Below are 141,879 nucleotides of genomic sequence, written 5' to 3' on the forward strand. Positions count from 1 at the left end.
TCCTCTGCAATGGTTCCCATCTCCCTTGGAGAAAAAGATGGATCTTTGAAAGGCCCTGTAGGATCTGCCCCACCACTACCCCTCCCCCACCCCATCTCCTAAGCCTCCTCCTCCCTCCCTGACCCTGTACTCTGCTCCAGCCACACTGGCCTCCTGGCTGTTTCTCCAACAAATTAGGCATGCTCCTGCCTCACGGCATTTGCACTGGCTGCTTCCTCTGCAGGACACATTCTTCCCCCAGATGTCCACATGCCTTACTCCCTCACCTCCTGCAGGTCTTTGCTCAAATGCCACTTCTCAAGCATCAGGCACCTGCCCCCATTCCAATTTTCAATGGCACCTCTGCCCCACCCCATCCCCTATCCCCCTCCCTGCCTTGTTTCCCTCTACAGCATTTATCACCATCTCATCTTCTACATCGTTTACTTTTTCATCTGTTTACTGTTTCTCCCTAGTCCTTTGCCCTGACTATCACCATTCCCAGAACATCCATTTCACGAGGGCCGCGTTTTCTGACTATTTTGTTCCCCGCTGTGTCTGCTGGGCCTAGGGCAGTGCTGGGCACACGGTAGCTGCTCATTTAATATCTGTGGAATGGGCAGCTCTGGAGTGTGGATACCAACATGCCCCTGGTGAAGCGGGAGCTCTAGGATTTGGAATCAGCCTGTAAGCTGTAGAGGGCAGTGCCCTTTGGATGGCACAGCTAGGTAGGCATGTTCCCAGCAGGGGTGTGTGGGAAACGGCTGTGGAGGGTCCTGGTGTCTACAGTCAGATTCCCTGGGCAGGATGCTGACGGATGGGCCGTGGCACGATGGGGAGGCCAGGTGGTGTGGCTGGGTCCGGCTTTAAGCCTCTGGCCACCGTGTCAGGTTTGTAAAGCAAAGGGTCAGGAAGGCACCAAGGGCAGTGTGGCCGGAAGTGAACGGCCCAGGCTTCTGGGAAGAAAAAGAATTACATTCCAAGGAACCCATGGCTTGGGCACCTGAGCCACTGGGGGCAGGGAAGAGTATGAAAGAGGCAGGGCTGGCGTGGGGAGATGGTGGCCTTGCCTGAGGTTCAGAGTGGTCAGGTCTGTAGGTCACGGTGACCCTGGAGAGCTGGGATTTGGACCAGGTCAGGGGAAGTGTCCCCCAGATTGTGAATGGCTGGGGCGTGGCAGCCAGTCCACACTCCTGCTGCTGTTGGGAGGGGAGACCCCCCACTCTGGGCTGGGGTGCAGCTCAGGGAGCCCCAGAGCTGACTGAGCCACTTCCTTGTGCCAGGCGGTGTCCATGTCCACCCCCAGGGCGAGATGTGGGCAACCAAGCCAAGAGAGGGGGCTGCCGAGGCCACAAGCTCATCCATGTGTACATTTATCCATCTGTCCATTTATCCATCTGTTTACAGAGTGTCTATTGCACGCCATGTGCTGCAGACTCTTTTTTGAGACAGAGTCTAGCTCTGTTACCCAGGCTGGAGTGTAGTGGCATGATCTCGGCTCAGTGCAACCTCCACCTCCCAGGTTCAAGCGATTCTCCTGCCTCAGCCTCCTGAGTAGCTGGGATTACAGGTGCCCACCACCATGCTCAGCTAATTTTTGCATTTTTAGTAGAGACAGGGTTTCGCCATGTTGGCCAGGCTGGTCTCGAACTCCTGACCTCAGGTGATCCACCTGCCTCGGCCTCCCAAAGTGCTGGGATCACAGGCGTGAGCCACTGCGCCCAGCCCCTGTGCTATAGACTTAATGTGATAATGTGACTTGCATCTTACCGCCCAGGGCCTCTGCTCTTGCTGTTCTCTTGGCCTGGAACAGTACCTACCAGACTCCAGGGCTGGCAGCTCCTCCTCACTTGGGGTCACCTCCTCCAAGAGGCCCCCTGCCCACTGCTGCCTGCCTGCCCTCTGTTCCTTTACTTGGGTATGTGCTGAACGCCTGGAAAAGAACCTAGTGCATTTCCTTCTTTGTCTGTTGTCTAACTCCCCCATTCAAATATCAGCTCCACGAAGGGAGGGTTTTGTCTCATCACTGCATGTCCCTACACACGGTATTTGGCACACAGTAAACACTCAATGAATGCTTGTTGAATGAATGAATGGACAAATGAACAAAGCTCTACTGGGGAAGCTCAGGGATGGAGACTGGCTCCTAACCCAGAGGGAGGGAATGTCCTGGGTAGTGCAGTCCTGGAAGATGCAGTCACTGGTAAACTGAAGCCTAAAGAAGCTCAGGCAGGCAGGTGAAGAAACCAGGGAGATGGTTTTGTTTCAAAACACCTTCCTCCGCGGGAGGAAGAGGTGAGCTACCTCCAAGGTTGCTCAGAGGTGGAAACTGTGATTAAAAAGAAAAAAGGCGGCCAGGCATGGTGGCTCATGCCTGTAATCTCAGCACTTTGGGAGGCCAAGGTGGGCGGATCACCTGAGGTCAGGAGTTTGAGACCAGCCTGGGCAATATGGTGAAACCCCATCTCTACTAAAAATATAAAAAGTAGCCGGGTGTGGTGGTGCACACGTGTAGTCCCAGCTACTTGGGAGGCTGAGGTAGAAGAATCGCTTGAACCCGGGAGGTGGAGGTAGCAGAGAGCCGAGATAGCGCCACTGGACTTTAGCCTGGCGACAGAGCAAGACTCCATCTCAAAATAAATAAATAAACAAACAAATAAGGCTAGAAGTGGTGGCTCACGCCTGTAATTCCAGCACTTTGGGAGGCCAAGACGGGAGGATCGCTTGAGGCCAAGGTTTCAAGACCAGCCTGGGCAATATAATGAGACCCTGGCTCTACAAAAACAAACAAAGCCTTGAATTCATCGCTACCATAAAAATCGAGACATTTCACTACATCCTGATGTCCCTGTCTCTCTTGAAGACTTGGAAGATTTGGCCATGTGGGCCAGCATTCTAGAGGCAAAGGTGGTCAGTCCTGTGTTCTCCACAGCCCCTATCAGATCCTTGAGGTATGTGAGCTTCAAAGCCTTGTATTCACAGTGTGACCCCCACTACCCCCACCTGCTGGGTGACCTTGGACAACCCTTTCTGAGTCTCAGCTGGTCCTTGGCAAAAAATGGGTTGGAGGCCAGGCATGGTGGCTTACGCCTGTAATCCCAGCACTTTAGGAGGCCAAGGCAGGAAGATCACTTGAGCCCAGGAGTTTGAGACCAGCCGGGGCAACACAGCAAGACCCTGTCTCTACTAAAAAAAAATTTTTTTTTTTGAGACTCAGTCTCGCTCAGTCACCCAGGCTGCAGTGCAGTGGCGTGATCTCTGCTCACTGCAAGCTCGCCTCCCGGGTTCACGCCATTCTCCTGCCTCAGCCTCCCAAGTAGCTGGGACTACAGGCGCCCACCACCACGTCCGGCTAATTTAAAAAAAAAAATTTTTTTTAATTGGCCAGTGGCCTGCACCTGTAGTCCCAGCTACTCAGGAGGCTGAGGCAGGAGGATTGCTTGAGGAAGAGGTTGAGGCTGCAATGAGACTTGATCATGCCACTGCACCCCAGCCTGGGTGACAGAGTGAGACCCTGTCTCTAAATGATGAAATAATTAGTTGGGCGTGGTGGCGCCCACTTGTAGTCCCAGCTACCCGGGAGGCTGAGGAAGGAGAATCGCTTGAGGCCAGGAGTTGGAGGCTGCAGTGACCCGTGATCGCATCACTGCACTCCAGCCTGGGCGACAAGAGACCCTGTCGCAAAAAAAAAAAAAAAGAAAGAAAGAAAGAAAGAGGGTTGGAAGCGCACTGGGGGAAAAAGCTTGCCCACTCCGCTTTGGGAGCCTCCAGCAGGCTCCCGCTGTGCCAAAGGCACACACCCAGATGCCTGGTGGTCCACCCCTGCCCCGGCGGTCACGCCTGTCCCCTCCTCCAGCCCCAGCCTCGGGTCGGCTGAGAGATGACGCGTGGCCCGGCCCAGCCGGAGCGTTGGTCCCTAGAGCGCTAGCGCCCTCTGCTGGCCCAGGGCGGGCGTGCAGGCCCGAGCCGGAACGGGGAAGCCGGGCGCCAGGAGAGCGGGGAGCTTCACTCTTCTGGTCGGTGAGATGGGGAAGAGCAATAGCGAATACATAAGCAGAATATACCGAAAGGAAAGGAAAGAACAATAGCGAAATAACATTTACGGAGGGGTGCTCCGTGCCGAGGACTGCAAGAAGCCCACACCATGTAAAACCACACGTAATCCTTAGAATAACCCGGCGAAATGGCAACGGAAACGCACAGAGAGGTTAAGGAGCCCTCCCGGGGCCACACAGCTGGTAGTGGAAACGGCTGACTCCTGGGCCTGCACTGGTATCCACCGAGGCGGAGAGAGGATGTGAAGGTGTCACCTCCGCTCATTCACTCACGCATGGCCTTCCAGCCAGCCACTCACCCATTCACAAGTATTCACTGAGCACCTACTGTATGCCCGACATTGTGTGAGATGGCAGGAACACAGCCGTGAACACAATTGGCCTCATCCCTACCCTCTTGAAGCTGACATTTTAGTGGGGGTGGGAGGAGGCAGATAATAAACATGAATATATCATTAACAGCTGGGCCAGAGGCCAAAGGATAAACCTGTATGCGCTCGCTGATGTTACTCAGGCTCCTACCCCAACATGATTTTTTGCCGCATCTGAGCCCTACCTGTACTTTTACTTGACATTTGCTCCTAGATAATTGGTTTTTACTTAAGTGTATATATATATGTGTATATCTATATCTATATATATGTATATGTTTATTTATTTATTGAGACAGAGTCTCGCCGTGTTGCCCAGGCTGGAGTGCAGTGGCACAATCACGGCCCACTGCAACCTCCACCTCTTGAGCTCAAGCGATCCTCCCACCTCAGCCTCCCGAGTAGCTGGGACTACAGGTGTGCAACACCATGCCCAGCTAATTTTTGTATTTTTTGTAGAGAGGGGGTTTTGCCGTGTTGCCCAGGCTGGTCTCAAACTCCTGGACTCAAGTGATCTGCCCACCTTGGCTTCCCAGAGTGCTGGGATTACAGGCATGAACCACTGTGCCAGGACAAAGTTGCTGGGTTTTTTTTGTTGTTTGTTTTTTGAGATGCAGTCTCACTCTGTCTCCCAGGCTGGAGTGCAGTGGCACAATCTCGGCTCACTGCAACCTCCGTCTTCCGGATTCAAGTGATTCCTCTGCCTCAGCCTCCCTAGTAGCTGGGATTACAGGCACGCACCACCATGGCCAGCTAATTTTTGTATTTTTAGTAGAGTCGGGGTTTCACCATGTTGGCCAGGCTGGTCTCAAACTCCTTGACCTCAAATGATCTGCCCACCTGGGCCTCCCTAAGTGCTGGGATTACAGGCATGAGCCACCGTGCCCGCCTGCCGAAGGGTATTTTTAAAAGGGAATTTTGGCATGGTGAAACTCTGTCTCTACTAAAAATATAAAAATTAGCCGGGCATGGTGTTGCGCACCTGTAGTCCCAGCTACTTGGGAGGCTGAGGTGGGAGAATCGCTTGAACATGGGAGGCAGAGGCTGCAGTGAGCCGAGATCGTGCCACTGCACTCTGGCCTGGGCCACAGAGCGAGACTCCATCTCAAAAAAAAAAAAAGGGGGGGTGGGGGTGGGAAATCTCATATCACCACACCTAGCCAACCAGTATCAGTTGTCACCTATCAGACAGCATCCTGGACTGAGGGTGAGGTATTGACATCACTGTTATATTAATCAATGTCCTTGGCATGCCACATCAGTTCCCCGGTTCCTGGCAGGGGCACTAGAATCTCCCACTGGGAACCCCAAGATGAAGCCAGCCCCAGGGCCAGGCCTAGGGAATGAAGGTGCCATCAGCTTCTGAAGAAGGTGGGTGGCCTCTCCAGGATCCTCCAAGCCACTGTGGCCTGCACTTTCTCTGGATTCTGCTGGTGACCCTGAAGAATCTGAGGCTCAGGCCTTCCCTGGCCAATCAGAAAGCAGTGGCTTCCATCTTAGCTTCCTGCCCACCATGGACAACCCTGGGTCGTGGAACCCCCGTCTGCTCCCTTTCATGGCTGGCAATGGGTGTAAGGGGCACTTGCTCAGATCTGATTCTCAAAATTCCTGCCAGGGAAGGCCAGGCTTCTGAGCCAGTCCATCTGTTGCCCCCTGACCCAGCCACCCAGCTTCCCTGCATGCAGGGCAGAGGGAACAGGAGGCCCCACGGGGCCACTGGGACCCCTCCCTTGTCACTGCCAATGGCCTCACAGGTCCATGTGACCCACCAAGAGAGGAAGGCCAGGCCCAGCCCTGAGGAGTGATTCATTCATTCAGTTTACACAGTCAGACTTTGTGCTGGACACTGTTTTTTGTTGTTGTTTTTTTGTTCTTTGAGACAGGGTCTCACTCTGTCACCCAGGCTGGAGTGCAATGGTGTGATCTTGGCTCCCTGCAAACTCCGCCTCCCGAGTTCAAGTGATTCTCCTGCCTCAGCCTCCGGAGTAGCTGGTATTACAGGTGTGCACCACCACGCCTGGCTAATTTTTGTATTTTTAGTAGAGACGGGGTTTCACTATGTTGGCCAGGCTGGTCATGAACTCCTGGCTTCAGTGATCCTCCCACCTCACCTCCCAAAGTGTTGGGATTACGGACTTAAGCCACCGTGCCCGGCCTAGACACCATTTTTTATTTTATTTACTTATTTATTTATTATTATTATTATTATTTTGAGACAGAGTTTTGCTCTTGTCTCCCAGGCTGGAGTGCAATGGCGCGATCTCGGTTCACTGCAACGTCCGCCTCCTGTGTTCAAGTCATTCTCCTGCCTCAGCCTCCTGAGTAGCTGGGATTACAGGCACCTACCACCACACCCAGCTAATTTTTTGTATTTTTAGTAGAGACAGGGTTTCACCATGATGATCAGGCTGGTCTTGAACTCCTGACCTCAAGTGATGCACCCGCCTCTGCCTCCCAAAGTGCTGGGATTATAGGCGTAAGCCACCATGCCAGGCCTATTATTATTATATTTTGAGACAGAGTCTGGCTCTGTCACGCAGGCTGGTACAATGGCTTGATCTTGGCTCACTGCAACCTCCACTACCCAGGTTCAAGTGATTCTCCTGTCTCAGCCTCCCGAGTTGCTGGGATTACAAGCATGTGCCACTACGCCCAGCTAATTTTTGTATTGTTAGTAGAGATGGGGTTTCACCATGTTGGCCAGGCTGGTCTCGAACTCCTGATCTCAGGTGATCCACCCACCTTGGCCTCCCAAAATGCTGGGATTACAGGCGTGAGCCACTGTGCCCAGCCTTCAACACTATTTTTAACACTGGGTTCATGGCAGTGAAGAAGCCAGATGAGGCGCCCACCTGCAAGAGGGACAAAGGAATAACTACTGCAATGAATGAGATAGTTAAAATATACTGGGCATGGGAGTCCAAGGCGGGTGGATCATTTGAGGTCAGGAGTTCGAGACCAGCCTGGCCAACATGGTGAAACCCCGTCTACTAAAAATACAAAAATTAGCCGGGCGTGGTGGTGCACGCCTGTAATCCCCAGCTACTCGGTAGGCTGAGGCAGGAGAATCGCTTGAACCAGGGATGCAGAAGCTGCAGTGAGCTAGGATCACACCACTGCACTCCAGCCTGGGTGACAGAGTGAGATTCTATCTAAAAAAAGAAAAGAAAAAGAAAAAAAAAAAGAGGCCAGCTGCAGTGGTTCACGTCTGTCATCCCAGCACTTTAGGAGTCCAAGGCAGGCAGATCGCCTGAGTTCAGGAATTTGAGACCAGTCTGACCAACATGATGAAACTCCATCTCTACTAAAAATACAAAAATTAGTCGGGCATGGTGGCAGGCGCCTGTAATCCCAGCTACTCGGGAGGCTGAGGCAGGAGAATCACTTGAACCCAGGAGGCGTAGGTTGCAGTGAGCCAGGATAGTGCCATTGCACTCCAGTCTGGGCAACAGAGTGAGACTCTGTCTCAAAAATAAAATAAATAAAATAAAATAATAAAATAAAATAAAATATAAAATAAATAAATAAAATTAAAATAAATAAAATAAAATAAAATATGCCTGTATCCTTGGATGGAGAAACCTGCTCCTAGAACCTCTACAGAGGTATGCAAATGCACACACATGCCCTGAGGCCAGCGGGCAGCAGAGCAGCGGAGACCACCTCAGGCCCAGCAGTCCAGGCCTGGCCACCGTGGTGGTGGCCCTTCATGTGCTGGGTGTGCTGCGCTTAACTACGGAGCGGATCCCCAAGGCTGCTCTGCAGGGCGCTGGGAAGAATATCCCGGGGAGGAGCTAAGTGGAGATCACATTCCCATTTGCGTAAAAAAGTGGGGGAAAGTGCATGAGGGGAGGGGGAAAGAATGCGGAGTGGTGCTGGCTGCACATGCGTTTGCTCGCGTGCTGCCTGTGCCATCTCAGAGGCTCACACACTGGTGCTTGCCTTGGGAGAACGGGGTCAGAGGTGAGACTTTGCCCTGCACTCTATTCCCTTTATTTTCTTTTTGAGACGGAGTCTCACTGTGTCACCCAGGCTGGAGTGCGGTGGTGCAAGCCCAGTTCACTGCAGCCTCCATCTCCCAGGTTCAAGCGATTCTCCTGCCTCAGCCTCCCGAGTAGCTGGGATTACAGGCGTCTGCCACCATGCCTGGCTAATTTTTGTATTTTTAGTAGAGACGGAGTTTCATCATATTGGTCAGACTGGTCTCGAACTCCTGAACTCAGGTGATCTGCCCGCCTCGGCCTCCTAAAGTGCTGGGATGACAGACGTGAACCACTGCACCCGGCCTCTTTTTTTGTTTGTTTTTCTTTTCTTTGTTTAGACGGAATCTCACTCTGTCACCCAGGCTGGAGTGCAGTGGTGTGATCCCAGCTCACTGCAGCTTCTGCATCCCTGGTTCAAGCAATTCTCCTGCCTCAGCCTACCGAGTAGCTGGGATTACAGGCGTGCACCACCATGCCCGGCTAATTTTTATATTTTTGGTAGATGGGGTTTCACCATGTTGCCCAGCCTGGTCTCAAACTTGTTGGCTCAATGGATCTGCCAGCCTTGGCCTCCGAAAGTGCTAAGATTATAGGCATGAGCCACTGCCTCTGGCCAACTCTGTTAATTGACACATAAATGTAGGGAGACTTGATGTAAAAATCTGCCTTCACAGCTTCCTTGGAAAATCAGAAAGATCTGGCATTCACTCAGCCCATGTGCCCAGTACTTAGTAACACCTTCACACTCACCTGTCCCCACCCAGCTGCATAACATCAGACACATATCAGAACCCCAAGGATGTGGCCCGTGTCTTCTTCTCACAGTGACAGGGCCACCAGCAGCAATGAGGTGGCTCTAGCCTAAGGTCTCCTCTCTCCCAAGGTCACCTTGGCCTGTGTGTGACAGCTGACTGCATCTAGAAGGTGACCTTGCCCAGGTCTCACAAGGAAGTCTTTGAGGTTGATCTGTTATCTTCTGGAGCTCAGAGCTCTGTACAATCCACCCACCCCAGCAGCTTGTTTCTTGCAAACTGGAAAGAATGAAGCTTTCACAAGCTGCCTTTTTTTTTTTTTTTTTTGAGACTGAGTTTCACTCTTGTTGCCCAGACTGGAGTACAATGGCGTGATCTCGGCTCGCCACAACCTCCACCTCCTGGGTTCAAGTGATTCTCCTGCCTCAGCTTCCTGAGTAGCTGGGATTACAGGCATGTGCCACCACACCCAGCTAATTTTGTATTTTTAGTAGAGATGGGATTTCTCCGTGTTGGTCAGGCTGGTCTCAAACTCCCGACCTCAGGTGATCTGCCTGCCTTGGCCTCCCAAAGTGCTGGGATTACAGGCGTGAGCCACTGCGCCCAGCCAAGCTGCCTCTTCTTAAAGGAATTTCCTCCTCTGCCAAGTAAGGAAATCCCTAATGCTGTATCTTGAACTTTGTCATGAGGCTCCGTGATGAGGGAGTGACGTCAAGAAGGGACAGGCCAAGAGAGGGAATGTGACTGTCCCTGGGCTCCCTAAGGTCCTCTGAGGGGAGGTGCAAGAGGCCAGGCAGGGGCCGGGTGCGGTGGCTCATGCCTGCAATCCCAGCACTTTGGGAGGCCGAGGCGGGCGGATCACCTAAGGTTGGGAGTTTGAGACCAGCCTGACCAACATGGAGAAACCCCGTCTCTAATAAAAATACAAAATTAGCTAGGCATGGTGGTGCATGCCTGTAATCTCAGCTACTCGGGAGGCTGAGGCAGGAGAATATCTTGAACCCCGGAGGCTGAGGTTGCAGTGAGCCGAGATCATGCCATTGTACTCCAGCCTGGGCAACAAGATTGAAACTCCATCTAAAAAAAAAGGCCAAGCAGGGATCCACAGGCAGGGTGGAAAGGGGCACAGAGGCAGGGGCCGCTCCGTTTATGTGACACCATCCACATCGTTATGCAACACCACAGCTAAAGGTGCAGTACAGCCAACAGTGCTCCCACCCAGAGGGCCGGAGAACTTTCTCCAGTGGAGATGCAGTCCAATAAACTGGCTCTTGCCCCAAGACCAGAGTCAGTCAGAGATCCAGGGCAGTGGGGCCCCATGGCTGGCTTGCTGTTGGTCAGCCAGAAGGGGTGCTTTCTACACCCGCTGTCTCCCCAACCTTTGTCAGGTAACGACAGATGTTTCCCCACACCACAAGGTTCCACACAGTGAAAATTACCAGTGGATGCATCCCCTCCGGTACACAAACCTGGCAGGGGCTGGAGACCAGAGGTGTGACCCAGGGAAACCACCTGGCAAAAGTGGCAACATCTGGCCGGGCACGGTGGCTCACGGCACTTTGGGAGGCTGAGGTGGGCAGATCATCTGAGGTCAGGAGTTCAAGACCAGCCTGGCCAACATGGTGAAACCCTGTCTCTACTAAAAATACAAAAAATTAGTTTGGCGTGGTGGCGCATGCCTGTAGTCCCAGCTACTCAGAAAGCTGAGGCAGAATTGCTTGAACCCAAGAGGTGGAGGTTGCAGTGAGCCAAGACCACTCCACTGCACTCCAACTTGGGCGACAGAGAGATTCCGTCTCGGAAAAAAACAAAAACAAAAACGTGGCAACATCTGAACCTCAGACAAGCACTTCCTGTGTGCCCTAGGCTTAAACTCTGTCCATAAACTTTAGACCATCTGTAAACCCACCACCAAGGAAGAGCAAATTACACAAACGTGGGACACAGTGCCCACAAGATCACATATCCAAACAACTGTCTCAGAGGGTTTTGAGTGTTGTTTCACAGGCCTTAAGCCCAGGTCCACCCAGCCTGCATCCCCTCTGGTATATAAACCTGGCAGGGGCTGGGGACCGGAGGTGTGACCCAGGGAAGCCAGGTAAAGTGCACACTCTAGGATTTGAGACAGGATTTGTTTTCCTCTTGGGGGTAACTCAGCACAGAAGAGGCCACCTTTAGATTTAACCACGAATTTGTTCTGGGGTTTTCCAGCAGCATTTTATTATTTATTTATTTTTTGAGACAGAGTCTCACTCTGTCGCCCAGGCTGGAGTGCAGTGGCGCGATCTTGGCTCACTGCAAGCTCCACCTCCCGGGTTCACGTCATTCTCCTGCCTCAGCCTCCCAAGTAGCTGGGACTACAGGTGCCCGCCACCACGCCCGGCTAATTTTTTGTATTTTTAGTAGAGATGGGGTTTCACTGTGTTAGCCAGGATGGTCTCGATCTCCTGACCTCGTGATCCACCCGCCTCAGCCTCCCAAAGTGCTGGGATTACAGGTGTGAGCCACCGCGCCCGGCCATTTTATTTTTTAGAGACAGGGTTTCCGTCTGTCGCCCAGGCTGGATGCAGTGGCACCATCATGGCTCACTGCAGCCTCGACCTCTCAGATTCAAGTGATCCTCCCACCTCAGCCTCCTGACTAGCAGGGACTACAGGCGTGCACTACTACCCTTTTTTTTTTTTTTTTTTTTTTGAGACAGAGTCTCGCTCTGTCGCCCAGGCTGGAGTGCAGTGGCGCAATCTCGGCTCACTGCAAACTCTGCCTCCTGGGTTCATGCCATTCTCCTGCCTCAGCACCTGCCACCACGCCCGGCTAATCTTTTATATTGTTAGTAGAGACAGGGTTTCACCGTGTTAGCCAAGATGGTCTCGATCTCCTGACCTCGTGATCTGCCCGCCTCGGCCTCCCAACATGCTGTGATTACAGGCATAAGCCACCGCGCCCGGCTACACTGGCTAATTTTTTAACTGTTTATAGCGACAGGGGTCTCACTATGTTGCTCAGGCTGGTCTCAAACTCCTGGGCTCAAGTGATCCTCCTGCCTTGGCCTCCCAGTGTTAGGATTACAGGTGTGGGCCACCATATCTGGCCTGAAATAATTTTGGAACCTCTCCTCTCCTCCCTTGGGAGGGCTGACTGAGGATGAAGAACCCACAGCTTTCCCTGGCCCAATGTATGTACTTTCAGAACTGAAGGGCACCAGTCCCTGCAGAGGACTCCAAAGACCATCCAAAGAAATCTGGGCAGGGCTTTCTGGAGGGTGGCCTGTTGGGAAGAACCTGGCCCTTTCCTTACAGCCAGCTCTTCTCACACCTGAGCTGGCCCCAACAGCCAGAGGGAATAGCCTGCTCCTGCCACAGGGCACCAAGATCGTACCTGTGTGTAGTTGGGACTACAGCAGGAAGTTCAAACTCTGGGTAAAAAGTAGACACGTTCCCACTGCATATGCAGTAGATGGTAGACAAATAGTTAATCATCAGATCAAAAAAAATTTTTTTTAAACATCAGAAATACATGTGACAATCTGATGATTTTTTTTTTTCTCTGAATAGACTACTAAGTCCAGCCAATAAATGGCTTCTAGTGAAGGCTTAATAGCTCAAGACCTGTGAGGCTACTTAAAGGAAGAACGCTTTTTTAAACTACCATCTTGGGCTGGGCACGGTGGCTCACGCCTGTAATTCCAGCACTTTGGGAAGCCAAGGTGGGTGGATCACCTGAGGTCAGGAGTTCAAGACCAGCCTGGGCACCATAGTGAAACCCCATCTCTACCAAAACCACAAAAAATTAGCTGGGTGTGGTGGCGGGTGCCTGTAATCCCAGCTATTCGGGAGGCTAAAGCAGGAGAATTGCTTGAATCTGGGAAGTGGAGGTTGCAGTGAGCTGAGATCGCGCCATTGCACTCCAGCCTGGGCAACAAGAGCAAAACTCTGTCTCAAAACAAAACAAAACAAAAACCTACCATCTTTAGGACAGGGGTTGGCAAACTATGATCCATGGGCCAAATCTAGCCCACTGACTGATTCTGTATGGCTTTTAGCATGAAGAATTATTTTTACAGATGAACGTTTGCAAGAGGCTTGATGACAGGGAACACTAATGAGTCCCAATTAAACAACATGTTATCTCCTAAAAGAACTCCAGTCCTCACGTTAGTGGGCCAGTAGCATTATAAATAAACTGAATTCCACTTTGAATTTCACCAATTAAAAATTTGGGAAATCTGTTTTCTCTCAGAATATAAGTACTTACACAATGTCCTTAGATTTTGCCTCTTGGCCTGCAAAGTCTATATATTTACTAATTTAGGCCCTTTTAGAAAGTTTGCCGACCCCTGCTTTAGGATGTCAATTTGAATCCCAAAGCATCTAAAACATTAAATTCTGTCCCTAATATGCCAAGAGGAAGAAAAGTACAGCCTGTTAAATATTAACGCACACTTTTTATTATATTAAAATCAGGCAATGGTCTGACAATAAAAAGGCTGCTTATGGAATACTGTTATGTTAAACTTCACTTACAGGATGTTAAATCCTTAGAACTAAGGTTTTCCCCCCAGAAAAAGATTAATGGAAACATCAGTTGCTTTTCAGACTTGATAGTTGCTGCTTCAAAAGGTGGTTTTACACAAATACTAAATTAAAAAAAAAAAAAAAACCTTTAGTACACAATGAATTGCTTTTATTTCGGTATGCATCCACATTTCAGCATTTAGTGGTCCTGAACAGCAAGTGGAAAGACGCAGCAATTTGCCAGGAGGTCAAGCCCACCAATTTCGGGGATCTGCTGTGCACACCGGGTTCTTTCTTAATCCCTGCTGAGGATCTTGGGAAGCAGCAGCAGCACCAAAACCAAGGCATGCACCGGATTCAAGGTTCTTTTTGTTCCAGTTGTCAGATTCCAAACTAGACCCCAATGGATTGCAAGGATGACCAAATGAAAGCCCTGTTTAAAACTTCTTCAATTTTTAAAAGCAAAAGCAATTACAGGAAAGTAAAACAATTCAGAGGGATCATGTGTGCTTACAAGTATCTTCATGTGGTCTTTCTCCAAGTTCAACCACCAAGGACTCCGAGAGCTGGCAGGTCTGAGTAACCCTGGTGACTATTCGTTTCACCTTATCAAAACCTGAGCTAAAAACAATGCATCAGCTGATGACAGCAGAGGGTGGCAGGGCTGAGGACCCAATATTCATTTCCCAGGCTGGTGGAGAGTGAGTGAGTACGGTTCCAAAACTAAACAAGGGAGGTCAGAGGCTCTTTCCAACCTTACCTGATGGCTTCTGGCCAAAGCAAGGAAGTGTCATGGAAGGTGTTGGGTGGTGACGGTGCAAAAAGGAACTTGAGGAGGAGGGAGAAAAAGCAGCACCCCTCGATAAAGATGGGGGAGAGAAGATATGGGGAAAGCCCTGAATTCCTCACCGAAGGCCAATCTCAGAGGGGAGTGGAGGGGTTACAATCTATGCTTCGGCCAAGGGCGGGAGTGGAGGAGCGTGGGGACAGGATGATGGTTTGGAAGGGGCATCACTTAAGACTTAAAGAAACCAGGGGTGCAGGCGAAACACCCCACACACCTAGCAGTAGTCCCACAGGCTGCGACCTGAAACCTTCACATCTACTCTAACAAGCCCCCCAGGCTAGAGGGCTGTTGTTGCAGGGAGGGTGGGAGGCGGGAGGGTAAGGGGAGAAGGCAGAGACCCCAGGCCGTGTAATCAGCAGCAAGGTGATTGTGTGATGTGTCTTTTCACAGTTGAGTTAGATGTGCCCCACCAGTTATGATGGGAATCAATTTAAATAGACTTTCTTGATCCCAGAAGTTCAACTACGTGGACAGTGGTTACACTTGACAGGATGATTTGTTATAGCACAACTTATATATTTCAAATGGACAAAAAATTAGTATCATTTACAGTATCTTAAGATAAATTTCCTTTGAATGGGAGCTTCCTTTCCAGTACTTTGAGGTCTACAAGACGTATCTAGAAAATTTACTACTGTGGAAAATGAAGACTGATTAAATCGAATTGGGGGGAAGGGGAAGGGCCTGTGGTTTTTCTTTTTGATTAATTGCTGTAACACTGTCCTTCGGGCGGCTGAGGGAGTTTCATATTTTCTTTAGACATCATTAGGCGCCGAAGCTCTTGCAGGACAACTTTGATGCTATATGAATTCTGCCATTTTGCTAGCACTGATATGGCTCTTGGGTCCACCTACAACAAGGCAAACAAAAGCAAATTACTCTCAGACTCTCAAACAAAATAGCTATATGCCGGGGTTAAGCTAAGGTGCAAACTGGAGTAAGATGTACTTTTTAAGCCAAACCTGCTGCTAATCCTAATACCTTACATGTGGAATACCTACCTGCTAGAGTCCCTCCCTCCAGTCGGCCTGCCTTTCCCTTTTGTGCCCTGAACCATTACTATCTGGGATAAGGAAACGGTGGTACTGACACTTGGGTGAGACTCAACCCAGCCCTACTTGGCTCTTCAATAATGGCCGCTGCTGGGCTGGCGGCTGCCGGGCTCAGGACCTGTCCTCTTCACTGCGCCCAGGTCAGGGGGACAGATGTGCATGCAGGGCAGTACGGACAGCCAAGGCAAAGGGTGGCCAGGACACCTGCTCTAGTGACAAGGGCCTGCCACAGAGCCAGCACCTCTCAGGTTAAGGCAGCATTTCCCAAAATAAATTCCCCAAAGCACAGGTTGAGCTCTGGGCTCAGGACTTTAGGTGGAACTCAGATTCAGGATTAAACACTAAACACACTGTAACAAAGCTCATCTCTTTTCAATTTTCCAGTCTTCTGAGTATCTCAAAGACGAAGGCTTGGCGTGACGTTAACATGTGTAGCATCCCTTCAACACTTGCTGATCTCCTCTTTGAACAGGAGAGCAGGCCTCAAAGGCTCAAAGCTTTTGGCAAATGACACATGGAGTCAAGATTTATTAACATTGCTCTGTTTTTGTAATATTTACTGTTGCCATTATTGCCCAGTTATGACAACTGAGACAGGTTTTTCATTTATGGTAGTAAAAATAAAAAAGCAAGGCCATTAAAGGAAAAAAATATTACATGCCAGTGGTTCACAAATAAGGCCCAGAGGGTAAAGGTGTAGCCCTGGGAAAGATCTTCCACGTCTGTGCCTCAGTTTCCTCATCTCTACCTCATCGGGGTGGCATGAGGAAAGAGCTCATATTTCAAAGCGACCAGCACAGAACTAGCCCAGGGTAAGTGCTATATGAGTGATCGCCAGATATAATTGGGAAACAGGCCCCATCCCAAATCTGTGCTCCTATGCACAGTGATACAGTTTATCAACAAATAACCAAAGAACCTAGGAATTGGGCCCAGTCTAAAAGCTCCTGATGTTAAGTACAAAGCAATTGTCAACTCCAAGGAACAAGTGGGGCAGAGAAAACAACTTACCACTCCATTAGAACTATTTACTCCATTCATATTAATTTTTGTTACAAATCTTACAAAGGGGGGTGCTTCTGGGTATTTAGGTCCACATTCTATTTTAAGGCTGTATATTCGGTTTTCATAAATTGTCTGGAAAAAAAGAGTACGGAGATGTCACACAATTACAAACAAAGCATTCAAAAAGGTAGAGCTTGTGAAACCCCATTTATCCCTGACTGTAGAACTGGTACATCTGCTTCCAGCATGGAGTCTACTTGTTCTGTGGTAGGTCACCAGTTCTATACTAGTTCCTACACTAGTTTATATGACTTCCGGGCCTTGGGGGAATACAAAGAAGATGGAGCATTTAAGCTAGTACCAGTGAAGTTTTTAGTATTAAGTCTAATCAGAGGGACCTGTTTTTATGTTAATTTCTCTACTTTGCAGTCCTTCTCTGGGGAATGGCAAGAGGCATTCTCTATTCTAGGAAGCCGAGTTAAATGTCCACTCACCAGGATCATCAGCCAATCAGTTAAATAACACTATGTGGTATTAAAGCACAGAACAGGTCACTGCTTTAGAGAACCTCAAAATTAAGACAAGACGAGGGAGGGGTGCAGACTCAGAGCTGCTTCCCCCTTCTCCATCACTCCGGGGTTAGGCACTGGGTAAGGGATTTCAACTGGGGTGTTCCATCCCTCCCTGCAGTCTTTTTTTTTTTTGGTAGTCTGACCTGAGAGATTACTGGCATTCAATGGGTGAGGCAGCACAGGGAAAAGCAGTCTTTTTTTTTTTTTTTTTTTTGAGACGGAGTTTTGCTCTTGTTGCCCAGGCTGGAGTGCAATGGTGCGATCTCGGCTCACCGCAACCTCCGCCTCCCGGGTTCAAGTGACTCTCCTGTCTTCTAAGTAGCTGGGATTACAGGTATGTGCCACCATGGCCGGGTAATTTTGTATTTTTAGTAGAGATAGTGTTTCTCCATGTTGGTCAGGCTGGTCTCGAACTCCTGACCTCAGCTGATCTGCCCTCTTCGGCCTCCCAAAGTGCTGGGATTACAGGCATGAGCCACCGCATGAGCACCGCAGCCAAAAACCGTCCTTCTTTAAAAGGCTAACTGTGCCTTTGTTGAGAAACACTGAAAAGTCCAACCCCTTATGCCAATAACCTCTTCACTGTACCATCTACCCCATAAGCAGGGAGATGTGCTCTGTTGCCTGGCTATTCCTTCTGCTTGGAGCGTCCTGCCCCCACCTGAAACGCCTTGCAACCCTGAAGACCCAGCTCAAACACTACCTAGTCCCTAGCTTTCTATCCCATATGAAGTCACACTGCTATCACATGTGTCTGAAGACCACATTGAAGGGTGATGTCTCCCAGTAAAGAGTAACCCCCTCAAAGGCAGGGGCTCCCCTCTCTGTGGGTTCCCCTGTCAGGCATCAGTGCCTTCTCTGGCATCAGTACCCTCTCCGGCATCCGTGCCCTCTCCTCAGGAAAGGAGTCTTGTACTGCATAATTGCTCCCGTGTAAACAGTGGCATCTAGTGGTCTTTGGGGAGAATAAATCAGAGGATGTGATTTAAACCCTTGATTCAGAAGGCATTCATAATATACCCATGGAAACTTTTCTTGTCCACAGGGATCCCAAACTACAACCAAACCAAAACTGTGAATTTCTACCTACCCTCAACCTGCCCTCTTCCTCCTCAGTGAATGACATCAGCATCTACCCAGTTAGCTAAAGCAAAAACTAGCAGGCAACCCAATTCCCCTCTCCCTTACCCTCTACCTGCCAGCGGTCAGAAGGTCCCACTGTTCTACCTCTGAAAGAGACCCCGTATCCATCCACTTTCCTCCACCCCCGTCACCTCTTCTGAACTCCCCCAAGTCTCTTTCTCTCTTGCTCCCGGCACAGCAGCCAGACCAACGTCTTAAAAACAGGAAGCTGTCTCTGCTGGCTTAACCCTCTGATGGCTCCTAGTGACCTGAAGAGGAAGCCAAAGTTCCCAGACTGACCCGGGCAGCCCTAACTGCCTCTTCTTTTACTCTTCTCCCTCCCCTGCCCACCATTCTTCTTCAACCTTGCCAAGTTCTCTCCACCTTGGGGCTCTCACCCCAGCTGCTTCCCCTTGGAAGTGCTCCCGATCCCCTCAGCCCCTCCCAACTGAGGCTCAGTTATGCATCAGACACCCTCACTAAACACAGAAAAAGGAGGGTGGGGGCCTTGACAGGGGCCCTCAACTGAATTGGTACTCAAATGTTTGTTGAATGTTTCTCTTCACACTTTTATATTATAAAATAAACACCTCATTGCAATTAAGGTGTTTCCTCAAAGAAAAAAAAAACCCAGTAAACAGAACAAGTAGGAAGCAAACAAAGGCATGACTCACATACAGATTTATGGAAAATATAACAGATCCATCCTCAGAACCTATCATAGTCTCCATCAACAACTATATACTCAGTGTTGACTGAATAGATCCTGAATGGAGCAAAAATCATGCTCCCTGGTTTTGTCACACAATTCAAGAATGAAATTCCTTACATTTTAAGGAATCAAATTTCTCACCACTGATATTCATCTGGTAATTTCACTGGAAGACAGTAAAAAAAAAAGCCTCAAGTCAAGTTATCACAGACACACACCTGAAGGGTCATTTAAAAGCCCCAACCGAAGGCCGGGTGAGCTGGCTCACGCCTGTAATCCCAGCACTTCGGGAAGCCAAGACAGGCGGATCACAAGGTCAGTAGATCGAGACCATCCTGGCTAACACGGTGAAACCCTGTCTCTACTAAAAATACAAAACATTAGCCGGGTGTGGTGGTGGGCGCCTATAGTCCCAGCTACTTGTGAGGCTGAGGCAGGAGAATGGCACGAACCCGGGAGGTGGAGCTTGCAGTGAGCCGAGATTGCGCCACTGCACTCCAGCCTGGGCGACAGTGCGAGACTCCATCTCAAAAACAAAAAACAAAAAACCCCAAGCTAAGGCTGGGTGTGGTGGGTGACGCCTGTAATCTCGGCATCTGGGGGGGCCGAGGTGGGTGGATAACCTGAGGTCAGGAGTTTGAGACCCATCTGGCCAACATGATGAAACCCTGTCTCTACTAAAAATACAAAAATTAGCCAGGCATATTGGCAGGTGCCTGTAGTCCCAGCTAACCGGGGGCTGAGACAGGTGAACTGCTTAAACCTGGGAGGTGGAAGTTGCAGTGAGCCGAGACTGCACCACTGCACTCCAGCCTGGGTGACAGAGCGACACTTTGTCAAAAAAAAAAAAAAAAAGCCCCAAGCTAGACTTTAATAGAAACCAGGGTTACAGGGTTTCTGGTTTTTTTATTTTGTTCATGAGTGCTCCAGGGACCTGCTAAAAAGTTTTCAGCAAAGGAAATGTGCCTGAAGGGGAGAATTGCTGGAACATTCTGTGTCTGTGAGAAATACTGCTCTTAAGATTCATTATTTGATCATGAAACAAACACTTTCCACTTTGTTGATATGGCTCATGCTTTGTGGAGCCGTTTGGCAGTGCTCATCAACATGTGAAATGGGCATGCTCAGACCAGCAGGCCCCTTCCTAGCAATTTCCTTCAGAGAGACGCAAACTTGTGCACAAAATGTGAAGCACTGTCTGCAATAGCAAAAATAACTACAATCTACATGTCTCCTTGCAAGGGACTATATGAACATGGCACATTCATATAACCCGGAGACTTCGTAGCCTTCTCAAAGGCCGAGGGACACTCCTTGGGCACACACACACATACGAAAGACTGGCAAAACATGGCACCAGGTACAGATGATACATTGTAGGATATGTATAGCCTATAAAAGCAGACATACACTTTCTTCCGATTCTGGGTATATTTGTGTGCACACAGGCTACTTTGTCCATTAGGCACTACAGGCCCAGAGCCTGGAGATTATAAATTTTTCCTGGGCCAAATGCATACATATGAGATAACTCCAGTCTAATCATTAAAAAAAAAAAAAAAAAGACAAATTCCAATAGAGAGGCAGTCTACAAAATACCTGACCAGTACTCCTCAAAACAGCCAAGGACATCAAAAACAAGAAAAACCTGAGAAATGTCATTGCCACGAGGAGCCAGAGATATGATGACTAAGTGTAACGTGGTTATCTTGGATGGGATTCTGGAACAAAAACCAGATATAAGTAAAAACTAAGAACACCTGAATAAAGTATGGACTTTAGCTAATAATAATGTATCAACGTTGGTTTATTGGTTGTGACAAATGTACCATAATAACATAAGATGCTAGCAACAGGGAAAAGGTAGCACAGGAAGTACTACCTTTGCAACTTTTCTATAAGCCTGTAAGTATTAGAAAATAAAATTTGTTTTAAAAATGTATGAGCTAGGCTAGGCATGGTGGCCCACGCCTGTAATCTCAGCACTTTGGGAGGCCAAGACAGGAGGACTGCGTGAGCCCAGGAGTTCAAGACCAGCCTGGGCAACAAAGTGAGACCCTGTCTCTACAAAAAGTAAAAAAAATTAGCCAGGTGTGGTGGTGCGCCTGTGGTCTTGGCTACTTGGGAGGCTGAGGCAGGAGGATTACTTGATCCCAGGAGGTCAAGGCTACAGTGAGCTGTGATTGTGTCACTGCACTTCAGCCTGGGTGACAGAATGAGACCCTATCTCAAAAAAAAAAAAAAAAAAAAAAAAAAGTATGAGGTATGAGAAAAGGAAAAAGGTATTAATTACAAAAATATGCAAGGAAAATTACAAAATCTAAACATACAAAAAGGAAACATTAGGTCAACCAGTCACCTGCTATTCAGTTCCAATCTTACATAGTTATATACAAATTACGTTTAATGTACAATGTGGGTACATGCTATGTTAGAATGCAGATCACAGTAACTGTTGGGGAGAAGAGTGGGGACATGGCAGTTAGGGATAAGTCAGGAAAAAAGACTCCACACTAGGTTTTATAACAGAATTTAATATAAGACATTGCTTAAACAGGCGTCAGTGGACTGAAAATTCAAAGGGAATCTAAGCTAACACAGATGTAATAACTGAAATGAAGCAGGATGGAAACTCTTAAGGGAGTGGGGGATAAGCTGGAGTTTACCAGGGTTGAGTTTACCAGGGTTGGAGGCTAAGGAAGAGGTCTGAAGAGTTGAACTCAGAACTCTGAGGAAGGGGTGCTGCCTGGCTGCTGCTAGAACCTCCAAGGAGGGGGCTTGGCGGGATGTGATGAGGCTGGTTTTGTGAATGTCCCCAGAAAGCTGGAGGCTGAAACACACTGCTGATGCCAGGATGAAGGGCTGTTACCAGGGTGGTACAGACAGAACAAACAGGCAAACTGGATACAGCAAATCCCTTTTCCCTTCCCCATGCCTTTCAGGCTCTCTCTTGTGTCCCTGACTGGTGGAACCTTCAGAGGAAGCCAGCTGACAAAGGAAAAGTGTAGTGTGCAGAGTCCCAGCCCCAGCATCCAAAGCAGAGTGGAGAGAAGTGGGCTTGGAGTTTCCTAGCCAGCAGCAGCAGGCACCTCTCTGCACAGCGACGAGACACAATTATCCTTTGTACAGAGACTCTCCCTCTTCCCACCATTCATGGCATCTTTCTGAGTGAGCACGGGGCCCATCTCTAGGCAATAGTAAGTTTTCACTTCTCTAGTTAGGTTGTAGAATATTTGGGTGGCACTCAAATATTCTTAAGGACTGAATGGTCAAATTAACCACATGATCCTAATAGAAAATAAAAAGTAGGAGGCATTTGCCCCTTCACATTTGCTTGCTGTTCCTTTAGGTATCACCCCAGTATGAGCCCCTCACCTCGGCAGCAAGAGCTGGTTCTGGGCTTCAGTGTCTTTTGCACTCCCCCAACCAGGCTTGCCCCTGCCCCGCAGGTGCCAGCAGCAGCAGAGGGGGCACCTTTTCCCCAAGTGCCAGGTTCTGACAGCCCAAGCTTCCTCTGCTGGCCTCCCAAACCCAGAGGGTGGTTACTGTTTCTGCAGCAGTATCTCTGTGTTCTCATATTGTGCCTTCTTTGATTTTTTAGTCCAACATCTATTTGATCAACTTCCTATATTAAATTATCTCTGTTGCCTAGTATTGGGTATCGATCCAAAGGAAATTAAATCAGTATCTCAAAGAGATCATCTGCACTTCCACACTCATTGCACAGTTATTCACAATAGCCAATATATGGAAACAACTTAAATGTCCTAGAGAAAATATGGCATATATCACACAATGAAATATTATTCAGCCATAAATAAGAAATCCTGCCAGTCGGAGAATTGCTTGAACCTGGGAGGCGGGGGCTGCAGTGAGCCGAGATGGCGCCACTGCACTCCAGCCTGGGCGACAGTGCGAGACTCTGTCTCAAAAAAAAAAAAAAAAGAAAAAAAAAAAGAAATCTTGCTAGTCATGACAACAAGGATGAGCCTAAAGGACATTATGCTAAGTGAAATCAGCCAGACACAGAAAGACAAAAAGTGTATGATCTCAATTATACGTGGAATCTAAAAGTAGAACTCACAGAAGCAGAGAACAGAACAGTGGTTGACAGGGACCAGGGTGTAAGGGGAGATACTGGTCAAAGGGCACAAACTTTCAGTTATGAGTAAGTTCTGGGAATCTAATGTAAAGCATGGTGACTACAGTTAATAATACTGGATTGTTTACTTGAAATTTGGTAAAAGAGTAGATCTTAAGTGTCCTTACCACAGACACACAAGGTAGCTACACGTGGTGATGGATGCGTTGATTAATTTGGTTGTGGTAATCATTACACAATGTATATCAAATCATCACACTGTATACCTTGGATATATACAGCTTTTATTTATCAATTACATCTCAATAAAGCTGGGAAAAAAATTAGCTGGTATGATTTCTCTTTTCCTGACTGACACAGAGTTAAAGTGGGACTAAGTTAACTTCTTATTCTATATACTCTGTATTGTTGGAAAAAAAAATTTTTTTTTGAGACAAGAGTCTCACTCTGTCACCCAGGTTGGAGTCCAGTGGTATGATCTTGGCCCACTGAAACCTCTGCCGCCTGGGTTCAAGCGATTCTCCCCCCTCAGCCTCTTGAGTAGCTGGGACTACAGGCGCGCATCACTACGCCCAGCTAATTTTTGTATTTTTAGTAGAGATAGGGTTTCAACATGTTGGCCAGGCTGGTCTCGACTCCTGACCTCAAGTGATTCACCTGCCTCGGCCTCCCAAAGCGCTGGGATTACAGGCGTGAATCACCACACCTGGGCTTTTGTCATTAAAAATTTTTACAAGAATATATTCATATTCATTAATCAGTCATATAACTTAAGGCTTTTTTTTTTTTTTTTTTTTTTGAGATGGAGTCTCGCTCTTGTTGCAAGCAGTGGCGCGATCTCGGCTTACTGCAACCTCTACCTCCCAGGTTCAAGTGATTCTCCTGCCTCAGCCTCCTGAGTCAGGCATCTGCCACCGCGCCCAGCTAATTTTTATACTTTTTTAGTAGAGACCGGGTTTCACCATATTGGCCAGGCTGGTCTTGAACTCCTGACCTCAGGTGATCTGCCCGCCTCGGCCTCCCAAAGTGCTGGAATTACAGGCGTGAGTTACCACGCCCCGCCTCAAAGCTTTTAAAAAAGAGATCAGTCAATATGCACTGATATAGAAAGATGTCCACCATCTATTAGGTGAAAAAAAATTAAGTTGTAAAACATTATGCATAGGAAGATCCCATTTTTCTTAAAAAGATATATATATTTACGTTTGCATACCCACAGCAAAAGTGGGTAGAACCACACCACACACCAACTTAAGTTTCATTCGATGGTGAGCATAATGAATCAGAGAAAGGATCACTTTTCTTTTACTTCCTACACCCCTGTAATTATGTTCAGTTCCTCTGAAGCATGGGTACCAGTACTCCAGGGTATAAACACACATCCAGGCTCTAATCCACACATAAAACACTTGGCCGGGTGTGGTGGCTCATGCCTGTAATCCCAGCACTTTGAGAGACCAAGGTGGGCGGGTCACCTGAGGTCAGGAGTCTGAGACCAGCCTGGCCAACATGGCAAAAACCTGTCTCTACTAAAAATATAAAAATTAGCCAGGTGTGGTGGTGTGTGCCTATAATCCCAGCGACTAGGGAGGCTGAGGCAGGAGAATCGCTTGAACCCGGGAGACAGAGACTGCCATGAGCTGAAATCACGCCACTGCACTCCACCCTGGGCAACAGAATAAGACTCCATCTCAAAAAAACAGAAAAAACACTATTTTGGAGAACCCCAGAGGCACAACAGTGCTTCTCGATGAGGGCCATTTTTGCCCCTCTGCTGGGAAGGGGAAGGGAGGATCAAGCATTGCCTAGACACATTTATGGTTGTTGCAATGGAGACAGGGGGTACTGCTGGCATCTAGTGAGTAGAGGCCAGGGATGCTGCTAAACAGCCTACAATGCACATACCTAGCACTCTCATGACAAAGAAAAGAACCAGCCCTATATGCCGAGTCTGAGAAACTCTGCTCTATATAACTTGACTATTGTTAGTACTTCTGTGGTCAAAGTAGAAATATTCCATGTCTAATGCTGTGGACAGCTAGACATTTGCCAGAATTGTGCAAGGAGCAGTTGGCTCAGAAGCTTTGTTTTTAGGTTTGGAGGATTTGCTTTTCTTTAAATAAACAAACAAACAAAAAAGGTGGGGGCACTATTTAAACAGCACACACATATGACTAAAACATTCAAAGAGTACAGAAGGGTATATGGTAAAAAGTAAGTTTCCTTTCCACTCCAGCCCTAGCCAGCCAGCTCCCTTCTGAAGAAGACAACCACTGTCAGCAGCTTCTTTCCCATTCCTCCAGAGGTATTCTAAGCACACAGAAGCAGTGTATGCATGAGCTCTTCCTCTGCACCCAAGGCCCCCCACTCCAACTGGCAGCATACTCTGTCTCCTGTTTTATAATTTACTTTTTCACAATATCATGGAGATCATTCCATTTCAGCACACATAAATCTGTCTCATTGTTCAACAGCTAAACAGGACATAATATGGTATACTCAAAGACAATGATGTTGTTTCCAATATTTTGCTACTACTGACAGTGCTGCATGAAATAATTTTGTATACTGCCTTTGGGCAATACATTCAAGAGAAATTGGAAAGTAAATTCCTAGAAGAATTCCTGGATCATATGGTATAAACCTTTGAAATTTTGATGGAAAATGTTCTTTTGAGTAAAACAATAACAAAAACCTAATAAGGAGATGAGTTACTCAAGTGCTCTATTCAGATGCTTTAATAATTATGTGGATATTCGAGTTACACAGCAAATAGCTCATGTGCTAATCATGAAAGATTGGTCACAGGAAGCATCTACACACAGATAGCTCCTTTTATGACTTAGTTTCTAACCTTGGGGAACCAGGATAATAAAAACTACAAGGGTGAAAAGACAATAACAAGTGTTGGTGAGAATGTGGAGAAATGGGAACTTTCGGGCATTGCTAGTCGGAATGTAAAATGGTGCAGCCACTTTGGGAAACAGTTTGGCACTTCCTCCAAATGTTAAACACAGTTACCATATGATCCAGCAATTCCACTCCTAGGTATACACCCAGGGGAATTCAAAAATGTATCTCCGGCAGGGCGCGATGGCTCACACCTGTAATTCCAGCACTTTGGGAGGCCGAGGTGGGTAGATCATGAGGTCAGGAGTTCAAGACCAGCCTGGCTAAGATGGTGAAACCCCGTCTCTACTAAAAATACAAAATTAGCTGGGCGTGGTGGCGGGTACCTGTAATCCCAGCTACTCGGGAGGCTGAGGCAGAGAATTGCTTGAATCTGGGAGGTGGAGGTTGCAGTGAGCCAAGATTGCGCCACTGCACTCCAGCCTGGGAGACAGAGCGAGACTCCAACTCAGAAAAAAAAAAAAAAAAAAAATATATATATATATATATATATATAAAATATATTATGTATGTTATATATATAATATATATAGGCTTGGAGGATTTGCTTTTATTTAAATAAAAATATATTATATATTATAATTATATATCTTATAATTATATGTAATATATATTACATATCATATGTTATATAAATATACAGTATATATAATATATATAACATATGCATTATATAATATATAATGCATTATATATTATATATAATATATAATGCATTATATATTATATATAATATATAATGCATTATATATTATATATAATATATAATGCATTATATATTATATATAATATATAATGCATTATATATTATATATAATATATAATGCATTATATATTATATATAATATATGTCCATCTTCAAAGGAGGAAAAATTAGGTAGCCAAAAACAACTATGTCCATCTATTCCAGCAGGTGTAGGTAAAAAAATAAAAAGAAAATATATGTCCACATACAAACCTGTATATAAATGTTCCTAGCAGCATTATTTATAATAGCCAAAAGGTAGAAACAACCCAAATGTTCATCAACAAATGGAAAAACAAAATATGGCATATCTGTACAATGGAATATTATTCAGCCATAAGAAGAATAAAAGTATTGATAGATGCTACGATATGCTTGAACCTTGAAAAAATTATGCTGAGTAAAGGAAGCCAGTCACAAAAGGCCACATACTGTAGAATTCCATTTATAATAGATGTTCAGAAAAGGCAAATTCATTGAGCTAGAAAGTAGACTGATGATTGTCAAAGATGGGAAATGGGGGATGTGGGAGGGAGAATGGGGGGTGCCTACCGATGGGTATGGGGTTCCTTTTTGAGGTGATGAAAACGTTCTGAAATTAGTGACGGATGCACAACTCTGAATGTAAGACCACCGAACTGTACATTTAAAAGGGTGAATTCTATCCCAATAAAGCTGTTACTAAAAACAAATACATGGAGGACTCCTGGCATACCGTAGCTACGCATTACAACTTCCAAAGCCTCTTTTGGAAAGAGATAAACTGAAATTCAGGGTAGCCCAAGCTGTTTTAGGCAGACAGAATATTTTCAGCAGAACTTACTGATTCATTGTTTTGTGTGTTTTTTTGAAAGTGTACAATTCAGTGGTATTTAGTGTATCGCAATGTTGTACATTGGTTCAATTCTCAGTATTTTAGAACCTGTAAATCAGTAAGTTGATTAACAAATCTACTGAGTACCCCATTCTGAGTCATTTCTAGGTATTCTGGGAAGTAAGGAGGGAAGCACAGTTCTCATCCTCAAGAAACCGAAATCATTCTTAGGAAGAGAAGACATGCAGTGAAGAAGACGTCAGCGTATGATGGACCTTCAGAGACAGCAAAGAAAATTATCTCCATGGAGAAACAGGATTTCTAGATTGGGTTTTCCCCGGTATTTAGCAGATGCAGAAAATTCTGGTTTTCATAGGAAAAAAAGGATAAAGAAATGAGTAAAAACAGATCAAATGTATATATTTTTAAAACTCCACAAAACTATAGGGTCACAAAATGACTTAAGAAGCAACATTAAATGGCAAAGCCAATCATTCACCATGAGTGTTGATGACCATCTGAAGTGAGCATTAGTGTCCTAACACTTAACGAACATGTCACTTGTCCCTGTTCCAGCCCGGGCCACGCCCTACATGTCTTTCTGCTCTCACAGTGCTAGTGCAGAGTCCTGCACACAATCAAAAGAATGAATGTCGTCATCATCCTTAAACACAAGCAGACACAGGACAGGTCTTGCTACATTCAGGCAGAGGCCCTTACTGCTTGTCTGAAGTGTGTGTCACAGTATGGAAACCAATTTCTTGACTCCTACATCAAGTTACTACTTGATTAGTGTCTTCTATAATGGTAACAGATGAAAACTCAAAATGTAAACAAAAGGGAGACACCACAGCACAGTGGTTAAGAGCACAGGCTCTGGAGTCAGATCTGGTTTGGGGGTTACCAGCTATGTGGCTTTGGGCAAGAGACCTGACTCCTCTGAGTCTGTCTCCTCATCTGTGAAATGGAATGCAATTGCACCTAACAATAGGGTCTTGTGAGAGTTAAGAGACATTTCTTGAGGGTTTACTATGTGTCCTCAAAAAACGGTTGGCTGGCATTATGAAGACTGGGAACTCTGACAAATCAGGAAGGTCTGAAAGAGGCCACTTTTCCCCATCCTCATTGTCTTCGTCTTCTTTGCAAAGGCCTCTGGGTCTAGTAGTGCCTGGAATAGACCAGGAGCTGACAGGCTGGCCAGGGACCTTTGCTGAATGGCCCAAGGAACTAGGATACAGGTGCACGGCAGACCTGGGAGACAGTGAAGAAAAACCACAACTGGGAAGGCTTTCCAGAGTTAATTTGGAGACTGGCTTCAGGAATGCTGGCTATACCTAGGGCCTAGTTATTTGGTTAGCCCAGAGATTGTTCTGAACGACATCTGACGGTGCAATGACTTCACACCTCACTGTCTACATTGTCATATAAATTCACACTATGAGTCTAAACAGGTTTTTGCTTACCATTTAGAGGGGTTAAACAGCATCAGAGGAGGTTCAAATATATAAACTGAAACTGGTCAAAAAAGAATAGCCACATTTCAGAAAATATACCATTGGTGAGCTTTTTTTCCGTGATAAGGCTAATATTTTTTAAAAGGAGGCACAGTGAATTTAAGACATTGACATTTATAGCCGTAGCTCGACGCTTACTCTTGGAGGCCCAATTATCATCCCTGTCCATCTTGTAAGTGTCATGTCTTCGTCATCTTCTAGACCCCAGCTAACTGTGCCATCTCCTACTCCTTTCTGGCCTTCTTCGAGTTCTTCCAACAGTCGGAAATTGCGAGGGACTTTTACTCCTAAAATAAATGGAAAGAAATTCAAGATACCAGCAACTCCAGGGGAACTTGTAAGCCTAGAGCTAGCTGCTCATTATCTCTCCCTGGGAATCAAGATGCTAACATGCAAAAAAATCACGGAAAGTTATCACACCTCAAACTTGCTACTTATAAAGCTATCAGTATCAACCAGCACAACCAGAGGGAAGGGGCACATGGTTCTCTGACAGGTGAAGTGACTAGGGCTAGATAACCAAACTTAGAAAGATACCCCACCCCTACCCCTTGGACAAACCTCCTAAGGGGCTTACGTGTCTAAATGTCTATGAATTGGGGTCAACTAGTATGAGATGAAAACCATCAATATCAGGTGCTAACAAAAGTACCTTGGAAGACAAGAGGCTAAGACTATGCTTATTTGTTGGCATGACTCTCAAACAACCTTTAGGAGGAATAGTCACCATGGATATGGCAAATAAAAATGGTATCCTCTTAATCAACTAAGAGTCAACTGAAGGCACCAAGGATAAAATATTCTATTGTTTTTCAATTATTTAAGTGATAGTTTCTCTTTTAACTTACAAAAAAGCTAAAAGGGAATAGCTGGTTCTCAATTTTTTCCCAAAAATCCCAAAGCCTGGCAAGTAGCTCTTGAAAGCAACGCATGAAAACACCTCACAGGTTCAAGCCACAGTACCGGGTTCAGGCTGAGGCTTGAGCCATTTCTAGGTGTCTTCCAGAACAGAACCTAGGTACTGGTGCCAGACAAGGGATGGGGCTATGGGAGGAGAGAGAGATGGACTTTCCTTCTGTGCTTGGGGAACAAATCATCTCTCCTAGGGTTGCACTCCCAACCAATCCTGACTGTCTCTCCTTCCTCCCCCATTTTCCCTGGCATATGCACTATTTTCTCTGGAAAAAACTCAGGATCCAGTCAAGTTTCAAGTTCTCTGCCTTGAATGCTGAGCTCTCAATTGGCCAGACTCTCAGAGACAAACAGGACTAACTATGTGACTGTGAAGAGAGGCTCACTGGAGGGACCCCAGATTGTGGGAGGTGTTGCCAGTATATGTATTTCCCAAAGTGTAGGACACATGCCATTAATTCAATTGGAATAAATATTTGAGCACTTAGTATACATCGGGGACTTTTCTAAGCACTGAAGAACAAGCAGTGAATAAAACAAAAATGCCTGCAGCTTACATTCTAGTAGAAGACATATAATGGACAAAAATGAATATGTAAATTATACAGTTTGACAGATCCTGGTGTTCCGGAGGAGGGAGTAATACGGGAGGGGCTATACTTTTCAATGGAGGGATAGAGGAAAAGTGTTATTGCAATCAGGTGTCATAACTAAAGACCTGAAGAAGGTGAGAGGGCATGATTTATGGATAGCTGAGGAGAAAGTCTTTGAGACAGAGCAAACAAGTGCAAAGGCCCTAAAATAGAGGCTGCTTAGGGTGTCAAAGGACAGCAAGGAGGCCAATTTAGCTCAACCCAAGTGAGGAAGATGAGAGAGCAAGAGGAGATTAAGGATGCCAACTGTTACTGAGTGACATGATCTGTCTTGTTTTTAATAGGATCCCTCAGACTGCTGTGTGAGGATGAGAGTGAAGGGAGCAAGGGCAGAAGCAGCTAGGAGGCTACTGCAATAATCCTAGCAAAAGATAATACCCGTTTGGACCAGGGTGATAGCAGGAAAGTAGTGAGGAGCGGCGTAATTCTAGGCATTTTAGAGGTCTGAGCTGTGGAGATTTGCTATCAGGTTGCCTGTGAGGTGTGAGAGACAAGAGTCAACTATAGCTCCCAGGTTTTTGGTCCAAGCAACTGAAGGACAGAGTTGGTAGTGGTATGTTAGAGGACTTTCGGTGGTATGTGATTGAACACTTCGTTTTACAGTCATGTATTTATGTTTAAGAATAACTTATTTAGGGTAAGTAATATACTAACTTCCCATTTATAATAATGGTAAAAGTTTCCTTTAAAATAAATGTAAGCAAAAGAGTCAGTTGATTACAAGAAAAATATTAAATAGTACTACATATGGTATTTGAAAGGAAACAGCAAAACCTGCAAGCATACTTGAACTGCTTGTTTGGAAAACACTGGCATTTTCATCTGCACAGCAGCCAACTGGATTATTCAGCTATACTGGATTAAGTCTCCTGTAGCAAACATAAAACTGAAAGATAGTGGTGACATTATAGGCAAAAAGCCAGACAACACAACTATTGTTCAGAAAGGGTTCAATCTAAATCTTTAATAATCCTAATTAGGCTAGAGGGAGAAAAGTCACTACATTACTACTGGTTAATTTACAAGCCTGCACTAATAAAAATGAACATCAAAAGAACCATATTGATAGGAAGGCTGATGACTGAGGTACTTGTTCACAGATCGTGCTATGGGCTGAACTGTGTTCCCCTCAAATTTATATACTTAAGTCCTAACTCCCAGTACCTCAGAATGTGACAAAACCTGCTGACACCTTGATCTTGGGCTTCTGGTCTCTAGAGCTGTGAGAAATTTGTTGTTTAAGCCCCACCCAGTCTATGGTATTTTGTTATGACAGCACTAGCAAACTCATATAGATGATAAGTGACATCTTAAGGAGCTTTATAGAGTTGGTAAGGATACAGAACAAGATGTTAACAGCTGTTATCTCTGGGTAAAAGAATTATGGATGATTCCCCCTACTTTCTCTATTTCCTGATTTTTTTACAACAATCCCATGTTATTTGCATAACAAAAAACCAATTAGGAACCATTTCAACTGCACCCCACGCAAGGACCTACCCAGGGCCTGTGCGACTGTCATTCCTGCTGTCCAGAAGGCTCCTTCCCCTAGGAATCCATAAGCCAAGCTCCCTCACCTTCTTTAGGGCTTTGGTTGTCCAGCACTTCATCTCAATAAGGATCAAGAGTTCTTCTCTGAGTAGGAATCTCACTTAACGGCATTCCTTAAGTGACTAACTTTTAATGGACAATGTTTTTAATGTTACTAAAACTTGATCAGCTGGGTATGGCGGCTCACACCTGTAATCCCAGCACTTTGAGAGGCCAAGACAATCGTCTGAGGCCAGGAGTTCGAGATCAGCCTGGGCAACATGGAGAAATCTCATGTCTACAAAAAAATACAAGAATTAGCTGGGCATGGTGGTGCCCACCTGTAGTCCTAGTTACTCAGGAGGCTGAGAGGGGAGGGTCACTTGAGCCAGGAAGGCGGGGAAGTTGCAGTGAGGCGAGACTGCACCACTGCACTCCAGCCTGGGCGACAGAGTGAGACCCTGTCTCAAAAAACAAAAATAAACAAAAAATAATAAATAAATTAGCTGGGTGTGGTGGTGCACACCTGTAGTCCCAGCTGCTTAGGAGGCTGAGACAGGAGGACTGCTTGAGCCTGGGAGGTCAAGTCTGTAGTGAGCTATGATCACGCCACTGCATTCCAGCCTGGGCAACAGAGCAAGAACCTGTCTCTATTAAAAAAAAAAAAAAAAAAAAAAGACGGGGCGCGGTGGCTCACACCTGTAATTCCAGCACTTTGGGAGGCCGAGGTGGGTGGATCATGAGGTCAAGAGTTCAAGATCAGCCTGGCTAGTATGATGAAACTCCGTCTCTACTAAAAATACAAAATTAGCCGGGCGTGGTGGTGTGCACCTGTAGTCCCAGCTACTCGGGAGGCTGAGGCAGAAAAATCGCTTGAACCCTGGAGGCAGAGGTTGCAGTGAGCTGAGGTTGCACCACTGCACTCCAGCCTGAGTGACAGAGCAAGACTCCATCTCCAAAAAAAAAAAAAGTGTTAAGACTGTCAAATAAATGGCAAAGTATAACAGCTTCTATAGTTAAGCCCTTCATTACTGAATGGAAGCTGTATTACACAAGTGACCTCTATTTTGAGTTGCTCTTTTTGGCAAGACAAAAAAATGTGTTAGTTTCTTATGTCAGGTATTTAAATGTCAGCTGGACTATTTATAGTAGGACTATTCCTCTTGTAAACTTAAGCAAAGAACTTCTCTATGGCTGAAAGGTTACCTTTTCACCTAACAATCAGATCTGATTAGGAAATCCTAACATTCAAATATCACAAGCTTGTTGCTATTAGTTTCAAAACAGTGAATTCAAGTTATAATTTTCTGATATTTAATTTTTACTTGTGAAGTAGGGCAAAATATATTAGTAATTAATCCTATACTTCCAACATACATTTCTATTGGATTAGATATTCGATTACTTAAAAACAAGTGTGCAAAGCCCACACATACAACTGAACCAAAGAAATAAGTCAGGTCAATTTATTTCAGGCTAGGATTTGGAACAGGAATTGAGACCCACAGAGGGAAAGGTCAGCTTTCTTTTGTTCCTGCATTATAGGACAATTTGATTCTGACTCAAGTTGTAAAGCCAGCACCAGAAACAGTTTAATAAATGAAAAACTTTGGACTGGCCAATATCTATCTGTATTGCAACTAGGAGTTGTGATATACATATAAATATCTATAACTGCTATCTACTGAACAATTACAATAAACATTTCATTTGAACAGCAGTTCTCAAACCTTTTGCTCTCAAGAATGCTTTATACTCTCAAAATCATTGAAGACCTCAAAGAACTTTTTTTTTTTTTTTTTTTTTTTTTGAGACAAAGTCTCGCTCTTGTTCCCTAGGCTGGAGTGCAATGACGCAATCTCAGCTCACTGCAACCTCTGCCTCCTGGGTTCAAGCAATTCTCATGATGTTTAATGTGTATAGAACTGGACTTCACATTTATAAGCAAAAAAAAAAAAAAATTTTTTTTACACATTTCAGGACCACAGTGAAAAGAAGTTTGCTTGGCTTTTTACCTGCTTGTCAAAATTTCCCTATACATAAATTATCAGTAACATATAGGCACATACACCTTCTCTCAGTGTGATAGTTATTCCAATACCTATCCAGCACTTTGCTAGACAATCTAGGGGCTATGAACAAAATAAAAACTGGGGTCTCCCTAACACAGTCTAAGGTGTCAGTGTGGAAACAAGATATACACAAAGGGCAATGAAATAAAACCATATCAAAGCACGAGAAACAGAACCTACCAGAGGACACTGTTACTTAGCCTTTGAGGGCTCACAGCCTTCTCTGAAATTTGACAAAAGATGAAGAGGTTGGAGCCATGTTACTACTGGACTTTACCTTAAGGGTAATCGGGGGGAGCTGCAAAAGGCTCAGAGTAGGGCAAGAGATAAGGCATATCCAAGTCTCCTAGGTAATGATCAGCTTTGGGGTGTGCTACTGCTAATGTCTCAGGATATAGAGCCAGAAGCATTTGCCTAGAGCAAACACTGTGACCGAACATGTGGCATCAAACTTCTTATAGGCCTGCGTGATGGGAAGTAGAAGAGATGTAGAAGATAGGGTAATTAATTCAACAGCTCATATTCATTTGCATGACTGTGGTGGTAGTTCAAAAAACAACAACAACAAAAAACAAAAAAACTGGCCTGTACCCAGTACTTCAGATAAATACCTGTTGAAAATTTTTTAAATTGAGTAAAAAAGGACAAAAGGTCTGTAAACCTCATTTTCTAAAAAACAAACACAAAAGCAACCTTGTATGCATCCTTGCATGTTCACTGAACTCTCACCAATGATCTTGGGGTGTCATGACCCAGAATCACTAACGTAAGGATACCTGGTCTACCACTCTGTTTTTAAAAGACAGGTCAGAGTAATGGATATATTACCTCCCACATATGCTACCATGCCTGACTATTTTTGTATTTTTAGTAGAGACGGGGTTTTTCCATGTTGGTCAGGCTGGTCTCGAACTCCCGACCTCAGGTGATCCGCTGGCCTCAGCTTCCCAAAGTGCTGGGATTACAGGTGTGAGCCACCGTGCTCGGCCGACGATCCTCTTAAAGGTAAACTAGGTGCCCTCGCTCTCCTACCAGAAGCCTACTCTTGGCCTCCCGTTGCACCCGCAATCCACCCAAACTTGTCACCTGGCCGAGAGAGCCCCACCTGCTTCGCCAACATCATTTTGTGCCACTCTGCCTTGCTCCCCCATCCTCCTCCAGCTACACCAGTCCTTCTCTAAGTTTCTGAAGAGGCATCCTTACATCCCGCCTTTGCATTTGTGAGTCCCTCACCCTGGAATTCTCTGTCCCAGAGCTGTGAATGGCTGACTGGTTCCCTTGTCCTCAACCAAGGGTCTAACTGTCCATTCCCTTATCTTGCCTTATTTTTCTTCATAGTACTCATTGCCACTCGACATTGTAAATATATTCATTTTCACTTTATTGGTTGTTTCTTGTCTGTCTCCCATCTGAACATAAGCTCCATGAGAGTAAAACTTCATCTGTTTTGTTCACTGCTGAATCTCCAATGTGTCAGGGTGTTTTGCCCTCTAGAGTAAGCACCCAAATACTTATTGAAAGAATTAATGAATGACTAGGTATTAGCTAGGAACAGTATTTCAGAATGAACAACGCTCAATGTCACAAAATTCTAATCTGGTTTATTTTTGAAAATACAAGAGAGAAACATTCACAGCACCATTATCTGGGAGTCTAACATTATAAGGATTATTAAAGGGGCTTAGTATGAATTTTAAAGCCTAAGAACAGTTATATATTAAGAGGCAGAGTCCCACTCTGTTACCCAGGCTGGAGTGCAGTGGTGTGATTTTGGCTCGCTGCAACCTCGGTCTCCTGTGTTGAAGTGTTTCTTGCACCTCAGCCTCCCAAGTAGCTGGGATTACAGGCGCCTGCCACCACGCCCAGCTAATTTTTGCATTTTCAGTAGAGACGGGGTTTTACCATGTTGGCTAGGCTGGTCTCAAACTCCTGGCCTCAAGTGATCTGCCTGCCTTGGCCTCCCAAGGTGCTGGGATTACAGGCATCAGCCATTGCACCCGGCCTGACTATAATAATTTTAAAAGCTATAAAGCTTAATTAGAAGCCAGGCAGTCAGGAGAGGCCCTCTCAGAGACCCCGGTCCCGGTCCCAAACACCTTTACTTCCACACAGGCCTGTGTGGTACGTTTTCTTTACATTTGATTTTCTTCCTTTTTTATTGTCTGACTCACTCTCTAAGTTTCTCAAGTCAGAGCTGTGACTCATTCAATCCCGCCTCCCCAGAATCTGGTATGCTGTCTGGCATATAATGATACTCAATATCAATAAATGTTTGCTGGTTGAAGAAATGGCAGTATCAGGCCAGGCGTGGTGGCTCATGCCTGTAATCCCAGCACTTTGGAAGGCTGAGACAGGCGGTTCACGAGGTCAGGAGATCGAGATCATCCTGGCCAACGTGGTGAAACCCTGTCTCTACTAAAAATACAAAAATTAGCTGGGCGTGGTGGCGGGCGCCTGTAATCCCAGCTACTTGAGAGGCTGAGGCAGGAGAATTGCTTGAACCTGGGAGGCGGAGGTTACAGTGAGCCGAGATCGTGCCACTGCACTCCAGCCTGGCAATAGGGCCAGACTCCGTCTCAAAAAAAAAAAAAAAAAAAAAAAAGGCAGTATTTCCTATTGTAAACTCTAATCTACTGGGTCCAAAATATTGGACACTGTTGCCACATAATTAACATACCTGGCTGGGCGCGGTGGCTCACGCCTATAATCCCAGCACTTTGGGAGGCCGAGGCGGGCGGATCACGAGGTCAGGAGACCGAGACCATCCTGGCTAACACGGTGAAACCCCGTCTCTACTAAAAATACAAAAAATTAGCCGGGCAAGGTGGCGGGTGCCTGTAGTCCCAGCTACTCGGGAGGCTGAGGCAAGAGAATGGCGTGAACCCCAGGGGGCGGAGCCTGCAGTGAGCAGAGATTGCGCCACTGCACTCCAGCCAGGGCGACAGTGAGACTCCGGCACATAAAAAAAAATAAAAATAAAAATAAACATACCTAAGGTTTTTTATTTTGAGATAAGTAAAATTTGGTAACCATTTCTAATTTATTTTTAGAGATGGAGTCTCACTCTGTCACCCAGGCTGGAGTGCAATGGCGCAATCTCGGCTCACTTCAACCTTCACCTTCTGGGTTCAAGCGGTTCTCCTGCCTCAGCCTCCCGAGTGGCTGGGATTACAGGCACGCGCCACGACACCCAGTTAATTCTCATATGTTTAGTAGAGACGGGGTTTCACCATGTTGGCCAGGCTGGTCTCAGACTCCTGACCTCTAGTGATCCACCTGCCTCAGCCTCCCAAAGTGCTGGGATTACAGGCATGAGCCACCACACCCAGCTTAGTTTTATTTTTAATAAATGAGAATTTTAGGAAAACTTACCATTTTTTTTTAAATAAGGGAAAACTAGTTTCTCACCCAAATCACATAAGTCAAAGAATTCTTCACTATAAAATGAACTTTGTTTCATAAAGTATGTATGAAAGCAAGTTACTAATATTTCAAACCATTTAAAAACTGCATACAAAGTTACATCAATATTTTCTACAAAACAAAAGAGCATTTAATTCCAAATGGCCTAATCACACCCTAGTTATAGAATTCAGGGTCTACTCCAGGGACATAAGTCCAAATATGGTTGGAATTCAGAGATCCTGCAGACTTCAGGATGTATCAGTGACAAGCGAAAAGCTCATCCTATCCTAAATAGAGTTTAAATTCAAAATCACGGTACATTAAACAAAACATTTTAGTGAATATATTAAAAAATTAAACGTACATATGCCAAAGAACAGAAGCACAACAGATGAGAAAACCCAAGAATACTCTAACATATGTTTTGGTCCTCTAGCACTTTAATCAATTGAATCAACATAAAATTTTAAGATTCCCAATATTTCTCTGTGAATCTGACACCAAAAAGGCAGCTGGAGAAATAGCATCAAGTGACAATATGGAAGACATAAAAATGGACTCTTATAGGCCAGGCGCAGTGGCTCACACCTGTAATCTCAGCACTTTGAGAGGCCGAGGTGGGAGTTTGAGACCAGCCTGGCCAACATGGTGAAACCCCATCTCTATTAAAAATACAAAAATTAGCCAGTTGTGGTGGCACATGCCTGCAATCCCAGCTAATTGGGAGGCTGAGGCATGACAATCACTTGAACCCGGGAGGTAGAGGTTTCAGTGAGCTGCGATCATGCCACTGCAGCCCAGCCTGGGCAACAGAGACTCGTCAAAAAAAACAAAAAACAAAAAAACAAAAAACAAACAAACAAACAAACAAACAAAAGGACTCTTATAATCTTGCAAAACCAAGAGAACTACAGGCTCTATAATAGCTAGGAAGTACACTAGGAAAATCTATAGCTAATGATAAGTATAATCAAATAGACTATGACTATTAAAAAGTGAATTATGAAAATGCTAAAAAAAAAAACTTCATCAAGGTGCTAAAATATCACAGTAATCCAAGACTTTTTGAAGAAAATATTTGTTCCTATTATTTCAGAATTATTCTTTCCAGAAGGCTTTTTCCTGGATCTGTGTCAGTATCAAAAGTCAGCCGGTTATTCTCTTAGCTAAATATAAACTGAAAAGACAGCAGTTGCAGGATATTACAAAGAAAATATGGCAACCAGGTTGAAAAAGCATGAATATTTGATAGAGCTTTACACCATGCCACAGTAAAACATTTAATGCAGTAATCTGAAACACAGCAACATATTAAAATATTTGTGGTACAAAAAGGATTCTGAAGTCCTTTAAAACATCTTTTGGGAAAATCATGGCCACCAAGCAGCAGCTACCACAGCATGTCAATCTTGGAAAACCCTGGCCTAGGTCTTGAATTAAAATGGTAGAGCTGGCTGGGCGTGGTGGCTCACACCTGTAATCCCAACACTTTGGGAGGCAGAGATGGGTGGATCACCTGAGGTCGGGAGTTCGAGAACAGCCTGACCAAGATGGAGAAACCCTGTCTCCACTAAAAATACAAAATTAGCTGGGCGTGGTGGCGCATGCCTGTAATCCGAGCTACTCAGGAGGCTGAGGCAGGAGAATCACTTAAACCTGAACCTGGGAGGCAGAGGTTGCGGTGAGCCAAGACAGCACCATTGCACTCCAGCCTGGGCAACAAGAGTGAAACTCTGTTTCAAAACCAAAAACAACAACAACAACAACAACAAAAAAACAACAACAAAAAAGGTAGAACCTCAGAGGTTTCTCCTGAAAAGAAAGCTGCTAGTTAAAAATGGTTTGGTTGCCCATTCAGGGAAGACAGTGAACTGAGCTAGGAATCTGATGCTGCTCCCACTTCAGAAAATGAGGAGGTATGGAAGGTGATGCACTGGGATTCAACGTCCCTGAAAACTGGACATAAAGCCATAAGCAAGTAACTTTTATTTCTGAGCAACCGCCCAAGTGTAGTCTGGCTGTCTAGTTAGCCTGCCCAGGAGATCTGTTCTTCTCCCTCTCTAGAGCAATGGTTCTCCAAGTTAGTCCCCAGACCTGCAGCCTGGACCTCATCGCGAACTCGCTAGAAATGTACATTCTCAGGTCTTCAGCCCAGAATTCCTGAATCTGAAACTCCGAGGTTGGGCCTAAGAATCTGACAAGCCCTCCAGGACTCTGAGGTATACTAGTTTGAGATCCATTGCTCTAGGGGAATTCTAGGGAAAGAATTAGTAGCAAGCTGTCATTCTTTACAGTCCAGCCACGTGACAACAGCTAGTGACAGAATGCAAGACCCTGTGTTCTGCTGCTAGGGTCAGTGACCAAGACCAAGCATCAGATTTTCTTTGACAAAGGGGGAAACAAGATGTGGGAAATGAGTCAGGACAACTGGAGAAGGGGAGGATGGTTAATTCTACGATCAAGTATCTCTATAAATACCATCAAATAAGGATAAGAGTTTCAGTTTTTTGAAAGGCTGAATAGCCACTTTTGCGTCTGCCCTATCGGATAAATTGTTTCTCCACAAATTGTCAAATGTATCCATTTGGCTACATCAAAGAGATCCTGAATTAACTCACTGCAACATTCACAAATATTTACTGAGTACCTACTATTTTGTCCAGAACTGTGCTGGTGCTAGGGACACAACAGAAGTTGAGATAGAATCTTGCCTTAGTGAAAAGGCATAGAAAATATGCAACGAAACAACACTTCAGGTAAGGTTAAGTGCTTTAGAGAAACAGAACAAAACAAGAAGCTGTGACAATGACTAAAAAACTATTGAATGGAGTGCTCAGGGACGGCCTTTCTGGGTAGCTGCGACCTGAAGAACAGCAGTCAGGCCCATGAAGATCTGGGGACAGAGCAAGATCAGAGGTGTGTGATACCACATGAAGTCAAGGCGGCAGGGCCTTGTGGGCCATGGAAAAGGGATGGGTTATTCTGTAATAAGAGCAGTGGGAAGGGCTTGCTGAAGGGGAGTGGCAGTTTCTATTTTACGTCTGTGAAAGATCATTCTGTCTCCTGTATAGAAAATGGAAAGGGCAAGACTGAAAGCAAGAGGCTTTTTCCATCTTCCAGGCAAGAGAAAGATGGTTCTGGTTAGATTAGGATGACAAGAGTGGAGACAGAAAGGAGGATTTGGCATTTAGTTTGGGGTTACACCTACTGGACTTGTGACAGGGTGGATGTGAAGATGAGGAAAGACTACTACTTGAGAGGTCATTGCCGTCTACCCATGAATAAGCTAATCAGCCAAGGCAGAAATAACAGACATGCCAATGGCTGAAGATGCTTGCGAGGCCTACCTCAGAGAATAAGAAATGGGGGCTGGAAGAACGATCATCCGGCCAAGAGCACGTGTCCTGAAGCAACACCATCCCAGAGCACCCAGGCTCTGCACCTCAGGCTAGTCACTCCTCTCCTGGCCTGTTTCCTCACCTTCACAATCGATACCTGCCTCAATGGGCTGTTGTGACAAGTGAGATAATGTAGTTAATACAGTGTCTAGCACTTAGTAAACCCAAGAGTGCAACTTAAAAAGAAGTCCGATGGCTTGCATGTAAATAAGGATGAGGAACTACTTTGTACATGCCATGATGGGGCTCCAAGCCCAAGAGGTGTGAGTTATTCAGTATAAAATATAAGCAAGAGCTTCCTGAAAAAAGGACCTCACTCTCCTTGGACGCACATAACCCAGAAGAGGACAAACAGTGGCCAGAGATGCTATAAAAAGGGTTCCTGAAATGGGTAGCAGTAGACACTTCTTACTAAAGCCCTTTCTCTCTCCAAGATTAAACACTCCAAGACTTAGGAAGAACATATCCCTAAATCCATGCCTTTTCCATTTCCTTCCTAAGGTACTGGAGCAGGCTGGTGAGGGAACAGGAGTTAAAAATGCCTGGGCTCTAGTCCGAGCATCACCAGTCTCCCTTGGCTTTTGGCTCCTTCCTCAGTAATGTGGGTGGATACTGCCCCTGGCTGGTGACCAGGCTGTGGAGAGTTAGATGAGACAACATCACAGGTAAGTGGAAGTCTATGGGACACTCTAAAGCACTATCCACAATACAACAGTAATAGTATTCAAACATTTACTTTGCCAAATGTGCTGCTCTGAACTTCACTGTGCCCCTTCAAAATTAAGCAGAGGATTCCTGACTTCCTATTTTGTATTCTACTTTTACCAAATTACTGCAGAGCTACAATTTGGGGGGAGGTGGGAGGGATAGAGATATGAAGAGAAAAGAGAATGTGGTGGGGGAAATACAGTGGTTTTCAGTTAACATGAAGGGGGAAAATCATGATCATCAAAATTAACCTTGGTAATCCCTTAAGAAAATAATAGCTTGCAGCCCGGCACGGTGACTAATGCCTGTAATCTCAGGACTTTGGGAGGCTGAGACGGGCGGATCATGAGGTCAGGAGTTTGAGACCAGACTGACCAACATGGTGAAACCCTGTCTCTACTAAAAATACAAAAATTAGCCAGGCGTGGTGGCGCGTGCCTGTGATCCCAGCTACTCAGGAGGCTGAGGCAGGAGAATCGCTTGAACCTGGGAAGCAGAGGTTACAGTGAGCCAAGATCACGCCACTGCACTCCAGCCAGGTGACAGGGCGAAACTCCGTCTCAAAAAAAAAAAAAAAGCTTGCACTAGCCCAACAATGCCAGTTTCCCCTCCATCACTGGAGCAGGCTGCTATTTCTTTGGCTGAGCACAATATGAAGCTGTTCTTTGAATGTAGGGCCCATGTTGTACAAAAGGCACTTAATTACAATTGGCATAAGATGCTCACACAGTGAGACACACAGGAACTGAGAAGAACTAAGGGACTGTGAGTTTTCATCCATTTCCAGCTCTCTCTGGGGAAGACCCTTGAATGGAAGGGAAGACTAATCTCTGCTGCCCACATGGTTAAGTTTTTATAAGCTGAATGTGCATATGAGGCCACTCCGATGTATGCAAATTTAAAATCATGCCCCACCAGGGCTTATCCCTCTGGCACTCATTTTCTGATTAAATGTCAGGGAAGCTCGTGGGCTGCTGAGTGAGAGGAAGGGCCTGGCAACCAAGGGCCACTATTTGATGTGCTGCAATCCTGGCCAAGGCAGGAGGAAGTCACCCGTCATAACATGGGGATTCTGAGGATCTGTGGTGGACTTTTCACAGTTCCACCCTCTAAGACATATGTAGATATCACACATTGCAGAACCAAAGGAAGTGGGAAGGTGGTGTAGCCAAATGCTGAAAGCAGTGACCATAAAAAACTAAGTTCAGCCCTTACAGGAACTCAAAGGCTTCACAGCTGTTTCCTGGCAACCGGAGGCACAGATTAATCAAGAGCCTCACCCTAAACCTGGCTAAGGAAGGCCTCTGGGCCCTGACCACACCTGGAAGACTTCTCAGGGTTAGAAAGCAGAGAGGCCTGTACACTCATTTTAGTTTACCCCAAGTAAGGTCTGCTTTACTCTTAGCACCCTGCACTCTTTTCACTGCCTAGGGACGAAGGTCAGATCTTATCATACTCCTCTTTTTAAGACTCTTATTCATTCATTCAACAAATATTTACTGAATGCCTACTTCATACCAGACACTTGTTTGATGGCTTCCCCTCATACCATCTCAAATCCAAAGCCATGTCTCTCCAACTCATCTCCTTAACAAGCCTTGCTTGCACATGAAGGCCTTTTATCCTGTTATTTCAACATGCCAAGCAGAGTCCCACCACAGGGCCTTTGCACTCACAGCCCACTCTCTCTCCTGCCTGTGACACTGTAGGGTTGGCTCTTTCCATTATTTGACTCAGTTGAAATGTCACTTTCCTGACCACCTCTCCAGACACTATCACATCACACAATTTCCTCCATAGCACTTACTGCTATCTGAAATTGTCTTATTTACTCCTTAACAGCCTTCTCTCCCTGACTTGAATGGAAGCTCCTGAAGGACACAGACTATGTCCATTTTGTTTGCTATCCACGATGGGACATAATAGGCCCTCAGTAAATATCTGTTGAATAAACAGACAAAAGAATTTTGGGAAGTCCATTTTAGGGCACCTCAAAGCCTGTCCTATGTTATCTAAACCATGCCAAGTGCTCTTGTATTCCACTAGACAGCAGCTGACATTTTATCTGATCACCATAGCCATTTATGAAGCACTCACTTTTTAACTGTCAGGGTCTGGAGAAATTAGAATCGGGCAGCTGTTAACCCAGATTGTAGGTAGCCAACCGAGTGACTGCAAGCAGGGCTGAGCTGCAACAGCACCTTATTGCTGGCTACCACCAGCACACTGGGCCCCTTCGTTTATTACGACCTGGTAGGAGTGTTATTCTGGTGAGAAGTTCTACCCAGCAGTCTGGCCTGACTCAGAATCTCTCTTCTGGGAGTGCCTGGGGCAGCGTCATGGTAAATGAATTGACTCAGCACTGTTCCAGCTGAAACCAAAATCGAGTAAAAGGATTCATGGTCTCCGCTATTCTGCAAGAAGACCCCACTGTTTTAAACTCAAAAGGCAGCAGCTTGTGGTGGGTCACTTCAGTCAGATCCCCCACATTCAATTTCTTTTATTCCCACCCCAACCATCAGGCAAGTATGGCTCCTTGAGACCGCAGAGTAGCAACATTTATAAAGAATTCCCCTCACCCTATTTCCCACGGATCACCAATTCCTTCCCAACACTGCCGCTGCTGTGGCCTTAAATATGCCAATGATTGCTGTACTCAGGCTGGTGTCCCTGCAGCCCCACAGTGGGGAACACTGTGGCCCCGTTTGCTTCCTCCATCAGAGAGGTAACCCATTTTCACCCCATCTGAGAGAACCTCCTTGGCCAACTTCACTGCCAGGCACCTGAGGGTGCAGCCTCACCCAAGAGTTCCCATTTCATCTATTCACCTCCCTACTCCCATCAGCCAGTGGGGAACTTCTGAGCTGAACCCACGTATCTGTCCCAATTATTAAAGGAGTCGATGAGAGTGAGCGTCTCCACAGAAGAGACACTTCTAGGATATGCTTCCCTCACTCAATTCAAAAAGAGGAGACTTTTCTCCTTTACAGGAAACATCTCCGGAACTCGACCTTTTCCACTCCCTCATTTCAGGGGCTTCCCTCAGTTGAATCCCCACTCCCAAAGAGACATCCTCGGGGCTCCCAATTCACCTGTTCTCCCTCATCCAATATCAGAGGCTTCCACCAACTGCCCCACTCGAACCTTGTCCCCTGAAACCTAACTTGAAGCAATCCATCTGTATCCTCGAACAGGTGACTGGTAATGATGGGGTCATTTCACTATCACCGCTATTAGGTCCCTCTGGCATCTGAATCCTTTTCCCTCCTCTCACTTATCATGCGGAGATCCCCTTCATTCTCCCCAAAAGCAGCTGCTCCAAGGCTCCTCCTTTCTAGTCAACATAGCTATTTCCTCAGCTAACCCCATCTCTAAAACTAACGCCGGAGCCGTTCCCTCAACCGATAGGGGATCCTCTCAAGTCACCCCCTCAGGATCCCGTTTCTTCCATCCAGCCTGAGGGGCTTCTCTGATGTCCCCTCCAGACATCCCAAGGCCCCTCTCAGCCGCACCCCTGGCACCCAATATGGGACTTCCATCCGCTGTGGGGCGCCTCCTCTAGGGGACCCCTAGATCGCCCCTTAAGAGTCGCCAGCCCCGGTATCCTCAGGAGTGCCTCGGAGCTCGCTCCTCGCCCACTCCGGCTCCCCCAGACAGCGCAGAGGGCCCTCACGCCTCCCGGGGGAGCCTCAGGGCCTCGCCGCGCCGCCCACAGGCCCCTCAGCCCCCCGCCCGTGCTTCCGGCCACCGCCTGCTCCTCCTCCCCCAGTCAGGCCGCGCCGGTGGCTGCCGCGGAGCCCAGCAGACAGAGGCGGCGCGGGGACCCTGGCTCCGCTGCAGGAGGCTTTGAGGGTCCCCGGCCCCCGGCCCAAGCCCATGCCCCCTCGGCCGGCCGGGACCGGCGCCCCCGCTCACCCGAGCCCGTGGTGGCTGCCATCTTGCGTCGCTGTTGCTTGAAGGCCGGCCCCTTCTTCACCCCCCCTTCACCCGTCCCCTGGCCCTGATGCGCAGGCGCGCGCGCACGCACATACGCCGCCGCTGACGCCCGCCCCGGAGACCTGCACGACCCGTGGCCTGGAAGGCTCTTTTCCTTCCCTTTTAGAGAAAGGAAATATCTGCGTGCTCGAGGGCCCAGCAACCTGCAAGTCCCCACACATCGGGTGCGAGGGAGGTTGTGATGTGCTTAGTGAGAAGGGCAGGGGTGATTAGGCTTGGGAAGGCGCGATTGTGAAAGAAAAAGAAAAGATAGCTTCAAACAAAAGCGCCGAATTCGCTTGGGGCTTTTTCCTGTCTAGTTCCTATCTAGATCCTCACCACATCTCCGCAAGGTCAGAATTAATGTGAAAAATGCAGCCGAGAGAGATCAAGCGATTTATCTAAACTCAGCTGTTAAGTGGCAGAGACAGGCAGAATTTTAACCTCCAGGTTCAAATTTTTTGAATCATCACCCTCCAGGTCAGATGATCTGGCTCCTAGGATTGATGCTCCCCGGCCAGAGAAGGCTTGGAGTGGGTGCAGCTAAATGATTTAGGGGCATTAAGGTGGCAGGGAAAGCATTTGCTAACCATCTACCCAATTCATTCATTCATTCATTCGTTCATTCATTCATTCAACCAAACAAACATTAAGCACCTACTATGTACCAGACACTGTGCTAGGCGCTGGGGATGGATAGACATCTCTGAAGAAGCAAATCCCTGCTTTCAGGGACTTACATTCTAGTCGTAGACAGCAAGTAAATAAACAGGAAACTATAATTCTGATAGGGTAGAGATAAACCAAGAAAAGAGCAGCAGAGGATGGTCAGGAAGGGCCTCCTAAGGTGGTCATATTTCAGCAGAGACCGTAACAATGAGGAGGTAGAGGGAACAGCTTGTGCAAAGGCCCTTGGGAAATATTTTTGCAAATAAATAAACCCAAGAAGGTACTCCTCCTTTATTATAAATTGTCTGAGAAGCCCTTATATGGATGTAGACACTGAGGCTGAGAGAGGTGAAGGGACTGGCTTAAGGTCACAGAGCAAAATACTGGCAGAAGGACCAGGACTCTAAACATAGAGGGACAAGGAAGCTGGAAGCCCTCACCCAGCACATCCAATTCATCACCTTTGTCTGACAGCAGTGCCTACTCTGCATCTCTCCACTCCATTCACTTCTCCACTCAGGGCAAGCTGCCTTTATCTCCCACTTGGAAGACCCCAGCAGCTTCCATTCTCTCCCCTATGGTCCATTCTCCACACAGACCAACATCTGCTCAAAACAACCTCCAGCTAAAGCCTTCAGTGGCTCCCCATTCCCTCTGGATAAAATACAAACTTTACAAGTTGAGCGACCATAGAATTATCACCTAATGAGGACACACATCAGATTAAAAGGGGATTTATTATAATCTCACCAGGACAAGTGGAAATCAGGGCTCTCCAGGGCAAAGCAGGATGCCTGGACACCCTGTGCACAAGGCTCTGCACCCAGGGCAGGGACGAGGATGGGGTGGTCAGATTTAACGGGGCTTTCACTCAGGTCCTGACTCTGCACTTGCACAGCGCTGCAGGTGAGTGACTCCTTAAAATCTGCACCCTAGGGCAGGGCATGGTGGCTCACGCCTGTAATCCCAGCACTTTGGGAGGCCGAGGTGGGCGGATCACCTGAGGTCAGGAGTTCCAGACCAGCCTGGTCAACATGGTGAAACCTCGTCTCTACTAAAAATACAAAAATTAGCGGGGCGTGGTAGCACGCACCTGTAATCCCAGCTACTTGGGAGGCTGAGGCAGGAGAATCGAGCAAACCCGGGAGGCAGAGGTTGCAGTGAGCTGAGATTGCACCATTGCATTCCAGCCTGGGCAACAGAGAGAGATTCAGTCTCAAAAAAAAAAAAGAAAATCTGCACCCTAGGTACCCCACTTGCCTCACCATAGCCTTGGCACAGCCTGCGCCTCTGAGACTTTCTGTACCTCTGCGGCGACACTGGCCCTTTGCAAGCCCCCTGGAACACATGCCCTCTCCCACTTCAGGGGCTTTGCCTGTGCTGTTCCCACTCTTCAGTTCTCAGATCCAGCACCATCCCCTCAGGGAAGCCTTCCTCGATTCCTCCAACCACATCAAATTCAGCTATAATTAGCTCTCAAAGTGCCAGCACTGGCTACAGGTGAAGCAACTTGACTTTTCGTGTATCACGTGATACAAGTTTGCTTTGGGGAGCACAGAAAATACTTGCCCTGGACTTGGGGTCACTGTAAAGCATCAGTAGCAAGTGGAAGCATTTGGGTTCCTAAGGTGGACTCACCTTTGCAGTGAAATTTTCTAGGTTCAAGTCTTCCTTCATCACTCAGTTTGCTTTGTGACTTCAGGTAAGACGCTTGAACCTCTCCTGGCATCAGTTTCCCCTTCTATGAGGATAGTAGTATCAACCTCATAGGATTGCTGTGGAGATAAAATGCTTTCCTAAAACCCCTTGGCACAGGGAAGAGGAAGGGACACTAGAAGAGCTCATAATTACCAAGCCGTTACATCCAGCTTTTAATCCTCACAACTCGATGCAGCAACTCCTGTGAATATCCCCATTTTTAGAGATGAGAAAACTGAGACTCAGAGCTAACAGGTGGAGAGGATGAGGATTAAAACACAAGCCTTTTATCTATGGTGCCCGTAAATGTTTACTCGCATGGATTCCTTGGCTCTTGTAGGAAACTTCTTGCAAGTAAAATTGACAATAATAATTCCCGTGCAGAGCTCATCGCAGGAAGAGGTTAGGCGGGACAGCCCGAGGCATGCTGGTTGTTGTAGTCTAGCGTTGGCGCAGTGCCTGATGGGAGTTGTAGTACGTCCCGCGCACACGCTCCCTCGAAGAGTTTCTGCCTCATTCCTGGACGTCACAGCGGGTCCCCAGAGCAGGATTCCTTCCGGCGCCTGCGCCTGATCACCGCTCTGCGCTTGAGCTGATAAACTCAGCTGATGGGATAAGAGTCTTGTTTTATCGGATTTTGGGGAAGATTAAAATGGTTAATAGAACTAGAGAATTTAGAAGAGGGCTTGGCACTAAGTGCAATATAAGTATTAGCTGCTATTATTACCTAATCCTCAATGAACCTTGCAAAGTAGCTGTTACCATTTCCATTTGTGAGATGAGAAAACTGAGACTTAGAGGAGTTAGATGGCTTTTCCAAGGTCACACAACAAGGAAGGAGTAAAATCAGTTTTGGAATCCAGTTCTCTTTACCCTGTGTCACCCGCTGGCTCTCCCGTGATGAGGGAGGTGGAGCCTGGGAGGTTTTGAGCTAAATGTGGGCAGGTTTGCCTTTTTACAAAGGGCATCGTGCTGCCATGAGGAGACAGGGCGAGGACACCCAATTGGGCAGCAGCAATATTGGTAGCAGGGAACCCAGAGAGAAGGTGTATTGGGCATGTTTACTGCCATTCCAGTCGCCATGTCCCCACATGGCAAGGTGGGTGTTTGGAAACTTTCCCTCCCCTCATAAAAGCTGAAGAGAAGGTTGGGCGCCCTGGTTCACACCTGTAATCCCAACACTTTGGGAGGCCGAGGCGGGCGGATCACCTGAGGTCAAGAGTTCGAGACCACCCTGGCCAAAATGGCAAAACCCCGTCTCTACTGAAAATACAAAAATTAGCCGAGCTTGGTGGCTCAGGCCTGTAATACCAGCTACCCGGGAGGCTGAGGCACGAGAATCGCTTGAACCTGGGAGGCAGAGGTTGCAGTGAGCCAAGATCGTGCCATTGCACTCCAGTCTGAGCGACAGAGCGAGACTGTCTCAAACAAAAAAGCTGAAGAAAAAGCCTATTTTTGTCCCCTTTCCTCCTTCCTACAATATGAGGTTGTAATGGTTAGAATTAGAATCCTGGGTGATGTGGCTGAGCTGCTGAAGGAATTGCAGGGCTGCCCAACTGCAGACATCTGAAGACATGAGATAATGTGCCTGTTGCTTAAGTTGTTCTTAAAGGTAGGTTTTTGTTACCTACCACCAAAAAGCATACCTAATAGATACAGGAAGCTGACGCAGTGGTTCGGTTGAGAGGCATATAGACCTGACAGATCCACAATGTCTATTCGTGAACTCTCTTTTCAAGCGGGAAAACACTAGGGCTGGTTTGGAATCTCTGGGATGTAAAAGGCATGAGTAGTTTGAAAAAGTATATTCAAAAGGTGAAAAAACAAAAATTATATAATGTTATCCACAACCTTCAATTTCCTATTTATAGTTAAGGAACCCCCCCAACCTCGTGCTACAGTTTTTGTAGCATAAGCTGCAGAAAGTAAAGCTGACAAACTGTCGACAGGAAGGGCTGTGGACTTGCAGAAGACAGAGAGGAGAAGGGATGTGTGGTTAACAGAGTGTGTGATGAGGCCGGGCATGGTGGCTCACACCTGTAATCCCAGCACTTAGGGAGGCCAAGGCCAGTGGATCACCTGAGGTCAGGAATTCGAGACCAGCCTGGCCAACATGGTGAAATCCCATCTCTACTGAAAATAGAAAAATTAGCCGAGCATGGTGGCTCATGCCTGTAATCCCAGCTACCCGGGAGGCTGAGGCAGGAGAATCACTTGAACCTGGGAGGCAGAGGTTGCTGCAGCATTGCACTCCAGGCTGGGCAACAAAGCGAAACTCCATCTAAAAACAAACAAACAAACAAACAAACAAACAAACAGGATGTGTGATGCATTTGCTAGTGAAATTCTATGGCATTTATGTGGAGTCATGGCTCCCTGAGGTGTGTCTAGCCATGGCGCTGAGACATCTTATTTAATGTCTGATGTAGTTTCCGAAATATACAGTCAAAAAGCGGTGGGGATGGGTGGGCAGGGGGTCTTGGTGCACTTCATTAACTCACTCTATCAATGGACATCTAAGTTGTTTCCATTGGCTTCTTCTGATACAATTTTTGTAATGTCTTAATTTTGTATTATATGTTACTTCTGTGGTCAAGGAAAAAGGAATGAAAACCGGGGTTTGGGGCAGGGAGGTGGGGGGACAAAAAGGATGTTTCCTTAACGTATAAAGAGCCCTTGAAACTCATTAAGAAAAAATAACTCAAAGATGACAGTTACAGCAAATATTTATTGAGCATTTGCCATATTCCAGGAACATGGTATTTTGCATATAATAATGTATTTAATCTTCACACCTATCCTATGAGGTAGGTACCATTATTATTCCCATTTTGCAGGTGAGGAAACTGAGACACAGAACGGTTAAGTAACTTGCCCAAAGTCACAAGCTTGTAAGTGGCAGAACTGGGATTTGAACCCTACACTCTTAACCAATGCTACCCTCCCTTCCAAGAAAAATAGGAAAAGGACATGAACAGATGAGGAAATGCAAATGCATTTTAAACTCACAGTAAGATACCCAATCTCACAAAACATATTGTATTTCAGTGATTTGAAGCTATACGTTTTTACTTGTTTTTTTTTTTTTGTTTGTTTGTTTGTTTGTTTGTTTGAGACAGAGTCTCGCTGTGTCGCCCAGGCTGGAGTTCAGTGGCGCGATCTCAGTTCACTGCAACCTCCGCCTCCTGGATTCAAGCAATTCTCCTGCCTCAGCCTCCCAAGTAGCTGGGATTACAGGCACCCGCCACCACACCCAGCTAATTTTTTTTTTTGTATTTTTGGTAGAGACGGGGTTTCGCTATGTTGGCCAGGCTGGTCTTGAATTCCTGACCTCGTGATCCGCCCAAAGTGCTGGGATTACAGGCGTGAGCCACCACACCCAGCCACATTTTTACATGTGAACTTCTGAAATCAGGATGCATCTTAGAATCAGTGACATCTTAGAATCAATGAAATACAGTAAGAGGAATGCAAATTAAAACCACCTATCAGATTGGCAAAGAACAAAACATTTGATAACACGCTGTGTTGGCAAGGGTGTGAGGAAACAGGGACTCTGAAAACTTGTGAACTTAAACCGGCATGGCCTCTGGAAGACAATTTGGTATGCACTATCAAAATTTAAAACACACTCGTGGTTCAAGCCTGTAATCCCAGCACTTTGGGAGTCTGAGGCAGGAGGATTGCTTGAGCACAGGAGTTTGAGACGAGTCTGGGCAACAAAGCAAGACCCCTGTCTCTAAAAATAATAAAAAAAAAATTAGCTCAGCATGGTGGCATGCACCTGTAGTCCCAACTACTTGGGATGGGAAGCTGAGAGAGGATAGCTTGAGCCCAGGAGGCAGAGGCTGTAGTGAGCTGGGATTGCACCACTGCACTCTAGCCCAGGTAATAGAGCAAGACTTTGTCTCAAAAAAAAAAAAAAAAAAGTCAAGTCCATTCCATCCTGAAGGTGGAACACTATGCAGCTGTAAAAAATAATAACGGTTTGTGAACATTAACAATAACACTATCTCCAAAATATATTAAGTGAAAAAAGGCAAGGTGCAGAACTGTGTGCATAATATCCTATATATTGTGTGAAAAGGAGTGGGGCAGACATACCCCTCTACCTACATAAGGCATTGCAAGTGTCTTGTCAAAATGATGGCCTCTAAGGAGGGGAACTGAGTACCTGAGGGAACATGAATGGGGAGCAATTTACCCTTCATTCTAGACTAGGGAGAGGTTGGTAACTTTTCTCTGTAAAGGGCCAGATCGTAAATATTTTAGGCTGTGTGGACCACGTGGTCTCCGATGCAACGATTCAATTCTGCTGCTGCAGTGCAAAAGCAGCCTCGGACAATATGTAAATGAGGGGCATGGCTGTGTGCCAATTCAGCTTTACAAACTGGAATTTGAATTTTCTGTGTTAGGAAATATTGTTCCCCCTCCCCCAGCCATTTAAAAAATGCTCGTGGCTGACATGGTGGCTCACACCTGTAATCCCAGTGCTTCAGGAGGTTGAGGTGGGAGGATCACTTGAGGCCAGGAGTTTGAGACCACCCTGGGCAACATAGCGAGACCCCATCTCTAAAAAAAAAAAAAAAAAAAATTAGCTGGATGTGGTGGTGTCCATCTGTAGTCCTAGCTACTCAGGAGGCTGAGGTGGGAGGATCACTTGAGCCCAGGAGTTTGAGGTTACAGTGAGCTGTGATTGTGCCACTGCACTCCAGCCTGGACAACAGAGCAAGACCCTGTCTCTAAAAAACAAACAAACAAACAAACATACAACCCACAAAAGCTTCTGAGCTATAGAAAAGCAAGTGGCTGGATTTGGCCCACTGTCCAGGGTCAGCTTATCCATACTCTAGCCCTGTTTATATTATTTGATATGAGCCACTGCACCTGGCGTGGTTCTTATCCTTTACCTATGCAAGCATTACCTATTGCTTATATAGCAATATATATATTGCTATATATATATATACCCATATATATATGTGGGTAGCTTGAAAAATATTTTTGGTTTATCAAAAGAGGGTTGGCTGGGCGCGGTGGTTCATGCCTGTAATCCCAACACTTAGGAAGGCTGAGGTGGGCCGATCGCTTGAGCTCAGGCGTTCGAGACCAGCCTGGGCAACATGGTGAAACCCCATCTCTACAAAAAATACAAAAAGAAACTAGCTGGGGGTGGTGGCACATGTCTGTCGTTCCCGCTATTCAAGAGGCTGAAATGGGAGGATTGCTTGAGCCTGGGAGGTTGAGTCTGCAGTGAGCGCAGATCATGCCACTGTGTTCCAGCCTGGGTGACAGAGCAAGACCCCGTCTCCAGGAAAAAAAAAAAGGCGGGGTGATGGAGTTTCAGTTGGGGGCAGGCGCCCTAAGGTATGTGCCCAGGCCCCTTCTAAAGAACAGTGAGCACACAGGGGTATGCAAGTTCACTACAGCTCCCCCGGTTGAGCTGGAAACCCATGTTTGCCCTGCATGCCACTACCCTGTGCCACCACCAGATAGCAGCACATGCCTACCCGAAACCAAGCCATCCCACAGCAGCTGGCAGTTGGCCTATGCACTCATTTTGTTTTGCCCGCAGTACGTTTTAAACACGGAGCCTGCATTTTTAAAGTTTAGATTTCTGGCTCCTGTTTAACCAGCTGCTGTGAGGAGCAGCTGCCCTTTAGGCCTGATGTCTCCAGGTCATCCCAGTCCCCAGCGTCAGCGGCCCTTTCTCAGGCATGCTGCAGTTGCCTCATAGTGGACACATTTCTCACGTGCCACCTGTCTCACCTCCCTCTCCACAATGGGAGCGTTAAAGCACAGGGGCTTTGGGTCAGACGCTGGCTCAAATCCTGATTCTGCCACCTACCAGCTGTGTGACCTTGGGCATATTACATGACCTCTGTGCCTCGGTTTCCCCATCTGCAAATGGTGCAAAGAGTACTCACTTCTCAGAGCTGCAGGGACTGCTTGACAGGACCCATGCCAGAGCTCTCTGCACAGTCTGGTGCAAAGTTAAGTGCTCAGTAATATTAAGTAGCATTTTTCCCTGTCTGGCCCTCATAGGCACTTGTTTGCAAGTCCCTGATCTCACAAGTGGCCCCAACACTCTCAGACCCAATGCAGCATACCTTCTGGTTTTGAGAAGGATTTTTTTCCAGCCCCCAGAATTCAGAAGTGAAATGGTCTGAGTCTGAGGCCTGCTCTACCCTTACTACCTGTGGGACCTTGGGGGAGTCACTTTACCTCTCTGGACTCAGGCTGAGGGTTTTTTTTTTGTCGGCTCCAGGGGAACTGACACAGATTGGTGGGGCCTGGAAACCAACACCACAGTTGTGAGGCTACTCCTATGGCCTCTAAAGAATTTAGCTGCCTGTCCCATCCACCATTGACTTCTTTTTGTAGTAATGCCTTAGGAAGAGGTGATCACAACCCTGCAAATCCAGATGGACATTTTTCAGCCCTGGGCAACCAGAGCATTTCACCCCACTGGCCAATGTGATTGGTTCAGGGCTGGGCACGTGACCCAGTCCAGACCAATGAGAGCCTGCCCTGGGACTTCCACTGCAACTACTGGGAATGCACTTTCCACTGAGATTGCTGAGCTGGTCTAGTAAGTCTCAACTCAAAGAGAAAAACAGAGCTTAGAGAGACCACGTTTTGATGAATCATGTGAGCCCCTGGGTCCTGCCAAACCTTAATTCAGAACACCTGTAGACTTTTCCGTTTTATGAGCTAATACGATTATTTTAGCTGTTTGCTTTAAATTTCTGTCATTTATGAGTTGTCGAATTCTAACACCCTTCCTTGTGTGGTCCCCTCAGGCATAGTCACAAATCAAAAGTCTAGTTGGCAAAGGAAAATGGCATTATGGGTCACGTTTTAAAAAATAAATGTCATGGCTGGGCGCAGTGGCTCATGCCTGTAATCCCAACACTTTGAGAGGCCAAGGTGGGTGGATCACCTGAAGTCAAGAGTTGGAGACCAGCCTGGCCAACATGCTGAAACCCCATCTCTACTAAAAATACGAAAATTAGCCGGGCATGGTGGTGGGCGCCTGTAATCCCAGCTACTCAGAAATGTCATTATCTGTGACTGCTTTGGAGTCCTTTAGGCATTTCCCTGTCCCCAACAGGCTTTCTTTTTTCTGGCTAATATTGCAGAAACTATCTAGCCTAGACTAGCTATTGACTATGTAGCGTTCACTACAGAATCGCAGTACCTAGTTCATAGGAGATGCCTTATAATTACTTATTCAACAAATAAACAAGTTACTAATTGGTCTATAATGTCCTGACCCGGTGCAGTGGCTCATACCTAAAATTCCAGCACTTTGGAAGGCCAAGGCGGATCACTTGAGGCCAGGAGTTCAAGACCAACCTGGACAACATAGTGAGACCCCATTTCTTTAAAAAAAAAAAAATAGCCAAGCCAGGTGTGGTGGCATGTGCTAGTCCCAGCCACTCATGAGGATCGTTTGTGTCCAGGAGTTCAAGGTTGCTGTGAGCTATTATACCTCTGCACTTTAGCCTGGGTGACAGAGCATGACCCTGTCTCTAAAAACATAGTAATAAATACAAATAAATAAAATGACCAGCAGGTCCCCACTCACCTCAGCCTATGAGTCTCTGTATACCAAATCCATGTTTTCCCAACCTTGTCTTCCATTTTTCCTTAGCTCACTCTAGTCCAGCCACAGTGGCTGCCTCACCATCTCTTAAAATCCCAAGTTTGTTCTTTTTTTTTTTTTTCTAAGCGAAGTCTCGCTCTTATCCCCCAGGTTTGAGTGCAATGGCTCGATCTCGGCTCACTGCAACCTTCACCTCCCGGGTTCAAATGATTCTCCTGCCTCTGCCTCCCAAGTAGCTGGGATAAAGTCGTCTGCCACCATGCCCGGCTAATTTTTGTAAATTTTAGTAGAGACAGGGTTTCACCATGTTGGCCAGGCTGGTCTAGAACTCCTGACCTCAGGTGATCTGTCTGCCTCAGCCTCCCAAAGTGCTGGGATTACTGGCGTGAGCCACTGCGTGCGGCCCCAAGCTTGTTCTTGCCTCAGGGCCTGTGTACTTGCTGTCCCATCAAGAGGCCTCTTCCCTCACTTCTTTCGTGTCTGACCTCCTCTCCTCCCCCAGGTCTCAGCTCAGAGGCCCTTCATGACCACCCTGCCAAAGCAGCACCGACCCTGCTTTTCTGCTGTGGTTCTGTCCTGTTTGATTTTCTTCACAAATCACCACCTGAATTTCCATGTGCATTTATTTGTTTATTGACTCTTTTCCCAGGAGGTCAGCTCCACCAGGATAGGTCTTTGTTGGTTCTTTCACCGCTGTACTTGTGTACAGGACAGAGCCTGGCACACACCAGGTGCCAGTGAATATTTGCTGAAGGAAGTCACAAATAGGGATCAGCCATCATTACTTTATCATCATGATCAACAGGAAAGACCACTGTCCTCACCCAATCCCCTCCAAAAGGCTTTGGAGCAGATGTCAACATTAATTCACTGTCTCAGGTGACAGCTCTCATCCTGAGGCCAGGGTTGGGGGGAGCTGGGAATGGGGCGAGAGTGGGGCCTCACGTCCCAGGCTCCTTGATACCCCCCACCCCACCCAGCCAGGAAACACCACGAGGCAGCCAAGGTTAAGTAGACTCTTGCTGCTTTGTTATAAATATATTATGTACATCCAAAACATGACATTAAAATATTACTCCGTGTTACAGAAAAGATATTAAGGCTTTCTATTATTTACATTAAACAAGCAAGCACCTTTAAAAAAAAACAAAACAAAAAAGCCCTACTCTTCCTTCTCTGACATACTCTGGCCAGAGGGGATACCGTGTCCTCTTCCAAATGACCAAGATGCTCTGCAGGGGCTGTGCCCTGTGAAGACATCCTGGTATTGGAAACATCAGCTCTGGCAGGGTGGGGGCAGCAGAGAAGTGGGGGTCTAGACTTGAGCAGGAGGTTCCAGCCTCTTCTGGCCGGCTACCCTCAGACCCCTGCTGAGCTTCACCATCCTTGGGGGACAGGCTAGGCTGAAGGTGGTGGCTGGGGCTGTCCACCTGCCCAGCCTCCCGGGGTCAGTATGCAGGGCTGTGGCAGAACAATGCTCCACGACGCTTAGGTGTGCCTGGGGGCTCCCCAGACCACTGGGGCCAGACAAGGAGGGAAAGAGGCAACTCACTGGCCCCAACGCCAGCCACACTGAAGGGCTGCCCAGCGGGGCAGGGACGGCAGGCGTGCAGGGAGTGGGTAAACCTCCTCTCTACCAGGGGAGGCTGGCAGAGTCAGGCTTGCAGATAGAGCAGCTCAGGTGGCTGAGGAGGGGCCGAGGAAAAAAAAAAAAAAGAAATGAAAAATCAGTGGCTCAAGTATTCTGTGTCATGAAGGGTGGGCTGGGGTACCTGGGCCCAGCCCAGGAGATGTCCTCTCCATCTGGAGGGGCCAGCTCAAAGAGGCTGGAATTTGGCAGATGGCTTCGGTTTGGGGGCTAGGGAAGGTTGGCAACCAGGTAGCAGGCTCGGAGAAGTTATTTGATCTTCTGGGCCCATTTCATGTCATCCGCCCGAGGCTTCTCGCCCGTCAGGCCCTGGATGAGGTCCTCCAGGCGTCGCCAGAAGCCTATCTTCTCCAGAGGGTAGTTGAGCCAGCCTGCAGTAGAAATGGCAGCGGGAGTTTGAATGGGAGAGAGTAGTCAAGGGGACATTGGGAGAGAGCTGACCTTCACTGGGCTGGAGGGGCCCAATGAGGAGTGAGTCAGTACAGGATAGGACACAGGGACCGGCCAAGGAACTGGAAGTGGGGGCCTCCCACCAATGGGCCTGGGGCCACTCAGGCCTCCAACCCCCATATTCCTCTACTTTCTTACTATATACCAGGCACTTACTTATATTTGAGCACTTACTATATACCAGGCACTGTGGTGGCCTTATCACTCAGCTCAAATGCTACCTCTGCCAGGAAGCCTTCCCTGATCATCCACTTAAGCAGCACCCCAGGTTTCTCACATTACCCTTTATCTATCTATCTATCTATCTATCATTTATCTATCTATTTATTTATTTTGAGACAGAGTCTCACTCTGTGGCCAGGCTGGAGTGCAGTGGGGCGATCTCGGCTCACTGCAACCTCCACCTCCTGGGTTCAAGCGACTCTCCTGCCTCAGCCTCCGAGTAGCTGAGACTACAGGTGCACACCACCATGCCCAGCTAAGTTTTGTATTTTTAGTAGAGACTGGGTTTCACCATGTTGGCCAGGATGGTCTCGATCTCTTGACCTCATGATCCACCCGCCTCGGCCTCCCAAAGTGCTGGGATTACAGGCATGAACCACTGCGCCTGGCTCTATTTACAATTTTTTTAATGCAGATGGGGTCTTATCTTATATAGGCTGGTCTTGAACTCCTGGGCTCAAGCAATCCTCTCGCCTTGGCTTCCTAAAGTGCTGGGATTACACGTGTGAACCACCATGACAGGCCACCCTCTTTCATTTCTTTATAGCCTTTATGATAACCTGTAACCATCTTCGTTAATTCTCTATTTTCCTGTTCTGTGTTTGTTTACCCCCCAATCCCCAACTGGAACATTATCCCCAAAATGCAAAACACCATGTTCTTTCACTGCTGATCCTCAGTGCTTAGAATACAGCCAGGCGCAGAGTAGGTGCTGAATAAATGTTGCTCACAATCTTACAGCCTTCCAGCTCACCATGAGGTAGATACTGATATCAGTCCCATTTTCCACATGAGCACACTGAGGCTTAGAGAAGAGTTTCCCAATTAGCAGGTGGCCAAACCAGGATTGGAACTCAGCCCTGCCTAAGTAGTTAACCCATCTCCTAAATAGCCTGAATTCTAATCCCTCCACCTGCCTTCCAAGGAGCACAAATTGAGGACATGAAAAAGAATGTTTTTTTGTGGTTCTCAGTTCTGTTTCCAGAAAGACCTAAAAAAAAAATAGTAGCTGTAATTTATCAAGTACCTACTATATGCCAAACACTGCATTTGCCATTCCCACTATGGCCCTAAGAAGGTGATATATGAAGGAGGCGGCTGCAGCCCTATTTTGTAAGGAGAAAAGCGGTCGCCAGGGAGGTTTGTGAGTTGCCTAAAGGCACATGTGGAGAAGCTGAGAGTTAGGCCTGAGTTAGACTTGACAGCACCTGATACACTTAACCTTGAAAGCAGGCCAGCTGGCTCCAGAGAAACTCCCAGTTCACCTCACCTCTTTCGCACTGGCTGCTAACTGAGCATGGCACGTGGGCCTCCTTTCCCTTCCTCCACTGCACTGGGCATGTTCCTGCCTCTGGCCTGCTGCTTCCTGTTACCTTTGCTCTAATCTGTGCTCATCTATCTTCAGGGCCCTCCCACACTTCTCTCCTCCCTCTTCAGTTGCTCTGCCCCCTTCTCTCCTCCCTCTTCCACTGCTCTGCCCGCTTCTCCCTCTTCCATTGCTCTGCCTCAACTCCAGTCAGGAGCCTCTTTGCCATTCCAGAAACACACCAAGCAAGCAAAGGCCAGCCTCAGGGCCTTCGCACCTACTGTTCCTGCTGCCTAGAGTGCCTCCCACAGAGGTCTGCACGGCTTTGTCCCTCAGCTCCTCGGGGTCTTTGTTCAAGTGTCACCTTCCCTGACCACCCGATTTAAGAGGCAAAGCCCCCACTTCCTTCTCCCACCCCTGCTTTATTTTCCTTCATAGCAGTTAGCACCATTAGCCACGCTACACATTTTATTCATTCGTTCCAGCTCCCTCACTAGATGGTGAGTGCCACAAGGGCAAGGATCCGTGTTTTCTGGTTTTTTTTGAGACAGTCTCTGTCACCTAGGCTGGAGTGCAGTGGTGCGATTTCAGCTTACTGCAACCTCCACCTCCCAGGTTCAAGCAATTCTCTTGCCTCAGCCTCCTGAGTAGCTGGGATTACAGGTGCCCGCCACCAAGACCGATTAATTTTTTTTTGTATTTTTAGTAGAGATGGGGTTTCACCATGTTGGCCAGGCTGGTCTCCAACTCCTGACCTCAAGTGATCCACCCGCCTTGGCCTCCCAAAGTGCTGGGATTCCAGGCATGAGCCACTGCGCCCAGCTGATTCATGCTATTTTGTTTGCTGCAGGAGCCTACGCCCAAAGCACCATGGCATGTGGTAGGTGCTCAATAAATACGGGATGATGGGTGGCTGGAATCACAACGCCATGAAGTCGAGGGAGAGGGCTTTGTCTGTCTCATTTACTGTGTCCTCAGCACCTAGAATAGTGCCTGGCACACAGTAGGTGCTCAATAAATGCATGACCTGAGAGACTGTTCCCAGAGGGCAAGGACTGTGTGACCTCCTGCTGTGATCTCTGCCCTCCTGACCTCGAAGATGGTGCAGTGGCTGGGGTGGGGAAAGCCCATTCCACGCCACTGGTGGCCGCACCTGTGGTGATGCAGAAGTAGGTCTCGTGGGGTGAGACGTGGTGGATGCGATGGTGTTTACGTGGCAGGATGACATGCCAGTCCTGCAGGAGGGTGACCCAGCGTGGCAGCCCAAAGTACGTGTGCGACCACTTGTGGATCTGGTTGGTGAAGGTGCCGAAGATGATCAGGCAGAAGACGAAGCACTCCCAGGGGTATAGCTGCTCCAGGGCTTCTGCAGGTTGGGGAGATGGGGGGCCGGCACAGCTGTCACTTGGGACGGGGAACCCACCCCAACTGGCCCTCACCACCTGCTCCTGGGCGGCTCCTGAGCGGCTCCTGAGCTGGGCAAGCACCCAGGATTCTCTTCCACCCCCTGCAGGGCCGCAGGCAAGCTCAGGTGCTGCCCTGGGCTTCAGGCTTTCCTCCTGCTCAGGAAGCAGGCGTAATGGTGTAATAGGATAATGGCATAAGCATGGCAATGGCTGGGAATGTAGACCGGAGTCAGCTGGAGCTAGGTTCCGATCTCTGCCGACATTTCTTGGCAGTATGGGCTGGGTCGGTGACTCTGCCTCTTAGAAGCTTAATTTCCCCATCAGGAAAATGAGAATGATGCCTTCACCCAGGTTCCCTAGAAGCAGAGCCTGAAACAGGTTCTCGTGCATGTGACTTATCAAGGGAGCCTCTTCAGGAAAAAACCTTGAAGGGAGGGAGGGAAGCAAGACACGGCAGGGGAAGAGCAGAGCAAAGATGGGGTGGGTGGCGTCCTGTCTCAGTCTGTTCCTGCAAGGAGCTCTGAGGTGTTAACGGCTCTTTAGAATTAGACCCACTCAGAGGCAAAGGGACTAGCCTCGGAGGCGTTTCAGTCACTGGCTCCAGCCTTATCCCAAGGGGACAGGTGGGACCTCCCCTCCATCCCTGGAGAAGCTGGGAGCTGTCAGCAGCCACCACTCACAGAAGCAGGGGATGGGTGCACCCCCAGGGAAGGGGATGGGCAGGGTGCCATAGCACCCACTACACTACACGTCCTCACCACCTCTACCCACGGGAGGCTGCCTGAAGAACCAATGGGTGTTAAGGTGCTGGAACAGGACCGGGCCCCAACCTACCTCCACCTGACAGATAAGGCAACTGAGGCTCAGAGTGGTGAAATCACTTACTTTGGGACCAGTCCCTCTAAAAATAGGCAGGCCCTGTTTTCACAGCCTAGACATTTTCCACTAGGCCACGGTAGCAAAACCCCAGAAGCCCTGCCAGGCAGGTAACACAAATGAACAAGGTGGGTTGGGTGCAGGGAAGCAAGGAGTAGTGGGGACGGTGGTAAACTGGAAAGACGCGTCCTGTCAAAGGCAGTGGCTGCAGCTCAGCTCCCACCCAGTGAGGCCAGGTGGGAACATGGACCCAGGGGGGCCAGAGCAGATTGTGCAAGAGAAGCTGGAAACCTCCATCTTCATGTCAGGTTTCCTGATTTTACATGAAGACAATGAATGAAAACTCTTCTAAAATACCATAAGGAGCCAAACACATAAGCCCCAGAAGGCTCCTGGGGGTCGGCCTCTGCCCCCAAGGCCCCCTCCCAGCCCACCACTAGCTGGGTGTCTCACCAGGGCTGTGGGTGCGGAACTTGTAGGCCATGTTTAGCAGCGGCAGCAGTGTCACCAGGCAGTTGTCCCCGTTGGTCTCGATGAAGTCGTGCCGTGTGATAGCTGTCGGGTCAATGTGGTGCTCCCGGAAGGGTCGGATGAAAGCCTGGAGTTGAGGGGGACACAGCCCCAGCAGTCAGCCTAAGGTGGTCAGCTGCTCTCCACAGCCCCCTAAACACATTCACCCTGGGCTCACCTCCCGCCTTTGATCCTAAGTTCCCTCCACCCGGGATGCTTGAACATTCCCACCTGGCCCACTGCCAGACACAGACCCCATCCAGCCTTTGGGGAGATGAGCCGAAATGACCCTGGAAGGGCTTTGGGTTGGCACTGTCTGCCTCTGGGCCTCAGTCTCCCTACCTGTGCTGTAAGGGGGCTTGGAGACAACCTCCGCCCTTCCTCCCCACCCCAAGGCAGTTGAGGAGGTCCCTCTAAGTAAAAGGTGGGACCCTCCGGACCCTCTGCACCTGCTGGGGTAACAGCCTCCCCTCCTTAGTCCAGGCTCTTCTGACAAGGCTGACCTCGCCCTGGGCTGAGAAAGAACATGTGACCAGGCCTGGCCAATCATAGCATCTCCTCCCTCTGGCCAGTGACTGCCTGAGGGCCCAGCACGTGACCCAATCTGGGCCAATGGGAGTGAGCCGTGGGACTTCAGTTGGCGGAAACTACAGGGAAGGAGAAATGCTGTTCTCCTGGGAGGAGAAGGACAGTTCTCTTTTCTTGGGAGCTGGAAGGATGGATCTCTGGGCGGTGAGAAAGCACACTGGCCACCTTATGAGGGGAAAGTAGAGATAGAGATGGAAGAAGACTGGGCCTGAAGAATGTGGTCTGTCGGTCCTACTGGATGCAGCCATACCTTAATTTGGCTCTAACCCTGAAATCTTCAGTTACATGAATCAGTACCCTTGTTTGCCTAAGCCAGTTTAGATTTTCTGTCAAAACCAAAAAAGTGACTAATACAGGATAAAATGCAGTTAAAACAGCAAGAAGCAGCAGGGGAGACAATGGAAAAGCAAGACACCCCCAAATTCAGGGGTTCTGATGAGGCAGGCACATATCTAAACTCTTGGACCATCCCAAGCCTGATGCTTTTGCTTCCAAAATCCCAAGGGACTCCTGTTCTAGTCTTGCAGGACAGGGGTGAGGGACAGGCTGCAATGATGGTTCCCATCTTTCAGATAGGGAAACAGTCTTAGAGAAGAAAGGGGACTCACTCAAGGCCATACAGCCCAACCTCCTTCTTGAGGACATGGTTAGGTCAACATACTCACCTTCCCCACAATGGGCAGCTCCACAGAGCCCCATGTGTCAGCACCCCAGTGTACCAGGCCAGACAAGAAGTCAGCAATGAGAGCCCCTGCAACTGTGGACAAGAGGGTGAGTGAAGGGACATCCCTGCACCCCCCCAATCAGAATCACTCATTCATTTACTCACTTGCCCGCTCATTCATTTGTTAGGAGGGGAAGGTGTCGCTTCTTCTCTAGTTGGGATGTTTTCTTCCCTGAAGATGGAGCCTCAGGCTTAACACTCCTCCTGCCTGTTACTTGCTGTGCTCGGGAAGATGCCAAGACTCATGTGCTTGGAGAGTCTGGAGAGCATAAACTGGGCATGCTCAGATCAGCTCAACCTTTCCCTATTAGGAGCAGGCTGTGCCCTTCTCTCTGCCCCATATAAGGAAAGCCTGCTCTGCACCAGTGCTGCCTGGAACTGCAGCAATGTCCTTCTGGGTTTGGTGTTAGAAAGAAAGTACCTTGGCCAGGTGCGGTGGCTCATGCTTTGTAATCCCAGCACTTTGGGAGGCTGAGGCAGGCTGATCACTTGAGGTCAGGAGTTCGAGAATAGCCTGACCAATATGGTGAAACCCCGTCTCTACTAAAATCACAAAAATTAGCCAGGTGTGGTGGCATGCGCCTGTAGTCTCAACTACTCGGGAGGCTGAGGCAGGAGAATCACTTGAACTCGGGAGGCGGAGGTTGCAGTGAGCTGAGATCGCACCACTGCACTCCAGCGTGGGCGACAGAGTGAGACTCCGTCTCAAAAAAAAAAAAAGAAAGTACCTTACCTGCAGATAGAAGCCTCGCTGCTCCACCCCCACCCCTCCAGCTTTTATCAGCAATAAACATGATTATTTGGTCTCCAGCAGCCTTTTCCTTGTTTCTGTTCTCAATCCGTTCGGAACTTGAGCAGGGTTCCCTCAGACTCCAACACCATTCACTCACTTGAGGGTTCAGTAGATTTGGACTCAAATTCCAGTGCTGGCACTCACTAGCTGTGATGCTGCACATGTTATTTAGCCTCTCTGTGCCCAGTTTCCTCTTGTAAAATGGGAATGATGCGACTGGGCGCCGTGGCTCACACCTGTAATCCCAGCACTTTGGGAGGCCGAGGTGGGCGGATCACCTGAGGTCAGGAGTTCGAGACTAGCCTGGCCAACATGGTGAAACCCCATCTGTACTAAAAATACAAAAATTAGCCGGGTGTGGTGGCACACACCTATAATCCCAGCTACTCAGGAGGCTGAAGCAGGAGAATTGCTTGAGCCCGGGAGATGGTGGTTGCAGTGAGTCGAGATCATGCACTGCACTCCTGCCTGGCCAACAGAGTGAGACTCTGTCTTGAAAAAATAAATAAATAAAAGGGAATGATGCTAACATTTATGAGCACTTTCTCAATGCCAAGCACAAATGCTTTACAGGCTAGATCTTGATGAATTCTCACCATTTGTTTTAAGTTGGTAGCTTTTTTATTCCCACTTTATAGAGGTGGAAACTGAGGCTTCCACCCCTGCTGCCTCCCATCACTCTCCTCTTTTGCTGCAGCCCAGGCCTACTTTATCTCCTTTCCCTTGCATGCCTCTGGGTCTTTGCATTTGCTGTTCCCTCTGCCTGGAACATTCTTTCCTAAGATGCAACACAGCTCACTCCCTCACCTCTTCAGATGTTTACTCAAATGTCCTCCCTGGACACCTGATGGAAAATTGCAACCACCTCATCTTCCAGCATTTCCGATCTCCTATGTATATTGTTCTCCAAGCACTCGGCACCTCTGACTGCTCTTTTGCTGGTTTATTTTCTCCCCCAACAAGGAGGTTGGCTCCACCATGGCCAGGGCTTTAGTCTCGCTTGTGGCTGCATCCCAGCTCTTGGCACCTATTCAGAACTCAGTAGAGCACTACTAAGTGCAGTGCTTGGCACATAGTAAGCCCTCAGGTCATATTACTGTTGCTGTCATTGAGTCAATCAACTAAGCCACACTCCACAAAGGCCTCCTGTGTGATAAGCTCTAGGGACAGAAACATGTCAGACACTGAACACATGTCTATGGGGAAACGCTGTAAAGTCCAGCAGAGGACAAAGGCAGCTGTGAGTGATGACACGTGCGGCCCCCTGGCTCATGGGGCTTCAGACAAACCCCTTCCCAGACTCGGTTTGTCTGTGTCAACTGGTTGTCCGAGATTCTGAGTTCTGCTGGTGCCCTCAACCCCTTGGTGACAGGGGACCAGGGTCTTGGGGGTACTGTGGAGACTGCAGAAAAGCCCCTGGATGCCTCCTGGGTGAGTGAGACTTGTGGTTGAAGGGACAAAAGTAAGCACGCAAGTCACTGTGAATGTGCAATCCTGACGTCCAGGCCCGGGGTGAGGGGCAGCCACTGGATGCAGACTTTCCAGAGGCCCTGTGGTATCCATCACAGGTGCCAAGCACAGGAGGGGTGGTGGGGGTGGGGGCAGCACAGCTTCATGCAGGCACCTGCAAGTTCCTAGGGATAAGGGCGGAAGGGCAGGTGGGGACAGGTGGCAGCTACACCTCCTGGCACACAGACGCCTAAGGACAGGCTGAAGGGTGTCACTGCACAGTGGCTGGGCTGAGGTAAAGGGGCTGGGACTCAGCAAGGCCCCAGAGCCTGTGCACCCAGTGGCCCTGCTCTGGTCTGGGCAGTCTTGCCCATTTGTGATGGGGAGGGTGGACCCAGGCCAGGGGCAGGGGCGGGGATGTAGAAGGCGAGGGAGGTGGAAGCCCGAGAAGGGCTTCTGGATTTTCTGTTCCTCTACCCAGCACCCCACCCCCACTCCAGATCCCCTGTGCTGGCTCCTCCTCGGCCTTCTTGCTCAGAGCGAAGGTCAGCCAACCCTTCTGGCTAAAGCCATCCTTCCGGGCAGTTGCTCTCGCTCACATCTCCCTGCTTCATTTCTTTCATGGCACTTGTCATCCCCTGAGATGGCCTCATTTGTCATCCCTTCTTGGATGAAGAAAGAGGCCTGGAGAAGTTGAACCACTGCCTCCCAGTCAAGTGGCCTGGAAATGGCAGCTGTGGGACGGGAAGGGGCCTGTCGACCTGCCTCCAAAACCAGCACCCTTTTGTGTCCTTCAACTGCACTGCAGCAGGTCCATGGCATTCTTAGAGCTCCTACTGCATACTTTGGGATGCTGTGTATGCACTGCCTCTGTCTACCAGCAGGGACAAAAGGCCATGTGGCCAAGAGCTATGACAGAACTAGATCAAGTGTTGGGGGCCTCAGCTCTTGCTACCATATTGCTGTGTGACACTGTGCCTACTCTAGGCCTCAGCATCTTTACTTGCTTAATGAGGTCAACTGAGGTATCTCGAGGTCCTGTCCCCATAGCTCAGACTAATGACATCTCTAAATGCTGCCTTCAGGCTGGGCTGGAGCGCAGTGCAGAGCTGCAGACCTGGCACCACTGCACTCCTCCCAGCACTTTGGGATGCCAAGGTGGGTGGATCACCTGAGGTCAGGAGTTTAAGACTAGCCTGGCCAACATGGTGAAACCTTGTCTCTACAAAAACCACAAAAAATTAGCCAGGGATGGTGGTGGGCACCTGTAATCCCAGCTACTCGGGAGGCTGAGGCAGGAGAATGGCTTGAACCTGGGAGGCGGAGGTTGCGGTGAGCCGAGATTTCGCCATTGCACTCCAGGCTAGGCAACAAGAGCAAAACTCTGTCTCAAAAATAAATGAATGAATGAATGCTGCCTTCATGAAAGAAATAGCTACAGAGGAGAAGTGACTGGATATCATAAGGGTGGGGCCTCGCAAGGGATTCAGAGTCCAGGTTCCTTGTTCCCCGAGTTCTGGGCTCCTGATGAGATGGGGACAAGCCCCTTCCCCTCTCTAAACCTCGGCTCATTTTATGTTATAATTGAATATAACCTACAAACAGTAAAGGCCATAGGCCTTACACAGCTCACAGCCTTTTGGGGTTTTGACCAACCCCCAGGTTAAGATAGAGATTCTATACCTACACAGAATATAAGAGGTTGGCAAACTTTCTTTAAAGGGTCAGGCAGGCCAGGCACGGTGGCTCACACCTGTAATCCCAGCACTTTGGGAGGCTGAGGCAGGCGGACCACTGGAGGTCAGGAGTTTGATACCAGTCTGGCCAACATGGTGAAACTCCGTCTTTACTAAAAACACAAAAAAATCAGCTGGGTGTGGTGGTGCGGACCTGTAGTCCCAGCTACTCAGGAGGCTGAGGCAGGAGAATCGCTTGAACCTGGGAGGCAGAGGCTACACTGAGCAGAGCTCGTGCCACTGCACTCCGGCCTGGGCGACAGATGGAGACTCCATCTCATAAATAAATAAATACATAAATGGACAGTAAATATTTTGGGTTTTGCAGGCCATGCAGTCTCCATTGTGACAGACTGAGACTCCATCTCAGAAATAAATAAATAAACAAATAAATAGACAGTAAATATTTTGGGCTTTGCAGGCCAGGCAGTCTCCACTGCAGCTCCTCAACTCTGCAGCTGTAGTGTGAAGGCAGACATCAACAGCATTCCCAGAATACTTGTTTACAAGTGTTTTTGGTCCTCAGGCCATAGTGTGCTGACCCCTGATAGAAAGCATTTCCAGGCCGGGCACAGTGGCTCACATCTGTAATTCCAGCACTTTGGGAGGCTGAGGCAAGCGGATCGCCTGAGGTCAGGAGTTTGAGACCAGCCTGACCAACATGGAGAAACCCTGTCTCTACTAAAAATACAAAATTAGCCAGGTGTGGTGGCGCATGCCTGTAATCCCAGTTACTCGGGAGGCTGAGGCAGGAGAATCACTTGAACCCAGAAGGTAGAGGTTGCGGTGAGCTGAGATCACGCCATTGCACTCCAGCCTGGGCAACAAGAGCAAAACTCCATCTCAAAAAAAAAAAAAAAAAAAAAAAAAAAGCATTTCCATCCCCACAGCTGGCTCCCCTGTCCCACTAAGCTCCCTTCTGACCCTGTTCCATGCAACCATAGAGCTGCCTCCTATCAGCAGAGACTGATTTTGCCTATTCTAGAACTTTATTTAAATGGATTCAGATGGTAGGTGCTCTTTGGAGCCTGGCTTCTTTTACTAGTGTAATGTTTCTAGCGTGGGCCATGCAGTCGTGCGGATCAGCAGTGGTTCACCATTTTTAGGGCTGAGTATCCCACCATCTGGATGTACAATGATGCATTTATCCACCTGGCCATGGTTGGCCATTTGGGCTGTTTCCAGTCTGGGGCTGTTTTGAATCTGCTGCAGTGAATATTGGTGTACAAGTCTATGTGTAGACATCCACCCTCATTTACTTTGGGTTAAGATGTCAACTACTTTTTTTAAAAAAAACAAACCTGATATTTATTGAGCACTTATAACTACCAGGCCCCGTGCCAACGCCTTAAATGTTTTATCTCCTTTAATCCCTGAATGGCATCAAGGCCCCGCTTAGGCCGAATCTTATCTCCTTAATCATTCTAAACACTTAATCCTCACAGATAATGAGAAAGATGAGCATAATAAAAATTATACAGATGAGAAAACAGTAGTTGGGTTAACACTGTGTACTGGGGCTTTGTGAAGTGTTAAAAAGTGCATCACTGGGAGCATAACTTCCCATTCCTTAAGTGTGGGCTGTGTACAGAGACCTCCTTCCAAAAAGAGCACAGTATGAATGAGGACGGAGGCTGGGCGCAGGGCTCACACCTGGAATCCCAGCACTTTAAGAGGCTGAGGCAGATGGATCACTTGAGTTCAGGAGTTCGAGACCAGCATGGCCAACATGATGAAACCCCATCTCTACTAAAAATTCAAAAATTAGCCAACCATGGTGATGTAGGCCTGTAATCTCAACTACTTGGGAGGCTGAGGCAGGAGAATCACTTGAACCTGGGAGGAAGAGGTAGCAGTGAGCCAAGATCGTGCCACTACACTCCAGCCTGGGTGACAGAGTGAGACTCTGTCTCAAAAAAAAAAAAAAAAAAAAAAAAGAGGGGAGGAAGGCTGGGCTCATTGGCTCACGCCTATAATCCCAGCACTTTGGGAGGCCACGGTGGGAGGATTGCTTGAGTCCTGGAGTTCAGTACCAGCCTGGGCAACATAGCGAAACCCTGTCTGTATATAAAATAACAAAATTCGCCAGGTGTGGTGGCACGTGCCTGTGGTCCTACCGGAGGCTGAAGTGGGAGGACTGCTTGAGCCTGGGAGGTTGAGGCTGCAGTGAGTCGTGATCGAGTCACTGCACTCCAGCCTGGGTGACAGAGGAAGACTTCATCTCAAAAAAAAAGGCGGGGTGGGGGGAGCAGAGTAACTTTTGTTTGTTGTTTTTTTGAGACAGACTCTCCCACTGTGGCCCAGACTGGAGTGTGGCGGTGCCATTCACAGCTCACTACAGCTTTGAGCTCCCATGCTCAAGCGACCCTCCCACCTCAGACTCGCAAGGAGCTGGGACTACAGCTGTAGAGACAAGGGTCTCACCATGTTGTCCAGGCTGACCAGTGAACTCCTGAACTCAAGCGACCCACTCACAAATCCTAAAGTGCCTCCCAAAGTGCTGGGATGACAGGCGTGAGCCACCGCACCCAGCCGAGGGTAACTTAACTGTGGAGAACTCTGACATCTGCTACCTTAGCCATGGGATCAGAGTCATCACAGTGATAAGTCATGTTGACAGTCTGTACTTTTGCTATGATGTGATGAAAATGGCACTTCACCTCTGAACTCTTCCTCCTCATAACCCATAACCCCAGTCTAATCATGAGAAAAACATCAGACAGATACCAACAGAGGAGCAGCCTACAACACGCCTGACTAGCACTCCTCAAAACCGTCAAGGTCAGCCAGGCGCGGTGGCTCACTCCTATAATCCCAGCACTTTAGAAGGCCGAGGAGGGTGGATCACAAGGTCCGGAGATTGAGACCATCCTGGCCAACAGGGTGAAATTCCATCTCTACTAAAAACGCAAAAATTAGCCGGGCGTGCTGGCGCGCGCTTGTAGTCCCAGCTACTTGGGAGGCTGAGGCAGAAGAATCGCTTGAACCCGGGAGGCGGAGGTTGCAGTGGGCCGAGATTGCGCCACTGCACTCCAGCCTGGCAAGAGTGAGACTCCGTCTCAAAAAACAAACAAACAAAAAAAACTGGACAAGAGGAGCCTAAAGGGACATGACAACTAAAGGCCATGTGATACCCTGGATGGGATCCAGGAACAGAAGAAGGACATTAGGGAAGAACTAAGGCAATCTGAATAAGCCATGGACTCCAGCTCATGATAATGTATCAACACTGGCACACACTGTAACAAATGTGCCCCACTAATGTAAGATTTAGGATGTGAATAATGGAGGAAACTGTGTGCCCCAGGCATATGGGGACTCTCTGTACTATCTGCCCCATCCTTCTGTAAGTTGAAAACTTGTTCTAAAAAATAAAGTCTGTTTTTCAAAAAGTGGACAATCTCACTTCATGTCCACAGTAACAGGCCCTACCCCATCCTGACCTTCCAGAGGAGGGTAAGAACTCCCCAAGGTCACACGGTGGCAGGGGCAAGGCAGGGCTGCTGGTGAGTAGCCAGAGACTCGCTAGAGTCATTCAGGATGATGCAACCTTAGGGTTAGGGTTAGGGAGACTTCGCACCCAGGTATGGAGAATGGGGACATTTACCTCCCTTAACTATGAGAAGTTAATAAAATGGGCTGCTGGGTAAAGGGCCCGGTGGGTCCCGCGACACAGCAAGCATCCCCCCAACGCAGCTCCTGTGAGCTCTCTGCTGAGCCTCAGTCTTGCCATCTGTCCAATGGCCAAGGCCTGGCGCCTGCAGGCTGCCCAGCAGGGAGGGATGTCTGCTTTGGACAGAAGTCAGGAATCATCTTAGGAGACCAGGAGCCCCCCCCGGCTCCGTGATCTTGCGGCCTCTGCCGGTGGCAGTGACTCCAGGCTGCTGTCTGAGGCTGCTTTAATGGGGGCAGGGGTGGCAGACAGGCACACAGAAGCCTCTTTGTCCCAGCTTTGGGGTGGTGGCAGCTGGCAGCCGGCTCCCCCTGGGGGCAGCTTCGGCTTGGTTACCACCCTTCCCCACAGAACACTGGGACAAGGAGAGGGATGGGAGACGGCTCACCCCAGGCTACCCTGACTCACGGGGGAACTTGAGGTAGTCTCTGGGCCCGTGCGGGCTTCCATTTCCCCAGAGGTCACCCAGCTGGGATTTCCTCACCCCTCCCTGCCCACCTCAAAGGCCTGGCGTGGAGATGGAAGGCGTGGCTGAGGGGCCAAGTGAATGCACTGAGGGCAAATCCATGGGTTTTGGTCCTGGGTCCCAGTCCTGTCTCTACCGCCTTCCAGCTCAGTCAGATCCAGACTCCACTTCCACCCACAGGACGGGCCACGACCTGAGCCTGGGACTTCTCTGACCTCATCCCCGACCTCTGGACTCACTGTGCCCTCTGCCCGGAAGGCTTCTCCCAAGGTCCACGGAGGACTCTGCTCCTTTAAGGGCCAACTCACAACCCAAACACTTCCTCCCCCTTCTCCACGTGGAACAAAAGCTCAGGGCTCCTACGGCCTTCACTTGTTCACCCACTCACTCACAACAACGATGTGCGTGTCACAGTGGCTGATGACCTCCACGTGGCTAAATCCGAAGGTCCCTTTACTGGCCACCTTGCTGGTCCACTCGGTGGCTGTTCCCAGTCGACCCCCAAGACTCCTGGAAACACATTCTCCTCTTGGCCCCTGCAAGCCCTCCCTGGTTCTCCCCCGACCTCCCTGGTTCTCCCCCCATCTCCCTGGCAGCGCCATCCCAGCCTCCCTTGCTGGCTCTTCCTCCTCCCCAGCCTGGAAACACGGGAGACTCAGCCCCTGGGGGTGCTCAGCCAGCCTAGGAGATAAGGAGCTTCATCTTGACACAGATGACCCCCGGATTTCTTTCTTTCTTTTTTTTTTTTTTTCCAGAGGAAGTCTCACTCTGTCGCCCAGGCTGGAGTGCAATGGGGCGATCTTGGCTCACTGCAACCTCTGCCTCCCGTGTTCAATCAATTCTCCTGTCTCAGCCTCCCCAGTAGCTGGGATTATAGGCGCCTACCACCATGCCCAGCTGATTTTTGTATTTTTAGTGGAGACAGGGTTTCACCGTCCCAAAGTGCTGGGATTACAGGTGTGAACCACCATGCCCGGCCGGACCCCCAGATTGCTATTTCCAGCTGCCTCTCCCTGCCTCCAGACCTAGATTTCCAGTTTCCTGCTCAACACCTCTCCTTAGCTCACCAGCGGCCATCTCAAGCATCTCCCTCAGGCCTGCTCTGCCGATGACCTCTCTCCATCTCTGTGAATGACAGCTTCATCCCTTCCATCTCTCAAGAGAGAAACCTTGGAGTCAAGCTAATTCTCTCTCACCTCCACAGCCAACCTGGAAGCACATTCTGGCAGCTCACCTTTCACAGCGCCTCCAGAATTTGACAACTCATCACCACCTCCACTGCTCCACCCAGGTCTGGGCCACCCTTAGGTCTGGGCTGCCATCTTCACGTGGCTGGACCATGGCAGGCGTCTCCTCCCTGGCTGTCCCCACCCCCAGCCATCTTCCCTGCAGCATCAGATGATGTCAACTCCCTGTGGGAAACTCACCAATGGCTTCTCATGACCCCATATCCAGACCACGGCCCTCACGGCCCCACAACATCTGCTTCCAGTGCCTTGCTGGGCTGCCACAATTTTCCTTTGATCAATTTCCTCCAGCCACAATGGCTTCGCTCTGTTCCCCAAACACACGAGGCACGTGCCAACCTCGGGGCCTTTGCATTTGCTCTTCCCTGTGCCTTGGATGCCCCTCCCCAAGATCTCTGCACGGCCCCTCCCTCACCTCCTTCAGGTCTCTGTGCAAATGTCATCTTTTCAGAGAGGCCTTTCCCGCCTACCCCCTTAGCTTGATTTTGCTTCCCAATGCTGCATCACGTGTGTCTGTGTTTATTAACTCGACATCTTTTCGTGCTTCTGCCTTCCTTGATTTCTGGGACCTGCCTGGGACAGTGGAAACTCTGGGGAGATAGGGGTAGGGGGCAGGCTCTGCAGGCTGGCACAGTGCCCTTACTGCCTGCATGTTAACACACAAATCAGGGTGGCTATTTAAATCGATTAGGGACTGTGCAAACACCATTATCAGGGGATTGTCTGCTCTTATCAGCCCAGAGGGAAACGTGTGGGATGGGGAAGCTGGTGCTGTGCAGCCTCGAAAGCCAGAGATTTCCTGGGCTGTGGCTGGAAGATCAGATCCCAACCAGGGAAGGGAGATAGTGACCTACCTGGGACATCCACCCTCCCAGCCTGCACAGCACACACCTGGGCTCTGATCCAGCCCATCCTTTACCCCCGTAGAGGCCTGAAACAGCCTGGCCTCCCAGTGTTAACTGGAGGCTATACAGGCCCTGGTGGGGAAGTCCTCAACTGAGAGCCAGGCAGGTCTGGATTTGCAATCTCAGACTCTGCTGCTGCCTGGGTAAGGACCCACTTAGCCTCTCAGATGGTGATGGGAACCTCCTCACTAGGGTAGCACAAAGAGTGAAAAGTGCCCAGCATGGGGCTTGGCACATAGTAGGTGCTCACAAAACATCCGTGATTAAACTGACCAGCGAGGCTGAAGTGAAAGCCTTGATCAGTGGTCTGGCAGGTGCTGTCCCCTCCCCGCCCCTGCTTAGTCACTGGTTTTCTCAGCACTTAGGCACACCTGCATTTTGCCTTCACAACAGCCCTAGGAGGCAGGTACTGCCAGCAGCCTCATTTACACTGTGGTAAATGAGGCTGAGAGATGCAATGTGGCCCAAGGCCACAGAGCCAGGAGGTGGTAGAGCTGGGACTTAAACCCAGGTTTGTAGAGGCCTGCTCGTAACCAACCCCAGATGAGGCTGCAAAGCTCAGACTGTCTGTATTCCTGCCCTTGAATATGGGGCTTGAGGCAGAGAGGCTGGGGGTGCAGGTCTCTCCCATCCCTGGGGGCAGGGGACATGCTTGGCTCCTGCCTGGGCTTCCCAGCAATGGATGGGTTCATCTCTCTCCCCTCCAGCTGGTCCGGCCCCCGTCCCCAGCATATACCAACCCCACCCCAGACCCAGATGGCTCAATTAGCTGGCCTGAGCACTATTGGCTTAGGTGGCTAGAACGCTTTTAATGAGATTGTGGGAGTTGAACCCTTAGGAAGGGCCAGGCAGGACCAAGGGCACAGCCGCCCCCTTCAGTCTTGGAGCCGGGGATGGGGAGGGGAAGGGTGGTGCATGGAGAGGAAGGAAACTGAGTCATCCAGGGCCTGGGAGTGGAGATAGTGTATTAACAACTATGTTGTACTCTGCCTTGAAGTGTGACTCTGGACTGGTCCCTTCTCTGAGCCTCAGTTCCCTCATCTGGAAAATGATGACAACCTTAGCGTAAGAAGTGACCGATGGAAAACACCAGGAGGTACTAATAAACAACAGCTCTCTCATTTATTCATTCATCAATTCAAAAAATACTGAGCACCGGCTGTGTGCCAGGCCTGAGGCTTGAGCTAGGGACACAGCGGTGAATGAAACAGACAAAAATCTCTGCTCTCAGAGAGCTGGCATTTGAGTTGGGAGAGATGTTGGGAGAGATAGATGATAAACAAATAAAGACACTGTGGACACAGTGTTAACAACAGAAAAGGGGGATGGTGTGTGACAGGGCTGCTATTTTGAGACGGAGTCTCGCTCTGCTGCCTGGGCTGAAGTGCTGTGGCGTGATCTTGGCTCACTGCAACCTCCGCCTCCTGGGTTCAAATGATTCTCCTGCCCCAGCCTCCCAAGTAGCTGGGACCTACAGGCGCCTGCCACCACGGCCGGCTAATTTTTGTAGACGGGGTTTCACCATGTTGGCCAGGCTGGTCTCGAACTCCTGACCTCAAGTCATCCGCCCCCTCCCCCCCGCCGCCCCGACACGGCCTCCCACAGTGCTGGGACTACAGGCATGAGCCACCACACCTGGCCGGGGCTGCTATGTTTTGTGGGGCAATCACACCTCCTCTGCTGAGAGCAGGTGACCTCTCAGCAGACACCTGGAGTGAGCCATGTAGGTGAGAGTTCTAGGCACAGAGAATGGCACATGCAAAAGCCCTGAAGTAGGAATGTATCTGAGAGCAGGTGACAGACGCACAGTCAGGGGGCCAGCGTGGCAGGTGCAGGGTGACCTAGCATGAGGGTGGCTAGAGGAAGCTGGGGCAGGTACACTGAGGAGCGGGTGTTCTATTCAGCTGCAGGTGTACGCAGATTAGAGTGGGGGAGTGGCATGATCTGCCTGGGGCTCTAGCAGGATCCAGCTAGCCGTGTGGATACTGGACGGTGCAGGGCAAAGGTGAAGGCAGGGAGACCAGGAAGAAGGCTCCTGAAACAGCCCAGGCGGGAGAGGATGGTGGCTGGACAAGCGTGGGGACCATGAAGGTACAGAGCCATGGCTGTACTCCTCATGCAGTTTGAAAGTAGAGTTAACAGCATTTGCTGATGGTTTGGATGTGCAATGCAAGAGGAAGAGAGGAACTGAGGATCATGTTTAGGTTTTGGGCCCAAGTGACAGGCTGCAGGGAGGTGCTGCTGACTGCAATAGGGAGGTGGGGTACTCAAGGCACATACTGGACTCAAGCACACACATCCACGCATGCGGACACACACACACGCGCCGTTACCCGGTGGGTCCCTGGCCCCTAGGGAAGTTGAGGCAGGCAGCAGTGCCTCGGGCACTCACCAACACCGAGTATGACGAGGGGCGTGTCCTCCCAGCGGGCCAGCAGCAGGAGATGGACCAGGTTGTGGGCGATGAGGCTGAAGCACAGGATCACAGAGCACCACTCCTGGAGGCGCTTGCCTGCAGGTAGCAGAGGCGAGAGGTAAGGGCTGGAAGGTCAAGGCCAGGCAGAGTGTGGCCCCATGGGAACTTTTCTTTTATTTTTTTTTTTTCTGAGACAGAGTCTCACTCTATCACCCAGGCTGGAGTGCAGTGGTGCCATCTCGGCTCACTGCAACCTCCACCTCCCAGGTTCAATCGATTCTCCTGCCTCAGCCTCCCGAGTAGCTGGGATTATAGGCGCCCGCCACCATGCCCGGCTAATTTTTATATTTTTAGTACAGATGGGGTTTCACCATATTGGCCAGGCTGGTCTTGAACTCCTGACCTTGTGATCCGCCCACCTTGGCCTCCCAAAGTGCTGGGATTACAGGTGTGAGCCACCGCACCTGGCCAGGAGCTTTTCAACTTTGTTTAATGCATCTATATTGCCAACCCACAAGCTGAGCTTACTGACTCCCGCAAAGGAGTCTGTACCCATTTCACAGATGACGTCACTGAGGCCCTCACCAAGGTCAAACAGTCAGGGCTGGATGCATTAAACCAAGGATGGGGCCCTTCAGAGAGTGGCCCAATTCTCTGACAGACCAATTCTTTGACAGACAGGACCAGAACTCTGGTCTCCTGGGCCCCTCTGGGCTCTCTCTGGAGACACCTAAGGGAACTTTAATGAGCTTCTTTTTCTTTTTTTAAACTAGAATCTTTGTGGCTTCACTTGTCCCCTTTTGCAGGTAACTATTTGGAGGCAGAGGCTACAAACAACCTTTAATCCTGGTGGCTCACACCCTGCCCAGCCTCCCTCAAGCAGGCTCCAGACAATGAGTCAGGAATTCATGGACAAACAGGGCTCTGGGGCAGTGGGCTTCTAAAAGTACGGCGTGTGGGCCAGGGAGGCAGAGCTTCTGATTCCCAAGAGGAGCCAGAAGTCAGGCTTTGGGTGTGCAATCTGCTTCAGTGTTGCCACATAGTTTTCACAGACACACAAGCCCAGACAAGCTGATTCACTCACTGCAGCTTTGTTTGTGGTGTCAAAACTTGGGAAATAACCTAAGTGGCCATTGCCTGGGGATTGGCCAAATGAATTCAGTCCACATCATCTCTGCAGCCAGGAAAACGCCTGGGCAGTTGTCTATAAGTGGACGTGGAGAGATGTCCAGGACATCTAGGTAAGTGCAAAAAGCAAAGTGCCAAATAGCAGCTATTTATGTTAAAAAAAAAAATCTATATAGTTAAGACCGGCTTTTCCCTTATTTTCTTTTAAAGTACTAGCATATTACATTGTTTTCTTTTAATTGTAAATTAAAATAAAAAAATAAAAGGGGGCCACGCATGGTGGCTCACACCTGTAATCCCAGCACTTTGGGAGGCCGAGGCAGGAGGATCATTTGAGACTAGGAGTTCGAGACCAGCCTGGCCAACATGGTGAAACCCCATCTCTACTAAAAATACAAAAATTAGCCAGGCATGTGGCGGGTACCTGTAATCCCAGCTATTCGGGAGGCTGAGGCAAGAGAATCACTTGAATCTGGGAGGCGGAGATTGCAGGGAGCTGAGATGGTACCACTGCACTCCAGCCTGGGCGGCAGAGTGAGACTCCATCTCAAAAAATAAAAACTAAAATAAAAATAAAAATAAAATAAATAAAAGGGGTTAGGCCCAGTGGCTTACTCCTGTAATCCAAGCACTCTGGGAAGCTGAGGCGAGAGGATTGCTTGAGCCCAGGAGTTCAAGACCAGCTTGGGCAACATAGCAAGACCCTGTCTCTATTAATAAATGAAACAAAACAAAAAATTTTAAACATTAAAGGAAATAAGGCCGGGTGCAGTGTTTCACACCTGTAATCCCAGCACCTTGGGAGGCCAAGGCAGGCAGATCACCTGAGGTCAGGAGTTTGAGACCAGCCATCTCTACTAAAAATACAAAAACTAGCCAGATGTGGTGGCAGGCGCCTGTAGTCCCAGCTACTCGGGAGAGGCAGGAGAATCGCTTGAACCCAGAAGGCGGAGGTGACAGTGAGCTGAGATCATGCCATTGCACTCCAGCCTGGGTGACAAGAGTAAAACTCCATCTCAAGAAAAAAAAAAATTAGAGGTGGAGGGGTCAGCCCCCCGCCCGGCCAGCCACCCCGTCCGGGAGGGAGGTGGGGGGGTCAGCCCCCCGCCCGGCCAGCCGCCCCATCCGGGAGGTGAGGGGTGCCTCTGCCCGGCCGCCCCTACTGGGAAGTGAGGAGCCCCTCTGCCCGGCCAGCCACCCCGTCCGGGAGGGAGGTGGGGGGGGGTCAGCCCCCCACCCGGCCAGCCACCCTGTCCGGGAGGGAGGTGGGGGGGTCACCCCCCGCCCGGCCAGCCGCCCCGTCCGGGAGGTGAGGGGTGCCTCTGCCCGGCCACCCCTACTGGGAAGTGAGGAGCCCCTCTGCCCGGCCAGCCGCCCCGTCCGGGAGGGAGGTGGGGGGGTCAGCCCCCCGCCCGGCCAGCCGCCTCGTCCGGGAGGTGAGGGGCACCTCTGCCCAGCCGCCCCTACTGGGAAGTGAGGAGCCCCTCTGCCCAGCCAGCCGCCCCGTCTGGGAGGGAGGTGGGGGGGTCAGCCCCCCGCCCAGCCAGCCGCCCCGTCCGGGAGGGAGGTAGGGGGAGGGTCAGCCCCCTGCCCGGCCAGCTGCCCCGTCCGGGAGGGAGGTGGGGGGGTCAGCCCCCCGCCCGGCCAGCCGCCTCGTCCGGGAGGTGAGGGGCACCTCTGCCCGGCCACCCCTACTGGGAAGTGAGGAGCCCCTCTGCCCGGCCACCACCCCGTCTGGGAGGTGTACCCAACAGCTCATTGAGAACGGGCCATGATGACAATGGCGGTTTTGTGGAATAGAAAGAGGGGAAAGGCGGGGAAAAGATTGAGAAATCGGATGGTTGCCGTGTCTGTGTAGAAAGAGGTAGACATGGGAGACTTTTCATTTTGTTCTGTACTAAGAAAAATTCTTCTGCCTTGGGATCCTGTTGATCTGTGACCTTACCCCCAACCCTGTGCCCTCTGAAACGTGCTGTGTCCACTCAGGGTTAAATGGATTAAGGGCGGTGCAAGATGTGCTTTGTTAAACAGATGCTTGAAGGCAGCATGCTCCTTAAGAGTCATCACCACTCCCTAATCTCAAGTACCCAGGGACACAAACACTGCGGAAGGCCACAGGGTCCTCTGCCTAGGAAAACCAGAGACCTTTGTTCACTTGTTTATCTGCTGACCTTCCCTCCACTATTGTCCTATGACCCTGCCAAATACCCCTCTGTGAGAAACACCCAAGAATGATCAATAAAAAAAAAAAAAAAAAAAAAAAAAGAAATGAATAAGTCAAAGGGGATAGAATGGGGTGAGAGAAGAAAGCCCCCCCCAACACTGCCACCAACTCCCCACCCCTCACCCGAGTGTCCTCTTGTGATCCCTTCTTTGGAAATCTATATATATCTGAAAGTTCTTCTGTTTAAATGATCAAAAGTGATAAAAATCTAAATGTGGGTTTTAATTTGATTAAAGTGTCTGCTGAGAAAAAAGAAAGAAAGAAAGAAAAAAAAATTAAAGGAAATAAAAACACCATGTGGGTGACATAGAACATGTGACTAGGGTATGCCCCAGGCAGCTGCTCCATAAGGCACAGAAGACCTTTAATGACAACAATTTTATCATGGGTGTTTAAAATATACTGAGCAGTTACTACATATCAGGCGCCTGCTGAAGTGATGTCCTTTTGCAGATGAGAAAACTGACCATCAGAGTGGTCAAGGAAGTAGCCCAAAGCCACCCAACTAGTCAGCAGAGACCAGAATTCCATGGCCAGAGGTCTGGCTCCTAAGATCCCGCTCTCGCCCCGCTCCATCCTGTTCCTGCTGCCCCTGGTCCCTCCCTCTATCCCCCATCACCCTATCACCTTGACGACATTCTGGGTCAGGAGCCCAGACCCCCACTTAAGGAGCGGGGCCAGGCAGGTCCCTGTGAAGGGGTCAGGGCCAGAGCAGGTGAGAAGGGCTCCTCCTGTGTCCACCCTCTCTTCTTTTTAGGACTCTGTGCATGCTGTTCTCTTCACTCCCTGTGCACCTGACACTGTTCCTGCAGATCTCACCCTGGAAACCTCCATCTCCAGGAAGCCATCCATGATGCCTCCTCTGACCCCACACTCCCCTAACACGAGGCCCATTGCTCATGCCTGTGGCCTTGTCTACATTTGTCTTTCCCTACCTAAATGTGAAGTCGGGAGGCCCAGAACCATGTCTAGCTCACTCACCAGGGCCCTGACACTCAGTAAATGCTTGCAGAATGAGCAAATTCCCAACCACAATCCTAACGGAAAACTCCATGGCTTTGTCTCTGGGTGCCGCTCACCGACATACCTTGGGAAGGAAGTACTGGGTTCCCCATTTGTCATGATAGGGAAACTGAGGCTCAGGGAGAGAGAAGGCCTTCTCCAGGTCACACAACAGCAAGCTGCTCCTGACCTACCCTGACCCAGAACCAGGAAAGCTGCCCTCCCCTGCCCCTTGAAAAGACCAAGGCTCAGAAGGGGAACGGAACACACCAGAGTTACATGCCCTTGGCTCCTTTTGTACAGAAGAAGACCGTGAAGCCCAGGAAGGAGAAGGACCTCAACAGAGGTCACATAGCAGAGGTCACAGGGGCCTAGATCTCCTGGTTCCCCAATTCTCAGGCGAGGGCTGTTTCTCTTGAGCCACGCAGCACCCCCACTGCCCCAGCAGCCGCCCCAGCCTGGGGATCACCATGATCAGGCCCAGCAAGGCCTTCCCCTTTCTGGTTCTTGTTTGTAGCCAAGGCCCAGGGCTCAGAAGCAGAAAACCCTGAGCGGGTGGGGTGGGAGGACACAGAGAGGCGGTGAGAAGGAAAGAACAAGTGAACCTTCCCGATCGACCTGCCTGCCTGCCCCAGAGCATGCAGGGACAGGAAGTGGGCAGAGCCAACTGCAACATGATCAAATAACAGTTACCCTAATAATGGCTGACACACACTGAAGCCTGTCATGCGCTGGGGTGTGGCCCATATCGGAGAGGTTGCAAACTGACTCCCTCTGACATGTTTTGCCCTCAGTTTTAAAAAGTGAGCTATATTTGAAAATCACGTAAAATTCCTAGTTTCCTGCTTCCCTCAACAACACAGGGCTCTGGCCACCCTAGGCCTAAACAATAAGTAATAGCTGCCCCCATCCAATGGGATATGAGCTCCAGGTTCACCCTGGTCCTCTCCCTTCCCTGGGGTCTCACACTGGGTGGCCAGATTTGGTGGCAGCCCTGGCTGGGCCCCTGCAGTCATCTGAGTTTTTGAGTCTGAGGCACAGTCTCTCATTCAAGTATCAGCCCCTCAAGGAAGGAACTGAGTGATCTCATTTCCTAGACAAGGAAACTGAGGTTCAGAGCTGGGTTTGGATCCCAGACACATCAATGAGACATGTTAGCCTGGACGTTCGGGGCAGTCCTGAAACCAAAGATGATCCAGCTCTCTCCCCATGCCATGGAGAACGTCCTCCAAATCTGAATATTTTTCCATCTAAACTCCATCTCTCTTTGGCCTCTGGAAGCTGGATCCTCCTGCAGACCAAATACCTTAATTCTCATCCATAAAAAATGCATACACAATGGCCGGGTGTGGTGGCTCATGCCTGTAATCCCAGCATTTTGGGAGGCCGAGGTGGGCAGATCACGAGGTCAAGAGTTCGAGATCAGCCTGGCTAACATGAACATGGTGAAACCCCGTCTCTACTAAGAATACAAAAATTAGCCAGGTGTGGTGGTGTGCACCTGTAATCTCCTAGCTACTCGGGAGGGTGCACCTGTAATCTAGCTACTCGGGAGGCTGAGGCAGGAGAATCGCGTGAACCCAGGAGGCAGAGGTTGCAGTGAGCCGAGATCGTGCCACTGTACTCCAGCCTGGGCGACAGAGCAAGACTCCGTCTCCAGGGGGAGAAAACATACACAACTTAAGTAGCTTTCACTGAGCAACTGGAACATGCCAGATACAGGGCTAAGATGATCTCAGCACCCCTCACCATCTCCTGGAGCTAGGGACCCTCTGTCCCATCCTTCAGAGAGAGAAGCTGGGCCTGGAGAGGTCAAGGCACTTGTCCAAAGTCACTTGAGGGTCACCAAAGTCACAGCATGGATCATCAGCCTGGCAGGGCCTGTGGGGTCAACTGGCCTAAACTGTATCACTTAACAGATGGGCAGACTGAGGTGGGGACAGGGAGGGTGGCTGCTCAGGACACAGGAGGCCCAGGCTGTCTTCTGGCTGTAGTGCTGAGGTCCTGCTTTCAGAGCCAGCCCCTGGCTTGGCAGGGGTTGAAGATCTGAGCCAAAAGCAGTAGCCACTTATTGGCCTGAGGAAGGGGCTGGCCTCGTGTGGTAGGTATGGAGAGCTAGGAAGAGCAGGGGAGGCCTGGGGTCATGCCTTTGTCATCCTGCTTTCCAGGGGATAGGCTGCAGTCAAAGGCTCGGTGGGCCCAACTCTTCTGGTTCCAGGCAGAGACAAGCCCCAAATAAGCTGGACTTGTGAGGGCCCCTGGCCTCCAGCAGACCCTCAGCCTCAGGGAGATGGGGGACAAGAGGTAGAGAGAAGGTGGGGATGAGAGATGGACAGAGGGACAAATAAGAGATGAGAGACAAATAAGGAGTCAGAGCCATGGGAAGATGAGAAACAGGCTGAGTGCCGCGGCTCATGCCTGTAATCCCAGCACTTTAGGAGGCAAAGGTAGGAGGATCACTTGAGGTCAGGAGTTGGAGACCAGCCTGGGCAACATAACTAGATCCTGCCTCTACAAAAATAAAAATAAAAATTAGCTGGGCGTGGTGGCTCACACCTGCAATCTCGGCACTTTGGAGGCTCATTTGAGCTCAGAAGTTTTGGGTTGCAGTGAGCTGCAATCGCTCCATCACACTCCAGCCTAGGTAACAGAGCAAAACCTTGTCTCAAAAACAAACAAACAAAAAAACCGAAAGAAACAAAGATGAGAAACAGAGACAAAAGGAGCAAAAAACAGAAGGCCCATCTGGGGGACGGAACCCCTGGGTTCAGCTTTGGGAGTACAGGCCAGGACCCTCACCCAGTACTCCTGACACCCTCTACCTTTCCCTTCCCCCTGTGCCAAGAGCCTCTGTAATCCCCAGGGCAGGGGGCACCCACAGTTGGCCTGGGTGGGGTACAGGTGGATCAAGGACCGTGAGGCTGCACCCATGAAGCCTGGGGCACCTGAGAAGTAGCACACACATGGCCAGATTTCAGCTGGGACCTCCTGGGAAGCTGGACACCCGCCTCACCCTCTGGCCTGCCAAGCTGTCCAGGCCCTTCACAAACCCTGACATCTGGCATGAGGTGGGCTGCTGCTGGGAAACTCAGCCCAGAACAGGACAGAACGGCTCCTGGGTCCTGCAGGACCAGGGCTCAACCTCTGGGCCAGACACTTGGGGCCTGCGAAATCAGGCTGTGGCCGCCTCCCTGCTGCACCTGTCACCATTCCCTCAGCCCCATGCTGCTCTGGTCCAACTACTCACAGCTCCCTACACACAGAGGCCCATTCTCTGCCACCTGCCCTGCACACATGCTGTTCTGATGATCCGGAATACTCGCCCCCGCCTCCCACACACTCACCCCTGGCTGGCTGACTTCCATAGTGAAGAGTAAGAACACAGAACCTAGCGCACCCCCACCCGGCCCAGTCCCGGGTTCCAGGCCTAGCCCTACTGCTGCCCGGTGCCCTGCCGTATGACCTCAGGCAGCCTCTCCCATTTTCTAAGCCTCAGGAAATGTTCCAACAAAAGTGGACTGGGTGCTCATGAGGGGCCAAGCACTTTAATCAAACCAAATAGGTTCAGTCCCTGTCCTGCTGGCCTTCCCATCAGGTGAGGGCAGATGTGGGCCTAACCCCGATCAGGGTGAGCTTTAGGAAGAGCATGCCTGGGGTGGGGGTTGGGAGGGGTTGCAGCCTCCTCCTCTGTGAATGCAGTTAATATCAAGGTACAGCTCACACGGTTGTAGTGGGGATGCACGGAGAGCAGGTGAGGAAAATGCCAGCACAGTGAGGGCTCAATCACTTGGCTATGTTGATTGCCATGATTACGGCTGTCAACTGTCACAGTGCCAAACCACCTCCAGCCCCAGTAATCTCAAACATTCCGCTCCTAGAACCCAGGAACTTCTCCTACTCTTCCCTCCAGCCTACATGTGTCCTCCATATTCCCTAAACATGCCTGGCAAGCTCCCACCTCAGGGTCTCTGCATTTGTTGTTTCCCTGGTCTGGACCGACCCTTCTTCAAATATCCTCAGGGCTCCCTCCCTCCAGCCCTTCCTCCCTTCAGGCCTCGCTTCGAATGTCACCTGTTCAGGGAAGCCTTCACTGCCCCCTCCCTAAAATGTCATTCCCGTCCCCAACATTTCAGACCCCCTCTCCTGCTATGTATTTGCTCCACAGCGCTTGCCACCACTGGGCACGTGAGACAGTTATTTGTCAAGTTTATGGCCCGGCTATTTACTAAAATGCCAGCTCCGTTTTTTTCTTTTTCTTTTTTTTTGAGACAGAGTCTCGCTCTGTCATCCAGGCTGGAATGCAGTGGTGTGGTATTGGCTCACTGCAACAACCTCCGCCTCCTGGGTTCAAGAGATTCTCCTGCCTCAGCCTCCTGAGTAGGTGGGATTACAGGGGCCTGCCACTATGCCCAGCTAATTTCTGTATATTTAGTAGAGTCGGGGTTTCGCCATGTTGGCCAGGCTGGTCTCGAACTCCTGACCTCAAGTGATCCACCCACCTCGGCCTCCCAAAGTGCTAGGATTACGGGTGTGAGCCACCGCGCCCGGACAGCTCCATTTTTTTCTGTCTTGTTCACCACTCTGCCCCGAGCCTAGAACATGGACTAGAACATAGGTGTTCAATATGCATTGAGCCTGGTCTCTCACTTTTTCAGGCCCAGAGAGGTCAAATACTTCCCCAAGATCACACAGTGAGCAGACAGAAGCAGAGAGGCCAGTGGAAAGGAAGTTGGAGAAACCAGTTTGGCAAGTCTCCTCCCCTACCTCCAGGTCTGGAGGAGATAAAGGGCCTTGATTGCAGATTTGGGGCACCAGGCTGTCTGCAGACTCTGATTCAGGCATGGCTGTTCTTCAGAGAGTGAAGGGCACTTGGGGAAACCAGAAATGGACAAATATGCAATTGATAGTGGTGGAGTGGGGAAACAGCAATCCCTGGGGAGGCTCAGAATGCCTGGGAATGATTTGGGCTGTCTGAAAGTAGGTAGGGTTCACAGGAGCAGGCAGAGCTGGACACTAAAGAGGAAAGCCCTTGAATCCTTATCCCCAATTCCCAGGTGGGGAGTTTGAGGACCAGAGAGGTGAGGCGGATCCCCCACAGCAAAGGTCAGACTACTGTTAACAACAGGGAGGCGCCAGGCACAGCGGCTCACGCCTGTAATCCCAGCACTGTGGGAGGCCGAGGTGGGTGGATCACAAGGTCAGGAGATCGAGACCATCCTGGCTAACACAGTGAAACCCCATCTCTACTGAAAATACAGAAAATTAGCCGGGCATGGTGGCAGGCGCCTGTAGTCCCAGCTACTCAGGAGGCTGAGGCAGGAGAATGGCGTGAACCCGGGAGGAGGAGCTTGCAGTGAGCAGAGATCACGCCACTGCACTCCAGCCTGGGCAATAGAGTGAGACTCTGTCTCAAAACAAAACAAAACAAACAACAACAAAAAACCACACAACAGGGAGTGCCTACTGAATGCCAGTGGACGATCTCATTTCCACTTCCTAACACAAAGGGGCAGATAAACTTTAACTTGCAAGGAAACCAAGAGGAAACAGAGACGGAAAGTGGCTTGGACCAGGTCATACAGCTGAATAACAGAGTCAGGATGTTAACCCTGGCCTACCCCCAGGAGAGCAGGAGGTTTTAAGTCCATAGGCTGGGTGTCTTGGGTATAGGCCTGAAGAAACCATAGCGGCATGGACCAGGTGCCCAAGTCAGGTGTGAAAAATCACATACAGAGAATGGAGTGGTCTAGGACCCAATGAGGAAATGCAAATGGTCCGTGGCCATGCCACCTTTTAAGGAAGAGACGGCATGGAACCCAGGCCAGTGAGGGCAGAAAGCTAAGGTGCTAGTGACCCCAGGCCCACTCCAGGCAAGGGCTGCATGTGGTGCTTGGTGGCTGCCCCACAGAAAAAGGAAGGATGTCAGGATATTTGACAAACAAAGCTTCATTCCATGGTGACACCCAGGTAGAGGTGCCTCCCAGTCACCTGAACCGGGAGTTCTCAAAGGCACTTCCTTAACTCCTGGGGATATAGGGCCCTCCTGAGGCCAAACAATAAAATTCCTAGGGCTCACATAGGAGTCACAAAAGTGGGTGTAGGGGGAGTGCTTGCTGGAGCATATACAGTGAGCAAAGCAGGAAGAAGCTAGGGAGAAACCGTGGCCTGAGGGAAAGGGACAGAGAGGGAGAGGTGAACTCCAACTTATGATCTGGTCTGGGGAATATGGGGGTTCCAGTCCCAAGTCCTAAGGAAGGGGCCAATACATGGATGTGAGGGAGGGGCAAGAGCTAGAGTTGGGGCTTATGTACAGGGGAGCTTACAGTGGGGTACATTCAGTCCCCTCACTGCCTGGGATCCAGGAATATGGGGCAAGGACTGATGCTCACCACTGGAGGGTTGGGGAGAGGATATCGGTCTGTAGCCACTGAAGCTATCACTAGGATGGGGTTTTGGGGGAAGGGTGTGGGGGGTACCGTGCAGCTGGAAGCCCCTGAGTTAGGGTTCCCTGGGCAGAGGGGCTGACATTCCCAGGTTAGGGAGGTGAGGTCATTGTTTGCAGCCCAGGGCCTGGGCTAGGGCACAGAGGAGGTACTAGGATGTAGATTCCAGATCTGGGGAACCCAGGATGAGGTGTGACTTTTAGGGGCCTGAGGGCAGTGCTTACAGCTGAAGGGCAGCTTTGGGCTTGGACGGGGTCCTGGGGGGATGAAGGGGTGGGGTTCTAAGTCTGGGAGCACTCTTCACAACCGAGAATGCCCCGGGGCTAGGATTCCGTATCTGCGGGTCCGATGGGAGCTCCGTTTGTCGCCCAGGGAGCTTATGGTAATTTCTTGATCTGGGGAGTGTCTTTGCAGCCAGGAAACCCCGGGGCCAAGGTTCTGGCTTGGGTTCGGAAGGGACACTGGGGTGGGGTCCCCGAACTTGCTATTTGCAAGTTAGACACCCGGGCTGGAGTTCCGCATCTGGGCCCGAGGTTGGGACTCCAGTCTGGGGTCGCTGTCCGCAGCCGGGGCTGGTGACCGCAGGCCTGGAGGGGGGCCCAGAGGTCTTACCTGGCGAGTAGAGCGCAGCCAGCTCGCGGGCCCCGGCGTGCTGCGCGCCCCAGCGGCAACAAGACGCCTCGTCCTCGTCCAGCTCCAGCTGCTGGCCCGGCCCGTCCTCGGCGCCCGCCATGGCCACTCGCCCGATCGGCCCGGTGCGCTCTGCTGGCGGCGGCGGCGGCAGGGCCGCGGAACCGCGGCTTGATCACGCCGCCCAATGACCGCCCAGCGCCGGGCGCGGCGGCGGCGCGGGCGGGGTCCTCGCCCGGCGCGCGTCACAGCCAATCGGGGCTCGCGCCGGAGCCGCGCAGGCCAATCGGACGTCGATGAGCCGCAGCCAACCGCCGCGAGCCGGGGGCTGGGCCGCAGCTGGACGCAGCTGGGCGCGGAAGCTTGGGGCGGAGGCGCGTGCCCGCCTTCCCAGCTCAGCCCCGGCAGGGCTCCCGGCTCCAGCCCACTGGGAGCTCGCAGCGCGTCGCCGCCCAGCTAGGCTTCGGTTCACGGGCCCATGCAATGGGCCGAGGCTGGGCCCAGAAATGGGCATTTCTTGAGCCGGCAGCGTTAAGCGCCCACTGTGTGCAAGGAACGCGAGGGCAGGGCGCCGGGCTGGGGCCGAGGCCAGGAAGCATTTGGCGGGTGCTCTGTACGATGCTCCCTAGCGAGGCCGATGGACAGTGGGCTGGTTTATCAAGCCCTACTGTGTGCAGAGGTTTCGGGGGCCATGTGTTCATCAGCTGTGTGCCAGCTCTGTGCTGTGCGCCCAAAGAGGAGAAACGTCGAGCCTGCCCCGCATCCTCCCCAGCTCATGTTCTCCCGGTGGCGAGGACAGTAAACTAATGAAAATGACAACTAGGGTCACTATGAGATTTGCTGAGCGCTTAATATCTGTCAGGTGCTGGACCAAGAGCTAGACGAGCAACATTTATTTGACTCTTAAACACCAATGGTATTGCCTCCTCAGAGAGCCCCACCACCACCACCCTGCTCAAAGGTGCCCCCTCCTCCAGTCACTGTGACATCACCCTGTTTTGTCTTCACAGCGCTTCTGGTGGGGATTGAGCTTGCAGTCCCTGTCTCTCCTATCAGAGAGCAAGCTCCTGAGGGCAGAGAACAGCTTTGTTTACATCAGGGCCCCCGTGCCAGGATCGGGGCTGGAACATGGTAGAAGCTCAATAAATGCTTGATGAATGAATTAAGGCTCAGCCGGATGCGTCTAATACTTCGGCAGATAAATGACAGCAGCAGGGATTTACCCCAGGTCTAACCGACAACAAAGTATGCAATAATTTCTCATAGAAATTCCATACAGGCGGCCGGGCGCGGTGGCTCACGCCAGTAATCCCAGCACTTTGGGAGGCCGAGTCGGGCGGATCATGAGGTCAGGAGATCGAGACCATCCTGGCTAACACGGTGGAACCCCGTCTCTACTAAAAATACAAAAAATTAGCTGGGCGCGGTGGCGGGCGCCTGTAGTTCCAGCTACTCGGGAGGCTGAGACAGGAGAATGGCGTGAACCCGGGAGGCGGAGCTTGCAGTGAGCCGAGATCGCGCCACTGCACTCCAGCCTGGGCGACAGAGCGAGACTCCGTTTCAAAAAAAAAAAAAAAAAAATTCCATACAGGCTGGACGCGGTGGCTCACGCCTGTAATCCCAGCACTTTGGGAGGCCGAGGCCGGTGGATCACCAAAGGCCAGGAGTTTGAGACCAGCCTGGACAACATGGTGAAACCTTGTCTCTACTAAAAATACAAAAATTAGGCAAGCTACTTATCCCAGCTACTTGGGAGGCTGAGGCAGGAGAATCACTTGAACCTGGGAGGTGGAGGTTGCAGTGAGCCGAGATGGCGCCATTGCACTCCAACCTGGGTGACAAGAGTGAGACTTGGTCTCAAAAAAAAAAAAAAAAAAAAAAAATTCCATACAGTGAGATCACATAGGAGCCTCCCTAGAGGCTGTGGAAGGTCCTGAAAGGTGCTGGGGAAGCAGAGAGGGAAGGTAAGATCCCCTTCCAGAATCCAGGTTCTCTGAAGGTTTAAGTCCTGGATTCCTGCACTACCAGTCACCCCAGGGCTGTTTCCTGAGTGTTCCTACCATAGACAGCCACTGTCCCCACCCAGGCCTATGCTCCCTCCGTTTCTTTCCCACACCTCCTCCCAGGAAGGAAAAGCCACCTTCCAGTGGCAGGGATGGGTTGCAACCCAAGTCCTGGTGAATTCCGGTGAAGCTGGCTGGTTTTGCATCATGTATTAACAGCACAGTTAATCCAACAGTTGGATTTTTTAACCCAGGAGCTTAAGGCTTGGGCGGGGGGCGGCGGGGGTGGGGGGCGCGGTTGGTGGCTTTGGTGGGGGCTGGATGTCAGATTTCAGGTAAACACCTTCTAAAGCTCTCTGCTCATATCCCACAGCCTCCAAACAGGGTAGGGTGGCTGGTTACTGCTGCTGTCCAGAGACCCTCACAGTGGCCAGCACCAGATGGCTGATGGACAGACTGCCTGAGATAACGCATTCCTTCATTCATTCACTGAACATGTTTATTAAACACCAACCTGTCCCAGGGAAACAGCAGGGAATGTGACAGAATCCCTGCTTTCTTGGGAGGTGGGGGTGAAGGTTAGGGAAGTCCTGTTTAAGAAGGTGACATTGGATCCAAGACCTAAAGGATATGGGGGAGACAGTTACTTAAAATGAGCTGGGAAGTCCCTTCCCTGTGGGGTTTTGAGTAGAGGAAAGACATGGTCTGACTATTTTTTTTTTTTTGAGACGGAGTCTCACTCTGTCGCCAGGCTGGAGTGCAGTGGCACAATCTCGTCTCACTGCAACCTCTGCCTCCCGGGTTCAAGCGATCCTCCTGCCTCAGCATCCTGAGTAGCTGGGACTACAGGCACGCGCCACCACACCCAGCTAATTTTTGTATTTTTAGTAGAGACCAGGTTTCACCGTGTTGGCCAGGATGGTCTCGGTCTCTTGACCTCGTGATCGGCCCACCTCAGCCTTCCAAAGTGCTGGGATTACAGGCGTAAGCCACCACACCTGCCTTTTTTTTTTTTTTTTTTTTTTTTTGAGACAGGGTCTCACTCTGTCACCTGGGCTGGAGTGCAGTGGCACAATCTTGGCTCACGGCAGCCTTGACTTCCCAGGCTTAAGGGATTCTCCCACCTCAGTCTCCCAAGTAGCTGGGACTACAGGTGCTCGCCACCATGCCTGGCTAACTTTTGTATTGTTTGTAGAGATGGGGTTTTGCCATGTTGCCCAGGCTGGTCTCAAACTCCTGGGCTAAAGCCATCCTCCCACCTCACCTTCCCAAAGTGCTGGGATTATAGGCATGAGCCACTGTACCCAGCCTATATCTTTTGTTTCATGAGATATAAATTTCTTTTTTTTTTTTTTTTGAGACAGAGTCTCGCTCTGTCACCCAGGCTGGAGTGCAGTGGCGTGATCTCGGCTCACTGCAAACTTTGCCTTACGGTTTCAAGCGATTCTCCTGCCTCAGCCTCCTGAGTAGCTGAAATTACAGGCGCCCACAATGCCTGGCTAATTTTGGTATTTTTAGTAGAGATGGGGTTTCACCATGTTGGCCAGGCTGGTCTCGAACTCCTGACCTCGTGATCCGTCCGTGTTGGCCTCCCAAGGTGCTGAGATTACAGGCATGAGCCACCATGCCCCACCAAGAGATATAAATTTCATACCTTTTAAAGTATAAAGTGAACCGTATTAAATTCCATGGTTTTTAGTATATTCACACAGTTGTGTAATCATCACGACTATTTAGTTCCAGAACATTGTAAGTACCCCCAAAAGAAACGCCATATCCATTAGCAGTTACTCCCTCACTTCCCTCTTTCCCCAGCCCCTGGTAACCATTAATCTACTTTCTGCTTCTAAGGACTTGCTTCTACTAGACATTTCAATATAATGGAATCATATAATCTATAATTATATGAAGCCTTTTGTGTCTGGCTTCTTTCACTTAGCATAATGTTTTCAAGGTTCATCCATGTTGTAGCACATGTCAGAACTGCACTTTTTTTTTCTTCCAGTAGCTCAGATTACAGGCATGCGCAATCACGCCCAGCTAATTTTTTTGTATTTAGTAGAGACGGGGTTTCACCATGTTAGTCAGGCTGATTGTGAACTCCTGACCTCAGGTGATACACCTGCCTTGGCCTCCCAAAGTGCTGGGATTACCGGCATGCGCCACCGCGCCCGGCCACGTATATCTTTTTTGGAGAAATATCTATTAAAATCCTTTGCCTTGGCCGGATGTGGTGGCTCATGCCTGTAATCCCAGCTACTTGGGAGACTGAGGCAGGAGAATCATTTGATCCTGGGAGGCGAGTGATCCGAGTGAGCTGAGACCACGCCATTGCACTCCAGCCTGGGCAGCAAGAGCGAAACTCCATATCAAAAACAAACAAACAAAAAATCAAATCCTTTGCCTTTTTTCAAATTCAGTTATTGGTATTTTTCTTGAATTGTAAGAGTTCTTGATATAGTATGGCTATTAATCCCTTATCAGATATAGGATTTACGACAATTTTCTCTCATTCTGTTGGTTGTCTTTTAACTTCCTTGATAATGTTCTTTGACATACACTTTTTTTTTTTTTAAATAGGGTCTCATTCTTTTGTCCAGGCTGGAGTGCAGTGGTGTGATCATGGCTCACTGCAGCCTTGAACTCTCGGGTTCAGGTGATTCTCCCACCTCAGTCATCCAAGTAGCTGGGATTACAGGCAGATTACAGGCATGGGCCACCACACTCAGTTAATTTTTTGTATTTTTTTTTTTTTGAGTGGAGTCTTACTCTGTTGCCCTGGCTGGAGCGCAGTGGTGTGACCCCAGCTCACTACAACCTCCGCCTCTTGGGTTCAAGCGATTCTCCTGCCTCAGCCTCTCAAATAGCTGGGATTACAGATGTGCTCCACCACACCAGCTAATTTTTTATATTTTTAGTAGAGATGAGGTTTCAGCATGTTGGTCAGGCTAGTCTCGAACTCCTGACCTCATGTGATCCAACCACCTTGGCCTCCCAAAGTGCTGGGATTACAGGCGTGAGCCACGGCACCCAGCCCAGACTTCCTTTTTTAAAAAAATTTTTTCTTCCTCACAGGGTCTCTCTATTTGTCTCCCTGGCTGGAATGCAGTGGCACCATCACGGCTCACTGTAGCCTCAACCTCTTAGGCTCAAACAATCCTCCTACCTCAGCCTCCCAAGTAGCTTGGATCACAGGCACACACCACCATGCCTGGCTAATTTATTTTTTGTAGAGATGGGGTCTCACTATGTTGCCCAGGCTGGTCTTGAACTCCTGGGCTCAAGCAAACCTCCTACTTCAGCCTCCCAAAGTGCTGGGATTACAGGCGTGAGCCACTGCGCTTGGCCTCCGAGTGGTACATTTGTTAATTGATAAACCTATATTGACACTCCATTATCACCCAAAGTCAATAGTTGGCATTACGATTCACTCTTGGTGTACATTCTGTGGGCTTGGGCAAATGTGTAATGACATGGATCCACCATCACAGTTATCAGAGTAGTTTCACTGCCCTAAAAATCCTCCATTGCAGATGTATTTTAATGATTTGGCTGAATATGTGGGCTGCTAAGAAGTGGGCTTTGAGCCCACAGGAATTTTAAAAAACCCAGGCCATAGCCTGGCAGAAGGACCAGGGGGCCTCAGAGAGTGTACCAGGCTGCGAGAAGAGCCTCAGAGGCAAGCAGGGATGGCCATGTGGTCAGGATGTCGGGGGCTCCTGAGAGGCTGTGTGTGCCCAGCAGAGCCACCTGCCCCCTGATCCAGTCACTGAGCACATCTCCTCACCCCCAGCAGGGCTTCCTACCCAGCAGAAAGTGCCCCAGGCAGTGCTCTGGCCCTGTTGCGGGCTTTAGGCCAACACCCTCAGTGTGTCCACCTCCTGACAAGGGACAAGAGTGTGGACAGGAAGCCTTCCTTCCCTGGGGGTGGGGGGTGTCCTGGAGGGACTGACCAGAACCAGATGTTGCCTGTCTGGACTGTGGCACAGCTGTCCCCAAACTTCCTCTTTTCCACAAAAGGTTCTTTTCGAAACATGTGAGACATGGGCATGTGGATATCTGTTCCTGGCTGCCCACATCCATTCCTGCTCCTTCATAGAAATAATACCCTGAATTGGCTGGGTACGGTGGCTCACGCCTGTAATCCCAGCACTTTGGGAGGCCAAGGCAGGCGGATCATGAGGTCAGGACATCGAGACCATGCTGGCTAACATGGTGAAACCCCGTCTCTACTAAAAATACAAAAAAAGTAGCCGGGTGTGGTGGCACGTGCCTGTAGTCCCAGCTACTTGGGAGGCTGAGGCAGGAGAATCGCTTGAACCCGGGAGGTGTAGGTTGCAGTGAGCCAAGATCACACTCCAGCCTGGGTGACAGAGTGAGACTTCATCTCAAAAAAGTAAAAAAAAAAAAAAAAAGCCCTGAATTTTTGGAGGAATCTCTCTTGCTGCCCCTGTTCTCAGCCCCTGAATTTAGCACAAGCCAAGCTACATTGTCCAGTCCCCTGGGATGCAGTGATTGGTTCAGGGATGAGCATGTGACTTCAGATGGTCTATGACAGTGGACTTCAGGATCCTGGTATGGAATTGGGATGTGAATAAGAAAGCAAGTCTCATCAGAATCTGCTGGCAGCCATGAATGCATCATCCTCAGGGTGAGTCCAACATTAGAGGAAGCAAAAAGGAGAGACCAAGAGAAACCAGGTCCTTGCTGAGACCTTTAAGTGCCTGGATCAAGCTTCACCTGAAAGCAGCCCTACCTTTCCAGTCAGACAGACTTAGGTTAAGTCTCAGCTCCACCACTTGTGTGCTGTGTGACCATGGGCAAATTATTTACTCTCTCAGGATGTCAGTTTCCTCCTGTAAAAATGGGGATCCTAGCAGAGTGCCAGCTTCATAGGGTTGTTATGAAGATAAGTTAATACATACATAGTTGTTAGAAGAGTGCTTGGTATATTGTAAACCCTCAATAAATTTTATTTTATTTTATTTTATTTATTTATTTATTTTTTTGAGACGGAGTCTCGCTCTGTCGCCCAGGCTGGAGTGCAGTGGCGCGATCTCGGCTCACTGCAACCTCCGCCTCTGGGGTACAAGTGATTCTCCTGCCTCAGCCTCTCAAGTAGCTGGGATTACAGGTGCCTGTCACCACACCCGGCTAATTTTTGTATTCTTAGTAGAGATAGGGTTTTGCCATGTTGGCCAGACTGGTCTCAAACTCCTGACCTCAAGTGACCCACCTGCCTCAGCCTCCCAAAGTGCTGGGATTATAGGTGTGAGCCACTACACCCGCCTTCAATAAATTTTAGCTATTACTGTTAGCACTGAGCCACTGGAACAAACCTTACCTGAACTGAAACTTTCCTTTGAACTTCACTGTTATAGGAATCCAGTGGATTCTGTTTTTGTTTGTTTGTTTGTTTGTTTTTTGAGATGGAGTTTTGCTCTTGTTGCTTAGGTTGGAGTGCAATGGCGTGATCTCGGCTCACCGCAACCTCTGCCTCCTGGGTTCAAGCGATTCTCCTGCCTCAGCCTCCTGACTAGCTGGGATTACAGGCATGCACCACCACGCCCAGCTAATTTTGTATTTTTTAGTAGAGACGGGGTTTCTCCATGTTGTTCAGGCTGGTCTTGAACTCCTGACCTCAGGTGATCCACCTGCCTTGGCCTCCCAAAGTGCTAGGATTACAGGCATGAGCCACCGCGCCTGGCCTGGATTCTGTTTTTATTTTGCTATATTTTTTCTTGCTTGCAGAGTGTGGGGCCTGAGATCAGGGAAGGATCAGCGAGAAAGGTGTGGGGAACTGTGTTTGAAGGTGGCTATTACTCTGTGGCAGGCAGTTTGCATACAACTTGCTATTTGGCCCCATTTTCCAGAAAAGGAAACTGAGGCTCAGAGAAGTTAAGTTGTCCAATGTTTCGTTTTTTTTTTTTTTTTTTTTTTTTTTTTTTTGAGATGGAGTCTTGCTCTGCCACCCAGGCTGGAACGCAGTGGCGTGATCTTGGCTCACTGCAACCTCCACCTCTGGGGTTCATGCCATTCTCTTGCCTCAGCCTCCCAAGTAGCTGGGACGACAGGCGCGCGCCACCACACCCGGCTAATTTTTTTGTATGTTTAGTAGGGACGGGGTTTCACCGTGTTAGCCAGGATGGTCTCAATCTCCTGACCTCGTGATCCACCCGCCTCGGCCTCCCAAAGTGCTGGGATTACAGGTGTGAGCCACCGCGCCTGGCCAACTTCTCCAATGTTTTTACCAAGGAGAAAAGGTAAGGTAAGGTGCCAGGTGTGGTGGCTCACACCTGTAATCCCAGCACTTTGGGAGGCCGAGGTGGGCGGATTACTTGAGGCCAGGAGTTCGAGACCAGCCTGGCTAACATGGGAAACCCCATCTCTACTAAAAACACAAAAATTAGCTGGGCGTGGTGGCATGTGCCTGTGCCTGTAATCTCAACTACTGGGGAGGCTGTGGCAGGAGAATGGCTTGAACCCGGGAGGCGGAGGTTGCAATGAGCCGAGATCACACCACTGCACTCCAGCCTGGGCAACAGAGCAAGACTCCGTCTCAAAAAACAAAAGAAAACAAAGATAAGGGAGGGAAGCTGGACAGTGGGTATGGCAAGAGTAAATGCCAGGAGATGTGACTGTACCTGGTGTGCATGCAGGGAATGGGAGTCATTAGGAATCCAGAGGAATTAGCGGGGAATAAAAGGCCAGGAGGCCAGGAAGGGTGGAGTCCAGCTCCATGTTGGTGGTGGTTGAAGCTATCTTTGTGTTATGGCCACAACAGGGGTTCCCTTGCATCAATCTTCTTATCTGTGAGGGGGACATAGAGGTGCATTTGTTTGGATTAGATTTGACTATAAGCCACAGATATCCCAAAGTTATAGTGGCTTAAACATGGCAGACACACACACACACACACAAACTACACAGACACACACACACACACACACACAAACATGGCAGACATTTCTTTTCCTTTCACATAGGTATAGGGGACCAGAGGTAGTGTGGCAGAATCCACAATCACCAGGCCCCTTCTATCTGGTCACTTCACCATCTGGTCTGTCAACCAACAGGTGGCTTCCACCTCAGGGCCCAAGAAGGTTGCTCATGCTGCAGCCGTTTTGTCATATTCCAGCCAGCAGGAAGGGGCAAAGAAGGCAACACTTCCCTGCTTTGATCCCACTGGTTAGAACTTGGTCTTAGTCACATGGCACTCTCTGCTGTACAGGAGGCTGGAGAATGCAGTTGTCCTCTGCGGAGACCAACTTAAAAGCTGAGGTTCTATTAATAATAAGAAAGGAAAATGATATTATTAATAGTTGATACTTGGAAGCTTCTGCCACACACATGGCAGGCACGAGTCCTTCTTTTTGGCCTCCATTGTATGAACTGCTTTCCTAGGCTCTCTAGCCATCCTGGTGTTCCTGAGAGTTCCCCAATTATTTCCCTAGTAGATTACTTGTTTCTTGCCTGTCATCGTGAGCCCTCATAGTGAATGGCATAGGGGACAAGATCAGAAATGCATGATCAACAATAACGGTGAGCATTTATTGAGCACGTACTGCATGCCAGGCCATGTTATAACCTTACTTCAGCCTCCTGAGTAGCTGGGATTACAGGCATGCGCCACCACGCCTGGCTAACTTTGTATTTTTAATAGAGACGGGGTTTCTCCATGTTGGTCAGGCTGGTCTCGAACTCCCAACCTCAGGTGATCCGCTTGCTTCGGCCTCCCAAAGTGCTGGGATTACAGGCGTGAGAGCCACCGTGCCCGGCCGGGCCTGGTTCATTTTAAAATTGTTGTCTTAATCTTAGTTGCTTAAGAACACTGAGTTGTTACTGCTTGCTATTCTGTGTGTTGGCTGGTGGTTCCTCTGTGGGCTTCCCCTGGGCTCGTGCATGCGGCTGCTTCTGGCTTTCAGCTGTGCTGGCTGGGCTAAGGTGGCCTCATTCATGGTGACATGGGATTCAGATGGGATCCAGATAGCAGCTGATTGTTGGCCGGGGCATCTCTGTGCTGCATCTGGGCTCTCATCATCCAGAAGGTTAGACTGGCTTCTGTACGTGGTGTTTTCAGCACAGCATCCAGGAGCCCTAGGCCCAGATGTCCCATAAAGTCTCTTTCTCCCATTTATTCTATCTCAAAGCAAGTCAAACACCAGCCCAGGGCTTCCAGGAAACTGCTCCTCGCTCCTTGTTGGCCCACAGACTTCATTTGTACTCACTAGCAGAGGGATAAGATTACTCTTTGACTCATCCGGCCCTCCAAGACAGGGCAGGGAATGGGGTCACTTCCCTAAGGCACCTGGGTTGCCTGGGGAAGGGGGCAAGTGCAGGGAGAGGGAGGTTACAGAGGGACACAATAGACAATAGGACCATCACCACCCACTGTTCATGTTCGGTGGAATTTCTTTCCAGGCATTTTACAAATATACGCAAGAGATCTTCCTGTCTGCCACACTTATACTGAAAACCTTTTTCTGGAAGCCTCTTGGGACTGTGCCCTAATTGTGCCTAGATCCTGGGCACAATCATACAATGATGTTTTTCCTTTTCCTGGGAGCAGGTGGGAATGACCTGCTTTAAAGCAAGATTAAAACTTGCTTTAAAAACTAGAACAAAACATAGGTGAGTTTCTAAAAAAAAAGCCTTTAAAAATAATAATTCAATTTTTTTTCAAATTTACAGAAAGTTGCAAGAATAGTACAATAAACTCTCAATACCCTAATTATCAACATTTTGCTACACGTGATTTATCCTTCTTTCTCTCCATGTGTACCATTTTTTCGGAACCATTTGAGAGTCAGTTACAGACATAATGCCTTTTTACCCTAAATTCTTCAGTGTGTATTTCTTAAGAACAAAGACATTCTCTTACAGGACATCTGTATAGTTTTTAAAATCAGAAAATGTCACATTGGTGCAATGCTATAATTTAACTTCTTTTCTTTCTTTCTTTTTTTTTTTTTTTTGAGATGGAGTTTCGCTCTTGTTGCCCAGGCTAGAGTGCAATGGCATGATCTTGGCTCACCGCTACCTCTGCCTCCCAGGTTAAAGCAATTCTCCTGCCTCGGCCTTCCGAGTAGCTGGGACTACAGGCACACGCCACCACACCCACCTAATTTTTGTATTTTTTGTTTTAGTAGAGATGGGGTTCACCATGTTGGCCAGGATGGTCTCGATCTCCTGACCTCGTCATCTGCCTGCCTCAGCCTCCCAAAGCAGTGGGATTACAGGTGTGAGCCACTGCGCCTGGCCTATAATTTAATTTCTATCGTTCAGATTCAAATCTGGTTATTTATCCCAATTAGGAACTGAGACCCTTTTTTTTTTCTCTGAGTCTGCTTGCAAGGGACATCTCTTATTCTTAAACTAGTGACTATCAATGTCATTGCACCCCTTCTAAGGAGGTAAAATGTCCTTCTGCCCAAAGAGAAGAAAGTCAATAACACATAAAACCTGTTTAAAGAATCTGTGCTTAGAAATCCTCCTCGTAGGCCAGGCGCGGTGGCTCACGCCTGTAATCCCAGCACTTTGGGAGGCCGAGGCAGGTGGATCACCTGAGGTCAGGAGTTCAAGACTAGCCTGGGCAACATGGTGAAACCCCGTCTCTACTAAAAATACAAAAATTGGCTGGGCACGGTGGCGCATGCCTATAATCCTGGCTACTCGGGAGGCTGAGGCAGGAGAATCACTTGAGCCCAGGAGGCAGAGGTTGCAGAGGGCTGAGACTGCGCCACTGCACTCCAGCTTGCGCGACACAGCGAGACTCTGTCTAAAAAAAAAAGAAAAGAAAAAGAAATCCTCCTCATCCTCATAGGCTCTGTACAGTTACAGCAATGGTTCTCAGTTGGGGGTGATTTTGACTCTCAGGGGACATTAGGCAATGTCTGGAGAAATTTTTGGTTGTCACAACTGGCGGTGGTGATTTACTGGCATCTAGTGGGTAGAAGCCACGGATGCTGCTAAACATCCTACAGAGGACGGTTCCCCCGCTGCCTGACAACAAAGAATGACCCAGTCCAGGATGTCAATGGGGCCAAGGTTAGAAATCCTGACCTGTAAGTAAACTGAAGAGGCATGCCTTTTTCTGTTGCAATGGAGCTCCCGTGGATCTACAATTCACCCCAGCAATTCCATTTCCCCCCACCTATGTCACAAAATCCCACCTCTGTAGGCACAGGGAGGTCCAGCCAAGTGTGTTTAGGATCGCTGGAAACTGGAACCAACCTGCATGCCCATTAGGAGGAGACAGATCAAGCACGTAGTCACGCTGCGCTGTGTTGCTTCCCTCCGCTTCTTTTGCTCCTGGGTAAATAGGGCGGGGGAGGTGAGATTGGAAGGATGCCAGGAATCTTGGGCCCAGCTGCTGCTTTATGACTTAGGGATATAACTGCTTCTGACTCATGCGTGCTTGGCTCTTTGTGATTATGTGCTGAGACACGTCAGCGGGAGGCTGCCCCGGAATGTCTCCCCATGCGAATCGAGGGTGGGGCCTCTGCTGAGTCACCTCTGGCTCCTAGAAGCCTGGCTCGGGGTCAGCTCATTTTAAAAGCGGCTGCCTTTTCTTCTTTTCTCTTCTCTTCTCTTTTTTTTTTTTTCTCTCTCTCTTTCATTCACATTATAGCTTGAGTCAGAACTTCATTCCTTTTTAAGGCTGAAGGACCACATTTTGCTTGTTTGTTCATGCGATCGATGATGATGGGCACTTAGGTTGTTTCCACTTTTTAGCTATCGTAAATACTGTTGCTAATGAATATGGGTGTACAAATATTTCTTCAAGATCTTGCTTTCAATTCTTTTGGGTATATACCCAGAAGTGGAACTGCTGCATCATATGGTAATTTCTGTGTTTAATTTGTTGAAGAACTGCCATACTGTTTTCCAGGTTGGCTGTTCCATTTTTAAATTTTATTTATTTATTTATTTATTGTTTATTTGTTTATTTTTTTGAGACGGAGTTTTGCTCTTGTTGTCCAGGCTGGAGTGCAGTGGCGTGATCTTGGCTTACTGCAACCTCCGCCTCCCAGGTTCAAGCCATTCTCCTGCCTCAGGTACCCAAGTAGCTGGGATTACAGGTGTGCGCCACCATGCCCAGCTAATTTTTGTATTCTAGTAGAGAAAAGGTTTCACCATGTTGGCCAGGCTGGTCTTGAACTCTTGACCTCAAGTGATCCACCTGCCTCAGCCTCCCAAAGTGCTAGGATTATAGGCGTGAGCCACCACGTCCGGCCTGGCTGTTCCATTTTATATTCCAACAGTGCACAAGGGTTCCAATTTCTCTACATCATCACCAACACTTATTATTATTATTATTATTTTGGAGATGGAGTTTTGCTTTGTCACCCAGGCTGGAGTGCGGTGGCGCTATCTCAGTTCACTGCAACCTCCGCCTCCCAGGTTCAAGCAAATCTCCTGCCTCAGCCACCCAAGTAGCTGGGACTACAGGCGAGTGCCACCACGCCCGGCTGATTTTTTGTATTTTTAGCAGAGGTGGGGTTTCACCTTGTTGGCCAGGCTGGTCTTGAACTCCTGACCTCAGGTGATCTGCCCACCTTGGCCTCCCAAAGTGCTGGGATTACAGGCAGGAGCCACCAAGCCTGGCCTGTTTTGTAGTTTTCATTGTACAAGTTTTTCACTGTTTGGATTAATTCCTAAGGATTTTCTTCTTTTTGATATTATTGTAAATGAAATTGTTTTTATAATTTTTGTTTCAGATCACTCACTGTCAGTGTAGAGAAAAGTAACTGATTTTTGTGTGCTGACTTTGTATCTTGCTACTTTGCTGCATTCATTTATTAATTCTAACAGTTTTTTCTTAGTTTGTGAAATCTTTAGGGTTTCTACATATAAGATCATATCATTGGAGAGCAGAGATCATTTTACTTCTTCCTTTCCGTTTGGATGCCTTTGATTTCTTTTTCTTTTCTTTTTTGAGATGGAGTCTCACTGTTTCGCCCAGGCTGGAGTGCAGTGGCTCGATCTCGGCTCACTGCAAGCTCCACCTCCCGGGTTCACGCCATTCTCCTGCCTCAGCCTCTCGAGTAGCTGGGACTACGCCACCGCGCCCAGCTAATTTTTTTGTATTTTTAGTAGAGACGGGGTTTCACCGTATTAGCCAGGATGGTCTCGATCTCCTGACCTCATGATCCACCCGCCTCGGCCTCCCAAAGTGCTGGGATTACAGGTGTGAGCCACCGCGCCCGGCCTGATTTCTTTTTCATTCCTAATTGCTCTGGCTAGAACTACCAGTACTATGTTGACTGGCTATAACTACCAGTACTATGTTGACTAGAAGTCAACATAGGGTTTTTTTTTTGAGACAGGGTCTCACTCTGTCACCCAGGCTGGAGTGCAGTGGTGCGATCTCAGCTCACTGCAACCTCCACCTCCCGGGTTCAAGCGATCCACCCAGCCTCCCAAGTAGCTGGGACAACAGGCACCTGCCGCCACACTTGGTTAATTTTTTTTTGTAGAGATGAGGTTTCGCCATGTTGCCCAGGCTGGTCTTGAACTCTTGAGCTCAAGTGGTCTGCCCACCTTGGCCTCCCAAAGTGCTGGGATTACAGGCATGTGCCACCGTGTCCAGCCTTGGGCAGCCATTTTGGACCATAAGATGAAAACTGTCAGTTGTCTTCAACAAGAAAAAGAGCACAAGATAGCAAAAGACTGGGTTCCTGACACCATAAAGCAACTATGCAGCTCTGGATCACTTTCATTCAGATTAATATGAGAGAGGAAAACAAACTACTTTTTGACTAGGAGGCAGTTGTTATTTGAACCTTTCTTACAGCATGGAGCCTGTATCCCACCATTGTAGTTTGTCTAATGAATAAATGGATGATTGAATAACCAAAGAAGCAGTCAGATCCAGGCCCCCATACAGATTCATGCACAAAGACTCTGCCTTAGCCTAGGTGGGAGCAACGTCCAGGTGCAGTAGAAATATTCATGGCTGGAGGCTAGTTCTTTCTGACACAGGGTCTCGCTCTGTTGCCCAGGCTGGAGTGCAGTGGTGTGATCACGGCTCACTGCTGCCTTGACCTCTTGGGCTCCAGCAGTCCTCTCACCTCAGCCTCCTGAGTAGCTGGAACTACAAATGTGTGCCACCACAGCTGGAGATATATATATGTATTTTTTATAGAGACATGGTCTCACTATGTTGCCCAGGCTGATCTCAAACTCCAGGATTCAAGTGATCTGCCCACCTTGGTCTCCAAAAGTGCTAGGATTGCAGGCGTGTACCACCGTGCCTGGCTGATTTTTTTTCTGTATTTTTTTTAACGACAAGGTCTCACTCTACCAGGCTGGTCTCGAACTCTTAGGCTCAAGTGATTTGCCCACCTTGGCCTTCCAAAGTGCTGGGATTACAGGTGTAAGCCACCGTGCCTGGCCCAGAGGAGCTAGTACTACTAGTTCTAAATCTGGCCTTTCCACTAGCTAGCTGTGTGCCCCTGAGCCACCCATGTGCCCTCTCTGGGTCTCACATTTCTCAGTTGTAAACCCGGCTTAGCAAATCTTTAAATCTATGCAATTTAAAGATTATTTTTGCTCTTTTGCAATTGCATTTCTAGGAATCCATTCCCAGGGAAATTCTCACCACATAGCACATGAACACAGGTGCCAGGATGCAGCTGCGCCTTCCTTTGTGGAGCAAAAACTTGGAAATATCCTTAAAAGTGATTAAGCAAATCAGAGTATGATCTGTGCTCTGGAGTGCAAGACCGCGGGCTATGGCTTTCTGGATTCTCTGGTGACACCTGCTGGCACAAAGGGATACTGCAGCCCAGCTTGGTTACGTATTGGGAATTTCTAGAATAAGAGAGGTTCGGGGCAATTGTGTGAGGGTGGTTTGGGAAGGCACAGAGCAGGGAGAGATTTGGAAGGAAGGTCAAGGCAAGGAGGTGGCCTGGGTGTGGAGGTTGCAAGCATAGACTTGGGTTCAAATTCCAGCTTCACTACTTACTAGCTGGGTGAGCCTGGGTGGATTTGGGACTTTCTCTGAGCCTCACTTTCTTCTTCTGTAAAATAAGGATTCTGGGCCAGGTGTGGTGGCTCATGCCTTTAATCCCAGAACTTTGGGAGGCTGAGGCGGGCAGATCACAAGGTCAAGAGTTCGAGACCAGCCTGGCCAACATGGTGAAACCCCATCTCTACTAAGAATACAAAAATTAGCTGGGTGTGGTGGCGTGTGCCTGTAATCCCAGCTACTCGGGAGGCTGAGGCAAGAGAATCACTTGAACCTGGGAGGCAGAGGTTGCAGTGAGCTGAGATCACGCCACTGCACTCTAGCCTGGGAGACAGAGCAAGACTCCATCTCAAAAAAAATAAAATAAAATAAGGATCCTAAGGCCCGTGTTACAGATTATTGGTGAGGGCTGGGTGAAAGAATTAATTTATTTAATAATTTATTGAAACAACATTTCAATAAAGATGTCAGTGACTGACAATCTCATCTAGGTGCCAGGGATACAGCAGGGGATGAGGCCTGGGTCCTGCCCTCCTGGAGCTTACAGTCTAGTGCAGAGAACACAACAAACCAATAAGCATGCATGTGATATAATTTCAGGTATTATTTTTATTTATTTATTTATTTTTGAGACAGAGTCTCAGTTTGTCACCCAGGTTGGAGTGCACTGGTGCCATCTCAGTCACTGCAGCCTCCACCTCCTGGGTTCCAGTGATTCTCATGCCTTGGCCTGCCAAGTAGCTGGGACTACAGGTACACACCACCATGTCGGCTAACTTTTGTATTTTAGTAGTCAGCTGATTTTTGTATTTTAGTAGAGATGGGGTTTTTCCATGTCGCCCAGGCTAGTCTCGAACTCCTGGCCTCAAGTAATTTACCCACCTCGGCCTCCCAGTGGCGGGATTACAGGCGTGAACCACCGTATCCAGCCTAATTTCAGGTATTTATGACACTACAAGTGAAAATAAAGCAGGAGGCGTGCTGGTGTGGGTGTAGGCATTGTTACAAGTGGGGTGTGTGAGGAGGGCATCTCTGAGGAGGCTTGAGCAGAGCCAGAGGAGCCGTGTCGTGTGTGTGTATGGAATGCATGAGAAATGCTAGTGGAAGAGCCTCACACATAGGAAAGGGCCAATAAATGGTGGGTCATCATCTTATTACACACAGCAGAGGGAACGAAAGGAAGAGGGATTGGACTCCGTTTCCCAGGGTCTGCGGCAGTCACAGAGAGTGACAGAAGATTCCCTGGGCTGGCAGGTGGAGCAGCAGCCCTGCTCATGGTGTTGGGGGTGGGGAGCCCTGGACCTGAGGAGACCCAGCTCTGGGTGGCCTTGGGTGAGCCACTCTCTGGGCCTCAGTTTCCTCATTTGGAAAACAGGGCCGATAATGCCCACCTTGTGAAACTGGGGGGTGTCACAGGCTGAATGATGACCTTCAAATAATTATGTTGAGATTCTAACCCCCAGTACCTCAGAATGTTACTGTATTTGGAAATAAGGCCTTTAAAGGGGTAATTAAGTGGCCAGGCACAGTGGCTCACGCCTGTAATCCCAGCACTTTGGGAGGTGGAGGTGGGCAGATTACTTGAGGTCAGGAATTCGAGACCAGCCTGGCCAACATGGTGAAACCCTATCTCTATGAAAAATACAAAAATTAGCTGGGCATGGTGGTGAACATCTGTAATCCTAGCTACCCGGGAGGCTGAGGCAGGAGAATTGCTGGAACCCGGGAGGCGGGAGTTGCAGTGAGCCGAGATCCCGCCACTGCACCCCAGCCTGGGTCACAGAGTGAAGCTCCCTCTTGAAAAAAAAAATGGTAATTAAGTAAAAATGAGGTCATTAGGGTGGACCCTAATCCAATATAATCGTTGTCTTCATAGGAAGAGGAAATTTGGACACAAACAGAGGGAGGGCCATGTGAGCCCAGAGCAAGAAGGCGGCCATCTACAAGCCCCGCAGCGAGGCTGCGGGAGAAGCCAGCCCCGCTCACACCTTGACAACAATCTCTGTTGTTTAAACCACACAGTCTGCAGTCCTCTATTACGGTGAGCCCTGCCAACTGAGATGGGGTTGACGTGGGAATACAGCTGGGCACACAGGAGGCCCTCAGTGGAGGCTGGTTTCTTTGGCCCAGTGCCACATGGAGCCCGTCCACTGGCTGAGCTGGGGGCCTGATTGTGGCCACTCAACGTCTCTGTAAAGCTCAGGGTCTGCCTTGAGATCCTGCACTTACTACGGAGTGGCCCTGCCTTGGGGACCCATCTCACCTCACTTCTGCCCTCCTTTCTGGTTCATGACTCAGCCATCCACTAACCTCCCGTGGTAGCACTGTGGCCACTCTGTAAACGACAGCACCACTGGTGTCTCACTGGGGGCCAGTCTGGAAGAGGGAGACCACCCTAGGCATTTCAGACAGAAGGGATGGAATACAGGCATTGCTTACACAGAGGACGGACGAGCCGAGATGCAGAAAGGCCAGGTGAAGCATTGGCCACAGCTGGAGGCGCTCCACCCAGGCCAGCGGGACAGAAGGAAGCTGGGTCCGAGAAGCCAGGGCTGGAGCCACAGTGGGGGCTGCCTGGTAGGAGTTGACCAGGGAGGGAGGGTCTGTCGGGCGGGGGCGGGGGCTCTTTGCCTTCCGATCCAAGCTCCGCCCTCTGCAGCTCTGCTCTGTGTATCCCAGAGCTGACCCTGCGGCGCCTTTCCCAGGCTCGCGTCCGGTGAGTTCCTATTGGCCAACCGGAGGCCCCGGTCGGGGAGCGCCCCGGGACAGGCCCCTGTGCCTCCAGCTTTGCGGAGTGACGCAGGCCCTGGGCTACAGCAACCTTACCAGCCCCTCCAGCTTAGAGGTGGCAGTGGCTCTCTGCGGCTGCGATTTCTTTCTCGGAGCGTCCTCCCCATCCCGTTCGGCCTCTGCCTCCACCGTCGTCTCTGTAACCCGTTCCCTGTGGGAGAGTCCCTGTTGCGGCGTTCAGGGGTTTCGGTTTTCTGGCCGAGCAGTGATTAACGCGAGGGAAGGCGCTGACGGCAAGGTGGCAGGTGACCAGCCCAGCAGGCCGCCCAGCCCTTCCCTTCCTACAGACAGAAGCACTGAGGCCTGCGGAGGGGACAGGCAGGTGGGCGTGGGGGATCGGGGGCAGCCCTGGAGTCAGACAGGCCTTGTTTTGTCCCAGGAAGAAAATTCCAACACAGACCACAACACCTATGGACCTGGAAAACATTGTGCTCAGTGAAAGAAGCCAGACACAGAAGGACAATGTTGTATGAGGTACCTGGGATGGGCAGATTCTGAGAGATGGAAAATAGAATAGAGATTACCTGGAGAGAGGGGGGAATTGTTGAATGAGGACAGAGTTTGTGTTGGGGATGATGGAAAAGTTTTGGATACAGAGTTATGACGAGTATACAGCATTGTGAATTTTTTTTCTTTTCTTTTCTTTTGTGACAAGGTCTTACTCTGTTGCCCAGGCTGGACTGCAGTGGTGCAATCCTAGCTCACTGCAGCTTCGACTTCCCGTGCTCAAGTGATTTTCCCACCTCAGCCTCCCGAGTAGCTGGGACTACAGGTGCGTGCCATCACGCCTGGCTGATTTTTCTTGTATTTTTTTGTAGAGATGGGGGTATCGCTATGTTGCCCAGGCTGGTCTTGAACACTTGGGCTCAAGTAATTCTCCCGCCTTGGCCTCCCAAAGTGCTGGGATTACAGGTGTGAGCCACTGTGCCTAGTGTGAATGCATTTAATGCCACTGAATTGTACACTTAATAATGGAGAAAAATATAAATATTCTGTTAAATATTTTACCACAATAAAAAAATGTGTGACAGTTGTCAGAATCAAGATGGTGTCACTAATGTTTTTTGTTTTGTTTTGGTTTTTTTTAGTTAGAGTCTTGCTCTGTTGCCCAGGCTGGAGTGCAGTGGTGCGATCTCGGCTCACCGCAAGCTCCGCCTCCCAGCTTCCCACCATTCTCCTGCCTCAGCCTCTCCGAGTAGCTGGGACTGCAGGCACCCGCCACCACGCGCAGCTAATTTTTTGCATTTTTAGTAAAGACGGGGTTTCATCGTGGTCTCGATCTCCTGACCTCATAATCTGCCCTCCTCGGCCTCCCAAAGTGCTGGGATTACAAACGTGAGCCACCGCGCCTGGCCTGGTGTCACTAATGTTAAGAAAACCTTCACAAATAGAGGAAGACCATGAAGAGAGGGGTCTCATGCTTATATGCCTGATAAAGAAAGACTTTAAGAACTACAACCCTTGGCGGGGTGCAGTGGCTCATGTTTGTAATCCCAGCACTTTGGGAAGCTGAGGCAGGTGGAATACCTGGGGTCATGAGTTCGAGACCAGCCTGGCCAAAATGGTGTAACACTGTCTCTATTAAAAATACAAAAAAAATTAGCCAGGCGTGGTGGCGGGCGCCTGTAATCCCAGCTACTCGGGAGACTGAGTCAGGAGAATCGCTTGAACCTGGGAGGTGAAGGTTGCAGTGAGCAGAGATAGCACCACTGCATTCCAGCCTGGGCGACAGAGTGAGACTCTGTCTCAAAAAATTAAAAAAAAAAAAAAAAAAAAAAAAGAAGCCGGGTGTGGTGGCTCACGCCTGTAATCCCAGCACTTTGGGAGGCCGAGGTGGATGGATCACCTGAGGTCGAGAGTTTGAGACCAGCCTGACCAACATGGAGAAACCCGGCCTCTACTAAAAATACAAAATTAGCCAGGTGTGGTGGTGCATGCCTGTAATCCCAGCTACTCGGGAGGCTGAGACAGGAGAATCGCTTGAACCCGGGAGACGGAGGTTGCAATGAGCTGATAGTGTCATTGCACTCCAGCCCGGGCAACAAGAGCAGAACTCTGTCTCAAAAAAGAAAATATTTATTTTTAGAGACAAGGTCTTGCTCTGTCACCCAGGCTGGAGTGCAGTCATAGCTCACTGGAGCCTTGAACTCCTGGGCTCAAGCAGTCCTCCTGCCTCACCTCCCAAGTATCTGAGACTACAGGCAGGCACCACTATGTCCAGTTAATTTTTAAATTTTTTCGTAGAGATGGGGTCTCACTATGTTGCACAGGCTGGTCAGTCTAGAAAATTTTAAATTAAATATGTAACTCACATTAACAGTTCACTTTATTTATTTATTTATTTATTTATTGACACAGGGTCTCGCTCTGTTGTCCAAGCTGGAGTACAGTGGCACAATTTCGGCTCACGGCAACTGCTGCCTCCCAGGTTCAAGCGATTCCCCTGTCTCCGCCTCCCGAGTAGCTGGGATTACAGGCGCCCACCACCACGCCCGGCTAATTTTTGTATTTTTAGTAGAGACAGGGTTTCACCATGTTGGCCAGGCTGGTCTTGAACTCCTGGCCTCGTGATCCACCCGCCTTGGCCTCTCAAAGTGCTGGGATTACAGGCATGAGCCACCATGCCCAACCGCAGACATCTTTTTGTTTTTTTTTTTTTCTTTGGAGATGGCGTCTCGCTCTGTTGCCCAGGAGGGAGTGCAGTGGCATGATACCTGCTCACTGCAGCCTCGAACTCCTGGATTCAGGCGATCCTCCCACCTCAGCCTCCTGAGTAGCTGGGACTACAGATGTGCAACACCACGCCTGGCTAATTAAAAAGGTGACAGAGAGACCCTGTCTCAAAAAGCAAACAAACAAAAAATGACACATGTGCGTGTGTGTGTGTGTGTCTGTGGAGAGAGAGAGAGAGAGAAAAAGAAGGAGAATATGATACATCAAATGTAGTAAAATGAAAACATTTTGGAAATATTTGAAGTATTTCTAACTTTTCTCTAAGTCTGAAAGTATTTCAAAATTTAAAAAAAAATCATTTAAAAGGTGAATAGTGCCAGGTGTGTTGGTGCACGCTTGAAATCCCAGCACTTTGGGAGGCCAAGGCAGGTAGATCACCTGAGGTCAGGAGTTCGAGACCAGCCTGGCCAACATGGAGAAACTCCATGTCTACTAAAAATACAAAAATTAGCCAGGCATGGTGGTGGGCACTTGTAGTCCCAGTTATTCGGGAGGCTGAGGCACGAGAATTGCTTGAATCTAGGAGGTGGAGGTTGCAGTGAGCTGAGATTGCGCCACTGCACTCCAGTCTGGGCGACAGAGCAAGACTCTGTCTCAAAAAAAAAAAAAGGTGAATAGTACCAAGCGGTGGTGGAAGATATGGGATATAAAACCCTTGGGCACAGCTGGTGTGAGTGGAGACGGGACAGCCTTTCTGTAGAGCACCTGGTACTTAGTCAAATTAGTCCCCCCATCCCCTACAACCTACTCCCAAGCCAAAGTCCCAGAGACATCCTTGCACCAGCCCTAGAGGGTGCAAGGAGGTGGCAGCTCACCTTATCTGTGGTGGGGCAAGTTGGGGGTCACTTGGGTGTCTACCCCAGGGACTGGGCGGCTGAGACTGGGGACTGCTCATAGAAAGGACCGTGGATGAGCCACAGCTACAAAACCCTTCACACAAGTGTTCATGCCACAAAGTAGCCACATGTGTTTTGCAGGGACACATTCCAGCAAAAAGACACAAAGTGACAGAATGGCTGCCTTTGAGTGGGGGTGAGAAGAGGTGGATGGCAGGTACCAGAAGAGAAGGGAATAAATATATGAAGAAATACGACCCCCTCGGGCAGTGCCTGGCACAGCATAAATGCCCAGGAAAAAGAGGCCCAGTTGCTCACGTTCCCGGCGACAGGGCCGGGACCAGCGCCAGCTTCTTGGTGAAGGAGGCCACCCTTTCCTCTTGAGGGGTCTGAGTACACATGTCAGCACCCGGTGGGCACCCAGCACCCAGCTGACCAGGGGCCTTCACCTCTGTGGGGGTTACCGGCCTGGCCCTGAGAACTGGATGAAAGCTGGAATAATTCTTTCTGTAATAAAGCAAACGCGACCACGTTCAACCTTTCCCTTCATTTCAGAGGCTTCCCGCACCTGATGCCTCCCACAGCCTCAGGCTGAGTCCCCAGGTGCTCCAGTGGGGGTGGCAAAGCTGAGCACTGAGTTGGTTTCCATAGTTTTCATCATTAAAATGTTTAAATGACTAGGCCGGGCACAGTGGCTTCTCAGCATTTTGGGAAGCCGAGGTAGGCAGATCGCTTGAGCCCATGAGTTTGAGACCAGCCTGGGAAACATGGCAAAATCCTGTCTCTACAAAATGCAAAAAAATTAGCCAGGTGTGGTGGTGTGTGCCTGTAGTCCCAGCTACTTGGGAGGCTGAAATGTGAGGATTGCTTGAGCCTGGGGAGGCTGAGATTGCAGTGAGCCGTGATTGTGCCACTGCACTCTAGCCTGGGTGACAGAGTGACAGACCCTGTCTCCAAAAAAAAAAAAAAAAAAAAAAAAAATTAGCCTGGCATGGTGGTGCGTGCCTGTGGTCCCAGCTACTTGGGAGGCAGAGGAGGGAAGGGCACCTGAGTCTGGGGGTGTTGAGGTTGCAGTGAGCTGTGATGGTGCCGATGTACTTGAGCCTGGGCTACAGAGATCTTATCTAAAGAAAAGCCTAAATGAATGTGTGGTGAGGAGCAGGCTTGAGTTATTTTCATGATGAGCTCCTCAGGATAGATTCTCAAAAGTGGCATTGGTGGGGCTCTACCTCTGTTTATTCATTAATCTGTTTTATTTTTATATTTATTTATTTATTTCATTTATTTTATTGAGATGGAGCTTCACTCTGTCACCCAGGCTGGAGTGCAGTGGCACGATCTCGGTTCACTGCAACATCCCTCTCCCAGGTTCAAGCAATTCTCCTACCTCAGCCTCACAAGTAACTGGGATTACAGGCGTGCGCCACCACATTCAGCTAATTTTTAGTAGAGACGGAGTTTCACCATGTTGGCCAGGCTGGTCTTGAACTTCTGACCTCAAGTGATCCACCCGCCTTGGCCTTCCAAAGTGCTGGGATTACAGGTGGCAGTCACCATGGCTGGCTTGTTTTATTTTTAACATTTAATTGGGTAAGCTGCAGATACCCCTCAAGATGTCAGTGTGCATGTCAAGATGTCAGTGTGCACGTCATTAACTAGAGTCAAATATTTGTTTCTCTGTCTGTAAAGCTTACATTTGGTGAACTGCACCTTTAGGTGTACTTTTGATTATTATTATTATTTTTTTGAGATGGAGTTTTGCTCTGTCACCAAGGCTGAGTCTAGTGTTGCGATCTCTGCTCACTGCAACCTCTGCCTCCAGGGTTCAAGCGATTCTTCTGCCTCAGCCTCCTGAGCAGTTGGGATTACAGGCGCCCGCCACTGCACCAGGCTAATTTTTGTATTTTTAGTAGAGATGGGGTTTCAGCATGTTGGCCAGGCTGGTCTTGAGCTCCTGACCTCAAGTGATTCACCCGCCCCAGCCTCCCAAAGTGCTGGGATTACAGGGGTGAGCCACTGCGCCCAGCCACTTTTGATTACTTTTGACAAATGCATCCACCTGCACTGCCCAAACTCCCTCCAAGATGTTAAACATGCAGTGGGTTGAATTGTGTCCCCCAAGAAGATATGTTCAAGTCCTAACCCCTGGGACCTGTGAATGTGACCTTATTTGGAAATAGGGGCTTGCAGATGTAACCCAACTTAAGATGAGATCATTTTGTATTGGGGGGGGGCTCTAAATCCAATGACTGGTGTTTATATAAGAGAAAGGAGAGGGAGATTTGGAGGTGAATACACACAGAAGGAAGAAGGCACTGGAAGAAGGCCGTTGGAAGATGAAGGCAGAGATTGGGGTGAGGCAGCTAGAGCCAAGGAACATGGTGGATGGCGGGCAAGCACCAAGGAAGAGGCAAGGAGGGATTCTTCCCCAGAGCCTCCAGAGGGAGCAGGACCCTGGTTTCAGGGGAGAATAAATTTCTGTTGTTTTGGGTTTGTGGTATCTTATCATGGCGGCCTTAGGAAACTCACACGAAACACACACCATCACCCCAGCGAGCACCCTTGTCCCCTCCCCAGTTGTGCTCTCCCCCAACTGGCAACCACCGTGCTGGTATTTTCCTCATGGGTGAGTTCTGCCTGTTCTAGAGCTCTAAACAGATGGGATCACACAGGAAGTTCTTGGCATCTGGCATCTTTCACTCAAACAAGATTTCAGAGATTGTTGCAGCTATCAGTGCTGGCACGCCTATAATTAAAGTCCATTTACTTGAAGAGGAAGTAAATTTTGAATTTGAGGAGGGGAGTAGGCAGTAAGCTTTCTTTTTTTTTTTTTTTTGAGACCGAGTTTCACTCTTTTTGCCCAGGCTGGAGTGCAATGGTGCGATCTCGGCTCACTGCAACCTCCGCCTCCCGGGTTCAAGCGATTCTCCTGCCTCAGCCTCCCAAGTAGCTGGGATTATAGGCATGCACCACCACACCGGGCTAATTTTTGTATTTTTAGTATTTTTGTATTTTGTATTTTTAGTAGAGACGGGGGTTTCACCATGTTGGTCAGGCTGGTCTCGAACTCCTGACCTCAGGTGATCTGCCCGCCTGGGCCTCCCAGAATGCTGGGATTACAGGCGTGAGCCACCGCGCCCGGCCTGTAAGCTTTCTCTTTAAAGCTGGGCTTGAGGCCCCCTCTCCCGGGGGTCTCTGGCCCTCAGGAACCCCAACCTGAAGCTGTTTCCCAGTTCAGAGGTTGCAGAGATCGGAGGTGGGGCTCCCCTGCCACCTTGTGGCCATTCTAGGCAGCGCAACCCATGATGCCTGTGGCGGGGCGTGGGGGTGGGGTGGGGTGGGTTGGGGAAGGTGGGTTGGGCAAATGTGTATTTTCCTGGTTTGGGCCCTCAAGTCACTGAGCACCTACTCAGCACCTGCATGATTCCACCGTATGTGTGTGTGGACAGAGATGACCAAGATTGGGCAGACCCTAGAGGGGTTCCCAGGAGAGGGAGACTACACAACACTAACTCCAGTAGGGTGGATGGAGTGAGGCCCAGAGGCCTGAAGTTCAGCTGGAGCCTGGAGGAGGGGAGAGTAACGGACTTGGGCATTCAGGGAACGTTTCCCTGGGCATCTCGACAGCTGGGGATGGAAAGGAAGACTGTTACAGGCAGGGGAACAGCACAACCAAGGTGTGGAAGCAGGACCGGGCAACATTCTGGACCCAACCAATCATAAGGTCATATGTGTCCATGGCAAACATTTTTTTTTTTTTTTTCTTTTTAGAGACAAGGTCTTGCTCCGTCACCCAGGCTGGAGTGCAGTGACACAGTCATGGCTCACTGCAGCCTTGACCTCTCGGGCCCAAGAGATCCTCCTGCCTCAATCTCCTGAATGTCTGGGACTGCAGATGCGCACCACCATACCTGGCTAATTTTGGATTTTTTTTGTATAGACGGGGGTCTCGCTATGTTGACCGGCTTGTCTTGAACTCCTGGCCTCAAGTGATCCTCCTGCTTTGGCCTCTCAAAGTGCTGGGATTATAGGCGTGAGCCACCACACTAGGCCCCATGGTGAATTGAGTTTTTTTTTTTTTGAGACAGGGTCTTGTTCTGTTGCCCAGGCTGGAGTGCAGTGGCGCAATCTTGGCTCACTGCAGCCTCTGCTCCCCTTCCTGGGCTCAAGTGATTCTCCTGCCTCAGCCTCCTGAGTAGCTGGGATTACAGTGTCGTGCCACTGCGCCTGGCTAATTTTTGTATTTTTAGTAGAGATGGGGTTTCACCATTGTTGGCCAGGCCGGTCTTGAACTCCTGACCTCAAATGATCCACCCGCCTCGGCCTCCCAAAGTGCTGGGATTACAGGCGTGAGCCACCGCGCCTGGCTGGCTTAAGTCTTAAGCAGCAGCTTCCACTTTTGTGTTCTGGGGGAGGCCAGCAGCTGTGTAAGAAGTCTGTGCTGGTTGCAAAAAGTGCAAGGTTTAAAAAAAAAAAGACTGCTGAGGAAACCACATGGAAAGGCCGTGAGGCAAGAGAGGCCAGGAGGAGAGGCTACTTGAAGGGACAGCTTGCAGCATGTGCAGAGGCCACATGGGGAGAAAGAAACGGCCAGAGGGAGCACTGAGGAATGAACTAAGGCAGCAGACACATGGTCCAGCCAGCCATCCGCCACTCGGGCCAGCCGTGAGGTGCCACACGTGGAGCACAGAAGCCACTGTGGACGCTTGGAGCAGAGACGAGCCGTCCCCTCATGCTCTGTCCTAATTCCTCACCTACAGGATCGTGAGCAAATATATTGGTGGTTATTTTAAGCCCTTAAAAAACAGAATTACTGGCCGGGCGTGGTGGCTCACGCCTGTAATCCCAACACTTTGGGAGGCCGAGGTGGGTGGATCACTTGAGGTCAGGAGTTCAAGACTAGCCTGGCCTACATGGCAAAACCCTGTCTCTACTAAAAATACAAAATTTTTTTATTTTGTATTTTTAGGGCGTGGTGGCACACACCTGTAATCCAGCTATTTGGGAGGCTAAGGCATGAGGGCTGCTTGAACCTGGGAAGTGGAATTTGCAGTGAGCTGAGATCTGAGATCATGCCACTGCACTCCAGCCTGGGCAGCAAAGTGAGACTCTGTTTTGAAAAAAAAAAAAAAAAAAAAAGGAATTACTATATAATCCAGTAACCCCACCACTGGGTATATATCCCATGGAAATGAATCTAGTGTGTTGAAGAAATATCTGTGCTTGCACATATCCCATGGAAATGAATCTAGTATGTTGAAGAAATATCTGCGCTTGCACATATCCCATGGAAATGAATCTAGTATGTTGAAGAAATATCTGCGCTTGCACGGTTATTGCAGCATTATTCACTAAGTTTTGAGGTGCAGTGTTACATGGTGGCAGCCAGAACCCCCGGCCCTGGGCTACTACTGTTGCTGGTTTCTTATGACCCTTCCAGCATGAGCCTCTGCATCCTCAAATACATGAAGCTGGGCGCGGTGGCGCACGTCTGCAGTCCCAGCTACTCAGGAGGCTGAGGTGGGAGGATCGCCAGACCCAGGAATTTGTGTGCTATGATCTCCCTCTGAACAGCCACTGCAGTCCAGCCTGGGCGATACAGTGAGACCCTGTTTCTAAACAGATAAACAAACCAAAAAGAATACGTGAGTACTTTCCACTCCTCCCCTCATTTATGTGGGGTTCGCACACCACACATCCGGCCTGCTCTTGGCTTTTATTTTTTTTCCAATTAATGATAGATCTTGGAGATGGTTCTAGATGTGTACTGTTCAATATAGTAGTCGCTAGTCCAGGAGGTGATTTAAATTTATTTTAAAAAATTAAATTTTTATGTATTTTTTAAAAGTAGAGCACTCCTCCTGCCTCAGCCTCCCAAGTAGCTGGGACTACAGGCACACACCACCATGCCCGGCTAATTTTTTTTTTTTTTTTTTTTAAGATGGAGTCTCACTCTGTTGCCCAGGCTGGAGTGCAGTGGTGTGATCTCGGCTCACTGCAACCTCTGCTGCCCGGGTTCAAGTGATTCTCCTGCCTCAGCCTCCTGAGTAGCTTGGATTATAGGCACCTGCCACTGTGCCTGGCTAATTTTTGTGGGTTTTTTTTTTTAGTAGAGATGGGGTTTCACCATCTTGGCCAGGCTGGTCTTGAACTCCTGACCTCATGATCCACCCGCCTTGGCCTCCCAAAGTGCTGGGATTACAGGTGTGAGCCACTGCACCCAGCCTTAATTTTAAATACAATTCAATAAAATTAAAAATTCAGTTCCTCAAGTACACTAGCCACATTTCAGGAATTCAATAGACACACATGGCTGATAGCTGCCGTATGATACAACCCAGATAGTGAACATGTCCATCATTCTAGAAGGTTCTCTCGGACAGTGCTGGTCTAAGTCCTCTCCCATGGAGCTACCTCATTCTTCTTAGTGTTCTTTGGTAATGACAGCCACTGACGTTACCTCACAAGCTTTTGCTATTGCAAAGCATTTGCTGTTGTCCATTTGTCTTTAAGCAAGTGTGAGTGTCTTGGTGGCATAAATGCCTTGCATCTCTGGGTCCAGTGACATTTCCCATTTTGTTTTTTTCTTTTTTTTAATATTTTGTTTTATTTATTATTTTTTAAATTATACTTTAAGTTTTAGGGTACATGTGCACAACGTGCAGGTTAGTTACATATGTATACATGTGCCATGTTGGTGTGCTGCACCCAGTAATTCGTCATTTAATATTAGGTATATCTCCAAATGCTATCCCTACCCCCTTCCCCCACCCCACAACAGGCCCCGGTGTGTGATGTTCCCCTTCCTGTGTCCATGTGTTCTCATTGTTTAATTTCCACCTATGAGTGAGAATATGCCGTGTTTGGTTTTTTTGTCCTTGCGATAGTTTGCTGAGAATGATGGTTTCCAGCTTCATCCATGTCACTACAAAGGACATGAACTCTCATTTTTTATGGCTGCGACATTTCCCATTTTGATGGGCATGGCCAGATTAGAACTGGAGGTTACACCACTTCGCACAAAGACTGAAGCTGTAAGAGTGCCTGTTTTTCCACACCATCAACACTGCGTGTCATTCACATTTTAAAAACGTTTTAGCTAATGGCAAAGGTTTTCAAGACAAACGTGACTTTACCAGGCCCCTGCCCTGCCTGTTGCCTCTCAAGTCACAATGCCAGTGGACATCTTTCTCTGTCCACAGGTGAAGATCCATCTTTTGTTTGTTAGAAATGAGAGGCTGGGCGTGGTGGCTCATGCCTGTAATCCCAGCACTTTGGAAGGCTGAGGCGGGTGGATCAGGAGGTCAGGAGATCGAGACCACGGTGAAACTCCGTCTCTACTAAAAATACAAAAAATTAGCTGGGCGCAGTGGCGGGCGCCTGTAGTCCCAGCTACTTGGGAGGCTGAGGCAGAATGGCGTGAACCAGGAAGGCGGAGCTTGCAGTGAGCCGAGATCGCGCCACTGCACTCCAGCCTGGGCGACAGAGCGAGACTCCGTCTCAAAAAAAAAAAAAGGGAGCTTACTGTATTGCCCAGGCTGGTCTTGAACTCCTGGGCTCAAGGGATCCTCCTGCCTCGGCCTCCCAAAGTGCTGGGATTACAGGTGTGAACCACTGCGCCTGGCCCACGTTGGCCTTTTTTTTCAAATTGTGGTAAAATACGCAGAACATAAAACTTACCATATTAACCATTTTAAGTGCACAGTTTGGTGCCATTAAGGACATTCACGCTGTTGGGTAATCGTCACCACCATCCATCTCCAGAACTCTTTCCATCTTCCCAAAGATGGAACTCTATATCCATTAAACAAGAACTTCCTCCTACCTCAGCTCCTGGCAACCACTGTTCTATTTTCTGTCTTTATGAATCTGACTACTCAAGGCACTTCATGTAAGTGGCATCATGCAGTATTTGTCCTTTTGTGACTGGCTTATTTCACTTAGCACAATATCCTTAAGGTTCGTCCGTGTTGTAGCCTGTGTCCGAATCTCCTTACTTTTTAAGGCTAAATAACATTCTATTGTACAGACACACCACATTTTGTCCATTCATCCATCGATGGACACGGGTTGCTTCCACCTTTTTTTTTTTTTTTTTAAGTCAGCGTCTTGCTCTGTCACCTAGGCTGGAGTGCAGTGGTGCGATCTTGGCTCACTGCAACCTCTACCTCCCGGGTTCAAGTGATTCTCCTGTCTCAGCCTCCCAAGTAGCAGGGATTACAGGTGCCCACCACCACACCCGGCTAATTGCTTCCACCTTTTGGCTATTGTGAAGAAGGCTGCTATGAACGTGAGTGTACAAATATCTCTTCAAGATCTTGCTTTCAATTTGTTTGGATATACACCCAGAAATAAAATTGCTGGGTCATTTGGTAATTCTATTTTTAATTTTTTGAGGAACAGCCATACCGTTTCCCACAGTAGCTACACAAGCATTCCAATTTCTACACATCCTTCCCAACGCAGCAGCCAGCCTAATGGGCGTAAGGTGGTATCTCATTGTGTTTTATTCCTTTTATTTTTAGTTGACACATAATTGTACATGTTCATGGGTTACAGAATGATATTTCAATACATGTATACAATGTGTAATAATCAAATCTGGGTAATTAGGATATCCATTACCTCAAGCATTTATCATTTCTTTGTGTCGGGAACATTCAAAATCCTCTCTTCTCATTGTGTTTTGTTTGTTTGTTTTTTAGATGGAGTCTCACTTTGTTGCCCAGGCTGGGGTGCAGTGGCGTGATCTTGGCTTGCTGCAACCTCCACCTCCCAGGTTCAAGTGATTCTCCTGCCTCAGCCTCCCAAGTAGCTGGGACTATACGCACATACCACCACGCCCAGCTAATTTTTGTATTTTTAGTAGAGACGGGGTTTCACCATGTCAGCCAGGCTGGTCTCCAACTCTTCACCTCAGGTGATCCACCAAAGTGTTGGGCCTCATTGCAGTTTTGGTTTGTATTTCCTTAATGGTTAGTGATGTTGAGTATCTTATCATGTGATTATTAGCCATTCACAGTTTTCTCTGGAGAAATGTTTATTCAAGTCCTTTGCCCATTTTTAATTGAGTTGTTTTTATTGCTGTTGAGTTGTAAAAGTTCTTTATGTATTCTGGATATGAACCCCTTATCAGATATATGATTTGCAAATATTTTCTCCCATTCCATGTTTCCATGTTCCATTTTTTTTTTTTTTTTTTGGAGGCAGAGTCTTGCTTTGTCACCCAGGTTGGAGTGCAGAGGCACAATTTCGGCTCACTGCAACCTCCGCCTCCCAGGTTCAAGTGATTCTCATGTCTCAGCCTCCTGAATAGCTGGGATTACAGATGCATGCCACCATGCCTGGCCATTTTTTAAAAATTTTTAGTAGAGATGGGGTTTCACCATGTTGGCCAGGCTGGTCTCAGACTCCTGACCTCAAGTAATCCACCCACCTCGGCCTCCCAAAGTGCTAGGATTGCAGGCATGAGCCGCTGTGCCTGGCCAGCCCCCACTATTTCTATGACACAAATTCCTGCTACTCTCCGTCATCACCACAACTACGTGCTCCTACCTCAGGGCCTTTGCACTTGCTGTTCCCTTTGTGTGGTCCAAGGTCCCCCAGATACCTGCTTCACCACATTCAGGTTTTTGCTTAAATGTCACCTCAGTGAGGTCTTCCCTGACTACTCTAACATAAAGTTAAAATCAACTCCCCCAGCTTGGGCAATATAATGAGACCTGATCTCTACAAAACATTAAAAAATCAGCTGGGCGTGGTGGCATGCCCCTGTGGTCCCAGCTACTTGGGAGGTTGAGGTGGGAGGATCACCTGAGCCCAAGAAGCAGAGGCTGCAGTGAGCAGAGATCGTGCCACTGCACTCCAGCAGTGAGACCCTGTCTCAAAAAACAAACAAACAAAAAACCCCAGAAAACAAAAAATCAAATCTCCCAGAACTCCTGCTCTGCTCCCCTGCTGTATTTTCCTCCATAGTGCTGACCAGAATCTAACACAATCTATACTTTAATCATTGATCTTGTTTAGTGCTTGTCTTCCCCCAGGAGAATTTCAGCTCCACGAGAACAGGAATTCCTTGTCTTGTCCATGAATGTGTCTTTAGGGCCGGAATTACAGCATGTGCCAAGAACATTCGATAAATGTGAAGGTTGAGCACTGTTTTCTGTTCGTTGGACACTCTGGTTCCTCTCGGCAGCCTGCTGATGCCCTGTGTGCATCTATCACATCCATGGCACCGGCCTTTCCTGATCCCAGAGCAAGGGCGCCCAGCGGATCTTCACGCTAGTGAATGGCTCCTGCAGTCCCAGAACCTGCCACCTGGGGGCAGTATATACTCAGGCAAGTTTCACTACCAGTCCTGAGCACCTCCCGTCTCCAAAATCCTGGATCTCAGAACCTCGGAGCCTGGCAGCCCTTGGGGATCTATCTCTGCCAGCCCCATTTGGCAGATGGGGAAACTGAGGCCTCAGAGAGGAGGCATGATGGGGAAAATCTCAAACATTGGAATCAGGGAATCTGGCTTTTAAGTCTGGCTCTTGTACCCATTCACAAGGGTACAAGGGGGATTTGGAGGGGGAAGTAGGAAGTTCTAATCCTCTTCGGGCCTTGGTTTCCCCATCTGCCTGCTTTGTGGGGTGAAAGGGACATCTGATTAACTCTAATGTGTCGGGGAAGGCCAGCAGTGAGGGGTAACAGCAAGCCCAGAATCCCAGATAGAATATTATCACCCCATTTTATATACCAGGGACTGAGGCCCAGAGGGGACACCAGACACGGCCGGAGAGCCACAGCATGGAAGGCACAGGGCAGCATGAAAGGCCATCCCCCTGCCCCACGCCCACTAGAGACACCCCCCCATTCATGTTCTGATGGTTCACCTTTCCGCCATATTTTCCCACCTGCTGGCTGATTTCTAAGCCCTTTTGCAGAACACTCTCTGTCAAAGCAGCCACGTGGATCTCCCCTTAGCAAGTCGCCTCAGTTTTCTCCTCTTGAAAATGGGATAGGGAAAAGCTGCAGAGATGGGGAGGAGGAATTGTGAAAAGCAGTTTGGGGGCAGAGGAGGACGTGTGTCCCAGGTAGGAAAGTGCCTGTTCCCTCCCCGCCCCCGCCTGGCTCCTGCCCACCACCATGTGGCCACGTGGGCCCAGCCCACAGCTTCAGGTTTTAAAAGAGGAGCTGGAAATTTGAATTTTGATGTGAAATCTCCTGATTTTTAAATGTTGGCAATAAATTCACTTAAACACACACACATCAAGCAAAACGCTATGGGGTCAAACTGAACACATCTGTGGTCTCGATTTGGCCACTGGCTGCCAGTTTGAGATCCTTTCCGGCTCTAGGTTCTGAGGGCAGGTGACTGGGAGAGGTGGCGCCAGGGGGATCCTGGTTTCCTGTGCCCACACAGCCACTCACGTACTCTGGGCCTCTGGGCCGTGGTGGTTCAAGCTCCCACCATCCCCACTTCTTGGGGAAAGGCTGAACAGTACTGGGGTGGGGGTGGGGGAGCAGCAGGCGGGGCCTGTTGAGCAAGAGCCTTGTAAAAACAAGGGCTTACGTCATCCTAGCTTGCAGCTTCCCTGCAGGACACCTGGGTCGGCACCGGGGTGGGACCTGCTCTGAGAAGGGATGGGTCATCCCCAGCAGGGGGTGGAGGGTGGGGAAGGGTGGCAAGCATGTTCCACCCCAGAGGCCAGAGGGCCTAGACCCCTGCTGGGGCTGAGTCTGGTCTTTGGGGGCTGGCCTGCAAGGTCCGAGTAACACCTTAACGCACTGTGTGACCCCAGGTCTACCCTTCTCTGGGCCTCAGTTCTTCTATCCAGAAGATGGGACTCACATTGCCAGGCCTGTTATGACAAACCCAAGAGGGAAAGTCGGACTGCAAAGATTTTATTCCTTCTCATCCTTTCATGTGACCTGGAGCAGACACACTTAGCTCTTCTGGGCCTCAGTTTCCTCATCTATAAAGTGGAGATAATGATAAGACTGTGGCCTGGCGCAGTGGCTCATACCTGTAATCTCAGCACTTTGGGAGGCTGAGGCAAGAGGGCCACTTGAGGCCAGGCGTTCGAGAAAAGCCTGAGCAACAGAGTGAGACATATCCATCTCTACAAAACATTGAAAAATATGAAAAAAGAAGAAGAAAAAAGACCTGCCTCCTACAAATTATCAGTAGGATTAAATGAGTTAATACATGCAAAGAGCTTGGAATGTGGTTCAGAGAAGGTGGAAGTTTGGCCTAAGAACACACAGCAAATCCTCCAATTAGCTTCAGTTCCCCCAAATCTCCCTGTATCTCTTCAGAATCCAGAAGGGGAACGTGGGCGAGTGCTGTGGTTCAGAGAGGGGAGCCATTTTGCCTAAGGTCACACAGCCCAGCTAACGAGGAACCTCTCCTTCTTCTCAGCCTCCTCCATTTATTCACTCACCATTCATCGAGCACCTTCTATGTACCAGGCTCTGTTCTAGGCACCAGGGACACAGTAGAAGGCCGTGGGGACAGAAAGCAAGACGGGCAGGCAAGATAATTCTGACTATAATGAGAACGGTGACGGAAATGAAGCAGGGGTGTGAGAGGAGTGACTGAGGGCCTAGACTTCCCATGGGAAGGTCAGGGAGGGTTTCCTGGAGGAGGCAGCTTTTGGGCTGAGACCTGAGGAGCTGCCTTGGGCAGAGGTGGGGTGACAGTGTTCTTGGTGCACAGGGAACAGCAAATGCATTCCTTCACTGGTAAATGTTGAGCGTGCTGTGCTCAGGAGTCCCTCGTGGGCCAGCCCTCCCCAAGTGGCAGCCTGCAGGGAGACTGAGGTAGACAGCTAGGATAATGGTGGCTGGCGATAGGGAAGGAAATCACTAGCAGGTGGGACAGGGAGGGCCTCTCAGAAGCCGTGGCCTCTAGCTCAGCCCTGAGTGTCCCATTTTGCAGTGAGGAAGGGCTGGTCGGGTGGCCCTGGGGAAGCTGCCGCACCCCTCTGGGCCTTGATCCCTCCCCAGCCCAGAGGCTGCTGGGAAGACCCAGAAAGCCAGCAGGCTGGGCCAGTGTTTTATCCCCTCCCTCCCTGCCTCCTACCCACCAAGGGTGCCCAGAGATGTCATTTCTCCAGCTCTTGGGGGCGGAGGTCACCCCAGCTCAGCAGATAACACCGAAGGTTGAGCAATGCCCGCCTGCCCGCTGGGGCCAGGGCTGGGGTCAGTGGGCTGGGGGTCAGCCCCGGGTAGGCTGGGAGCTCCTGCCTAGGTGGCCTGGGCTAGGAGTGGCAGAGAGGTGGGCCCAGGGAGCTGCCCCAATGGCCTAGGAATGGGTCCGGGAGGGCAAAGGGCCCTCTAACCTGAGCCTACCCAGCAGAGGCGGGCAAGTGGTCAGAAGGCCTTGGGCCTGTGTTCAAGTCCAGGCAGGCCGTTGTCGCTTTCCCATCTGTGAAATGGCAGCAACAAAAGCATCTTTCTGGTGGGGTGAAAAAAGTTGAACCTCGGGGTCCAGGCCCACCCTGAGCACAGGGCAGGGACTTGGTAAAAACTTATCTTTCTCTTTCCTTCTCTTTCCTGCATACCACCCCCCTCCCGTGAGGCCTCGCTTAAGTCCCTCCCTAGCAACTTCAGAAACAGAAGTTTTTGGCCTCTGGGACTGGCAATAGGTCTTAGGGCTCAGATGAGGGCATTTCGTTTGGGATGAACGGGGGACATGCGGCCATGTGACCTTGGTATGCCATGCCATGCTCCCTCTGGGCCTCCACTGGCACAATCCGTGGGGGTCCCTTTCTCTCTGATGTGCAGCCCACAACGTAAGCCTTAGTTTGGGAGTCTGGTGGGAACAATGCCACCACCACTAACAGTAGCGACACCCTTCATGGATTGCAGCTGGGAGAAGTGAAGTGACTCACCCAAGGTCACACAGTGTGGCAGGGCCGAGCACCCCCCGCCCCTGCCCCATCCCAGGGCCCAGGTCGGGTGGCGCGGCGCGGGGCAAGAGAAGACCCGGGCGTGTCCAAGCCTGGAGCAGGCGGCAGGTGTGGTGGGCGGGGCTAGGGGCGGGGCTCCGTGGACCAGGGTCCAGCCCCAAGCGGAGCGCGATCCTGCCCGGTCGCCCCGACCCCCGGGGTCCTCATATTGGCGGTGGCTTAAGAGGGGAGTCGTCACAGGCGTGGAGTCTTCTTTTTAAAGCCGGGGACCTGGGGAGGAGGTGGGAGTTTACGGGAGGAATGGCCACGGAGATGGGTAGCTTCTCCTGGAGCTAGAGCTGCGGGCTGGGGTCTCCAGGGTTCGGCCCGGGGAGCCGACCCTGGTCGGCCGTCGGGGCTCTGCTCGGCCCTCCTGAAACCTCCGCCTCCTCCAGCAGGGGGCGGGCCGGGGCCGCGTCTCGGGGGGAAGGCGATCAGGTCGCCCCCTCCTCCGATTCCCCCGCCTTCCAGGACAGCCTCCAGCCCAGAGGGGCGGTCCGGGGGCGGGGTCGCACCGCCCCCTCTCGCTCCCAATCCCGGGGCGGCCGGGCGGGGGTGGGCAGGGGGCGTGAGGCCGCCCCCTGCGTTCCGGGGGCCCCCCGAAAACGCGCTCCGGGTGCCCGGTCCCTCCGCTGCGCCCTGCCGCCGTCCTCCCGGGGGTCTCAGGCGGCCGCGGCCGTGTCCTTCGCGTCCCGGCGGCGCGGCGGGAGGGGCCGGCGTGACGCAGCGGTTGCTACGGGCCGCCCTTATAAATAACCGGGCTCAGGAGAAACTTTAGCGAGTCAGAGCCGCGCACGGGACTGGGAAGGGGACCCACCCGAGGGTCCAGCCACCAGCCCCCGCACTAATAGCGGCCACCCCAGCAGCGGCGGCAGCAGCAGCAGCGACGCAGCGGCGACAGCTCAGAGCAGGGAGGCCGCGCCACCTGCGGGCCGGCCGGAGCGGGCAGCCCCAGGCCCCCTCCCCGGGCACCCGCGTTCATGCAACGCCTGGTGGCCTGGGACCCAGCATGTCTCCCCCTGCCGCCGCCGCCGCCTGCCTTTAAATCCATGGAAGTGGCCAACTTCTACTACGAGGCGGACTGCTTGGCTGCTGCGTACGGCGGCAAGGCGGCCCCCGCGGCGCCCCCCGCGGCCAGACCCGGGCCGCGCCCCCCCGCCGGCGAGCTGGGCAGCATCGGCGACCACGAGCGCGCCATCGACTTCAGCCCGTACCTGGAGCCGCTGGGCGCGCCGCAGGCCCCGGCGCCCGCCACGGCCACGGACACCTTCGAGGCGGCTCCGCCCGCGCCCGCCCCCGCGCCCGCCTCCTCCGGGCAGCACCACGACTTCCTCTCCGACCTCTTCTCCGACGACTACGGGGGCAAGAACTGCAAGAAGCCGGCCGAGTACGGCTACGTGAGCCTGGGGCGCCTGGGGGCCGCCAAGGGCGCGCTGCACCCCGGCTGCTTCGCGCCCCTGCACCCACCGCCCCCGCCGCCGCCGCCGCCCGCCGAGCTCAAGGCGGAGCCGGGCTTCGAGCCCGCGGACTGCAAGCGGAAGGAGGAGGCCGGGGCGCCGGGCGGCGGCGCAGGCATGGCGGCGGGCTTCCCGTACGCGCTGCGCGCTTACCTCGGCTACCAGGCGGTGCCGAGCGGCAGCAGCGGGAGCCTCTCCACGTCCTCGTCGTCCAGCCCGCCCGGCACGCCGAGCCCCGCTGACGCCAAGGCGCCCCCGACCGCCTGCTACGCGGGGGCCGCGCCGGCGCCCTCGCAGGTCAAGAGCAAGGCCAAGAAGACCGTGGACAAGCACAGCGACGAGTACAAGATCCGGCGCGAGCGCAACAACATCGCGGTGCGCAAGAGCCGCGACAAGGCCAAGATGCGCAACCTGGAGACGCAGCACAAGGTCCTGGAGCTCACGGCCGAGAACGAGCGTCTGCAGAAGAAGGTGGAGCAGCTGTCGCGCGAGCTCAGCACCCTGCGGAACTTGTTCAAGCAGCTGCCCGAGCCCCTGCTCGCCTCCTCCGGCCACTGCTAGCGCGGCCCCCGCGCGCGTCCCCCTGCCGGCCGGGGCTGAGACTCCGGGGAGCGCCCGCGCCCGCGCCCTCGCCCGCGCCCTCGCCCCCGCCCCCGGCGGCGCCGGCAAAACTTTGGCACTGGGGCACTTGGCAGCGCGGGGAGCCCGTCGGTAATTTTAATATTTTATTATATATATATATCTATATTTTTGTCCAAACCAACCGCACATGCAGATGGGGCTCCCGCCCGTGGTGTTATTTAAAGAAGAAACGTCTATGTGTACAGATGAATGATAAACTCTCTGCTTCTCCCTCTGCCCCTCTCCAGGCGCCGGCGGGCGGGCCGGTTTCGAAGTTGATGCAATCGGTTTAAACATGGCTGAACGCGTGTGTACACGGGACTGACGCAACCCACGTGTAACTGTCAGCCGGGCCCTGAGTAATCGCTTAAAGATGTTCCTACGGGCTTGTTGCTGTTGATGTTTTGTTTTGTTTTGTTTTTTGGTCTTTTTTTTGTATTATAAAAAATAATCTATTTCTATGAGAAAAGAGGCGTCTGTATATTTTGGGAATCTTTTCCGTTTCAAGCATTAAATAAGAACACTTTTAATAAACTTTTTTTTGAGAATGGTTACAAAGCCTTTTGGGGGCAGTAATTGGCTTTTGTTTTTTTTTACTTTATTTTGGATTTGTAGGATTTTGTTTCTGCGTTTCTGGTGTGTAGGGGGTTGTGTGTGGGGGGCTGCTGTTATTTTTGGAGGTTTTGGTGGTTGGGTGGGGGTGTTGCAGCTGCTTTTTCTGCCTCCTCTGCTACTCCCCCTCCCACACACACAGGGTCTGCTTGAGATGGGGTTCCAGCCCCGGGGGAAAGGGGAGAAGAGTAATGGGTCAGGCATTCAGGCTGACTCAGAGCCCCTGGGCGCCGGGACGGGTGGCTGGGAACCCTGCTTGAGAAGAGATTCCGGAGCCTCTGGCTGGTCCCGAGTGTCAGGCTTGGGTTTGGAAGGGCTGGGAGGTCTGTGACCCCTGCCCTGTGTTTGGGGACTAGGTAGGCAGGCCTGTGACTGTAGGAGGAGGGGGTTCAGGTCTTGGTCCTGCTGAGCCCGAGTCAGGGCAGATGCTTTTGGTCAGTGTAGTGGGGTGGGTTGTTTAAAACACAGTTTGTGTATACATGTGTATTTTAAAGAGGGGAGCCTGGGTGTGTGGGCGAGTCTGTGTTTGTGTGTCCCTGGCCAGCAGGAGGGGAGAGGCCAGGCCAGGTGGAGAGAGGTGGGGGAGGGGTTCCCACACTTTGATTACCTTTCCTGAGGATGGGAGGCTCATCACTTGCTCTCTTTGCCCAGACTTGGACACTGAGCCCACCTCACCTGCCTGCTCAATTTGGCTGAGCCCAAGCACAAACTTGGGGCTGCTAGCCCTGATTCCCTGGGACAGGCTCCTCTTCCCTGCCCACTGATCCCTTTGCCCCTTCCGGCTTCTCACTGCACCCCCTACTCCCATCCAGCCCTGGATGGCATTCCTGAGAGTTGAGGATGTAGATGGATGTGAGTGGATACATGTACAGCGTCCCACAGTGCCTGGCACGCAATAAGTGTTATATAAGCGCTTGCTCTTGTTATTATTTTTTGCTGGGAAGCTGCTGGCATTTGGCACCCCAGTCTCCAGTGCAGCGCCAGTGTGGCCAGTACTTGCCAGGGGCCGGCATCTGGTAAACACTGGACCTGCCCCATCCCATTTAGACCTCACAATAACCTTTGGGAAGGTGGGGACTGTTATGACGCCTGTTTTTAGAGATGGGGAACAGCTTTGGGCTGTCCGATCCCTATGGGCAAGACACTGGTTGGGAGTTGCCCTGCCCTGAGGAATTCAGGGGCAGCAGGCATTGTAGCCTGGTTTGCCAAGGACCTGGGGCGGTCTGGGATCTCAGGAGCAGCTGCTGATACCATGGTTCGCGAATGGGAAATGCTTTGCCCCTCCTTTTCCTTTTGGGGGCCTGGTTGTGCTTTCCCTGTGGGAGCCTGGGATGTGGGGAACAGACAGTGACACTCATCCCCCACCGCCACAAAGCGGAGGATTCCTACAAGCTCCACCTCCCTAACGCCAGTGTCTCCTGATGGTGGCTCGAGGGCTATGCAGATTGCTGGACACAGATAACCTCGCTTCAACCTGGGACCTGCAGCGTGGCCCTGACCACGTCTCCTCCCAGCCCTGGGCAACTGGACAACTGGCCGGGCACGCCTTCGAAGCCTCGAAGTCAGTCCAGTCCCAAGCCCCACTGGTCTCGATGGTTTCTGTCAGTAGCAGCGACAGCAATGTGGGCTTGACCTCGAGGATTTACTTGCTGAAGGCAGAGGCTGAGGGGCTGGACCTAGGGAAGGAGGGCGGTGGAGAGGGTGGAAATTGAGGAACAAATCTCAAATCCCTGCTCCCTCCTTTGTCACCAAGAGTTGGCTGGTGGCCACTGCTCACCCAAATGAAGTGAGAGGGAAGCAGCCTGGCCAGACGGTGCCCCCCTTCCGCCCCCGTCTGCCCCACAGCTTTGCTTCTGTTTCCCCAGTGCTGTCCTGGAACCAGCGTTGAGTCAGTTCTTCACACACTCACATCTTGCTCTCATCCACAGTACCCCACAGAAGGTGCTAGACCCATTTCTAAAAGCACACATTGAGGTCCACAGAAGTGAGGTTTGTGCTCAAGGTGGGCTAGGTGGAGCAGGTTACAAAACCATCCGACTCCCAAGTCTATGGGGAAAGTTTGGGGCTGGGAGCTTGGTTTGTAATCCCAGTTCCTGTTTAAAATCCCAGGCTCTTCTTGGAGGGCTCCTTGCCTGCCCTCAAGTTCAGGCACTCCAAGCCCCAGAACTGCAAACATCAGTTTCACAGTTTGGAAGCAACAGAAAGTGAATTTGAACCTGAACCCCTTGGGCTGCCTCTGAAGAGGGCTGGGAGAAGGAGTTCACAGGTTGAGGGCTTTGACGGTGGCTTGGTGTGGGAGCACTGTGGACGGAGCTGTGCCCAAAGGACTTGGGGAGATGTCATAGTTAGGGCAACACCAACCCCACGGTTCACCAAGCTGCAAGGGTGAAGGGCTTGCAGGGAGGAACTAGTCCATTCCGACATCCAGAAACAGGAGGGGGTGGGATGGGGTGAGGCGAGCCCAGGAGGCCAGGGACGAGCCTTGAGGAATCATGATAATAGCAGGTGTGAGACAAGGGCTTAGATGTGCAAAGCACCACTCCAAGCCCTTGGCACAGAGGGAGGTGCTGGGTCCTTAGATATGTGGGAGAAAGCCGGTCATGTTAACCACAGACCCATTTAGTGTGTTTGACCACTGAGGCTAGCTGGGAGGTGGGAGCCTGGAACCCCAACTAATGTTTGCTCAGGACAAGAGAGTTCACAAAACAAGACACATTCACACCTCATAATCTTATGCAATTGTCCCACGGCCTGGTGATTTTAGCGAGGAGATAAGTGGATGTCAGAAATGAACGCTTGAGACACTGCTGGGTGCCAGTGCCACACTGACACTGTGCTCCTTGGTTTAATCAACTCATCAGCCTTTTGGAGGCTGGCTTTTGTTACTAGCATTTTGCTGCTGTGCAAACCAGCTTAGAGAGGTGAACTGACCTGTCTTAAGTTTGCACAGCTAAGAATGGCAGAAGCTGGAGTGGGAGTGAGAAGGGGAACTGCTCCTTCTGAACACCTGAAGAATATTCCCCTGCAGGCTGGGCGCGGTGGCTCACACCTGTAATTCCAACATTTTGGGAGGCTGAGGACGGCAGATCATTTGAGGTCAGGAGTTTGAGACCAGCCCGGGCAAAATGGTGAAACCCTGTCTCTACTAAAAAAATACAAAAATTAGCCTAGTGTGGCAGTGGGTGCCTGTAGTCCCAGCTACTCAGGAGGCTGAGACATGAGAATCACTTGAATCACAGAGGCAGAGGTTGCAGTGAGCCAAGGTCGCACCACTGCACTCCAATCTGGGCGACAGAGCGAGCGTGCCTCTGTCTCAAAAAAAAAAAAAGAATATTCCCCTGCCTTCCAAGTTTTGTCCAGACCTCTCTGAGACTGTTTTCTCGCAGTTTCTCAGTCGTTTTTTTGCCCAGTTATATTTTTCATTTATTTGACAAACATTTATTGAGCACCTGCTGTGTGCTAGGCCCCTTACTGGGTGTTGGGGACATGTGGCCAAGATGGAGGTGATAATTTTCAGGGAGACACAGATGCTAAGTATCCAGTGACTGGAACAAGATAATGGCAGGTGGAGTCAAGGGCTCTGCAGGAAGGAAAGTGGGGCAGAGGTGAGTGGGAGCGGTCCTGCGAGGCCCCTCCTAGGAAGTGGCATCTGAGCAGAGACCCCTGAGCCCAGGGAGTCAGGAGTATGGTGGGCTGCAGTTTACTGGGTGCTCACTTCGCACCTACTGGTGTCCTGCATGCCTTATTCTTAAAATCCCAATGATGTAGGTGCTACTTTTTTTTTTTTTTGAAAGGAGTCTCACTCTGTCACCCAGGCTGTAGTGCAATGGCATGATCCCGGCTCACTGCAAGATCCGCCTCCTGGATTCAAGCACTTCTCCTGCTTCAGCTTCCCAAGTAGCTGGCATTACAGGCTTGTTCCACCATGCCCGGCTAATTTTTGTGTTTTTCATAAAGATGGGGTTTCACCATGTTGGCCAGGCTGGTCTCGAACTCCTGACCTCAAGTAATCTGCCCACCTCAGTCTCCCAAAATGCTGGGATTACAGGCCTGAGCCACTGCACCCGGCCATGGGTGCTACTTATTACTCCCCTTCCCCAGATGGGGAAAATGAGGCACAGAAAGGTGAAGTCACCGGTCCAAGAGCTGGTGAGTGGCTGATGGGAGGTTTGAATTCTTGCCTTGCATTTGAACCTGAGAGGCCTTCTCTGCCTGTTTTCCCCCATGGCCCTGAGCCTCTCCTTTGCTGTTTTCCTGTCCTACCCTTCCACCCCCACCTGAGTTCTTTCTCAGCTTGGCCAATCTCCTGCGTGGCCTGTGATGGCGTCCCAGCAGTCCCCGCTCCCTGTGGGATTTTTGACGGTGCATTGGCCGGGGCAGGGTAGTGAGGGAGGCCTGGGCTGGGCAGACCCAGGAGAGGCCAGAGTGGGCTGGGGAAGCCAGGGGCTTTCTGGGCTGGTGGCGTTAGCCCCTCCCAGGTGTCTTCTGAGACAGAAAGGAAAGAGTTCCATTTTACAGAGAGGAGACCCGAGGCTCTGAGAGGGGACAGTTCCTGTCCCAAGAGCAGCAAGGTTGGGATTTGAATCCAGGCCTGCCTGAGCCCCAAGCTCAGCCACTTTTCTGTCTGGTTGACTGCTCTGGGGAAGAGACACGGGCAGAACACAGTTAGACACCTCTGAGGGGTAGGATGCTTGAGCAAAGGAGCTCTGGGCCTTGTCCCTTGGTTGCAGAGTGACCTTGGTTGAGGCACTTAGCCTTGCTGAACCTGGGCTTCCTCACCTGTGAGCACGGAGTACAGGTATCACCCAGTGTCGAGCAAGCACCCATTGTGAGCCCAAGATGGTCCCTGACCCCTGAAGCTGTCATTATGGTGGAGGAGACAATGTGTGGCTAGCAGATTGGCAAGCCCATTGCAGATTGTGATAAAGGCCCTGAAGAAAATAAGGTGGGGGAAGTGGAGGAGGGTGACTGGGGGGGAACGCGTAGGTAGCCTTCCAGGCTGGGGGAACAGCACACGCAAGGGCCCCGAGGCAGGGCCCAGCTCCGTGTGAGGAGAAGAGCCTGGAGCCAGCATGGCTGGAGCAGAGGCAGCAAGGGGAGGAGTGGGGAAGAAGAGGACAGGGGCGGGGCGGGGTGGGGGCACAGGGCTCCTCATGCAGGGGTGGAGTAGGGGAGGGGAGGATGGGGGCACAGGGTTCCTCATGCAGCGGTGGAGTGGGGGAGGGGAGGATGGGGGCACAGGGTTCCTCATGCAGGGGTGGAGTGGGGGAGGGGAGGATAGGGGCGCAGGGTTCCTCATGCAGGGGTGGAGTGGGGGAGGGAAGGATGGGGGGGCACAGGGCTCCTCATGCAGGGGTGGAATGGGGGAGGGGAGGATGGGGAGGACACAGTGTTCCTCATGCAGGGGTGGAGTGGGGGAGGGGAGGATGGGGAAAGCGGGGAGGGGTAGGCCACATCTTTCATGCAGGGTGTTGGAGGCTGCGAGGGCTGTGAGGTGGCTTTGAGGATGAGAGAGTGGGTGTCCCTGCCAGGTGTGGCACCCAGAAAGGCCTTGACAAGCCTGTGGAGGGAATGAAATAGGCTCCTGGGCCTTCGGGATGAGGTAAAGTGCAGTGGGTGAAGGGCACAGGGAGGCCTGCCCGGGCCCAGGAGACCTCGTAGGCGAGGAGCCTGTGACCCAGGGCCTGGAGCCACGGGGAGCAGTTCATCGGGCAGGAATGAGGGGAGGGCTCACCAGGAGGGGCGCTGGAGGAGCCAAGGCCGGGAGCCAAGAGAGGGAGAGTTCTTTGGGAAGCCCTGACTGCAGGGGAGAGGGCAGCAACCCTTGTGGGGAGAGAGGCAAGGCTGGAGAGGGAGGGGTCTTCAGGGTGGGATTGATGAGGGACTGGGGACAGGCAGGAGACAGGACCTCTGCGGAGGTGTTTGCTTTTTATTTGATTTCCCAAGTAATGCATGATTGTGATGGGAGGATCAGAGACTGCAGAGTATAAATAAAAGAAGGAAATAAAGAGCACTACTCAGAAATAAACCCATTAACACTTGCTGTGTGGCCTTGGGCAAGTTACTTCACCTCTCTGTGCCTCCATTTTCTTGTTTATTAAGTGGAATAATTAATAGTACTTGCCTCATAAGGTTGTTGTGAAGCTTAAGTGAGATAACACAACAAATTTAAAGCAGTGCCACACACAGGTAGGTATTAGCTGTCATCATTATTCATATCATCATTACCATTTTGGTGGGTTAGGAGCTTAGATGCTAGAATTGGAATGCTGGTGTTCTGAATCCAACATTTTCTTTTTTTTTTTTCCCCCTTGAGACGAAGTCTTGCTCTGTCATCCAGGCTGGAGTGCAGTTGCGTGATCTCAGCTCACCGCAATATCCGCCTCCTGGGTTCAAGCAATTCTTCTGCCTCAACCTCCTAAGTAGCTGGGATTACAGGTGCCCGCCACCACACCCGGCTAATTTTTGTATTTTTGGTAGAGATTGGGTTTCACCATGTTGTCCAGGCTGGTCTCGAACTGACCTCGTGATCTGCCCACCTCAGCCTCCCAAAGTGCTGGGATTATAGGCGTGAGCCACCGCGCCTGGCCCAAATCCACCATTTTCTAGCTCTGTAGTTTGAGGCAAGTGAATGCGTCTTGCTGGACCTCAGTTCCCCCATCTGTAATAAGAAGATCATAAAATTCCTCATAGTGTTTTGCAAAGATTTGACAGGTTAACTCACGCAGGGTAAGTTGTTAACTTCCAGAATTTTCATTCCATGTGTATTTTTCCTCGTTGTGGCTAAAGTGGCCGATCCAATACTCATTCCTCTCCCTCTTCCTTACCAATGAGATCCTTCTATTTTGTGGGGGCAAGTACCCTACTAAGAGACTACGGTTTCCAGCTTCTCTTGCAGCTAGGGATGACCAGTGAGATTAAATAGAAGTTGTAGGTGGGACTTCTGGGAAAGCTCTTTAAAGGGGGTTGACTCGGCTGTGAGGCACATTCCCTTTTGTGTTCCTTCTCTGCCACCTCCCAGCCCCTGCTTCTTTCTACTTCCTGCCTGGAACTCAGATGTGATGGCCAGAGCTCCAGGGGCCATCCTGAATCATGAGGCAAACTCTGAAGCATGGAAGCCACATGCTGAGGATGGTGAATCCGAAAGACAAAAGGCACTGGGGTTCTTGATGGTGGTAGAACAGCCGCACCAGTCTTTACCTGCTTTGCTCTGGGCTTGTTTACATGAGAGAAAGAAATCTCTGCTTACTGAGGTCTCTGTCATTTGGGCTTCCTGTTACTGGCAGCTGAATCTATTTCTAACTGATATATTTGCCAGAACGGAATCAACCTGTGTGAGCTGTTTCACGACCTGCATTTTTTCGTCCTGCACCAGTGCATTCTTGTTACGGACACTATTGCACATGAGCACAGAAATGCACGCTTTGCTTAGGAAAAAGAATTTCCATCAGATGTGGTGGAAGGATTTCTTTTTATTCACTTTAATTACAGAAGTAATGCACAAAGACCTCCTGTCATGAAAATATCCTGCCTGTCCTCAAGTGTCTCTCTCTCGTGACTCTGAAATTTCAGTGTGCCTCAGCCCAGGCTTGAACCAAGCCCTTGAAATGGACAGAAATTTCTCTGCTGACCTCAGTGAGCTCCGCATTTTGTAGCCCTAGCCTGCATATGTGATCCACTAAGGGACACCCCCGTTTGGAAACAGAGAGGGTCAGGTCCTGCTGCAGCTCACAGAGCCTGTTGGCAGCTGCGCTGGGACCAGATGCCCCATGCCACCCTGAATAACCCTTCTGACCCACGCTGCCCGCCACCACCTGCTCCACTGAGGCCTTGGCCTGCCAGGGCTGGGAGGCACCTTTGCCAGCCTTCCTGGGGCCAGCCCAGCTGAGATCTCTGGGAGGTGAGTCTGGAGGCCAGGGAGCCGGGCTGGGTGAACTTTTATTTTTATAGCTGTCATCAGATCCCTGCCCTAGCCCTGGAGCCCTGGCAGGGACAGGGGTGGCCAAGGAGGAGGAAGACTCCTCAGAGAGGCTGGTGGGTGGGAGTCAGCAGGCTGTGGAGGAGAGAGAACTGGGGTGGGGGTCAGGGCAGCCTGGGGCACCTGACTCCAGCCAGGCCTCAGTCCTCTCATGCCACATGGCACCAGTCATCAAGCTCGCCTGACTGACCCTCTTGTGGGGTGGTGCGGGACAAAGGGACAACAGGGACCCTTTCCTGCTTTTATTCTTGCAGGCCAGGTGCAGAGCTAATTATGCTTTCCAGTTCTTAGGACACGATTGTCATCAGTCCTCGCAAAGCCTGCATTGCGCTTTAGTCTGTTTTCCCGTGCATCACATTTTTTTCTCTTTCTTTCTTAGTGAAATATACACACACAACAATGTGCACATAACACAGATATACAGCTCTGTGAATTTTCCTGGTGTTGACCCACCAGTGTCCAGATCAAGAAGAGATCATTCCAGCACCCCTGAAGCCTTTTGTGTCCCTTCTAGCTACCCCTCTTCCACACCTAAGGGTAATCATTATTCTGATTTCTAACAGCAAACATTAATTTTGCCTGTTTCTATGCTTTTATAGAAATGAAATCACACAATAGGTGCTGTTTATGTCTGGCTTCTTTTATTCAGTATTGTAACTAACATTCATTCAAGTTGTTGTGTGTATCAATATTTATGCCTTTTTATTACTGAGCAAAATGACATTACATGGACACACCACAGTGGATTTACCCATTCGATCCCTCATGGACATTCAGGTTGTTACCAGTTTTGAGCTCTTTAGAATTGGGCTGAGATGAATATTTGAGGGGACATGTCTTTTTTTTTTTTTTTTTTTTTCTTGAGACAGACTTGTGCTGTCTCCCAGGCTGGAGTGCAGTGGTGCAATATTGGCTCACTGCAGCCTCTGCCTCCCAGGTTCAAGTGATTCTTGTGCTCAGCCTCCCGAGTAGCTGGGATTACAGGGGCCCACCACCACACCTGGCTAATTTTTTGTAATTTTAGTAGAGATGGGCTTCCACCATGTTTGCCAGGCTGGTCTCGAACTCCTGACTTCAGGTGATCCACTCGCCTTGGCCTTTCAAACTGCTGGGATTACAGGTGTGAGCCACCGCGCCCAGCGAGGGGACATGTCTTTTGATGAACATATTCACATATTTCACTTAGAAGTGGCTTGCTAAGCCATCAGAAATCTAAAAATATATGTTTTAATTCCTGTTAATGGTATTGAAACTTAGCTCTCATTCTGTTTTTTACTTTTTTACTGTGTATTTTAAAAAAACTTTTTAGTTTGAGAAATGTCTCAAATTGGTTCTCTTGAATTATTTGAGAATAAATTGCCAACCTGTTGCCCTATCACCCCTTAATGTTTTGATACATAGTTTCTACAAACCAGGGCATTTTCCTAGATAGCTACAATATAACCATCATAATCAGGAAATTAACAGGATACACCATGACTGTCTAACAAGACCCATTCAGGTTTCACCAGTTGCCCTGATAACATCCAGTAAGGGAACCCAGTTTGGGATCATACTTTGTGTTTATTTTTAATTTTATTTTATTTTGAGACAGGGTCTCACTCTGTCACCCAGGCTGGAGTACAGTGGTGTGATCATAGCTCACTGCAGCCCCAACTACCTGGGCTCAAGCGATCCTCCCACTTCAGCCTCCTGAGTAGCTAGAGCTACAGGCATGTGCCACCCTGCCCGGCAAATTTTTGTATTTTTTGTAGACACAGGGTTTCACTATGTTGCCCAGGCTGGTCTGGAACTCCTGGGCTCAAGCAATTCTCCCACCCTGGCCTCCCAGAATGTTGGGATTACAGGCATGAGCCACCGCGCCCGGCCACATGTTTTGTTTAGTTCCACATCTCTCTAGTTGCCTTGAAGGTAGAACAGTTCCTTAGTCTTTCCTTGACCTTCATGACCTTGACACTTTTGAGGATACAGGGCAGCTGTTGTACAGCATTACAGCATGTCTTTCCCTGTGGGTTTGTCTGATGCTTCATTGTGGTGAGATTCAGGTTCTGCAACTCTGGCAGAAAAATCAAAGAAGCGATGTTATGTTCTTCTCCTCGTCCCATTGCTGATGGTGCACTCTTTGATGACTTGATTGAGGAGATAGCTGCCAGACTTCGCATCTGTAGGGTTACTTTCCCCGCTCTTTGTAGTTAATCAGCATTTGAGAGGAGGCACGTTGAAACTGTGTGAATTTCTTGAATGTCATCAGACTTTCAATTATTCATTTATTTCTGTCAGTATAGATTCATAGTTTTCTATTTTATTCAGTGGGTTGTGGTATATCATCATCATTGTTAACTTATTTATATGCTTAAATTGTCCCAGATTTGGCTCCTGGGAGCCACTTTTAACTAGCTTCTGTGTCACCATCATTCTTTGAGCATTTTCTTACTTTCTGGCACAGTGAGGTACTATAAGCTCATCTGGTATTTTTTCTGCCCCCAGCTCTGGAATCAGCCACTTCTCCCAGGAGCCCTGGTTCCTTTTAGTAGAGAATGGAATTTAGAAGCCAAAATCTCAGGACAAAGTGCTCATTGCTGTTGGGGTGTCTCCACTCCCTGACTCTCTCAGTGGACAGAGTTAAGGACTGTATATATGTATATATAGAGACACATATTTACAGCTGTGTTATTTCTGTATCTAACTATTATCTGTCTATCATCTATCATCTATTTAGAAAAATATGAGTGTACACTGATAACTGCAGTTCCCATTCAGCATCACAGAGTTTATTCTAATTTTCTCTCTTTCCATATTTGAAACTCTCTTTTCCATCAGTGAGAAAATAGGCTTCCATTATTCTTAATATATTTGTTTATTTGACCCATCCCCTATATGTAACCAGTTTGCTGTCACTGTCCCCCCACCTCTGTTCCATGATTGGTCACCCTCCTTACCCTGTTCAGTCTCTGGCCCCACACTATGCCACCCTTCTTATGGATGGCCTCAGATCAACTTCACCATGGCCTCTATACATTTTTCCTTTCAATTTGAATACATAATATGTGCTCATTGTTCAAAATTCAAAAGGTGTGAATGGATTTGCAATGAAAAGTCTATCTCCCTCCCACTCCTGCCCCCACATTCCCAGATCCCTCTCCCAGAGGTTACTGAAGTTTCCAGCAGCTTTTTCTTATTTCAAATGGTCTATGTGAGTGCACCCAAACACACACACACACACACACACACGATATTTATGCACACTGTAGCACACTTTTTACACTGACCTGTGCTTTGCTTTTCTCACTCAACAATGTATCTTGGAGCTTGTTCATATCAGTACTATAGAGCTGCCACATTCCTTTTAATGGTTGTATAATATTCCATTGCATGGATGTACCATAATTATTTAACCAGTCTCTTTCTGATGGACATTTAGATTGTTTCCAGTCTTTTTCTATTTCACACAATGCTGCAACAGACAATTGTATCCAATAGGTCACATTTTACATGAGTGCAGCATATATTCCTGGAAGAATAGGCTTGAGAGATGCCTCCAGGTTGCTCTGTGTCCCTCTGATTCATTACTTTTTATGCTGATGCATAACATTCCTCTGTATGTATCTGCCACATTTTAAGGAACCACTGCCCTTGTGGTGGACAATGATTTTGCCTCTAAGTCCCCACAGCCATAAACACTGTTCTGACAAGCATTGTTGAATGTACCTCTGTCACAGGGCAGGTTGTGTGGATACTGAAATGGAGTTTGGAGTGCAAGATGTTTGTGGGGGTCAACACCTGAGAAATGGAGGGGGTGCAAGAAGGACTGGGCAGATGAAGTCATCCAGCAGCGATGCAGGCCTGCAGAGCCCTGAGCAGTCTTGGGAGCACCGGAGAGGAACTTGCTTGTTGGGTGCCCTGTGTTGGGCAAAATGGCCAGACCTTTACACCCTGCCTTGGTCTGTCTGGCTTTCGGGCTGCCCTGGGAAGGATGGCTGGGGCAAGATGGCTCTCTGCAGCTGGGGCAGCTGTTGGTGGCTGGAGTTCATCACCTCATCATACTCCCTGCAGCTGGTTCTCCCCTGAAGGAGACCTAGGTGGTACATCTTTGTGTTTATCAGCCCCCTAATGGTCTTCTCAGAGTGCCTCTGGTGTATTTACCCAGGAGCGGGATTGCAGAGTCTTAATGTCACTAATAGGGCCAGATATCCCTGGTCTCAGCCACCCCACAAGGATCAGAGATCTGCATTTTTGAGGTAGTGAGATTGTGATCAAGGAATGAACTGAGGCTGACTCTCTAAGGCCCCCTGCTCTATGCCGGGCCGTTCCTCCTCATCGTCCCTCGTTCCTTCGTGATCTCCCTATAGGGCTCATGAGTTGGATGGGTGTGAGTCTAAATCTCAGCTTTGTCACTTAGATGTTTGACCTGGAGTTAGTGACCTCTTCTTCCTGAGCCTCAGTTTCCTCATCTATGCAATAGGTCTTGTCACATCCTTGACTTTTGTGCATTGTGGGTCTTGGTGAAAAGTAAGCCCTCAGTACATGAGAGACCATATATCAGGAACACAGCATCACTTCTGCTGTATCCCTGCAAATATATATCAGACACAGAGACCGAATCTAATCACGGGAAACATCCGAGAGATCTGAAGTGAGGAGCACTTTGGGAGGCCAAGGTGGGTGGATCACAAGGATAAGAGATAGAGACCTGGCCAACATGGTGAAACCATCTCTACTAAAAATACAAAAATTAGCCGGGCATGGTGGCCTGCACCTATAGTCCCAGCTACTTGGGAGGCTGAGGCAGGAGAATTGCTTGAACCCGGGAGGCGGAGGTTGCGGTGAGCTGAGCCTAGATTGCACCACAGCACTCCAGCCTGGCAACAGAGCGAGATTCCGTCTCAAAAAAAAAAAAAAAAAAAATAGCTGGCCTGCATCCTCGAACATGTCAAGGTCATGTGGGTCAAGGAGAGACTGAGAAAGGAACAGTTTCAGGCCAAAAGAGCCTATATACAACTAAAGGAAGCTACATGCGTGCGATCTTGGGACATGATAGGGTCCCCATCACATTAGGGCCCCAGGTCTTTGTGTTTCTAAGGCTGGAGCTCAGGCTACCTCAGGCTCAGGACTGGGGACACTTCCCATTAAGCAATGAGAAGGAGAGAGGCTGACTTGGAGAGAACAGGGAGTCAGGGAGCTTGGGCTGGGTTGTTATTCCCCAAGAAGAGTTGCAACTGGACTTTCGCTTCAGTAATGTTTAAAAGAAAAATGCTAATCTAGATAGGGACTGCCATTCATTAATTAATTCATTCATTCATTTATATTCCTCTTAACAACTTGTGACTTTGGGCATGTGGCTTAACTTCTCGGTTCCTCAGTTTCCTGTTTACAAAATAATGATGGTAATAATAGTACCTATCTCACAGGATGTGGAGAGGATTAATGGAGATGATAGGTGCAAAGTGCTTAGAATAGTGCCTGGCATATAGTAAATGCTCAATAAATATCAATTATCATCACAAGGAATTTATTCCACAATTCATTTATTGAGAATGTGCAACATGCCAGAGATAGTTGTCACTCTCCACCTGGAACTAGAACCACGGAAAACCTTAGATCCCATAAAACCAGAGCCTAGCAAAGATGACAGGATCTTGGCGTGTCACTACCCTGCCCATCAGTCTGGCTGCCAATGATGGTTTAAGATCCCACGCCCCCTACAATTTGAGCCCAAGGCCTCCTCCTGACAGCCCTGTGAATGCCCCACGCCTCAGTTCCCCAGATGTTGTGACAGCCTCAAACCCTCTCCAACGGCACTGATTTGAGCCCTTGTAAACTCAGAAAAAAAACAAGTCTTAGGCGGCAAAACCCCATTTGTGCAATGTGGACTCCCTTCCTCAAGTCCTGGGTGATGCTGAAGGGTCTGAATCTGCCTTTTCTTTCCTGCCTGTTGGGCCCTGGTAGAAAGTGGCAGCTGGGCCAGGGTCGGTGGCTCACGCCTGTAATCCCAGCACTTTGAGAGGCCAAGGCAGGTGGATCACTGGAGGTCAGGAGTTTGAGACCAGACTGGCCAACATGGCAAAACCCCGTCTCTACTAAAAATACAAAAATTAGCTGGCTGTGGAGGCACGCACCTGTAATCCCAGCTACTTGGGAGGCTGAGGCAGGAGAATGGGTTGAACCCAGGAAGCAGAGGTTGCGTGAGCCGAGATCACGCCACTGCACTCCAGCCTGGGTGACAGAGCAAGACTCTGTCCCAAAAAAAGAAAAGAAACTTCAGGATATCCTTCAGCTATATTGTTTATATTTTTCCCCACTTTGTCTTTTCCCCCATTTGTATTTTTTTCTTTTGCCTGAATTATTTGAGAGGCAGCTGTAGACATGACATCACTTTATCCCTAAACCCTCCAGGCATGAGCCACCGTGCCCAGCCCATGCACACTATAGACTAATGTTAACAGCATTATGCTGAGGGAAAGAAGCCAGACACAAAAGACGACTTTCTGTGTGATTCCTCTGATATGAAGTTCAAGAACAGGTAAGATGAATCTAGAAGGCACAAAAGTGGTTCCTTCTGTGGGGTAGAGGAGTCATTGCCTGCAGTGGGACATGAGGAAGGCTTCTGGGATCTGCAAAATTCCCATGTTTTACCCCAGGTGGTAGTTCCATGAATTTATCCATATATAAGAATTCAGGCCGGGCATAGTGGCTCACACCTGTAACCCCAGCACTTTGGGAGGCCAAGGTGGGAGGATCACTTGAGCCCAGGAGTTCCAGACCAGCCTGGGCAATGTAGGGAGACGCAGTCTCTACAAAAAATAAAAAATATTAGCTAGATATGGTGGTATACACCTGTAGTCCCAGTTACTCAGGAGGCTGAGGTGGGAGGATCGCTTGAACCCAGGAAGTCAAGGCTGTAGTGAGCCATGGTTGTGGCACTGCACTCCAGCCTGAGTGACAGAGCAAGACCCTGTCTCAACAACAACAACAACAAAGAAGAGTTCATTGAGCTGTCTGTTTATGCGCTTTACTGTACATATGTTAAACACCAGCATCAAAGTAGAAACCTAAAATCAATGAACTCATGCTACACATTGAACATAGGAGAGTCAGGTGGGCAGGGAGTAGGGATTGGGGTGAAAGGGAATAAATAAATACAACTAGAGGGCAGCCTGTGTGGGCAATCATGATAACATGTTGCGAATTGAGGCATCAGATAACTTCACCCTGCACACCTGAGGTTCAAAAAGAAAAGCCAAAAAAGACCCAGGAGCTCAGAGGGGGAGTGTACCTTGTCTGAGGTCACACAGCTGGTGGGTGGCAGAGGCAGGATTTGAACCTGGGTCTGAGGAACCCCAGAGTGTGCTCCTTACCCAGTGCTCTGGCCTGGACTCTCCAGGCTGGACAGCTCTGCTGTGCTCCCAGAGGTCCCTAGGGC

The 141,879-nt window shown here is 49.7% G+C and overlaps 3 protein-coding genes and 2 long non-coding RNA genes across 16 annotated transcripts; 2 read left to right on the forward strand and 3 right to left on the reverse strand.

Annotated features, from left to right (window-relative positions):
* Nucleotides 1-13,564: 13,564 nt before the first annotated feature.
* UBE2V1 (ubiquitin conjugating enzyme E2 V1) lies at nucleotides 13,565-48,547 on the reverse strand. 12 transcript variants are annotated; one of them, XM_016937117.3, is made up of 5 exons: nucleotides 48,223-48,547; nucleotides 48,010-48,146; nucleotides 29,188-29,336; nucleotides 16,565-16,690; nucleotides 13,565-15,351 (listed from the first exon to the last, which is right to left on the reverse strand). In XM_016937117.3, exons 2-5 carry the CDS (start codon nucleotides 48,098-48,100, stop codon nucleotides 15,205-15,207), a joined length of 513 nt encoding a protein of 170 aa, XP_016792606.1. In that variant the 5' UTR covers nucleotides 48,101-48,146; nucleotides 48,223-48,547; the 3' UTR covers nucleotides 13,565-15,204. The 12 variants fall into 12 exon arrangements, with proteins under 12 accessions (XP_016792606.1, XP_063658464.1, XP_024207764.1 ...); XM_063802394.1 differs by having other exon boundaries at nucleotides 48,354-48,526; XM_024351996.3 differs by adding an exon at nucleotides 28,999-29,050 and having other exon boundaries at nucleotides 48,010-48,481.
* A 7,707-nt stretch (nucleotides 48,548-56,254) lies between these two features.
* Nucleotides 56,255-87,783, reverse strand: PEDS1 (plasmanylethanolamine desaturase 1). Its single transcript, NM_001205079.4, has 6 exons — nucleotides 87,503-87,783; nucleotides 76,070-76,189; nucleotides 63,350-63,441; nucleotides 62,040-62,184; nucleotides 60,458-60,670; nucleotides 56,255-57,697 (listed from the first exon to the last, which is right to left on the reverse strand). Exons 1-6 carry the CDS (start codon nucleotides 87,621-87,623, stop codon nucleotides 57,576-57,578), a joined length of 813 nt encoding a protein of 270 aa, NP_001192008.1. The 5' UTR covers nucleotides 87,624-87,783; the 3' UTR covers nucleotides 56,255-57,575.
* Nucleotides 87,784-96,476: 8,693 nt separating this feature from the next.
* On the reverse strand, nucleotides 96,477-99,960 carry LOC107969919 (uncharacterized). Its single transcript, XR_001712084.4, has 2 exons — nucleotides 99,757-99,960; nucleotides 96,477-96,807 (listed from the first exon to the last, which is right to left on the reverse strand). It is a non-coding gene; the product is annotated as an uncharacterized LOC107969919 (long non-coding RNA).
* A 6,266-nt stretch (nucleotides 99,961-106,226) lies between these two features.
* LOC107970054 (uncharacterized) lies at nucleotides 106,227-107,329 on the forward strand. Its single transcript, XR_001712289.3, has 3 exons — nucleotides 106,227-106,530; nucleotides 106,665-106,759; nucleotides 106,941-107,329. It is a non-coding gene; the product is annotated as an uncharacterized LOC107970054 (long non-coding RNA).
* A 16,989-nt stretch (nucleotides 107,330-124,318) lies between these two features.
* Nucleotides 124,319-126,445, forward strand: CEBPB (CCAAT enhancer binding protein beta). The gene has a single exon (XM_525353.8). It carries the CDS (start codon nucleotides 124,772-124,774, stop codon nucleotides 125,807-125,809), a length of 1,038 nt encoding a protein of 345 aa, XP_525353.4. The 5' UTR covers nucleotides 124,319-124,771; the 3' UTR covers nucleotides 125,810-126,445.
* The last annotated feature ends 15,434 nt before the right edge of the window (nucleotides 126,446-141,879 follow it).

This window comes from Pan troglodytes, chromosome 21 (assembly GCF_028858775.2).
Source record: "Pan troglodytes isolate AG18354 chromosome 21, NHGRI_mPanTro3-v2.0_pri, whole genome shotgun sequence".
NCBI classification, from domain to species: Eukaryota; Metazoa; Chordata; class Mammalia; order Primates; family Hominidae; genus Pan; species Pan troglodytes.

Excerpts from the sequence above, each read along its gene's own strand:
- UBE2V1 (XM_016937117.3), bottom strand. The coding sequence starts at position 48,100 with ATGCCAGGAGAGGTTCAAGCGTCTTACCTGAAGTCACAAAGCAAACTG. Across the intron at positions 29,337-48,009 it reads TAGAAAATTTCACTGCAAAG|GAGTAAAAGTCCCTCGCAAT; the intron begins GTGAGTCCACCT and ends CATTTATTTTAG. Across the intron at positions 15,352-16,564 it reads TAAATAGTTCTAATGGAGTG|GTGGACCCAAGAGCCATATC; the intron begins GTAAGTTGTTTT and ends GCCTTGTTGTAG.
- PEDS1 (NM_001205079.4), bottom strand. The coding sequence starts at position 87,623 with ATGGCGGGCGCCGAGGACGGGCCGGGCCAGCAGCTGGAGCTGGACGAG. Across the intron at positions 62,185-63,349 it reads AGCTGCCCATTGTGGGGAAG|GCTTTCATCCGACCCTTCCG; the intron begins GTGAGTATGTTG and ends CCTCAACTCCAG. Across the intron at positions 60,671-62,039 it reads GTTCCGCACCCACAGCCCTG|AAGCCCTGGAGCAGCTATAC; the intron begins GTGAGACACCCA and ends CCCAACCTGCAG.
- CEBPB (XM_525353.8), top strand. The coding sequence starts at position 124,772 with ATGCAACGCCTGGTGGCCTGGGACCCAGCATGTCTCCCCCTGCCGCCG.